Source organism: Lycorma delicatula, chromosome 5, assembly GCF_047948215.1.
Source record: "Lycorma delicatula isolate Av1 chromosome 5, ASM4794821v1, whole genome shotgun sequence".
In the NCBI taxonomy this organism is placed as follows: domain Eukaryota; kingdom Metazoa; phylum Arthropoda; class Insecta; order Hemiptera; family Fulgoridae; genus Lycorma; species Lycorma delicatula.
The window spans coordinates 9,331,665-9,475,843 of record NC_134459.1 but is presented as its reverse complement, the minus strand read 5'-3'; the positions used below and the strand labels follow the sequence as shown (position 1 = coordinate 9,475,843).

The 144,179-nt window shown below is 29.1% G+C and overlaps 1 protein-coding gene and 1 pseudogene across 2 annotated transcripts; one reads left to right on the top strand and one right to left on the bottom strand.

The window, feature by feature from the left end:
- The first annotated feature begins 49,850 nt into the window (after positions 1–49,850).
- Positions 49,851–124,691, top strand: LOC142324713 (uncharacterized). 2 transcript variants are annotated; one of them, XM_075365631.1, is made up of 12 exons: positions 49,851–50,000; positions 51,209–51,332; positions 66,196–66,348; positions 67,557–67,680; positions 85,912–86,064; positions 87,273–87,396; positions 99,109–99,222; positions 104,787–104,901; positions 113,598–113,708; positions 117,987–118,055; positions 122,380–122,527; positions 124,438–124,685. In XM_075365631.1, the coding sequence occupies exons 8-11, from the start codon at positions 104,797–104,799 to the stop codon at positions 122,398–122,400; spliced, it is 306 nt and encodes a 101-aa protein (XP_075221746.1). In that variant the 5' UTR covers positions 49,851–50,000; positions 51,209–51,332; positions 66,196–66,348; positions 67,557–67,680; positions 85,912–86,064; positions 87,273–87,396; positions 99,109–99,222; positions 104,787–104,796; the 3' UTR covers positions 122,401–122,527; positions 124,438–124,685. The 2 variants fall into 2 exon arrangements, with proteins under 2 accessions (XP_075221746.1, XP_075221745.1); XM_075365630.1 differs by lacking the exon at positions 99,109–99,222 and having other exon boundaries at positions 124,438–124,691.
- LOC142324617 (cytochrome c oxidase subunit 2-like) lies at positions 94,450–95,214 on the bottom strand (annotated as a pseudogene).
- Positions 124,692–144,179: the final 19,488 nt, after the last annotated feature.

Below are 144,179 nucleotides of genomic sequence, written 5' to 3'. Positions count from 1 at the left end.
GGGACTAGAAGAGAATCTTGTAAAGCTGCGTGAAACCAGTCAAATGATTGAATTCATATTATTCAAGTAGGCAAGTTTTAGAATATTTAAAACAAATTGTTACAGGCTAAAGATATAAATGGGTTAATTAAATGAAAGAGTTGGGACTAGAAAGAGAATCTTGTAAAGCTGCATGAAACCAGTCAAATGATTGAATTCATATTATTCAAGTAGGCAAGTTTTTGAATATTTAAAACAGATTGTTACAGGCTAAAGATATAAATGGGTTAATTAAATGAAAGAACTGGCATTAGTAAGAGAATCTTGTAAAGCTGCATGAAATTAGTCAAATGATTGATTCATATTATTCAAGGAGGCAAGTTTTAGAATATTTAAAACAAATTGTTACAGGCTAAAGATATAAAAGGGTTAATTAAATGAAAGAGTTGGGACTAGAAGAGAATCTTGTAAAGCTGCATGAAGCCAGTCAAATTATTGAATTCATATTATTCAAGTAGGCAAGTTTTAGAATATTTAAAACAAATTGTTACAGGCTAAAGATATAAATGGGTTAATTAAATGAAAGAACTGTCATTAGTAAGACAATCTTGTAAAGCTGCATGAAACCAGTCAAATGATTGATTCATATTATTTAAGTAGGCAAGTTTTAGAATATTTAAAACAAATTGTTACAGGCTAAAGATATAAATGGGTTAATTAAATGAAAGAGTTGGGACTAGAAAGAGAATCTTCTAAAGCTGCATGAAACCAGTCAAATGATTGAATTCATATTATTCAAGTAGGCAAGTTTTAGAATATTTAAAACAAATTGTTACAGGCTAAAGATATAAATGGGTTTATTTAATGAAAGAACTGGCATTAGTAAGAGAATCTTGTAAAGCTGCATGAAACCAGTCAAATGATTGAATTCATATTATTCAAGTAGGCAAGTTTTAGAATATTTAAAACAAATTGATACAGGCTAAAGAATAAATGGGTTAATTAAATGAAAGAGCTAGGACTAGAAAGAGAATCTTGTAAAGCTGCATGAAACCAGTCAAATGATTGAATTCATATTATTGAAGTAGGCAAGTTTTAGAATATTTAAAACAAATTGTTACAGGCTAAAGATATAAATGGGTTAATTAAATGAAAGAACTGGCATTAGTAAGAGAATCTTGTAAAGCTGCATGAAACCAGTCAAATTATTGAATTCATATTATTCAAGTAGGCAAGTTTTAGAATATTTAAAATAAATTGTTACAGGCTAAAGATATAAATGGGTTAATTAAATGAAAGAACTGTCATTAGCAAGAGAATCTTGTAAAGCTGCATGAAACCAGTCAAATGATTGAATTCATATTATTCAAGTAGGCAAGTTTTTGAATATTTAAAACAAATTGTTACAGGCTAAAGATATAATTGGGTTAATTAAATGAAAGAACTGGCATTAGTAAGAGAATCTTGTAAAGCTGCATGAAATTAGTCAAATGATTGATTCATATTATTCAAGGAGGCAAGTTTTAGAATATTTAAAACAAATTGTTACAGGCTAAAGATATAAATGGGTTAATTAAATGAAAGAGTTGGGACTAGAAAGAGAATCTTGTAAAGCTGCATGAAACTAGTCAAATGATTGAATTCATATTATTCAAGTAGGCAAGTTTTAGAATATTTAAAACAAATTGTTACAGGCTAAAGATATAAAAGGGTTAATTAAATGAAAGCGTTGGGACTAGAAAGAGAATCTTGTAAAGCTGCATGAAACCAGTCAAATGATTGAATTCATATTATTCAAGTAGGCAAGTTTTTGAATATTTAAAACAAATTGTAACAGGCGAAAGATATAAATGGGTTAATTAAATGAAAGAACTGGCATTAGTAAGAGAATCTTGTAAAGCTGCATGAAACCAGTCAAATGATTGAATTCATATTATTCAAGTAGGCAAGTTTTAGAATATTTAAAACAAATTGATACAGGCTAAAGATATAAATGGGTTAATTAAATGAAAGAGCTAGGACTAGAAAGAGAATCTTGTAAAGGTGCATGAAACCAGTCAAATGATTGAATTCATATTATTCAAGGAGGCAAGTTTTAGAATATTTAAAACAAATTGTTACAGGCTAAAGATATAAATGGGTTAATTAAATGAAAGAGTTGGGACTGGAAAGAGAATCTTGTAAAGCTGCATGAAACCAGTCAAATGATTGTATTCATATTATTCAAGTAGGCAAGTTTTAGAATATTTAAAACAAATTGTTACAGGCAAAAGATATAAATGGGTTAATTAAATGAAAGAACTGGCATTAGTAAGAGAGAATCTTGTAAAGCTGCATGAAGCCAGTCAAATTATTGAATTCATATTATTCAAGTAGGCAAGTTTTAGAATATTTAAAACAAATTGTTACAGGCTAAAGATATAAATGGGTTAATTAAATGAAAGAACTGTCATTAGTAAGACAATCTTGTAAAGCTGCATGAAACCAGTCAAATGATTGATTCATATTATTCAAGTAGGCAAGTTTTAGAATATTTAAAACAAATTGTTACAGGCTAAAGATATAAATGGGTTAATTAAATGAAAGAGTTGGGACTAGAAAGAGAATCTTGGAAAGCTGCATCAAACCAGTCAAATGATTGAATTCATATTATTCAAGTAGGCAAGTTTTAGAATATTTAAAACAAATTGTTACAGGCTAAAGATATAAATGGGTTAATTAAATGAAAGAGTTGGGACTAGAAAGAGAATCTTGTAAAGCCGCATGAAACCAGTCAAATGATTGAATTCATATTATTCAAGTAGGGAAGTTTTAGAATATTTAAAACAAATTGTTACAGGCTAAAGATATAAATGGGTTAATTAAATGAAAGAGTTGGGACTAGAAAGAGAATCTTCTAAAGCTGCATGAAACCAGTCAAATGATTGAATTCATATTATTCAAGTAGGCAAGTTTTAGAATATTTAAAACAAATTGTTACAGGCTAAAGATATAAATGGGTTTATTTAATGAAAGAACTGGCATTAGTAAGAGAATCTTGTAAAGCTGCATGAAACCAGTCAAATGATTGAATTCATATTATTCAAGTAGGCAAGTTTTAGAATATTTAAAACAAATTGATACAGGCTAAAGAATAAATGGGTTAATTAAATGAAAGAGCTAGGACTAGAAAGAGAATCTTGTAAAGCTGCATGAAACCAGTCAAATGATTGAATTCATATTATTGAAGTAGGCAAGTTTTAGAATATTTAAAACAAATTGTTACAGGCTAAAGATATAAATGGGTTAATTAAATGAAAGAACTGGCATTAGTAAGAGAATCTTGTAAAGCTGCATGAAACCAGTCAAATTATTGAATTCATATTATTCAAGTAGGCAAGTTTTAGAATATTTAAAACAAATTGTTACAGGCTAAAGATATAAATGGGTTAATTAAATGAAAGAACTGTCATTAGTAAGACAATCTTGTAAAGCTGCATGAAACCAGTCAAATGATTGATTCATATTATTTAAGTAGGCAAGTTTTAGAATATTTAAAACAAATTGTTACAGGCTAAAGATATAAATGGGTTAATTAAATGAAAGAGTTGGGACTAGAAAGAGAATCTTCTAAAGCTGCATGAAACCAGTCAAATGATTGAATTCATATTATTCAAGTAGGCAAGTTTTAGAATATTTAAAACAAATTGTTACAGGCTAAAGATATAAATGGGTTTATTTAATGAAAGAACTGGCATTAGTAAGAGAATCTTGTAAAGCTGCATGAAACCAGTCAAATGATTGAATTCATATTATTCAAGTAGGCAAGTTTTAGAATATTTAAAACAAATTGATACAGGCTAAAGAATAAATGGGTTAATTAAATGAAAGAGCTAGGACTAGAAAGAGAATCTTGTAAAGCTGCATGAAACCAGTCAAATGATTGAATTCATATTATTGAAGTAGGCAAGTTTTAGAATATTTAAAACAAATTGTTACAGGCTAAAGATATAAATGGGTTAATTAAATGAAAGAACTGGCATTAGTAAGAGAATCTTGTAAAGCTGCATGAAACCAGTCAAATTATTGAATTCATATTATTCAAGTAGGCAAGTTTTAGAATATTTAAAATAAATTGTTACAGGCTAAAGATATAAATGGGTTAATTAAATGAAAGAACTGTCATTAGCAAGAGAATCTTGTAAAGCTGCATGAAACCAGTCAAATGATTGAATTCATATTATTCAAGTAGGCAAGTTTTTGAATATTTAAAACAAATTGTTACAGGCTAAAGATATAATTGGGTTAATTAAATGAAAGAACTGGCATTAGTAAGAGAATCTTGTAAAGCTGCATGAAATTAGTCAAATGATTGATTCATATTATTCAAGGAGGCAAGTTTTAGAATATTTAAAACAAATTGTTACAGGCTAAAGATATAAATGGGTTAATTAAATGAAAGAGTTGGGACTAGAAAGAGAATCTTGTAAAGCTGCATGAAACTAGTCAAATGATTGAATTCATATTATTCAAGTAGGCAAGTTTTAGAATATTTAAAACAAATTGTTACAGGCTAAAGATATAAAAGGGTTAATTAAATGAAAGCGTTGGGACTAGAAAGAGAATCTTGTAAAGCTGCATGAAACCAGTCAAATGATTGAATTCATATTATTCAAGTAGGCAAGTTTTTGAATATTTAAAACAAATTGTAACAGGCGAAAGATATAAATGGGTTAATTAAATGAAAGAACTGGCATTAGTAAGAGAATCTTGTAAAGCTGCATGAAACCAGTCAAATGATTGAATTCATATTATTCAAGTAGGCAAGTTTTAGAATATTTAAAACAAATTGATACAGGCTAAAGATATAAATGGGTTAATTAAATGAAAGAGCTAGGACTAGAAAGAGAATCTTGTAAAGGTGCATGAAACCAGTCAAATGATTGAATTCATATTATTCAAGGAGGCAAGTTTTAGAATATTTAAAACAAATTGTTACAGGCTAAAGATATAAATGGGTTAATTAAATGAAAGAGTTGGGACTGGAAAGAGAATCTTGTAAAGCTGCATGAAACCAGTCAAATGATTGTATTCATATTATTCAAGTAGGCAAGTTTTAGAATATTTAAAACAAATTGTTACAGGCAAAAGATATAAATGGGTTAATTAAATGAAAGAACTGGCATTAGTAAGACAGAATCTTGTAAAGCTGCATGAAGCCAGTCAAATTATTGAATTCATATTATTCAAGTAGGCAAGTTTTAGAATATTTAAAACAAATTGTTACAGGCTAAAGATATAAATGGGTTAATTAAATGAAAGAACTGTCATTAGTAAGACAATCTTGTAAAGCTGCATGAAACCAGTCAAATGATTGATTCATATTATTCAAGTAGGCAAGTTTTAGAATATTTAAAACAAATTGTTACAGGCTAAAGATATAAATGGGTTAATTAAATGAAAGAGTTGGGACTAGAAAGAGAATCTTGGAAAGCTGCATCAAACCAGTCAAATGATTGAATTCATATTATTCAAGTAGGCAAGTTTTAGAATATTTAAAACAAATTGTTACAGGCTAAAGATATAAATGGGTTAATTAAATGAAAGAGTTGGGACTAGAAAGAGAATCTTGTAAAGCCGCATGAAACCAGTCAAATGATTGAATTCATATTATTCAAGTAGGGAAGTTTTAGAATATTTAAAACAAATTGTTACAGGCTAAAGATATAAATGGGTTAATTAAATGAAAGAGTTGGGACTAGAAAGAGAATCTTCTAAAGCTGCATGAAACCAGTCAAATGATTGAATTCATATTATTCAAGTAGGCAAGTTTTAGAATATTTAAAACAAATTGTTACAGGCTAAAGATATAAATGGGTTAATTAAATGAAAGAACTGGCATTAGTAAGAGAATCTTGTAAAGCTGCATGAAACCAGTCAAATGATTGAATTCATATTATTGAAGTAGGCAAGTTTTAGAATATTTAAAACAAATTGTTACAGGCTAAAGATATAAATGGGTTAATTAAATGAAAGAACTGGCATTAGTAAGAGAATCTTGTAAAGCTGCATGAAACCAGTCAAATTATTGAATTCATATTATTCAAGTAGGCAAGTTTTAGAATATTTAAAATAAATTGTTACAGGCTAAAGATATAAATGGGTTAATTAAATGAAAGAGTTGGGACTAGAAAGAGAATCTTGTAAAGCTGCATCAAACCAGTCAAATGATTGAATTCATATTATTCAAGTAGGCAAGTTTTAGAATATTTAAAACGAATTGTTACAGGCTAAAGATGTAAGTGGGTTAATTGAATGAATGAACTGGCATTAGTAAGAGCATCTTGTAAAGCTGCATGAAACCAGTCAAATGATTAAATTCATATTATTCAAGTAGGGAAGTTTTAGAATATTTAAATCAAATTGTTACAGGCTAAAGATATAAATGGGTTAATTAAATGAAAGAGTTGGGACTAGAAAGAGAATCTTGTAAAGCCGCATGAAACCAGTCAAATGATTGAATTCATATTATTCAAGTAGGCAAGTTTTAGAATATTTAAAACAAATTGTTACAGGCTAAAGGTATAAATGGGTTAATTAAATGAAAGAGTTGGGACTAGAAAGAGAATCTTCTAAAGCTGCATGAAACCAGTCAAATGATTGAATTCATATTATTCAAGTAGGCAAGTTTTAGAATATTTAAAACAAATTGTTACAGGCTAAAGATATAAATGGGTTTATTTAATGAAAGAACTGGCATTAGTAAGAGAATCTTGTAAAGCTGCATGAAATTAGTCAAATGATTGATTCATATTATTCAAGGAGGCAAGTTTTAGAATATTTAAAACAAATTGTTACAGGCTAAAGATATAAATGGGTTAATTAAATGAAAGAGTTGGGACTAGAAAGAGAATCTTGTAAAGCTGCATGAAACTAGTCAAATGATTGAATTCATATTATTCAAGTAGGCAAGTTTTAGAATATTTAAAACAAATTGTTACAGGCTAAAGATATAAAAGGGTTAATTAAATGAAAGCGTTGGGACTAGAAAGAGAATCTTGTAAAGCTGCATGAAACCAGTCAAATGATTGAATTCATATTATTCAAGTAGGCAAGTTTTTGAATATTTAAAACAAATTGTAACAGGCGAAAGATATAAATGGGTTAATTAAATGAAAGAACTGGCATTAGTAAGAGAATCTTGTAAAGTTGCATGAAACTAGTCAAATGATTGAATTCATATTATTCAAGTAGGCAAGTTTTAGAATATTTAAAACAAATTGTTACAGGCTAAAGATATAAATGGGTTAATTAAATGAAAGAGTTGGGACTAGAAAGAGAATCTTGTAAAGCTGCATGAAACCAGTCAAATGATTGAATTCATATTATTCAAGTAGGCAAGTTTTTGAATATTTAAAACAGATTGTTACAGGCTAAAGATATAAATGGGTTAATTAAATGAAAGAACTGTCATTAGTAAGACAATCTTGTAAAGCTGCATGAAACCAGTCAAATGATTGATTCATATTATTCAAGTAGGCAAGTTTTAGAATATTTAAAACAAATTGTTACAGGCTAAAGATATAAATGGGTTAATTAAATGAAAGAGTTGGGACTAGAAAGAGAATCTTGTAAAGCTGCATCAAACCAGTCAAATGATTGAATTCATATTATTCAAGTAGGCAAGTTTTAGAATATTTAAAACAAATTGTTACAGGCTAAAGATATAAATGGGTTAATTAAATGAAAGAGTTGGGACTAGAAGAGAATCTTGTAAAGCTGCATGAAACCAGTCAAATGATTGAATTCATATTATTCAAGTAGGCAAGTTTTAGAATATTTAAAACAAATTGATACAGGCTAAAGATATAAATGGGTTAATTAAATGAAAGAGCTAGGACTAGAAAGAGAATCTTGTAAAGGTGCATGAAACCAGTCAAATGATTGAATTCATATTATTCAAGGAGGCAAGTTTTAGAATATTTAAAACAAATTGTTACAGGCTAAAGATATAAATGGGTTAATTAAATGAAAGAGTTGGGACTGGAAAGAGAATCTTGTAAAGCTGCATGAAACCAGTCAAATGATTGTATTCATATTATTCAAGTAGGCAAGTTTTAGAATATTTAAAACAAATTGTTACAGGCAAAAGATATAAATGGGTTAATTAAATGAAAGAACTGGCATTAGTAAGAGAGAATCTTGTAAAGCTGCATGAAGCCAGTCAAATTATTGAATTCATATTATTCAAGTAGGCAAGTTTTAGAATATTTAAAACAAATTGTTACAGGCTAAAGATATAAATGGGTTAATTAAATGAAAGAACTGTCATTAGTAAGACAATCTTGTAAAGCTGCATGAAACCAGTCAAATGATTGATTCATATTATTCAAGTAGGCAAGTTTTAGAATATTTAAAACAAATTGTTACAGGCTAAAGATATAAATGGGTTAATTAAATGAAAGAGTTGGGACTAGAAAGAGAATCTTGTAAAGCTGCATCAAACCAGTCAAATGATTGAATTCATATTATTCAAGTAGGCAAGTTTTAGAATATTTAAAACAAATTGTTACAGGCTAAAGATATAAATGGGTTAATTAAATGAAAGAGTTGGGACTAGAAAGAGAATCTTGTAAAGCCGCATGAAACCAGTCAAATGATTGAATTCATATTATTCAAGTAGGGAAGTTTTAGAATATTTAAAACAAATTGTTACAGGCTAAAGATATAAATGGGTTAATTAAATGAAAGAGTTGGGACTAGAAAGAGAATCTTCTAAAGCTGCATGAAACCAGTCAAATGATTGAATTCATATTATTCAAGTAGGCAAGTTTTAGAATATTTAAAACAAATTGTTACAGGCTAAAGATATAAATGGGTTAATTAAATGAAAGAACTGGCATTAGTAAGAGAATCTTGTAAAGCTGCATGAAACCAGTCAAATGATTGAATTCATATTATTCAAGTAGGCAAGTTTTAGAATATTTAAAACAAATTGATACAGGCTAAAGATATAAATGGGTTAATTAAATGAAAGAGCTAGGACTAGAAAGAGAATCTTGTAAAGCTGCATGAAACCAGTCAAATGATTGAATTCATATTATTGAAGTAGGCAAGTTTTAGAATATTTAAAACAAATTGTTACAGGCTAAAGATATAAATGGGTTAATTAAATGAAAGAACTGGCATTAGTAAGAGAATCTTGTAAAGCTGCATGAAACCAGTCAAATTATTGAATTCATATTATTCAAGTAGGCAAGTTTTAGAATATTTAAAATAAATTGTTACAGGCTAAAGATATAAATGGGTTAATTAAATGAAAGAGTTGGGACTAGAAAGAGAATCTTGTAAAGCTGCATCAAACCAGTCAAATGATTGAATTCATATTATTCAAGTAGGCAAGTTTTAGAATATTTAAAACGAATTGTTACAGGCTAAAGATGTAAGTGGGTTAATTGAATGAATGAACTGGCATTAGTAAGAGCATCTTGTAAAGCTGCATGAAACCAGTCAAATGATTAAATTCATATTATTCAAGTAGGGAAGTTTTAGAATATTTAAATCAAATTGTTACAGGCTAAAGATATAAATGGGTTAATTAAATGAAAGAGTTGGGACTAGAAAGAGAATCTTGTAAAGCCGCATGAAACCAGTCAAATGATTGAATTCATATTATTCAAGTAGGCAAGTTTTAGAATATTTAAAACAAATTGTTACAGGCTAAAGGTATAAATGGGTTAATTAAATGAAAGAGTTGGGACTAGAAAGAGAATCTTCTAAAGCTGCATGAAACCAGTCAAATGATTGAATTCATATTATTCAAGTAGGCAAGTTTTAGAATATTTAAAACAAATTGTTACAGGCTAAAGATATAAATGGGTTTATTTAATGAAAGAACTGGCATTAGTAAGAGAATCTTGTAAAGCTGCATGAAACCAGTCAAATGATTGAATTCATATTATTCAAGTAGGCAAGTTTTAGAATATTTAAAACAAATTGATACAGGCTAAAGAATAAATGGGTTAATTAAATGAAAGAGCTAGGACTAGAAAGAGAATCTTGTAAAGCTGCATGAAACCAGTCAAATGATTGAATTCATATTATTGAAGTAGGCAAGTTTTAGAATATTTAAAACAAATTGTTACAGGCTAAAGATATAAATGGGTTAATTAAATGAAAGAACTGGCATTAGTAAGAGAATCTTGTAAAGCTGCATGAAACCAGTCAAATTATTGAATTCATATTATTCAAGTAGGCAAGTTTTAGAATATTTAAAATAAATTGTTACAGGCTAAAGATATAAATGGGTTAATTAAATGAAAGAACTGTCATTAGCAAGAGAATCTTGTAAAGCTGCATGAAACCAGTCAAATGATTGAATTCATATTATTCAAGTAGGCAAGTTTTTGAATATTTAAAACAGATTGTTACAGGCTAAAGATATAAATGGGTTAATTAAATGAAAGAACTATCATTAGTAAGACAATCTTGTAAAGCTGCATGAAACCAGTCAAATGATTGATTCATATTATTCAAGTAGGCAAGTTTTAGAATATTTAAAACAAATTGTTACAGGCTAAAGATATAAATGGGTTAATTAAATGAAAGAGTTGGGACTAGAAAGAGAATCTTGTAAAGCTGCATCAAACCAGTCAAATGATTGAATTCATATTATTCAAGTAGGCAAGTTTTAGAATATTTAAAACAAATTGTTACAGGCTAAAGATATAAATGGGTTAATTAAATGAAAGAGTTGGGACTAGAAGAGAATCTTGTAAAGCTGCATGAAACCAGTCAAATGATTGAATTCATATTATTCAAGTAGGCAAGTTTTAGAATATTTAAAACAAATTGATACAGGCTAAAGATATAAATGGGTTAATTAAATGAAAGAGCTAGGACTAGAAAGAGATTCTTGTAAAGGTGCATGAAACCAGTCAAATGATTGAATTCATATTATTCAAGGAGGCAAGTTTTAGAATATTTAAAACAAATTGTTACAGGCTAAAGATATAAATGGGTTAATTAAATGAAAGAGTTGGGACTGGAAAGAGAATCTTGTAAAGCTGCATGAAACCAGTCAAATGATTGTATTCATATTATTCATGTAGGCAAGTTTTAGAATATTTAAAACAAATTGTTACAGGCAAAAGATATAAATGGGTTAATTAAATGAAAGAACTGGCATTAGTAAGAGAGAATCTTGTAAAGCTGCATGAAGCCAGTCAAATTATTGAATTCATATTATTCAAGTAGGCAAGTTTTAGAATATTTAAAACAAATTGTTACAGGCTAAAGATATAAATGGGTTAATTAAATGAAAGAACTGTCATTAGTAAGACAATCTTGTAAAGCTGCATGAAACCAGTCAAATGATTGATTCATATTATTCAAGTAGGCAAGTTTTAGAATATTTAAAACAAATTGTTACAGGCTAAAGATATAAATGGGTTAATTAAATGAAAGAGTTGGGACTAGAAAGAGAATCTTGTAAAGCTGCATCAAACCAGTCAAATGATTGAATTCATATTATTCAAGTAGGCAAGTTTTAGAATATTTAAAACAAATTGTTACAGGCTAAAGATATAAATGGGTTAATTAAATGAAAGAGTTGGGACTAGAAAGAGAATCTTGTAAAGCCGCATGAAACCAGTCAAATGATTGAATTCATATTATTCAAGTAGGGAAGTTTTAGAATATTTAAAACAAATTGTTACAGGCTAAAGATATAAATGGGTTAATTAAATGAAAGAGTTGGGACTAGAAAGAGAATCTTCTAAAGCTGCATGAAACCAGTCAAATGATTGAATTCATATTATTCAAGTAGGCAAGTTTTAGAATATTTAAAACAAATTGTTACAGGCTAAAGATATAAATGGGTTAATTAAATGAAAGAACTGGCATTAGTAAGAGAATCTTGTAAAGCTGCATGAAACCAGTCAAATGATTGAATTCATATTATTCAAGTAGGCAAGTTTTAGAATATTTAAAACAAATTGATACAGGCTAAAGATATAAATGGGTTAATTAAATGAAAGAGCTAGGACTAGAAAGAGAATCTTGTAAAGCTGCATGAAACCAGTCAAATGATTGAATTCATATTATTGAAGTAGGCAAGTTTTAGAATATTTAAAACAAATTGTTACAGGCTAAAGATATAAATGGGTTAATTAAATGAAAGAACTGGCATTAGTAAGAGAATCTTGTAAAGCTGCATGAAACCAGTCAAATTATTGAATTCATATTATTCAAGTAGGCAAGTTTTAGAATATTTAAAATAAATTGTTACAGGCTAAAGATATAAATGGGTTAATTAAATGAAAGAACTGTCATTAGCAAGAGAATCTTGTAAAGCTGCATGAAACCAGTCAAATGATTGAATTCATATTATTCAAGTAGGCAAGTTTTTGAATATTTAAAACAAATTGTTACAGGCTAAAGATATAATTGGATTAATTAAATGAAAGAACTGGCATTAGTAAGAGAATCTTGTAAAGCTGCATGAAATTAGTCAAATGATTGATTCATATTATTCAAGGAGGCAAGTTTTAGAATATTTAAAACAAATTGTTACAGGCTAAAGATATAAATGGGTTAATTAAATGAAAGAGTTGGGACTAGAAAGAGAATCTTGTAAAGCTGCATGAAACTAGTCAAATGATTGAATTCATATTATTCAAGTAGGCAAGTTTTAGAATATTTAAAACAAATTGTTACAGGCTAAAGATATAAAAGCGTTAATTAAATGAAAGCGTTGGGACTAGAAAGAGAATCTTGTAAAGCTGCATGAAACCAGTCAAATGATTGAATTCATATTATTCAAGTAGGCAAGTTTTTGAATATTTAAAACAGATTGTTACAGGCTAAAGATATAAATGGGTTAATTAAATGAAAGAACTGGCATTAGTAAGAGAATCTTGTAAAGCTGCATGAAACTAGTCAAATGATTGAATTCATATTATTCAAGTAGGCAAGTTTTAGAATATTTAAAACAAATTGTTACAGGCTAAAGATATAAATGGGTTAATTAAATGAAAGAGTTGGGACTAGAAAGAGAATCTTGTAAAGCTGCATGAAACCAGTCAAATGATTTATTCATATTATTCAAGTAGGCAAGTTTTAGAATATTTAAAACAAATTGTTACAGGCAAAAGATATAAATGGGTTAATTAAATGAAAGAACTGGCATTAGTACGAGAATCTTGTAAAGCTGCATGAAACTAGTCAAATGATTGAATTCATATTATTCAAGTAGGCAAGTTTTAGAATATTTAAAACAAATTGTTACAGGCTAAAGATATAAATGGGTTAATTAAATGAAAGAGTTGGGACTAGAAAGAGAATCTTGTAAAGCCGCATCAAACCAGTCAAATGATTGAATTCATATTATTCAAGTAAGCAAGTTTTAGTTTATTTGAAACGAATTGTTACAGGCTAAAGATATAAGTGGGTTAATTAATCGATAGAACTGGCATTAGTAAGAGAATCTTGTAAAGCTGCATGAAACCAGTCAAATGATTGAATTCATATTATTGAAGTAGGCAAGTTTTAGAATATTTAAAACAAATTGTTACAGGCTAAAGATATAAATGGGTTAATTAAATGAAAGAACTAGCATTAGTAAGAGAATCTTGTAAAGCTGCATGAAACCAGTCAAATTATTGAATTCATATTATTCAAGTAGGCAAGTTTTAGAATATTTAAAACAAATTGTTACAGGCTAAAGATATAAATGGGTTAATTAAATGAAAGAGTTGGAACTAGAAAGAGAATCTTGTAAAGCCGCATGAAACCAGTCAAATGATTGAATTCATATTATTCAAGTAGGCAAGTTTTAGAATATTTAAAACAAATTGTTACAGGCTAAAGATATAATTGGATTAATTAAATGAAAGAACTGGCATTAGTAAGAGAATCTTGTAAAGCTGCATGAAATTAGTCAAATGATTGATTCATATTATTCAAGGAGGCAAGTTTTAGAATATTTAAAACAAATTGTTACAGGCTAAAGATATAAATGGGTTAATTAAATGAAAGAGTTGGGACTAGAAAGAGAATCTTGTAAAGCTGCATGAAACTAGTCAAATGATTGAATTCATATTATTCAAGTAGGCAAGTTTTAGAATATTTAAAACAAATTGTTACAGGCTAAAGATATAAAAGGGTTAATTAAATGAAAGCGTTGGGACTAGAAAGAGAATCTTGTAAAGCTGCATGAAACCAGTCAAATGATTGAATTCATATTATTGAAGTAGGCAAGTTTTAGAATATTTAAAACAAATTGTTACAGGCTAAAGATATAAATGGGTTTATTAAATGAAAGAACTGGCATTAGTAAGAGAATCTTGTAAAGCTGCATGAAACCAGTCAAATTATTGAATTCATATTATTCAAGTAGGCAAGTTTTAGAATATTTAAAATAAATTGTTACAGGCTAAAGATATAAATGGGTTAATTAAATGAAAGAACTGTCATTAGCAAGAGAATCTTGTAAAGCTGCATGAAACCAGTCAAATGATTGAATTCATATTATTCAAGTAGGCAAGTTTTTGAATATTTAAAACAAATTGTTACAGGCTAAAGATATAATTGGATTAATTAAATGAAAGAACTGGCATTAGTAAGAGAATCTTGTAAAGCTGCATGAAATTAGTCAAATGATTGATTCATATTATTCAAGGAGGCAAGTTTTAGAATATTTAAAACAAATTGATACAGGCTAAAGATATACATGGGTTAATTAAATGAAAGAGTTGGGACTAGAAAGAGAATCTTGTAAAGCTGCATGAAACTAGTCAAATGATTGAATTCATATTATTCAAGTAGGCAAGTTTTAGAATATTTAAAACAAATTGTTACAGGCTAAAGATATAAAAGGGTTAATTAAATGAAAGCGTTGGGACTAGAAAGAGAATCTTGTAAAGCTGCATGAAACCAGTCAAATGATTGAATTCATATTATTCAAGTAGGCAAGTTTAAGAATATTTAAAACAAATTGTAACAGGCTAAAGATATAAATGGGTTAATTAAATGAAAGAACTGGCATTAGTAAGAGAATCTTGAAAAGCTGCATGAAACTAGTCAAATGATTGAATTCATATTATTCAAGTAGGCAAGTTTTAGAATATTTAAAACAAATTGTTACAGGCTAAAGATATAAATGGGTTAATTAAATGAAAGAGTTGGGACTAGAAAGAGAATCTTGTAAAGCCGCATCAAACCAGTCAAATGATTGAATTCATATTATTCAAGTAGGCAAGTTTTAGTTTATTTGAAACGAATTGTTACAGGCTAAAGATATAAGTGGGTTAATTAATTGATAGAACTGGCATTAGTAAGAGAATCTTGTAAAGCTGCATGAAACCAGTCAAATGATTGAATTCATATTATTGAAGTAGGCAAGTTTTAGAATATTTAAAACAAATTGTTACAGGCTAAAGATATAAATGGGTTAATTAAATGAAAGAACTAGCATTAGTAAGAGAATCTTGTAAAGCTGCATGAAACCAGTCAAATTATTGAATTCATATTATTCAAGTAGGCAAGTTTTAGAATATTTAAAACAAATTGTTACAGGCTAAAGATATAAATGGGTTAATTAAATGAAAGAGTTGGGACTAGAAAGAGAATCTTGTAAAGCCGCATGAAACCAGTCAAATGATTGAATTCAATCAAGTAGGCAAGTTTTAGAATATTTAAAACAAATTGTTACAGGCTAAAGATATAAATGGGTTAATTAAATGAAAGAGTTGGGACTAGAAAGAGAATCTTGTAAAGCTGCATGAAACCAGTCAAATGATTGAATTCATATTATTCAAGTAGGCAAGTTTACGAATATTTAAAACAAATTGTTACAGGCTAAAGATATAAATGGGTTAATTAAATGAAAGAACTGGCATTAGTAAGGGAATCTTGTAAAGCTGCATGAAACCAGTCAAATGATTGAATTCATATTATTCAAGTAGGCAAGTTTTAGAATATTTAAAACAAATTGTACAGGCTAAAGATATAAATGGGTTAATTAAATGAAAGAGTTGGGACTAGAAAGAGAATCTTGTAAAGCCGCATGAAACCAGTCAAATGATTGAATTCATATTATTCAAGTAGGCAAGTTTTAGAATATTTAAAACAAATTGTTACAGGCTAAAGATATAAATGGGTTAATTAAATGAAAGAGTTGGGACTAGAAAGAGAATCTTCTAAAGCTGCATGAAACCAGTCAAATGATTGAATTCATATTATTCAAGTAGGCAAGTTTTAGAATATTTAAAACAAATTGTTACAGGCTAAAGATATAAATGGGTTAATTAAATGAAAGAACTGGCATTAGTAAGAGAATCTTGTAAAGCTGCATGAAACCAGTCAAATGATTGAATTCATATTATTCAAGTAGGCAAGTTTTAGAATATTTAAAACAAATTGATACAGGCTAAAGATATAAATGGGTTAATTAAATGAAAGAGCTAGGACTAGAAAGAGAATCTTGTAAAGCTGCATGAAACCAGTCAAATGATTGAATTCATATTATTGAAGTAGGCAAGTTTTAGAATATTTAAAACAAATTGTTACAGGCTAAAGATATAAATGGGTTAATTAAATGAAAGAACTGGCATTAGTAAGAGAATCTTGTAAAGCTGCATGAAACTAGTCAAATTATTGAATTCATATTATTCAAGTAGGCAAGTTTTAGAATATTTAAAATAAATTGTTACAGGCTAAAGATATAAATGGGTTAATTAAATGAAAGAACTGTCATTAGCAAGAGAATCTTGTAAAGCTGCATGAAACCAGTCAAATGATTGAATTCATATTATTCAAGTAGGCAAGTTTTTGAATATTTAAAACAAATTGTTACAGGCTAAAGATATAATTGGATTAATTAAATGAAAGAACTGGCATTAGTATGAGAATCTTGTAAAGCTGCATGAAATTAGTCAAATGATTGATTCATATTATTCAAGGAGGCAAGTTTTAGAATATTTAAAACAAATTGTTACAGGCTAAAGATATAAATGGGTTAATTAAATGAAAGAGTTGGGACTAGAAAGAGAATCTTGTAAAGCTGCATGAAACTAGTCAAATGATTGAATTCATATTATTCAAGTAGGCAAGTTTTAGAATATTTAAAACAAATTGTTACAGGCTAAAGATATAAAAGGGTTAATTAAATGAAAGCGTTGGGACTAGAAAGAGAATCTTGTAAAGCTGCATGAAACCAGTCAAATGATTGAATTCATATTATTCAAGTAGGCAAGTTTAAGAATATTTAAAACAAATTGTAACAGGCTAAAGATATAAATGGGTTAATTAAATGAAAGAACTGGCATTAGTAAGAGAATCTTGTAAAGCTGCATGAAACTAGTCAAATGATTGAATTCATATTATTCAAGTAGGCAAGTTTTAGAATATTTAAAACAAATTGTTACAGGCTAAAGATATAAATGGGTTAATTAAATGAAAGAGTTGGGACTAGAAAGAGAATCTTGTAAAACTGCATGAAACCAGTCAAATGATTTATTCATATTATTCAAGTAGGCAAGTTTTAGAATATTTAAAACAAATTGTTACAGGCAAAAGATATAAATGGGTTAATTAAATGAAAGAACTGGCATTAGTACGAGAATCTTGTAAAGCTGCATGAAACTAGTCAAATGATTGAATTCATATTATTCAAGTAGGCAAGTTTTAGAATATTTATAACAAATTGTTACAGGCTAAAGATATAAATGGGTTATTTAAATGAAAGAGTTGGGACTAGAAAGAGAATCTTGTAAAGCCGCATCAAACCAGTCAAATGATTGAATTCATATTATTCAAGTAGGCAAGTTTTAGTTTATTTGAAACGAATTGTTACAGGCTAAAGATATAAGTGGGTTAATTAATTGATAGAACTGGCATTAGTAAGAGAATCTTGTAAAGCTGCATGAAACCAGTCAAATGATTGAATTCATATTATTGAAGTAGGCAAGTTTTAGAATATTTAAAACAAATTGTTACAGGCTAAAGATATAAATGGGTTAATTAAATGAAAGAACTAGCATTAGTAAGAGAATCTTGTAAAGCTGCATGAAGCCAGTCAAATTATTGATTCATATTATTCAAGTAGGCAAGTTTTAGAATATTTAAAACAAATTGTTACAGGCTAAAGATATAAATGGGTTAATTAAATGAAAGAGTTGGGACTAGAAAGAGAATCTTGTAAAGCTGCATCAAACCAGTCAAATGATTGAATTCATATTATTCAAGTAGGCAAGTTTTAGAATATTTAAAACAAATTGTTACAGGCTAAAGATATAAATGGGTTAATTAAATGAAAGAGTTGGGACTAGAAAGAGAATCTTGTAAAGCCGCATGAAACCAGTCAAATGATTGAATTCATATTATTCAAGTAGGCAAGTTTTAGAATATTTAAAACAAATTGTTACAGGCTAAAGATATAAATGGGTTAATTAAATGAAAGAGTTGGGACTAGAAAGAGAATCTTCTAAAGCTGCATGAAACCAGTCAAATGATTGAATTCATATTATTCAAGTAGGCAAGTTTTAGAATATTTAAAACAAATTGTTACAGGCTAAAGATATAAATGGGTTAATTAAATGAAAGAACTGGCATTAGTAAGAGAATCTTGTAAAGCTGCATGAAACCAGTCAAATGATTGAATTCATATTATTCAAGTAGGCAAGTTTTAGAATATTTAAAACAAATTGATACAGGCTAAAGATATAAATGGGTTAATTAAATGAAAGAGCTAGGACTAGAAAGAGAATCTTGTAAAGCTGCATGAAACCAGTCAAATGATTGAATTCATATTATTGAAGTAGGCAAGTTTTAGAATATTTAAAACAAATTGTTACAGGCTAAAGATATAAATGGGTTAATTAAATGAAAGAACTGGCATTAGTAAGGGAATCTTGTAAAGCTGCATGAAACCAGTCAAATGATTGAATTCATATTATTCAAGTAGGCAAGTTTTTGAATATTTAAAACAAATTGTTACAGGCTAAAGATATAAATGGGTTAATTAAATGAAAGAACTGGCATTAGTAAGAGAATCTTGTAAAGCTGCATGAAATTAGTCAAATGATTGATTCATATTATTCAAGTAGGCAAGTTTTAGAATATTTAAAACAAATTGTTACAGGCTAAAGATATAAATGGGTTAATTAAATGAAAGAGTTGGGACTAGAAAGAGAATCTTGTAAAGCTGCATGAAATCAGTCAAATGATTGAATTCTTATTATTCAAGTAGGCAAGTTTAAGAATATTTAAAACAAATTGTTACAGGCTAAAGATATAAATGGGTTAATTAAATGAACGAACTGGCATTAGTAAGAGAATCTTGTAAAGCTGCATGAAACTAGTCAAATGATTGAATTCATATTATTCAAGTAGGCAAGTTTTAGAATATTTAAAACAAATTGTTACGGGCTAAAGATATAAAAGGGTTAATTAAATGAAAGCGTTGGGACTAGAAAGAGAATCTTGTAATGCTGCATGAAACCAGTCAAATGATTGATTTCATATTATTCAAGTAGGCAAGTTTTAATCTGTAGATTCAGAACCCCATATACAAACATTATGTCGATGTACTTGCCCAGAAACATGAAACATTGCTTCAACACTGAATGAACTTGTTTAAAAAATTATCATGTTCCTCCAACCTATCTAGAATGTTTACAGCAATATCTAATCGTTTCACTCTGTCCTGTGTATAAAATTGTTGTAACACCTGAAGTTTGTACACAGTGAAACGTAACCATCTTTTTAACACATTGTGAACAGTTAATTTAGGCATGCTCAACTGTCTAGAACACTTCCGCAAGGATTTCTTCGGGCTATGCAAGATACTTGTTTGCACTGCTTCAATTGTTTCAACAGACACTGATGGTCATCTTGGACATGTTTGTTTTAGTAGGCTGCCTTTTTCCAGGTTGTTTGTCCCATCGCTAAATGCTATTGTCATGTGTAACTGACTTAAATATAGCCAGACACATGCACATGGAACCTTCCTCTGCATCACAAACATGATGACTAATACATTCGTGCTGCTTACGTTTTTACTGGAAACACAATGTGCATGTGCTAGCGTTCGCTTACATATACTTGGAGTGTTTCTCTTTCATTTAACATGCAGTTCATCTCTCTACAATGATTTCTTCTGAAGCCTTAACTATTTAATTTATGGACATACTCTATGTAATATGTACCACTTTCATTTCCAACAAATTTAAAAAAAAGAGAAAACTATGGATACATTTCAAAAAGCAAATGAGAAAAAAATTAGATTTCAGCTATGATATTTTTATGTGTTGTTGGATATTTTTCAGTATGTTTATGCATACCTGTGTGTATGGTATAGTGGGGGTTCTGAATAACTGAAATTAAGCAATTAATTAAAGAACATGGCCTAGTTAAAGCTAAGTTAACAAGGTTCAAAACATATTTCGCTCCCATATCAAATGTAAATAAAATTACACAATTAAAAATTAGACTCGCTAAGCTTGAAGAACATTGGTCTGAGTTTGATAAAATTCAACTACAGATAGAATTACAAGTTGACTCCCAAGAGTCAGATTGAAGAAAGCGAAACTTTTGAGAACAAATTTTTCTCATTAATGGCTGCAGCACAAGATTTTCTTAAATCATAAGGAACCCCACTTAGCAGTGAAATCAAACCAACAAAATGTCAGTTAAACTTCCAGACATAAAACCTCTCACGTTCAGAAGAAATTACGATGAATGGGTGTCATTTTATGACACATTTGTGTTGCTCATTCATACTAAAGAAATGTCAGAAATTCATAAATTTCATTACCTCCAATGTTCTTTAAAGGGTGAAGCAGCTAAATTTTATCGTCTTTAGAAAGTTTAACCGAAAATTATGAGGTTGCTTGGAAACTTTTAAAAGTCAGATATTGCAACCAAAGGTTTTTTAGTTAATAAATATGTAAATACATATTCAACCTCTCTAAAAATGACAGAGAAAATTCTGTCATTATGAAAGCTTTTAGACAGTGCATTAAAACACATACGCGCTCTAGCAGGATTAGGACAAGCAACCCAGCAATGGACACTCTTAAACCACCAAATTTTTTACCAAAAAATTTTCTTTTTTTTTCCAAATTAGATTCAGCTACCTGACGCAAATGGGAAAATTCCTTAGAAATAACTTGGTTGTCAAAAATGTGTCTGAATTAGAAACATTTCTGCAACATAAATGTCAAGTTATGAAATCAGTTGAAACTAGCAAGTCTCATAAATTGTTTATGAACAATCAATTATCAAATAAAGTGCAACTACCAAAATTTAAATCATTTTCAAAAAATAATATATTATCCAAAAATTTTCATGTGTCTACAAAAAATTGTTGTGTATGTAATCAACCACAACACCCAATTAATTTTTGTGAAGCTTTCAAAACGTTATCAATTACTGACCATGAACTTGAGGTTAAAAACGTGGTCTGTGCTTCAATTCTAAACAGTCAGCATAAAACTGTGGTCTGTCAAACAGGCTCATGCAAACATTGTGGCAAAAAACATAATAGTTTGCTCTACATTACATCAGACCTAATTCTAGTGTTACACAAAATAAGATTTCTGCTAGCAGCGATGAAATCAAACGCCTCCAGTGTTAATTCCGCAACAAACAATTGTATCCACATCAGATGTTAGTTCAAAGCAATCCAACCCTGTTGTCATGCTTTGAACAGCCATTGTTCTAGTGTTAGATATACTCGGTAATTATCATTGTTGACGCGTGTTACTTGATAGTGGTTCGCAGTCAAATTTTATCACTGAGAAGATTGCTAAGTTTTTAAGACTACCATCAAAGAAAAACATGTTATAAGTTAATGGTATAGGCAAGGGCGCAGCGAATATAGAGTGTGTAGTTTTACCAACCATCACTCAAAAATTACCCGTAGTTCAAATCAGAAAGTCAAGTTTGCAATTACCACAGAATCTGCTACTGACCGATCCAGATTTCCACAAACCAAGTGATATTGACATACTTTTTGGTGCAGAATTATTTTATGATGTCTTACATGAAGGAAACATTAAAGCAAGTGAATCAAGTCTAGCATTTCAAAATACCCTATTTGGCAGGGTAATTTCCAGTAAAATATCTATCGATCAACAGTTAACAGTTTCAACAACTGTATGCAATCTATCTGCTTTAGATCACATCAATGAAAACATAAAAAAATTTTGGGAATTAAAAGACTGCAGCTCTACCGAAAAACAATTTACAGGATATGATAAACTTTGTGAAGAATTGTATGAAAATAATATGACAAGATCTACGGATAAAAGATACTGTGTGAAGATTCCTTTGAAAGGTAATGTAAACCAACTTGGTGAATCAAGAACTACTGCAGTGAGAAGGCTTCTTTTGCTTGAGAAACGTCTGAATTCAAACACTGAATTGAAATTTCAATACATAAAATTCATGAGAGAATACAAAAACCTAGGGCACATGACAGAAATATCAGATGAAGAAGTTGCAGGGTCTAAATCATATTACATTCCACACCATTATGTTATACGAGAAGATTCATCTATAATAAAAGTAAGAGTGGTTTTTGACGCTTCCAGTAAGACAACATCTGGGATTTCACTAAACAATTTATCCATTGTTGGACCTACGGTACGGTCAGATTTAATCAGCATTATCATCAGATTCAGAACTCATGTATATGCTATGACAGCTGATCTAGAAAAGATGTATAGGCAAATTGAAATCCATACTTCTCAAACAAATCTTCAGTTAATTGTGTGGCATGAAAACTTCAATGAAAAAATAAAAATATATAAGTTGTTAACCGTGATGTATGGGACTTATAGTGCACTGTACTTAGCAACAAGAACATTAAAGCAACTAGCTCTAGATGAAAAGGAAACATTTCCAAGGGTGTCTCTTATAATGATAGATGACTTTTATGTGGATGATTTTATGACAGCTGCGTCTTCACTTCAAGAAGCAAAACAACCTCAGAGAGATCTAATTGATTTTGCTAGTCGTGGAGGATTTCACCTCAGAAAGTGGTGTGCAAATAATCAAGAACTAATGTCCAATATTCCATGTGAAGATGTACGTCAGACTGATTATAACATCGATCAAGATCCTAGAGTTAAAACTTTGGAACTAATTTGGAATCCTGTGAAGGATGCATTTCAGTTCTTATTCTACAAGGAAAGCCAGATTCTGAAACCAATTCAAAAGAACAACTGAAACCATTAAATCCATATCTTGATAACGATATACTAAGAGTCTTAGGTCATTTACAAAATTCCTGCCTCCATTCTGACCAAAGGATCACACATCTTGACTGATCTGATAACCCAACACGTCCATGTCAAAAATCTCCATGTTGGACCACAATCACTACTGAACGTGATTAGACAAAAATATTGGCCTGTTGGAGGAAAAATCTTAGTTAGTAGAATATTTCATCAATGTGTAAAATGTTTCAAAGCAAATCCCAAGGGGATCACCCAGATAATGGGAAACCTACCCAAATCATGTGTAAATCTACATCTTTCATCATTTGTAAGTCTGGGATTGATTATTGTGGACCATTTCGGGTAAAATTATCCAGAAAATGTGGAGTCATAGCTCAGAAGTGTTACCTATCATTATTTGTTTGTTTTAGCACTAAAGCCATTCATTTAGAGTTGGCTGAAGATTTATCATCAGATTCTTTCATCTCAGCGCTGAAATGCTTCATCATGAGAAGAGGCAAACCTACTGAAATCTATTCTGACTATAGAAAAAATTTTTTCAGGGCCCAAAGAAAGCTGATTCAGTAGCGGAATTATTCAGAACTGAAGATTTTTAATTACGTATTGCAGAAGTTTTATCCATTGAAGATATTCAATGGCACTTTCAACCTCCCAGTGCTCCACACTTTGGCGGACTCTGGGAAACATCAGTCAAATTTGTTAAGAATCACATGAAAAGAGTAATTGGTACTACCAGTCTGACAACAGTAGAGTTTACCACTCTACTGACTCAAATCGAGGCATGTGTAAGTTCTTAAATCTTAACTCCAATATCAGACAACCCTTCCAATCTTCTTCCTCTAACACCGGCACATTTCCTAATACATGAAATCTTTAGCAGCCTTCCAGAACCAAATTTATAACCCTTTCCTGTAAATAGACTTAATCACTGGCAACAGGTTCAGCAACAAGTGCAGCACTTCTGGTCTCGTTAGTTCAATCTGAACCTGAACAATCTTCAGCAACAACAGAAAACTCTACTCCAGATCTGCAAGAAAACAATTTGGTCGTCATCAAAGACGACAACCTTCCTCCACTCCAATGGAAAATGGCTCGTGTCATCAATATACATACTCGAAACGATGGAAAAATGTATATGGTGACACTTAAAACTTCAACCAGAACATTAAAAAGACCAATTTCAAAAATATGCCCATTACCAAGGGCATACCCAATACCAATGTTACATTATGATTTTCTTGTGTATTATGTGCATATCTTACTTTTTTTTAATTATTATATAGTGTCATGTATTATTGACATTCATGTAATTAATTTTATTTTTTGAAGGTGTACCTTCAAGGTAGGGGCATTTTGGATAATTATCGGTATGTTTATGCGTGTTGTATGGTGTAGTGGGGGGTTCTCCCACTCCCTTATTCGTGTGTGTTGCTTGCTCAGTTGAGTTGAGTTGGGTTCATGAAGTGGACTTAACGTCGATCTATTATGTTTTAATCACAAAGTTTCTTTAGTGTAAGGGTATACAATTACCAAGGAGTATCATTCTATACAATAAAGATGTCAATCAGTGACAGTTATAAATGTGTCACTTTATTGTATAGTCCACTTAACTGATTTATAACCAGCAACCATATGTTATTTTATGTGTCATAATAAAAATATGTTAAGCTAAACTTTTTAAGAAAATATATATTACAACTAGATTTTTCCCCGTATTTTATACAACTTTTAATGTTTTATAATCAGCTGTTAATTTATTCATATTAATCTTGTCTTTCACCCAATTCTAACATTTATTACTGTGTATTAAAATAAAAGTAGTACTAAATTATTAAATCGTAATTCATTGTCTAAATTAAAATATTATCCGCATTAGAAATACTGATAGAACATTTTTATAATATAAAAGATTCTTATTTTTATATTTTATTTCTTGTGTTAATATTTATGATTTGAATCTTTGCTAAAAAGAGTAGTCATTAAGTCTTAAAAAAATAATTTATTTAATTTTTTGGTTGATGAAATTAACGTTGAAGCTTCTATATGTAATATGGAAATGGAGTTTTGTAACATATGAAAAATACCATGCATGACCGGGATTTGAAGCCAGGACCTCTAAATGAAAGACCAATTTGTTACCACTCCACCACTGAGATCAGCCAATATCCACCTTCATAAAACTGTTTTTGTGTAACTCAGCATAATATTTTGTTTATGATAAAGGGGCTTATTATGCTTACGTTGGCATTTTTAACAGATTACCAACCAGATTATAAATTTTTGTACTCGTGTTTGGTATCTTAACATACCTTAAAATTTATTTCATGTGTTTGTATTTTAAATAATTAATATGGACTTTAATCACACCTACTTTCTATTAAGTGTTTGTTTTTTGAAGCTGTTCTGATCAACATTTTACCATAGTTTCCCTTGATCCATCCAGGCAAATGTGGCAGTTCATTTTTTTACCTGTGGGTGTTTTTATGTTAACCTATGAGGTGACCATTGTTAATGGTGTGTATGGTTATATAGACCATTCGTTGTCTATATAAATGATTTTAAATTATAATATTAATACCTCCCCAAAACAAAATTTGATGGGACCAATTAAGAAATTCATTTTGAAGAGGTTTCCAACTAGCAAATTTCATTAAAAATTAAGCTAATTTATAGTGAGGTTCTGTAGATTGAATTACATAAACATAAAATGAAGTTAGACAATGATTACTCCTGAAATTTATGTACTGTATATTACGACTGCATAATTCGCTAGTTTTTAAAAATAATAAAACTTAAATAGGTTATTTTTAGAGAAAAAGTATTGTATTGTTTATTGTATAAATTTTCACTTATAAGAACAGTAGTGACAACTGTTTTCATTCATAGATACTTTACAAATATAAAACATTTATTTATATTTTCAAATTAGTTATATTTCCCTTGAAAATTATTCTTAAAAAATAAGAAATACACTTGGCCTAAAACACAAATTAACTAACACTGATTCTAAAATAAAATAATTTTCTAAAATTTAAAAAATTAATCAAGTACTGAATTTAAATTCTAAATTGATATTGAATATTCTCAATTTATGTGTATAGAAATTCGAAGATGATTAATTTGTTGATAAGATGCAGCATATGTATTGTTTATTAACTGTTGTTTACTGCTGTACTTTATTACTGACTGTAGGCTTGTAGGCCAGAAGATGGAACCATAAACATGATGGCATGTCTTCTGCTAAACAATAATTAGTCATCTACTGCATTTATTACTTTATAAATAGTGGTTTATATACAATCTGTGTTTTAATCACTTTATTTTATTACAGGTTATTCTGTTTTTTATTCCTCTCCGTCTATGAGATACATTTAACATGTGAAATTAAAAGTAAAATCCATGTTTCTATTCAGTTACCATATTATAGAGTTTTCTGTCTTGAAGAAATTAATTTCTATCAAAATAAATCGGGACTTGGAAGTCCTGATTCATTTCCAGGAGGTTTCCGTTTTTATTGAGGTTCTGTTTTGCAGAGGTTTCACTGTATTAAGTATTGATCAGTGTAAAAGATGTATTTATTTACTGGTTTTCTTGAATTCGAATTTAACAAAATTCAATTATCCAAACCATTATTATTACTATATTTAAAGTCATATTTTATATTAATATATTTATATTAAAATTTAAAACACAGAAAATGTTTTTATTTTTATCTATTTTATTTTTATGACCTTGGATGTACAGTATGTATTTCAAAAAGGAAGATGGGATTGATGAAATGATACTTGAACAAATTTCAAACCCTTTCCAGGAATCAAGATTTCACTTTTTCCAATCCCACTGTTATTATTTTAAATGCAGAGAGATTTTACATTATACATTAAATATTCTTTTTAAAGGAAGGACCAATTGAGGTATGAATTGTATAATTTTATTGTGGTTAATGATATAGTTGATCATAGGTAACTGAATAATTTTTTAGATTTTGTGTTATCTCTATTTATTGATTTCTGATCATTTTTTAAAGTATTTTTATTTCTGTTTTAAAGTAATAATTTATGGTGTTAGTTATTTAGTTACATAACTCTTTTTTTTTTAAATCTAATTGTAGTTTGAATGTAGGTATAACTCTGATGGTAACCTTTTAAATTGAATCCATTTTTTTTTTAAATCACCTGTAACATATAAAAAAGTACACTGTATAAACATATGGCTGCCTACAAGGCTCCACTTTTCTTTTTAAATATTTAGTAGTAACATTTTTTTTTAGGATTTCTTGTAGTAGGAGTATTAACTTAAAAATCTGCATTGTATTATAAGTAAAGAATAAAACAGTAGACTGAAAAGGTAAAATATCTGGGAGGTGCAGTTATATGAGTTTTAATTGTGAGAAATTTATTTACAGTATAAAACACATGAAATGCATTATTTATTTTACTTTAAGTTCTATGCTTTCATTATCTTCACTACTAATTAGGTAGTGAACATTTTCAGTTCTTTATAAATAATAACACAACTTTACATTTGTTGAAAAGTAAATTCTTGTTAATATTCTCATTAAATCCTTAACTAAATTGACTAAGATGATCTTTCTTAGCTTCAGTACCCCTATTTTAGTTTAAGATATATCATTGAACATTTCTCATGAATTTCTGTTGTGTGCTATTATGTTTTTCTTTCATTTCTTTTTGTTTACGTTCTCCTTCTAATAAAAATTTTCATAAAGATGATTTTTTTTATGATTGATTTAATTGGTTATCCAACACGTGTGAAATTAGTGTATTTCCAGTGAAAATTTGCCAAAAAATAATTTAAAAAAATGTTTGATATTTGAGTTTTTTATTTTGATCTTATTTTATGCTTAGATTATAGTTAAGTAAAAAATATTCTGTTATAAATTTTATTATTTAATTGCAGGTAATTAAAAGAAAGCTATATGCTAAACTACCTTTACAAGCCAATTTTTATCCAATGCCAAGTTTAGCATACATCGAGGATGAAACATATAGATTATCTGTTGTATCTTCACAACCATTAGGCGTTGGTTCTTTAGAGGAAGAACAAATTGAGGTATGAATTATATAATCTTTATTGTGTTAAAGACATAGTTGATCATAGATTATAAGGTAATTTCTTAAATTTGTCTATCTTGTGATTTTATCTCTAAAATTGTGTTTTTTATGTATTCTTATTTTTGTTTTAAAGTAATGATACCATTAGTTATTTATTTATTGTAACTCTCTTTTTTAGCATAATTACAGTTTGATTATAGGTAGAATCTCTGGTAACCGTTTTGAGATATTAATTAACAGTTAATTTAACTTAAACAAAAGAATGAAGTAATTTTTATATGTGTATTTTACACGTATGCCTTTAAAATACAAATAAAAATGTACTGTATATTGCTATGAATAAAGGATACCATAAGTTTGTTACTATTTTGTTTTGGTAGTTGATATTATTATTTTAGTTAACATTTTGCATAAAGATTTTACTCTTTCTAGTATTATTGTATACCTAAGAAACAATTGTTCTGATCTTTTATTTGTGAGAATAAGCTTCTCATACTGCCAAGTTAAACTTAACTTAAACTTAATTTTATTTTTTCATTTTAATTACTTATGTACTTTATTTCCTTGTCTACTTAAAAACTTTAATAATTTTTTTTAACTATATTATCCAGAACAAAAGGAAACGTAGATTTTTTACTTAAAAAACATTGGAATTCATTGAATCTGGCTACTCCTATTGGAAGAAGTTATATCTTTTTAATTTATAATTTATATTCACTATCCAAATCATTAAATAAATTTACTTGAAATATATTTGTTATATATTTATAAGACTTCCTTAAATTCCATTATTTTTATTTGATTATGTAAACCAAAAAAGGTTTATCAAACAAGCAGTTTACAAGTTACCATAACCATTGTTAAATAAGGCTACATTTTTAATTGCATGGCTGTATTAATTGTACTGCTCCATATCTGCTAGCTGCGTAATACATGAGTTTTTTATACAAGTTATTTTTCAATTTATTAGAAAAACTCTGCATTACAGTTAATCTAACCATATAAGCAAATCTGATGGCTTGTTTTGATTGACTACAAACAAAAAAACAACTTGGGCATGAATCATCTGGAAACTGAAAAGTGTTAACAGTCATTGAATGGTTAAAAAATTGTTACCTTATTTATTAGTTCATTAGCTTATAAAAACTTGCTTATTTTGTATACTTTTAGTGTTATACTAATTAAACACATTTTTTTTTGTTTTAGATTATACAAGATCGCAAATTACTCCAAGATGATAATAGAGGATTAGAGCAGGGTGTTACTGACAACAAACCAGTACTGACAATTTTCTAGGCTGCTTGTTGAAACCAGAAAACCTAACTGCCATGTAATCAGATTTTTAAATTTTATTTCCACGTAGAATATATATTTTTATAACTATAATTTACCCATTTACAATCCCACATACCAGTAAAACAATTGACAATACTGTGTAGTTAAACTATACCACACTTTTTAACTGGATTATTTAGGTAAAATAGTCTTACCTATTATAACTTCTAAAAGTATTTTTGCTTGAATCATCAACTAGAAATATTCTTTAAGAAACATAACCCAAATATTCCTTTAAGAAGTTAAACAGATGATAATCTGTTGGCATCTAGTTTGTATCAAAGATCTCCAATAAGGTTTCTCTTCAGTTTATCTATTAAAAACAGATTAAATTCAGTCTGGTGGCCGTGCTATAAATAGCTTCGCATAAAAGGGCAATATCGTAGAGAAATGATACTGGTGTTTCTGCCCTTTTTCCATTGTTCCTAATATGTTAGTCATCTCTGGGCCTGCTTGGAGTGTTAAGTACTATTCAGCATTTATTCTTCTTTTTGAGAGGAGAATTATGAATGCAATTGTAATGCTGTTGCATCAAAGCAGGTTTGCTTATGGTATCCCAAATAATAAAACATATGTTCTTCAATGTTACAGTAGACACTAACAATATCATCACTTGACAATATTATTTACTACACTTGCAAATGTACAGTTTATGTTCATCCACCAACAATCATGGATCCATTGGGTGCACACTTTCAAATATCAGATGCATTTTTTTATCATTATTTTCATTATATGTTCACAATTAATTATCTCCTCTATTGGGAAAGAATATATTATTTAATAACTCGGTCAGTGCTCCCACAAACATTTCTAAGTCCTTGGTTGATCCTTACTTGATTCATTCCACAATTCACACCAATTCACTAATATTACTCCACTATTTTCAGCCAATTTTAAATGCCAACTAGTTACACTAACATCAACAGTATTATTATTACTTATCATTATTATCAGTATTTGACAGTGTTATCACTGCTACCTAACTAAAACCAATGTGAAACTTACTCTAATGTAGCAAACTAAATGTCATAAATGACTTTGGGTAATCTTGCTAACATTCTCATATTACACCAGATACATTGATAGACCACAAACAGAATTTTTATTTGTCTTCTCTTTGTAAGTGATCTAGCTTCATATTACTTGTTCATAACATAGCAGTCATCTTTATAAAACCTCAAATGCAATGTGGTGGTTCATTAAATTTCTATTGCAATTACATTTGTATGCATAATATTTTTGTAGTTTTTCAATCACTGTAATATTTATTTATTTTTTTTTAAAAATATGTTTTGTCTTTAAATTCTTAATGTAATTTGAAACTAAATACTTTCTATTAGATATTTGGGAATTTTATTTCTTCATTTTTCCGTGGTTCTTAATGCTCTAAAAATCTGGCTTTGCGTGACCTTATGTAGATGTGATTGAATTTGCATTTCATCTTGTATTTTCTTTACACATTACTATGATGTTTTGCATGAGGTGCTTTTTGATTTAATTATTTTGTTTGTATTCAGATTTGAATTTACTGTTAATATTATGACATGACATATTCTTGGGGAAAAAATTATTAAAACAATTAGCGTGTTTTAATGTATCAATAATAGGTAATGCATTATCCAAAAATTACTAGTTTTTTTCTGTTAATTTCTTTTTGAACTTAAGGGCCTAAGGTATGATTGAATAAAATATCTTGTTACTATAATTTTTTTTTAAATAGTTAATCAAAGGTTATTATGTGTCTTTAAGTTCAAATACTATACAAAATTGCAATATTAAAGAAAGCTTTAGCTATCATACTTTCATTAATTTTTACCAAGGGTGGTTCAGTTCAGACTGGGCTTTTACTGCAGTTAATTTGGAATATATATTCTAATTTCTAATTAAACTTTTTTATAAACTTCAGTAACAAATTGTTACAGGCTAAAGATATAAATGGGTTAATTAAATGAAACAGTTGGGACTAGAAAGAGAATCTTGTAAAGCTGCATGAAACAAGTCAAATGATTGAATTCATATTATTCAAGTAGGCAAGTTTTAGAATATTTAAAACAAATTGATACAGGCTAAAGATATAAATGGGTTAATTAAATGAAAGAGCTAGGACTAGAAAGAGAATCTTGTAAAGCTGCATGAAACCAGTCAAATGATTGAATTCATATTATTCAAGTAGGCAAGTTTTTGAATATTTAAAACAAATTGTTACAGGCTAAAGATATAAATGGGTTAATTAAATGAAAGAACTGGCATTAGTAAGAGAATCTTGTAAAGCTGCATGAAATTAGTCAAATGATTGATTCATATTATTCAAGGAGGCAAGTTTTAGAATATTTAAAACAAATTGTTACAGGCTAAAGATATAAAAGGGTTAATTAAATGAAAGAGTTGGGACTAGAAGAGAATCTTGTAAAGCTGCATGAAACTAGTCAAATGATTGAATTCATATTATTCAAGTAGGCAAGTTTTAGAATATTTAAAATAAATTGTTACAGGCTAAAGATATAAATGGGTTAATTAAATGAAAGAACTGTCATTAGTAAGAGAATCTTGTAAAGCTGCATGAAACCAGTCAAATGATTGAATTCATATTATTCAAGTAGGCAAGTTTTAGAATATTTAAAACGAATTGTTACAGGCTAAAGATATAAGTGGGTTAATTAATTGAAAGAACTGGCATTAGTAAGAGAATCTTGTAAAGCTGCATGAAATCAGTCAAATGATTGAATTCATATTATTCAAGTAGGCAAGTTTAAGAATATTTAAAACAAATTGTTACAGGCTAAAGATATAAATGGGTTAATTAAATGAAAGAACTGGCATTAGTAAGAGAATCTTGTAAAGCTGCATGAAACCAGTCAAATGATTGTATTCATATTATTCAAGTAGGCAAGTTTTAGAATATTTAAAACAAATTGTTACAGGCAAAAGATATAAATGGGTTAATTAAATGAAAGAACTGGCATTAGTAAGAGAGAATCTTGTAAAGCTGCATGAAACCAGTCAAATTATTGAATTCATATTATTCAAGTAGGCAAGTTTTCGAATATTTAAAACGAATTGTTACAGGCTAAAGATATAAGTGGGTTAATTAATTGAAAGAACTGGCATTAGTAAGAGAATCTTGTAAAGCTGCATGAAATCAGTCAAATAATTGAATTCATATTATTCAAGTAGGCAAGTTTAAGAATATTTAAAACAAATTGTTACAGGCTAAAGATATAAATGGGTTAATTAAATGAAAGAACTGGCATTAGTAAGAGAGAATCTTGTAAAGCTGCATGAAACCAGTCAAATTATTGAATTCATATTATTCAAGTAGGCAAGTTTTAGAATATTTAAAACAAATTGTTACAGGCTAAAGATATAAATGGGTTAATTAAATGAAAGAACTGTCATTAGTAAGAGAACCTTGTAAAGCTGCATGAAACCAGTCAAATGATTGATTCATATTATTCAAGTAGGCAAGTTTTAGAATATTTAAAACAAATTGTTACAGGCTAAAGATATAAATGGATTAATTAAATGAAAGAGTTGGGACTAGAAAGAGAATCTTGTAAAGCTGCATGAAACCAGTCAAATGATTGAATTCATATTATTCAAGTAGGCAAGTTTAAGAATATTTAAAACAAATTGTTACAGGCTAAAGATATAAATGGGTTAATTAAATGAAAGAACTGGCATTAGTAAGAGAATCTTGTAAAGCTGCATGAAACTAGTCAAATGATTGAATTCATATTATTCAAGTAGGCAAGTTTTAGAATATTTAAAACAAATTGTTACAGGCTAAAGATATAAATGGGTTAATTAAATGAAAGAGTTGGGACTAGAAAGAGAATCTTGTAAAGCTGCATGAAACCAGTCAAATGATTTATTCATATTATTCAAGTAGGCAAGTTTTAGAATATTTAAAACAAATTGTTACAGGCAAAAGATATAAATGGGTTAATTAAATGAAAGAACTGGCATTAGTAAGAGAATCCTGTAAAGCTGCATGAAACTAGTCAAATGATTGAATTCATATTATTCAAGTAGGCAAGTTTTAGAATATTTAAAACAAATTGTTACAGGCTAAAGATATAAATGGGTTAATTAAATGAAAGAGTTGGGACTAGAAAGAGAATCTTGTAAAGCCGCATCAAACCAGTCAAATGATTGAATTCATATTATTCAAGTAGGCAAGTTTTAGAATATTTGAAACGAATTGTTACAGGCTAAAGATATAAGAAGGTTAATTAATTGATAGAACTGGCATTAGTAAGAGAATCTTGTAAAGCTGCATGAAACCAGTCAAATGATTGAATTCATATTATTGAAGTAGGCAAGTTTTAAAATATTTAAAACAAATTGTTACAGGCTAAAGATATAAATGGGTTAATTAAATGAAAGAACTAGCATTAGTAAGAGAATCTTTTAAAGCTGCATGAAACCAGTCAAATTATTGAATTCATATTATTCAAGTAGGCAAGTTTTAGAATATTTAAAACAAATTGTTACAGGCTAAAGATATAAATGGGTTAATTAAATGAAAGAGTTGGGACTAGAAAGAGAATCTTGTAAAGCTGCATGAAACCAGTCAAATGATTGAATTCATATTATTCAAGTAGGCAAGTTTACGAATATTTAAAACAAATTGTTACAGGCTAAAGATATAAATGGGTTAATTAAATGAAAGAGTTGGGACTAGAAAGAGAATCTTGTAAAGCTGCATGAAACCAGTCAAATGATTGAATTCATATTATTGAAGTAGGCAAGTTTTAAAATATTTAAAACAAATTGTTACAGGCTAAAGATATAAATGGGTTAATTAAATGAAAGAACTAGCATTAGTAAGAGAATCTTTTAAAGCTGCATGAAACCAGTCAAATTATTGAATTCATATTATTCAAGTAGGCAAGTTTTAGAATATTTAAAACAAATTGTTACAGGCTAAAGATATAAATGGGTTAATTAAATGAAAGAGTTGGGACTAGAAAGAGAATCTTGTAAAGCTGCATGAAACCAGTCAAATGATTGAATTCATATTATTCAAGTAGGCAAGTTTACGAATATTTAAAACAAATTGTTACAGGCTAAAGATATAAATGGGTTAATTAAATGAAAGAGTTGGGACTAGAAAGAGAATCTTGTAAAGCTGCATGAAATCAGTCAAATGATTGAATTCTTATTATTCAAGTAGGCAAGTTTAAGAATATTTAAAACAAATTGTTACAGGCTAAAGATATAAATGGGTTAATTAAATGAAAGAACTGGCATTAGTAAGAGAATCTTGTAAAGCTGCATGAAATTAGTCAAATGATTGATTCATATTATTCAAGTAGGCAAGTTTTAGAATATTTAAAACAAATTGTTACAGGCTAAAGATATAAATGGGTTAATTAAATGAAAGAGTTGGGACTAGAAAGAGAATCTTGTAAAGCTGCATCAAACCAGTCAAATGATTGAATTCATATTATTCAAGTAGGCAAGTTTTAGAATATTTAAAACGAATTGTTACAGGCTAAAGATATAAGTGGGTTAATTGAATGAATGAACTGGCATTAGTAAGAGAATCTTGTAAAGCTGCATGAAACCAGTCAAATGATTAAATTCATATTATTCAAGTAGGCAAGTTTTAGAATATTTGAAACGAATTGTTACAGGCTAAAGATATAAGTGGGTTAATTAATTGATAGAACTGGCATTAGTAAGAGAATCTTGTAAAGCTGCATGAAACCAGTCAAATGATTGAATTCATATTATTGAAGTAGGCAAGTTTTAGAATATTTAAAACAAATTGTTACAGGCTAAAGATATAAATGGGTTAATTAAATGAAAGAACTAGCATTGGTAAGAGAATCTTGTAAAGCTGCATGAAACCAGTCAAATGATTGAATTCATATTATTCAAGTAGGCAAGTTTTAGAATATTTAAAACAAATTGTTACAGGCTAAAGATATAAATGGGTTAATTAAATGAAAGAACTGTCATTAGTAAGAGAATCTTGTAAAGCTGCATGAAACCAGTCAAATGATTGAATTCATATTATTCAAGTAGGCAAGTTTTAGAATATTTAAAACGAATTGTTACAGGCTAAAGATATAAGTGGGTTAATTAATTGAAAGAACTGGCATTAGTAAGAGAATCTTGTAAAGCTGCATGAAATCAGTCAAATGATTGAATTCATATTATTCAAGTAGGCAAGTTTAAGAATATTTAAAACAAATTGTTACAGGCTAAAGATATAAATGGGTTAATTAAATGAAAGAACTGGCATTAGTAAGAGAATCTTGTAAAGCTGCATGAAACCAGTCAAATGATTGTATTCATATTATTCAAGTAGGCAAGTTTTAGAATATTTAAAACAAATTGTTACAGGCAAAAGATATAAATGGGTTAATTAAATGAAAGAACTGGCATTAGTAAGAGAGAATCTTGTAAAGCTGCATGAAACCAGTCAAATTATTGAATTCATATTATTCAAGTAGGCAAGTTTTCGAATATTTAAAACGAATTGTTACAGGCTAAAGATATAAGTGGGTTAATTAATTGAAAGAACTGGCATTAGTAAGAGAATCTTGTAAAGCTGCATGAAATCAGTCAAATAATTGAATTCATATTATTCAAGTAGGCAAGTTTAAGAATATTTAAAACAAATTGTTACAGGCTAAAGATATAAATGGGTTAATTAAATGAAAGAACTGGCATTAGTAAGAGAGAATCTTGTAAAGCTGCATGAAACCAGTCAAATTATTGAATTCATATTATTCAAGTAGGCAAGTTTTAGAATATTTAAAACAAATTGTTACAGGCTAAAGATATAAATGGGTTAATTAAATGAAAGAACTGTCATTAGTAAGAGAACCTTGTAAAGCTGCATGAAACCAGTCAAATGATTGATTCATATTATTCAAGTAGGCAAGTTTTAGAATATTTAAAACAAATTGTTACAGGCTAAAGATATAAATGGATTAATTAAATGAAAGAGTTGGGACTAGAAAGAGAATCTTGTAAAGCTGCATCAAACCAGTCAAATGATTGAATTCATATTATTCAAGTAGGCAAGTTTTAGAATATTTAAAACGAATTGTTACAGGCTAAAGATATAAGTGGGTTAATTGAATGAATGAACTGGCATTAGTAAGAGAATCTTGTAAAGCTGCATGAAACCAGTCAAATGATTAAATTCATATTATTCAAGTAGGCAAGTTTTAGAATATTTAAAACAAATTGTTACAGGCTAAAGATATAAAAGGGTTAATTAAATGAAAGCGTTGGGACTAGAAAGAGAATCTTGTAAAGCTGCATGAAACCAGTCAAATGATTGAATTCATATTATTCAAGTAGGCAAGTTTAAGAATATTTAAAACAAATTGTTACAGGCTAAAGATATAAATGGGTTAATTAAATGAAAGAACTGGCATTAGTAAGAGAATCTTGTAAAGCTGCATGAAACTAGTCAAATGATTGAATTCATATTATTCAAGTAGGCAAGTTTTAGAATATTTAAAACAAATTGTTACAGGCTAAAGATATAAATGGGTTAATTAAATGAAAGAGTTGGGACTAGAAAGAGAATCTTGTAAAGCTGCATGAAACCAGTCAAATGATTTATTCATATTATTCAAGTAGGCAAGTTTTAGAATATTTAAAACAAATTGTTACAGGCAAAAGATATAAATGGGTTAATTAAATGAAAGAACTGGCATTAGTAAGAGAATCCTGTAAAGCTGCATGAAACTAGTCAAATGATTGAATTCATATTATTCAAGTAGGCAAGTTTTAGAATATTTAAAACAAATTGTTACAGGCTAAAGATATAAATGGGTTAATTAAATGAAAGAGTTGGGACTAGAAAGAGAATCTTGTAAAGCCGCATCAAACCAGTCAAATGATTGAATTCATATTATTCAAGTAGGCAAGTTTTAGAATATTTGAAACGAATTGTTACAGGCTAAAGATATAAGAAGGTTAATTAATTGATAGAACTGGCATTAGTAAGAGAATCTTGTAAAGCTGCATGAAACCAGTCAAATGATTGAATTCATATTATTGAAGTAGGCAAGTTTTAAAATATTTAAAACAAATTGTTACAGGCTAAAGATATAAATGGGTTAATTAAATGAAAGAACTAGCATTAGTAAGAGAATCTTTTAAAGCTGCATGAAACCAGTCAAATTATTGAATTCATATTATTCAAGTAGGCAAGTTTTAGAATATTTAAAACAAATTGTTACAGGCTAAAGATATAAATGGGTTAATTAAATGAAAGAGTTGGGACTAGAAAGAGAATCTTGTAAAGCTGCATGAAACCAGTCAAATGATTGAATTCATATTATTCAAGTAGGCAAGTTTACGAATATTTAAAACAAATTGTTACAGGCTAAAGATATAAATGGGTTAATTAAATGAAAGAGTTGGGACTAGAAAGAGAATCTTGTAAAGCTGCATGAAACCAGTCAAATGATTGAATTCATATTATTGAAGTAGGCAAGTTTTAAAATATTTAAAACAAATTGTTACAGGCTAAAGATATAAATGGGTTAATTAAATGAAAGAACTAGCATTAGTAAGAGAATCTTTTAAAGCTGCATGAAACCAGTCAAATTATTGAATTCATATTATTCAAGTAGGCAAGTTTTAGAATATTTAAAACAAATTGTTACAGGCTAAAGATATAAATGGGTTAATTAAATGAAAGAGTTGGGACTAGAAAGAGAATCTTGTAAAGCTGCATGAAACCAGTCAAATGATTGAATTCATATTATTCAAGTAGGCAAGTTTACGAATATTTAAAACAATTGTTACAGGCTAAAGATATAAATGGGTTAATTAAATGAAAGAGTTGGGACTAGAAAGAGAATCTTGTAAAGCTGCATGAAATCAGTCAAATGATTGAATTCTTATTATTCAAGTAGGCAAGTTTAAGAATATTTAAAACAAATTGTTACAGGCTAAAGATATAAATGGGTTAATTAAATGAAAGAACTGGCATTAGTAAGAGAATCTTGTAAAGCTGCATGAAATTAGTCAAATGATTGATTCATATTATTCAAGTAGGCAAGTTTTAGAATATTTAAAACAAATTGTTACAGGCTAAAGATATAAATGGGTTAATTAAATGAAAGAGTTGGGACTAGAAAGAGAATCTTGTAAAGCTGCATCAAACCAGTCAAATGATTGAATTCATATTATTCAAGTAGGCAAGTTTTAGAATATTTAAAACGAATTGTTACAGGCTAAAGATATAAGTGGGTTAATTGAATGAATGAACTGGCATTAGTAAGAGAATCTTGTAAAGCTGCATGAAACCAGTCAAATGATTAAATTCATATTATTCAAGTAGGCAAGTTTTAGAATATTTGAAACGAATTGTTACAGGCTAAAGATATAAGTGGGTTAATTAATTGATAGAACTGGCATTAGTAAGAGAATCTTGTAAAGCTGCATGAAACCAGTCAAATGATTGAATTCATATTATTGAAGTAGGCAAGTTTTAGAATATTTAAAACAAATTGTTACAGGCTAAAGATATAAATGGGTTAATTAAATGAAAGAACTAGCATTGGTAAGAGAATCTTGTAAAGCTGCATGAAACCAGTCAAATGATTGAATTCATATTATTCAAGTAGGCAAGTTTTAGAATATTTAAAACAAATTGTTACAGGCTAAAGATATAAATGGGTTAATTAAATGAAAGAGTTGGGACTAGAAAGAGAATCTTGTAAAGCTGCATGAAACCAGTCAAATGATTGATTTCATATTATTCAAGTAGGCAAGTTTACGAATATTTAAAACAAATTGTTACAGGCTAAAGATATAAATGGGTTAATTAAATGAAAGAACTAGCATTGGTAAGAGAATCTTGTAAAGCTGCATGAAACCAGTCAAATGATTGAATTCATATTATTCAAGTAGGCAAGTTTTAGAATATTTGAAACGAATTGTTACAGGCTAAAGATATAAGAGGGTTAATTAATTGATAGAACTGGCATTAGTAAGAGAATCTTGTAAAGCTGCATGAAACCAGTCAAATGATTGAATTCATATTATTGAAGTAGGCAAGTTTTAAAATATTTAAAACAAATTGTTACAGGCTAAAGATATAAATGGGTTAATTAAATGAAAGAACTAGCATTAGTAAGAGAATCTTTTAAAGCTGCATGAAACCAGTCAAATTATTGAATTCATATTATTCAAGTAGGCAAGTTTTAGAATATTTAAAACAAATTGTTACAGGCTAAAGATATAAATGGGTTAATTAAATGAAAGAGTTGGGACTAGAAAGAGAATCTTGTAAAGCTGCATGAAACCAGTCAAATGATTGAATTCATATTATTCAAGTAGGCAAGTTTACGAATATTTAAAACAAATTGTTACAGGCTAAAGATATAAATGGGTTAATTAAATGAAAGAGTTGGGACTAGAAAGAGAATCTTGTAAAGCTGCATGAAATCAGTCAAATGATTGAATTCTTATTATTCAAGTAGGCAAGTTTAAGAATATTTAAAACAAATTGTTACAGGCTAAAGATATAAATGGGTTAATTAAATGAAAGAACTGGCATTAGTAAGAGAATCTTGTAAAGCTGCATGAAATCAGTCAAATAATTGAATTCATATTATTCAAGTAGGCAAGTTTAAGAATATTTAAAACAAATTGTTACAGGCTAAAGATATAAATGGGTTAATTAAATGAAAGAACTGGCATTAGTAAGAGAGAATCTTGTAAAGCTGCATGAAACCAGTCAAATTATTGAATTCATATTATTCAAGTAGGCAAGTTTTAGAATATTTAAAACAAATTGTTACAGGCTAAAGATATAAATGGGTTAATTAAATGAAAGAACTGTCATTAGTAAGAGAACCTTGTAAAGCTGCATGAAACCAGTCAAATGATTAAATTCATATTATTCAAGTAGGCAAGTTTTAGAATATTTGAAACGAATTGTTACAGGCTAAAGATATAAGTGGGTTAATTAATTGATAGAACTGGCATTAGTAAGAGAATCTTGTAAAGCTGCATGAAACCAGTCAAATGATTGAATTCATATTATTGAAGTAGGCAAGTTTTAGAATATTTAAAACAAATTGTTACAGGCTAAAGATATAAATGGGTTAATTAAATGAAAGAACTAGCATTGGTAAGAGAATCTTGTAAAGCTGCATGAAACCAGTCAAATGATTGAATTCATATTATTCAAGTAGGCAAGTTTTAGAATATTTAAAACAAATTGTTACAGGCTAAAGATATAAATGGGTTAATTAAATGAAAGAGTTGGGACTAGAAAGAGAATCTTGTAAAGCTGCATGAAACCAGTCAAATGATTGAATTCATATTATTCAAGTAGGCAAGTTTACGAATATTTAAAACAAATTGTTACAGGCTAAAGATATAAATGGGTTAATTAAATGAAAGAACTAGCATTGGTAAGAGAATCTTGTAAAGCTGCATGAAACCAGTCAAATTATTGAATTCATATTATTCAAGTAGGCAAGTTTTAGAATATTTAAAACAAATTGTTACAGGCTAAAGATATAAAAGGGTTAATTAAATGAAAGCGTTGGGACTAGAAAGAGAATCTTGTAATGCTGCATGAAACCAGTCAAATGATTGATTTCATATTATTCAAGTAGGCAAGTTTTAATCTGTAGATTCAGAACCCCATATACAAACATTATGTCGATGTACTTGCCCAGAAACATGAAACATTGCTTCAACACTGAATGAACTTGTTTAAAAAATTATCATGTTCCTCCAACCTATCTAGAATGTTTACAGCAATATCTAATCGTTTCACTCTGTCCTGTGGATAAAATTGTTGTAACACCTGAAGTTTGTACACAGTGAAACGTAACCATCTTTTTAACACATTGTGAACAGTTATTTTAGGCATGCTCAACTGTCTAGAACACTTCCGCAAGGATTTCTTCGGGCTATGCAAGATACTTGTTTGCACTGCTTCAATTGTTTCAACAGACACTGATGGTCATCTTGGACATGTTTGTTTTAGTAGGCTGCCTTTTTCCAGGTTGTTTGTCCCATCGCTAAATGCTATTGTCATGTGTAACTGACTTAAATATAGCCAGACACATGCACATGGAACCTTCCTCTGCATCACAAACATGATGACTAATACATTCGTGCTGCTTACGTTTTTACTGGAAACACAATGTGCATGTGCTAGCGTTCGCTTACATATACTTGGAGTGTTTCTCTTTCATTTAACATGCAGTTCATCTCTCTACAATGATTTCTTCTGAAGCCTTAACTATTTAATTTATGGACATACTCTATGTAATATGTACCACTTTCATTTCCAACAAATTTAAAAAAAAGAGAAAACTATGGATACATTTCAAAAAGCAAATGAGAAAAAAATTAGATTTCAGCTATGATATTTTTATGTGTTGTTGGATATTTTTCAGTATGTTTATGCATACCTGTGTGTATGGTATAGTGGGGGTTCTGAATAACTGAAATTAAGCAATTAATTAAAGAACATGGCCTAGTTAAAGCTAAGTTAACAAGGTTCAAAACATATTTCGCTCCCATATCAAATGTAAATAAAATTACACAATTAAAAATTAGACTCGCTAAGCTTGAAGAACATTGGTCTGAGTTTGATAAAATTCAACTACAGATAGAATTACAAGTTGACTCCCAAGAGTCAGATTGAAGAAAGCGAAACTTTTGAGAACAAATTTTTCTCATTAATGGCTGCAGCACAAGATTTTCTTAAATCATAAGGAACCCCACTTAGCAGTGAAATCAAACCAACAAAATGTCAGTTAAACTTCCAGACATAAAACCTCTCACGTTCAGAAGAAATTACGATGAATGGGTGTCATTTTATGACACATTTGTGTTGCTCATTCATACTAAAGAAATGTCAGAAATTCATAAATTTCATTACCTCCAATGTTCTTTAAAGGGTGAAGCAGCTAAATTTTATCGTCTTTAGAAAGTTTAACCGAAAATTATGAGGTTGCTTGGAAACTTTTAAAAGTCAGATATTGCAACCAAAGGTTTTTTAGTTAATAAATATGTAAATACATATTCAACCTCTCTAAAAATGACAGAGAAAATTCTGTCATTATGAAAGCTTTTAGACAGTGCATTAAAACACATATGCGCTCTAGCAGGATTAGGACAAGCAACCCAGCAATGGACACTCTTAAACCACCAAATTTTTTACCAAAAAATTTTCTTTTTTTTTCCAAATTAGATTCAGCTACCTGACGCAAATGGGAAAATTCCTTAGAAATAACTTGGTTGTCAAAAATGTGTCTGAATTAGAAACATTTCTGCAACATAAATGTCAAGTTATGAAATCAGTTGAAACTAGCAAGTCTCATAAATTGTTTATGAACAATCAATTATCAAATAAAGTGCAACTACCAAAATTTAAATCATTTTCAAAAAATAATATATTATCCAAAAATTTTCATGTGTCTACAAAAAATTGTTGTGTATGTAATCAACCACAACACCCAATTAATTTTTGTGAAGCTTTCAAAACGTTATCAATTACTGACCATGAACTTGAGGTTAAAAACGTGGTCTGTGCTTCAATTCTAAACAGTCAGCATAAAACTGTGGTCTGTCAAACAGGCTCATGCAAACATTGTGGCAAAAAACATAATAGTTTGCTCTACATTACATCAGACCTAATTCTAGTGTTACACAAAATAAGATTTCTGCTAGCAGCGATGAAATCAAACGCCTCCAGTGTTAATTCCGCAACAAACAATTGTATCCACATCAGATGTTAGTTCAAAGCAATCCAACCCTGTTGTCATGCTTTGAACAGCCATTGTTCTAGTGTTAGATATACTCGGTAATTATCATTGTTGACGCGTGTTACTTGATAGTGGTTCGCAGTCAAATTTTATCACTGAGAAGATTGCTAAGTTTTTAAGACTACCATCAAAGAAAAACATGTTATAAGTTAATGGTATATGCAAGGGCGCAGCGAATATAGAGTGTGTAGTTTTACCAACCATCACTCAAAAATTACCCGTAGTTCAAATCAGAAAGTCAAGTTTGCAATTACCACAGAATCTGCTACTGACCGATCCAGATTTCCATAAACCAAGTGATATTGACATACTTTTTGGTGCAGAATTATTTTATGATGTCTTACATGAAGGAAACATTAAAGCAAGTGAATCAAGTCTAGCATTTCAAAATACCCTATTTGGCAGGGTAATTTCCAGTAAAATATCTATCGATCAACAGTTAACAGTTTCAACAACTGTATGCAATCTATCTGCTTTAGATCACATCAATGAAAACATAAAAAAATTTTGGGAATTAAAAGACTGCAGCTCTACCGAAAAACAATTTACAGGATATGATAAACTTTGTGAAGAATTGTATGAAAATAATATGACAAGATCTACGGATAAAAGATACTGTGTGAAGATTCCTTTGAAAGGTAATGTAAACCAACTTGGTGAATCAAGAACTACTGCAGTGAGAAGGCTTCTTTTGCTTGAGAAACGTCTGAATTCAAACACTGAATTGAAATTTCAATACATAAAATTCATGAGAGAATACAAAAACCTAGGGCACATGACAGAAATATCAGATGAAGAAGTTGCAGGGTCTAAATCATATTACATTCCACACCATTATGTTATACGAGAAGATTCATCTATAATAAAAGTAAGAGTGGTTTTTGACGCTTCCAGTAAGACAACATCTGGGATTTCACTAAACAATTTATCCATTGTTGGACCTACGGTACGGTCAGATTTAATCAGCATTATCATCAGATTCAGAACTCATGTATATGCTATGACAGCTGATCTAGAAAAGATGTATAGGCAAATTGAAATCCATACTTCTCAAACAAATCTTCAGTTAATTGTGTGGCATGAAAACTTCAATGAAAAAATAAAAATATATAAGTTGTTAACCGTGATGTATGGGACTTATAGTGCACTGTACTTAGCAACAAGAACATTAAAGCAACTAGCTCTAGATGAAAAGGAAACATTTCCAAGGGTGTCTCTTATAATGATAGATGACTTTTATGTGGATGATTTTATGACAGCTGCGTCTTCACTTCAAGAAGCAAAACAACCTCAGAGAGATCTAATTGATTTTGCTAGTCGTGGAGGATTTCACCTCAGAAAGTGGTGTGCAAATAATCAAGAACTAATGTCCAATATTCCATGTGAAGATGTACGTCAGACTGATTATAACATCGATCAAGATCCTAGAGTTAAAACTTTGGAACTAATTTGGAATCCTGTGAAGGATGCATTTCAGTTCTTATTCTACAAGGAAAGCCAGATTCTGAAACCAATTCAAAAGAACAACTGAAACCATTAAATCCATATCTTGATAACGATATACTAAGAGTCTTAGGTCATTTACAAAATTCCTGCCTCCATTCTGACCAAAGGATCACACATCTTGACTGATCTGATAACCCAACACGTCCATGTCAAAAATCTCCATGTTGGACCACAATCACTACTGAACGTGATTAGACAAAAATATTGGCCTGTTGGAGGAAAAATCTTAGTTAGTAGAATATTTCATCAATGTGTAAAATGTTTCAAAGCAAATCCCAAGGGGATCACCCAGATAATGGGAAACCTACCCAAATCATGTGTAAATCTACATCTTTCATCATTTGTAAGTCTGGGATTGATTATTGTGGACCATTTCGGGTAAAATTATCCAGAAAATGTGGAGTCATAGCTCAGAAGTGTTACCTATCATTATTTGTTTGTTTTAGCACTAAAGCCATTCATTTAGAGTTGGCTGAAGATTTATCATCAGATTCTTTCATCTCAGCGCTGAAATGCTTCATCATGAGAAGAGGCAAACCTACTGAAATCTATTCTGACTATAGAAAAAATTTTTTCAGGGCCCAAAGAAAGCTGATTCAGTAGCGGAATTATTCAGAACTGAAGATTTTTAATTACGTATTGCAGAAGTTTTATCCATTGAAGATATTCAATGGCACTTTCAACCTCCCAGTGCTCCACACTTTGGCGGACTCTGGGAAACATCAGTCAAATTTGTTAAGAATCACATGAAAAGAGTAATTGGTACTACCAGTCTGACAACAGTAGAGTTTACCACTCTACTGACTCAAATCGAGGCATGTGTAAGTTCTTAAATCTTAACTCCAATATCAGACAACCCTTCCAATCTTCTTCCTCTAACACCGGCACATTTCCTAATACATGAAATCTTTAGCAGCCTTCCAGAACCAAATTTATAACCCTTTCCTGTAAATAGACTTAATCACTGGCAACAGGTTCAGCAACAAGTGCAGCACTTCTGGTCTCGTTAGTTCAATCTGAACCTGAACAATCTTCAGCAACAACAGAAAACTCTACTCCAGATCTGCAAGAAAACAATTTGGTCGTCATCAAAGACGACAACCTTCCTCCACTCCAATGGAAAATGGCTCGTGTCATCAATATACATACTCGAAACGATGGAAAAATGTATATGGTGACACTTAAAACTTCAACCAGAACATTAAAAAGACCAATTTCAAAAATATGCCCATTACCAAGGGCATACCCAATACCAATGTTACATTATGATTTTCTTGTGTATTATGTGCATATCTTACTTTTTTTTAATTATTATATAGTGTCATGTATTATTGACATTCATGTAATTAATTTTATTTTTTGAAGGTGTACCTTCAAGGTAGGGGCATTTTGGATAATTATCGGTATGTTTATGCGTGTTGTATGGTGTAGTGGGGGGTTCTCCCACTCCCTTATTCGTGTGTGTTGCTTGCTCAGTTGAGTTGAGTTGGGTTCATGAAGTGGACTTAACGTCGATCTATTATGTTTTAATCACAAAGTTTCTTTAGTGTAAGGGTATACAATTACCAAGGAGTATCATTCTATACAATAAAGATGTCAATCAGTGACAGTTATAAATGTGTCACTTTATTGTATAGTCCACTTAACTGATTTATAACCAGCAACCATATGTTATTTTATGTGTCATAATAAAAATATGTTAAGCTAAACTTTTTAAGAAAATATATATTACAACTAGATTTTTCCCCGTATTTTATACAACTTTTAATGTTTTATAATCAGCTGTTAATTTATTCATATTAATCTTGTCTTTCACCCAATTCTAACATTTATTACTGTGTATTAAAATAAAAGTAGTACTAAATTATTAAATCGTAATTCATTGTCTAAATTAAAATATTATCCGCATTAGAAATAGTGATAGAACATTTTTATAATATAAAAGATTCTTATTTTTATATTTTATTTCTTGTGTTAATATTTATGATTTGAATCTTTGCTAAAAAGAGTAGTCATTAAGTCTTAAAAAAATAATTTATTTAATTTTTTGGTTGATGAAATTAACGTTGAAGCTTCTATATGTAATATGGAAATGGAGTTTTGTAACATATGAAAAATACCATGCATGACCGGGATTTGAAGCCAGGACCTCTAAATGAAAGACCAATTTGTTACCACTCCACCACTGAGATCAGCCAATATCCACCTTCATAAAACTGTTTTTGTGTAACTCAGCATAATATTTTGTTTATGATAAAGGGGCTTATTATGCTTACATTGGCATTTTTAACAGATTACCAACCAGATTATAAATTTTTGTACTCGTGTTTGGTATCTTAACATACCTTAAAATTTATTTCATGTGTTTGTATTTTAAATAATTAATATGGACTTTAATCACACCTACTTTCTATTAAGTGTTTGTTTTTTGAAGCTGTTCTGATCAACATTTTACCATAGTTTCCCTTGATCCATCAAGGCAAATGTGGCAGTTCATTTTTTTACCTGTGGGTGTTTTTATGTTAACCTATGAGGTGACCATTGTTAATGGTGTGTATGGTTATATAGACCATTCGTTGTCTATATAAATGATTTTAAATTATAATATTAATACCTCCCCAAAACAAAATTTGATGGGACCAATTAAGAAATTCATTTTGAAGAGGTTTCCAACTAGCAAATTTCATTAAAAATTAAGCTAATTTATAGTGAGGTTCTGTAGATTGAATTACATAAACATAAAATGAAGTTAGACAATGATTACTCCTGAAATTTATGTACTGTATATTACGACTGCATAATTTGCTGGTTTTTAAAAATAATAAAACTTAAATAGGTTATTTTTAGAGAAAAAGTATTGTATTGTTTATTGTATAAATTTTCACTTATAAGAACAGTAGTGACAACTGTTTTCATTCATAGATACTTTACAAATATAAAACATTTATTTATATTTTCAAATTAGTTATATTTCCCTTGAAAATTATTCTTAAAAAATAAGAAATACACTTGGCCTAAAACACAAATTAACTAACACTGATTCTAAAATAAAATAATTTTCTAAAATTTAAAAAATTAATCAAGTACTGAATTTAAATTCTAAATTGATATTGAATATTCTCAATTTATGTGTATAGAAATTCGAAGATGATTAATTTGTTGATAAGATGCAGCATATGTATTGTTTATTAACTGTTGTTTACTGCTGTACTTTATTACTGACTGTAGGCTTGTAGGCCAGAAGATGGAACCATAAACATGATGGCATGTCTTCTGCTAAACAATAATTAGTCATCTACTGCATTTATTACTTTATAAATAGTGGTTTATATACAATCTGTGTTTTAATCACTTTATTTTATTACAGGTTATTCTGTTTTTTATTCCTCTCCGTCTATGAGATACATTTAACATGTGAAATTAAAAGTAAAATCCATGTTTCTATTCAGTTACCATATTATAGAGTTTTCTGTCTTGAAGAAATTAATTTCTATCAAAATAAATCGGGACTTGGAAGTCCTGATTCATTTCCAGGAGGTTTCCGTTTTTATTGAGGTTCTGTTTTGCAGAGGTTTCACTGTATTAAGTATTGATCAGTGTAAAAGATGTATTTATTTACTGGTTTTCTTGAATTCGAATTTAACAAAATTCAATTATCCAAACCATTATTATTACTATATTTAAAGTCATATTTTATATTAATATATTTATATTAAAATTTAAAACACAGAAAATGTTTTTATTTTTATCTATTTTATTTTTATGACCTTGGATGTACAGTATGTATTTCAAAAAGGAAGATGGGATTGATGAAATGATACTTGAACAAATTTCAAACCCTTTCCAGGAATCAAGATTTCACTTTTTCCAATCCCACTGTTATTATTTTAAATGCAGAGAGATTTTACATTATACATTAAATATTCTTTTTAAAGGAAGGACCAATTGAGGTATGAATTGTATAATTTTATTGTGGTTAATGATATAGTTGATCATAGGTAACTGAATAATTTTTTAGATTTTGTGTTATCTCTATTTATTGATTTCTGATCATTTTTTAAAGTATTTTTATTTCTGTTTTAAAGTAATAATTTATGGTGTTAGTTATTTAGTTACATAACTCTTTTTTTTTTAAATCTAATTGTAGTTTGAATGTAGGTATAACTCTGATGGTAACCTTTTAAATTGAATCCATTTTTTTTTAAATCACCTGTAACATATAAAAAAGTACACTGTATAAACATATGGCTGCCTACAAGGCTCCACTTTTCTTTTTAAATATTTAGTAGTAACATTTTTTTTTAGGATTTCTTGTAGTAGGAGTATTAACTTAAAAATCTGCATTGTATTATAAGTAAAGAATAAAACAGTAGACTGAAAAGGTAAAATATCTGGGAGGTGCAGTTATATGAGTTTTAATTGTGAGAAATTTATTTACAGTATAAAACACATGAAATGCATTATTTATTTTACTTTAAGTTCTATGCTTTCATTATCTTCACTACTAATTAGGTAGTGAACATTTTCAGTTCTTTATAAATAATAACACAACTTTACATTTGTTGAAAAGTAAATTCTTGTTAATATTCTCATTAAATCCTTAACTAAATTGACTAAGATGATCTTTCTTAGCTTCAGTACCCCTATTTTAGTTTAAGATATATCATTGAACATTTCTCATGAATTTCTGTTGTGTGCTATTATGTTTTTCTTTCATTTCTTTTTGTTTACGTTCTCCTTCTAATAAAAATTTTCATAAAGATGATTTTTTTTATGATTGATTTAATTGGTTATCCAACACGTGTGAAATTAGTGTATTTCCAGTGAAAATTTGCCAAAAAATAATTTAAAAAAATGTTTGATATTTGAGTTTTTTATTTTGATCTTATTTTATGCTTAGATTATAGTTAAGTAAAAAATATTCTGTTATAAATTTTATTATTTAATTGCAGGTAATTAAAAGAAAGCTATATGCTAAACTACCTTTACAAGCCAATTTTTATCCAATGCCAAGTTTAGCATACATCGAGGATGAAACATATAGATTATCTGTTGTATCTTCACAACCATTAGGCGTTGGTTCTTTAGAGGAAGAACAAATTGAGGTATGAATTATATAATCTTTATTGTGTTAAAGACATAGTTGATCATAGATTATAAGGTAATTTCTTAAATTTGTCTATCTTGTGATTTTATCTCTAAAATTGTGTTTTTTATGTATTCTTATTTTTGTTTTAAAGTAATGATACCATTAGTTATTTATTTATTGTAACTCTCTTTTTTAGCATAATTACAGTTTGATTATAGGTAGAATCTCTGGTAACCGTTTTGAGATATTAATTAACAGTTAATTTAACTTAAACAAAAGAATGAAGTAATTTTTATATGTGTATTTTACACGTATGCCTTTAAAATACAAATAAAAATGTACTGTATATTGCTATGAATAAAGGATACCATAAGTTTGTTACTATTTTGTTTTGGTAGTTGATATTATTATTTTAGTTAACATTTTGCATAAAGATTTTACTCTTTCTAGTATTATTGTATACCTAAGAAACAATTGTTCTGATCTTTTATTTGTGAGAATAAGCTTCTCATACTGCCAAGTTAAACTTAACTTAAACTTAATTTTATTTTTTCATTTTAATTACTTATGTACTTTATTTCCTTGTCTACTTAAAAACTTTAATAATTTTTTTTAACTATATTATCCAGAACAAAAGGAAACGTAGATTTTTTACTTAAAAAACATTGGAATTCATTGAATCTGGCTACTCCTATTGGAAGAAGTTATATCTTTTTAATTTATAATTTATATTCACTATCCAAATCATTAAATAAATTTACTTGAAATATATTTGTTATATATTTATAAGACTTCCTTAAATTCCATTATTTTTATTTGATTATGTAAACCAAAAAAGGTTTATCAAACAAGCAGTTTACAAGTTACCATAACCATTGTTAAATAAGGCTACATTTTTAATTGCATGGCTGTATTAATTGTACTGCTCCATATCTGCTAGCTGCGTAATACATGAGTTTTTTATACAAGTTATTTTTCAATTTATTAGAAAAACTCTGCATTACAGTTAATCTAACCATATAAGCAAATCTGATGGCTTGTTTTGATTGACTACAAACAAAAAAACAACTTGGGCATGAATCATCTGGAAACTGAAAAGTGTTAACAGTCATTGAATGGTTAAAAAATTGTTACCTTATTTATTAGTTCATTAGCTTATAAAAACTTGCTTATTTTGTATACTTTTAGTGTTATACTAATTAAACACATTTTTTTTTGTTTTAGATTATACAAGATCGCAAATTACTCCAAGATGATAATAGAGGATTAGAGCAGGGTGTTACTGACAACAAACCAGTACTGACAATTTTCTAGGCTGCTTGTTGAAACCAGAAAACCTAACTGCCATGTAATCAGATTTTTAAATTTTATTTCCACGTAGAATATATATTTTTATAACTATAATTTACCCATTTACAATCCCACATACCAGTAAAACAATTGACAATACTGTGTAGTTAAACTATACCACACTTTTTAACTGGATTATTTAGGTAAAATAGTCTTACCTATTATAACTTCTAAAAGTATTTTTGCTTGAATCATCAACTAGAAATATTCTTTAAGAAACATAACCCAAATATTCCTTTAAGAAGTTAAACAGATGATAATCTGTTGGCATCTAGTTTGTATCAAAGATCTCCAATAAGGTTTCTCTTCAGTTTATCTATTAAAAACAGATTAAATTCAGTCTGGTGGCCGTGCTATAAATAGCTTCGCATAAAAGGGCAATATCGTAGAGAAATGATACTGGTGTTTCTGCCCTTTTTCCATTGTTCCTAATATGTTAGTCATCTCTGGGCCTGCTTGGAGTGTTAAGTACTATTCAGCATTTATTCTTCTTTTTGAGAGGAGAATTATGAATGCAATTGTAATGCTGTTGCATCAAAGCAGGTTTGCTTATGGTATCCCAAATAATAAAACATATGTTCTTCAATGTTACAGTAGACACTAACAATATCATCACTTGACAATATTATTTACTACACTTGCAAATGTACAGTTTATGTTCATCCACCAACAATCATGGATCCATTGGGTGCACACTTTCAAATATCAGATGCATTTTTTTATCATTATTTTCATTATATGTTCACAATTAATTATCTCCTCTATTGGGAAAGAATATATTATTTAATAACTCGGTCAGTGCTCCCACAAACATTTCTAAGTCCTTGGTTGATCCTTACTTGATTCATTCCACAATTCACACCAATTCACTAATATTACTCCACTATTTTCAGCCAATTTTAAATGCCAACTAGTTACACTAACATCAACAGTATTATTATTACTTATCATTATTATCAGTATTTGACAGTGTTATCACTGCTACCTAACTAAAACCAATGTGAAACTTACTCTAATGTAGCAAACTAAATGTCATAAATGACTTTGGGTAATCTTGCTAACATTCTCATATTACACCAGATACATTGATAGACCACAAACAGAATTTTTATTTGTCTTCTCTTTGTAAGTGATCTAGCTTCATATTACTTGTTCATAACATAGCAGTCATCTTTATAAAACCTCAAATGCAATGTGGTGGTTCATTAGATTTCTATTGCAATTACATTTGTATGCATAATATTTTTGTAGTTTTTCAATCACTGTAATATTTATTTATTTTTTTTTAAAAATATGTTTTAAAAACATGTTTTAAATTCTTAATGTAATTTGAAACTAAATACTTTCTATTAGATATTTGGGAATTTTATTTCTTCATTTTTCCGTGGTTCTTAATGCTCTAAAAATCTGGCTTTGCGTGACCTTATGTAGATGTGATTGAATTTGCATTTCATCTTGTATTTTCTTTACACATTACTATGATGTTTTGCATGAGGTGCTTTTTGATTTAATTATTTTGTTTGTATTCAGATTTGAATTTACTGTTAATATTATGACATGACATATTCTTGGGGAAAAAATTATTAAAACAATTAGCGTGTTTTAATGTATCAATAATAGGTAATGCATTATCCAAAAATTACTAGTTTTTTTCTGTTAATTTCTTTTTGAACTTAAGGGCCTAAGGTATGATTGAATAAAATATCTTGTTACTATAATTTTTTTTTAAATAGTTAATCAAAGGTTATTATGTGTCTTTAAGTTCAAATACTATACAAAATTGCAATATTAAAGAAAGCTTTAGCTATCATACTTTCATTAATTTTTACCAAGGGTGGTTCAGTTCAGACTGGGCTTTTACTGCAGTTAATTTGGAATATATATTCTAATTTCTAATTAAACTTTTTTATAAACTTCAGTAACAAATTGTTACAGGCTAAAGATATAAATGGGTTAATTAAATGAAACAGTTGGGACTAGAAAGAGAATCTTGTAAAGCTGCATGAAACAAGTCAAATGATTGAATTCATATTATTCAAGTAGGCAAGTTTTAGAATATTTAAAACAAATTGATACAGGCTAAAGATATAAATGGGTTAATTAAATGAAAGAGCTAGGACTAGAAAGAGAATCTTGTAAAGCTGCATGAAACCAGTCAAATGATTGAATTCATATTATTCAAGTAGGCAAGTTTTTGAATATTTAAAACAAATTGTTACAGGCTAAAGATATAAATGGGTTAATTAAATGAAAGAACTGTCATTAGTAAGAGAATCTTGTAAAGCTGCATGAAACCAGTCAAATGATTGAATTCATATTATTCAAGTAGGCAAGTTTTAGAATATTTAAAACGAATTGTTACAGGCTAAAGATATAAGTGGGTTAATTAATTGAAAGAACTGGCATTAGTAAGAGAATCTTGTAAAGCTGCATGAAATCAGTCAAATGATTGAATTCATATTATTCAAGTAGGCAAGTTTAAGAATATTTAAAACAAATTGTTACAGGCTAAAGATATAAATGGGTTAATTAAATGAAAGAACTGGCATTAGTAAGAGAATCTTGTAAAGCTGCATGAAACCAGTCAAATGATTGTATTCATATTATTCAAGTAGGCAAGTTTTAGAATATTTAAAACAAATTGTTACAGGCAAAAGATATAAATGGGTTAATTAAATGAAAGAACTGGCATTAGTAAGAGAGAATCTTGTAAAGCTGCATGAAACCAGTCAAATTATTGAATTCATATTATTCAAGTAGGCAAGTTTTCGAATATTTAAAACGAATTGTTACAGGCTAAAGATATAAGTGGGTTAATTAATTGAAAGAACTGGCATTAGTAAGAGAATCTTGTAAAGCTGCATGAAATCAGTCAAATGATTGAATTCATATTATTCAAGTAGGCAAGTTTAAGAATATTTAAAACAAATTGTTACAGGCTAAAGATATAAATGGGTTAATTAAATGAAAGAACTGGCATTAGTAAGAGAGAATATTGTAAAGCTGCATGAAACCAGTCAAATTATTGAATTCATATTATTCAAGTAGGCAAGTTTTAGAATATTTAAAACAAATTGTTACAGGCTAAAGATATAAATGGGTTAATTAAATGAAAGAACTGTCATTAGTAAGAGAACCTTGTAAAGCTGCATGAAACCAGTCAAATGATTGATTCATATTATTCAAGTAGGCAAGTTTTAGAATATTTAAAACGAATTGTTACAGGCTAAAGATATAAGTGGGTTAATTGAATGAATGAACTGGCATTAGTAAGAGAATCTTGTAAAGCTGCATGAAACCAGTCAAATGATTAAATTCATATTATTCAAGTAGGCAAGTTTTAGAATATTTAAAACAAATTGTTACAGGCTAAAGATATAAAAGGGTTAATTAAATGAAAGCGTTGGGACTAGAAAGAGAATCTTGTAAAGCTGCATGAAACCAGTCAAATGATTGAATTCATATTATTCAAGTAGGCAAGTTTAAGAATATTTAAAACAAATTGTTACAGGCTAAAGATATAAATGGGTTAATTAAATGAAAGAACTGGCATTAGTAAGAGAATCTTGTAAAGCTGCATGAAACTAGTCAAATGATTGAATTCATATTATTCAAGTAGGCAAGTTTTAGAATATTTAAAACAAATTGTTACAGGCTAAAGATATAAATGGGTTAATTAAATGAAAGAGTTGGGACTAGAAAGAGAATCTTGTAAAGCTGCATGAAACCAGTCAAATGATTTATTCATATTATTTAAGTAGGGAAGTTTTAGAATATTTAAAACAAATTGTTACAGGCAAAAGATATAAATGGGTTAATTAAATGAAAGAACTGGCATTAGTAAGAGAATCCTGTAAAGCTGCATGAAACTAGTCAAATGATTGAATTCATATTATTCAAGTAGGCAAGTTTTAGAATATTTAAAACAAATTGTTACAGGCTAAAGATATAAATGGGTTAATTAAATGAAAGAGTTGGGACTAGAAAGAGAATCTTGTAAAGCCGCATCAAACCAGTCAAATGATTGAATTCATATTATTCAAGTAGGCAAGTTTTAGAATATTTGAAACGAATTGTTACAGGCTAAAGATATAAGTGGGTTAATTAATTGATAGAACTGGCATTAGTAAGAGAATCTTGTAAAGCTGCATGAAACCAGTCAAATGATTGAATTCATATTATTGAAGTAGGCAAGTTTTAGAATATTTAAAACAAATTGTTACAGGCTAAAGATATAAATGGGTTAATCAAATGAAAGAACTAGCATTAGTAAGAGAATCTTTTAAAGCTGCATGAAACCAGTCAAATTATTGAATTCATATTATTCAAGTAGGCAAGTTTTAGAATATTTAAAACAAATTGTTACAGGCTAAAGATATAAGTGGGTTAATTAAATGAAAGAGTTGGGACTAGAAAGAGAATCTTGTAAAGCTGCATGAAACCAGTCAAATGATTGAATTCATATTATTCAAGTAGGCAAGTTTACGAATATTTAAAACAAATTGTTACAGGCTAAAGATATAAATGGGTTAATTAAATGAAAGAACTGGCATTAGTAAGGGAATCTTGTAAAGCTGCATGAAACCAGTCAAATGATTGAATTCATATTATTCAAGTAGGCAAGTTTTTGAATATTTAAAACAAATTGTTACAGGCTAAAGATATAAATGGGTTAATTAAATGAAAGAACTGGCATTAGTAAGAGAATCTTGTAAAGCTGCATGAAATTAGTCAAATGATTGATTCATATTATTCAAGTAGGCAAGTTTTAGAATATTTAAAACAAATTGTTACAGGCTAAAGATATAAATGGGTTAATTAAATGAAAGAGTTGGGACTAGAAAGAGAATCTTGTAAAGCTGCATCAAACCAGTCAAATGATTGAATTCATATTATTCAAGTAGGCAAGTTTTAGAATATTTAAAACGAATTGTTACAGGCTAAAGATATAAGTGGGTTAATTGAATGAATGAACTGGCATTAGTAAGAGAATCTTGTAAAGCTGCATGAAACCAGTCAAATGATTAAATTCATATTATTCAAGTAGGCAAGTTTTAGAATATTTAAAACAAATTGTTACTGGCTAAAGATATAAAAGGGTTAATTAAATGAAAGCGTTGGGACTAGAAAGAGAATCTTGTAAAGCTGCATGAAACCAGTCAAATGATTGAATTCATATTATTCAAGTAGGCAAGTTTAAGAATATTTAAAACAAATTGTTACAGGTAAAGATATAAATGGGTTAATTAAATGAAAGAACTGGCATTAGTAAGAGAATCTTGTAAAGCTGCATGAAACTAGTCAAATGATTGAATTCATATTATTCAAGTAGGCAAGTTTTAGAATATTTAAATCAAATTGTTACAGGCTAAAGATATAAATGGGTTAATTAAATGAAAGAGTTGGGACTAGAAAGAGAATCTTGTAAAGCTGCATGAAACCAGTCAAATGATTTATTCATATTATTCAAGTAGGCAAGTTTTAGAATATTTAAAACAAATTGTTACAGGCAAAAGATATAAATGGGTTAATTAAATGAAAGAACTGGCATTAGTAAGAGAATCCTGTAAAGCTGCATGAAACTAGTCAAATGATTGAATTCATATTATTCAAGTAGGCAAGTTTTTGAATATTTAAAACAAATTGTTACAGGCTAAAGATATAAATGGGTTAATTAAATGAAAGAACTGGCATTAGTAAGAGAATCTTGTAAAGCTGCATGAAATTAGTCAAATGATTGATTCATATTATTCAAGTAGGCAAGTTTTAGAATATTTTAAACAAATTGTTACAGGCTAAAGATATAAATGGGTTAATTAAATGAAAGAGTTGGGACTAGAAAGAGAATCTTGTAAAGCCGCATCAAACCAGTCAAATGATTGAATTCATATTATTCAAGTAGGCAAGTTTTAGAATATTTAAAACGAATTGTTACAGGCTAAAGATATAAGTGGGTTAATTAATTGAAAGAACTGGCATTAGTAAGAGAATCTTGTAAAGCTGCATGAAATCAGTCAAATGATTGAATTCTTATTATTCAAGTAGGCAAGTTTAAGAATATTTAAAACAAATTGTTACAGGCTAAAGATATAAATGGGTTAATTAAATGAAAGAACTGGCATTAGTAAGAGAATCTTGTAAAGCTGCATGAAACTAGTCAAATGATTGAATTCATATTATTCAAGTAGGCAAGTTTTAGAATATTTAAAACAAATTGTTACGGGCTAAAGATATAAAAGGGTTAATTAAATGAAAGCGTTGGGACTAGAAAGAGAATCTTGTAATGCTGCATGAAACCAGTCAAATGATTGATTTCATATTATTCAAGTAGGCAAGTTTTAATCTGTAGATTCAGAACCCCATATACAAACATTATGTCGATGTACTTGCCCAGAAACATGAAACATTGCTTCAACACTGAATGAACTTGTTAAAAAAATTATCATGTTCCTCCAACCTATCTAGAATGTTTACAGCAATATCTAATCGTTTCACTCTGTCCTGTGGATAAAATTGTTGTAACACCTGAAGTTTGTACACAGTGAAACGTAACCATCTTTTTAACACATTGTGAACAGTTATTTTAGGCATGCTCAACTGTCTAGAACACTTCCGCAAGGATTTCTTCGGGCTATGCAAGATACTTGTTTGCACTGCTTCAATTGTTTCAACAGACACTGATGGTCATCTTGGACATGTTTGTTTTAGTAGGCTGCCTTTTTCCAGGTTGTTTGTCCCATCGCTAAATGCTATTGTCATGTGTAACTGACTTAAATATAGCCAGACACATGCACATGGAACCTTCCTCTGCATCACAAACATGATGACTAATACATTCGTGCTGCTTACGTTTTTACTGGAAACACAATGTGCATGTGCTAGCGTTCGCTTACATATACTTGGAGTGTTTCTCTTTCATTTAACATGCAGTTCATCTCTCTACAATGATTTCTTCTGAAGCCTTAACTATTTAATTTATGGACATACTCTATGTAATATGTACCACTTTCATTTCCAACAAATTTAAAAAAAAGAGAAAACTATGGATACATTTCAAAAAGCAAATGAGAAAAAAATTAGATTTCAGCTATGATATTTTTATGTGTTGTTGGATATTTTTCAGTATGTTTATGCATACCTGTGTGTATGGTATAGTGGGGGTTCTGAATAACTGAAATTAAGCAATTAATTAAAGAACATGGCCTAGTTAAAGCTAAGTTAACAAGGTTCAAAACATATTTCGCTCCCATATCAAATGTAAATAAAATTACACAATTAAAAATTAGACTCGCTAAGCTTGAAGAACATTGGTCTGAGTTTGATAAAATTCAACTACAGATAGAATTACAAGTTGACTCCCAAGAGTCAGATTGAAGAAAGCGAAATGTCAGTTAAACTTCCAGACATAAAACCTCTCACGTTCAGAAGAAATTACGATGAATGGGTGTCATTTTATGACACATTTGTGTTGCTCATTCATACTAAAGAAATGTCAGAAATTCATAAATTTCATTACCTCCAATGTTCTTTAAAGGGTGAAGCAGCTAAATTTTATCGTCTTTAGAAAGTTTAACCGAAAATTATGAGGTTGCTTGGAAACTTTTAAAAGTCAGATATTGCAACCAAAGGTTTTTTAGTTAATAAATATGTAAATACATATTCAACCTCTCTAAAAATGACAGAGAAAATTCTGTCATTATGAAAGCTTTTAGACAGTGCATTAAAACACATACGCGCTCTAGCAGGATTAGGACAAGCAACCCAGCAATGGACACTCTTAAACCACCAAATTTTTTACCAAAAAATTTTCTTTTTTTTTCCAAATTAGATTCAGCTACCTGACGCAAATGGGAAAATTCCTTAGAAATAACTTGGTTGTCAAAAATGTGTCTGAATTAGAAACATTTCTGCAACATAAATGTCAAGTTATGAAATCAGTTGAAACTAGCAAGTCTCATAAATTGTTTATGAACAATCAATTATCAAATAAAGTGCAACTACCAAAATTTAAATCATTTTCAAAAAATAATATATTATCCAAAAATTTTCATGTGTCTACAAAAAATTGTTGTGTATGTAATCAACCACAACACCCAATTAATTTTTGTGAAGCTTTCAAAACGTTATCAATTACTGACCATGAACTTGAGGTTAAAAACGTGGTCTGTGCTTCAATTCTAAACAGTCAGCATAAAACTGTGGTCTGTCAAACAGGCTCATGCAAACATTGTGGCAAAAAACATAATAGTTTGCTCTACATTACATCAGACCTAATTCTAGTGTTACACAAAATAAGATTTCTGCTAGCAGCGATGAAATCAAACGCCTCCAGTGTTAATTCCGCAACAAACAATTGTATCCACATCAGATGTTAGTTCAAAGCAATCCAACCCTGTTGTCATGCTTTGAACAGCCATTGTTCTAGTGTTAGATATACTCGGTAATTATCATTGTTGACGCGTGTTACTTGATAGTGGTTCGCAGTCAAATTTTATCACTGAGAAGATTGCTAAGTTTTTAAGACTACCATCAAAGAAAAACATGTTATAAGTTAATGGTATAGGCAAGGGCGCAGCGAATATAGAGTGTGTAGTTTTACCAACCATCACTCAAAAATTACCCGTAGTTCAAATCAGAAAGTCAAGTTTGCAATTACCACAGAATCTGCTACTGACCGATCCAGATTTCCACAAACCAAGTGATATTGACATACTTTTTGGTGCAGAATTATTTTATGATGTCTTACATGAAGGAAACATTAAAGCAAGTGAATCAAGTCTAGCATTTCAAAATACCCTATTTGGCAGGGTAATTTCCAGTAAAATATCTATCGATCAACAGTTAACAGTTTCAACAACTGTATGCAATCTATCTGCTTTAGATCACATCAATGAAAACATAAAAAAATTTTGGGAATTAAAAGACTGCAGCTCTACCGAAAAACAATTTACAGGATATGATAAACTTTGTGAAGAATTGTATGAAAATAATATGACAAGATCTACGGATAAAAGATACTGTGTGAAGATTCCTTTGAAAGGTAATGTAAACCAACTTGGTGAATCAAGAACTACTGCAGTGAGAAGGCTTCTTTTGCTTGAGAAACGTCTGAATTCAAACACTGAATTGAAATTTCAATACATAAAATTCATGAGAGAATACAAAAACCTAGGGCACATGACAGAAATATCAGATGAAGAAGTTGCAGGGTCTAAATCATATTACATTCCACACCATTATGTTATACGAGAAGATTCATCTATAATAAAAGTAAGAGTGGTTTTTGACGCTTCCAGTAAGACAACATCTGGGATTTCACTAAACAATTTATCCATTGTTGGACCTACGGTACGGTCAGATTTAATCAGCATTATCATCAGATTCAGAACTCATGTATATGCTATGACAGCTGATCTAGAAAAGATGTATAGGCAAATTGAAATCCATACTTCTCAAACAAATCTTCAGTTAATTGTGTGGCATGAAAACTTCAATGAAAAAATAAAAATATATAAGTTGTTAACCGTGATGTATGGGACTTATAGTGCACTGTACTTAGCAACAAGAACATTAAAGCAACTAGCTCTAGATGAAAAGGAAACATTTCCAAGGGTGTCTCTTATAATGATAGATGACTTTTATGTGGATGATTTTATGACAGCTGCGTCTTCACTTCAAGAAGCAAAACAACCTCAGAGAGATCTAATTGATTTTGCTAGTCGTGGAGGATTTCACCTCAGAAAGTGGTGTGCAAATAATCAAGAACTAATGTCCAATATTCCATGTGAAGATGTACGTCAGACTGATTATAACATCGATCAAGATCCTAGAGTTAAAACTTTGGAACTAATTTGGAATCCTGTGAAGGATGCATTTCAGTTCTTATTCTACAAGGAAAGCCAGATTCTGAAACCAATTCAAAAGAACAACTGAAACCATTAAATCCATATCTTGATAACGATATACTAAGAGTCTTAGGTCATTTACAAAATTCCTGCCTCCATTCTGACCAAAGGATCACACATCTTGACTGATCTGATAACCCAACACGTCCATGTCAAAAATCTCCATGTTGGACCACAATCACTACTGAACGTGATTAGACAAAAATATTGGCCTGTTGGAGGAAAAATCTTAGTTAGTAGAATATTTCATCAATGTGTAAAATGTTTCAAAGCAAATCCCAAGGGGATCACCCAGATAATGGGAAACCTACCCAAATCATGTGTAAATCTACATCTTTCATCATTTGTAAGTCTGGGATTGATTATTGTGGACCATTTCGGGTAAAATTATCCAGAAAATGTGGAGTCATAGCTCAGAAGTGTTACCTATCATTATTTGTTTGTTTTAGCACTAAAGCCATTCATTTAGAGTTGGCTGAAGATTTATCATCAGATTCTTTCATCTCAGCGCTGAAATGCTTCATCATGAGAAGAGGCAAACCTACTGAAATCTATTCTGACTATAGAAAAAATTTTTTCAGGGCCCAAAGAAAGCTGATTCAGTAGCGGAATTATTCAGAACTGAAGATTTTTAATTACGTATTGCAGAAGTTTTATCCATTGAAGATATTCAATGGCACTTTCAACCTCCCAGTGCTCCACACTTTGGCGGACTCTGGGAAACATCAGTCAAATTTGTTAAGAATCACATGAAAAGAGTAATTGGTACTACCAGTCTGACAACAGTAGAGTTTACCACTCTACTGACTCAAATCGAGGCATGTGTAAGTTCTTAAATCTTAACTCCAATATCAGACAACCCTTCCAATCTTCTTCCTCTAACACCGGCACATTTCCTAATACATGAAATCTTTAGCAGCCTTCCAGAACCAAATTTATAACCCTTTCCTGTAAATAGACTTAATCACTGGCAACAGGTTCAGCAACAAGTGCAGCACTTCTGGTCTCGTTAGTTCAATCTGAACCTGAACAATCTTCAGCAACAACAGAAAACTCTACTCCAGATCTGCAAGAAAACAATTTGGTCGTCATCAAAGACGACAACCTTCCTCCACTCCAATGGAAAATGGCTCGTGTCATCAATATACATACTCGAAACGATGGAAAAATGTATATGGTGACACTTAAAACTTCAACCAGAACATTAAAAAGACCAATTTCAAAAATATGCCCATTACCAAGGGCATACCCAATACCAATGTTACATTATGATTTTCTTGTGTATTATGTGCATATCTTACTTTTTTTTAATTATTATATAGTGTCATGTATTATTGACATTCATGTAATTAATTTTATTTTTTGAAGGTGTACCTTCAAGGTAGGGGCATTTTGGATAATTATCGGTATGTTTATGCGTGTTGTATGGTGTAGTGGGGGGTTCTCCCACTCCCTTATTCGTGTGTGTTGCTTGCTCAGTTGAGTTGAGTTGGGTTCATGAAGTGGACTTAACGTCGATCTATTATGTTTTAATCACAAAGTTTCTTTAGTGTAAGGGTATACAATTACCAAGGAGTATCATTCTATACAATAAAGATGTCAATCAGTGACAGTTATAAATGTGTCACTTTATTGTATAGTCCACTTAACTGATTTATAACCAGCAACCATATGTTATTTTATGTGTCATAATAAAAATATGTTAAGCTAAACTTTTTAAGAAAATATATATTACAACTAGATTTTTCCCCGTATTTTATACAACTTTTAATGTTTTATAATCAGCTGTTAATTTATTCATATTAATCTTGTCTTTCACCCAATTCTAACATTTATTACTGTGTATTAAAATAAAAGTAGTACTAAATTATTAAATCGTAATTCATTGTCTAAATTAAAATATTATCCGCATTAGAAATACTGATAGAACATTTTTATAATATAAAAGATTCTTATTTTTATATTTTATTTCTTGTGTTAATATTTATGATTTGAATCTTTGCTAAAAAGAGTAGTCATTAAGTCTTAAAAAAATAATTTATTTAATTTTTTGGTTGATGAAATTAACGTTGAAGCTTCTATATGTAATATGGAAATGGAGTTTTGTAACATATGAAAAATACCATGCATGACCGGGATTTGAAGCCAGGACCTCTAAATGAAAGACCAATTTGTTACCACTCCACCACTGAGATCAGCCAATATCCACCTTCATAAAACTGTTTTTGTGTAACTCAGCATAATATTTTGTTTATGATAAAGGGGCTTATTATGCTTACGTTGGCATTTTTAACAGATTACCAACCAGATTATAAATTTTTGTACTCGTGTTTGGTATCTTAACATACCTTAAAATTTATTTCATGTGTTTGTATTTTAAATAATTAATATGGACTTTAATCACACCTACTTTCTATTAAGTGTTTGTTTTTTGAAGCTGTTCTGATCAACATTTTACCATAGTTTCCCTTGATCCATCCAGGCAAATGTGGCAGTTCATTTTTTTACCTGTGGGTGTTTTTATGTTAACCTATGAGGTGACCATTGTTAATGGTGTGTATGGTTATATAGACCATTCGTTGTCTATATAAATGATTTTAAATTATAATATTAATACCTCCCCAAAACAAAATTTGATGGGACCAATTAAGAAATTCATTTTGAAGAGGTTTCCAACTAGCAAATTTCATTAAAAATTAAGCTAATTTATAGTGAGGTTCTGTAGATTGAATTACATAAACATAAAATGAAGTTAGACAATGATTACTCCTGAAATTTATGTACTGTATATTACGACTGCATAATTCGCTAGTTTTTAAAAATAATAAAACTTAAATAGGTTATTTTTAGAGAAAAAGTATTGTATTGTTTATTGTATAAATTTTCACTTATAAGAACAGTAGTGACAACTGTTTTCATTCATAGATACTTTACAAATATAAAACATTTATTTATATTTTCAAATTAGTTATATTTCCCTTGAAAATTATTCTTAAAAAATAAGAAATACACTTGGCCTAAAACACAAATTAACTAACACTGATTCTAAAATAAAATAATTTTCTAAAATTTAAAAAATTAATCAAGTACTGAATTTAAATTCTAAATTGATATTGAATATTCTCAATTTATGTGTATAGAAATTCGAAGATGATTAATTTGTTGATAAGATGCAGCATATGTATTGTTTATTAACTGTTGTTTACTGCTGTACTTTATTACTGACTGTAGGCTTGTAGGCCAGAAGATGGAACCATAAACATGATGGCATGTCTTCTGCTAAACAATAATTAGTCATCTACTGCATTTATTACTTTATAAATAGTGGTTTATATACAATCTGTGTTTTAATCACTTTATTTTATTACAGGTTATTCTGTTTTTTATTCCTCTCCGTCTATGAGATACATTTAACATGTGAAATTAAAAGTAAAATCCATGTTTCTATTCAGTTACCATATTATAGAGTTTTCTGTCTTGAAGAAATTAATTTCTATCAAAATAAATCGGGACTTGGAAGTCCTGATTCATTTCCAGGAGGTTTCCGTTTTTATTGAGGTTCTGTTTTGCAGAGGTTTCACTGTATTAAGTATTGATCAGTGTAAAAGATGTATTTATTTACTGGTTTTCTTGAATTCGAATTTAACAAAATTCAATTATCCAAACCATTATTATTACTATATTTAAAGTCATATTTTATATTAATATATTTATATTAAAATTTAAAACACAGAAAATGTTTTTATTTTTATCTATTTTATTTTTATGACCTTGGATGTACAGTATGTATTTCAAAAAGGAAGATGGGATTGATGAAATGATACTTGAACAAATTTCAAACCCTTTCCAGGAATCAAGATTTCACTTTTTCCAATCCCACTGTTATTATTTTAAATGCAGAGAGATTTTACATTATACATTAAATATTCTTTTTAAAGGAAGGACCAATTGAGGTATGAATTGTATAATTTTATTGTGGTTAATGATATAGTTGATCATAGGTAACTGAATAATTTTTTAGATTTTGTGTTATCTCTATTTATTGATTTCTGATCATTTTTTAAAGTATTTTTATTTCTGTTTTAAAGTAATAATTTATGGTGTTAGTTATTTAGTTACATAACTCTTTTTTTTTTAAATCTAATTGTAGTTTGAATGTAGGTATAACTCTGATGGTAACCTTTTAAATTGAATCCATTTTTTTTTTAAATCACCTGTAACATATAAAAAAGTACACTGTATAAACATATGGCTGCCTACAAGGCTCCACTTTTCTTTTTAAATATTTAGTAGTAACATTTTTTTTTAGGATTTCTTGTAGTAGGAGTATTAACTTAAAAATCTGCATTGTATTATAAGTAAAGAATAAAACAGTAGACTGAAAAGGTAAAATATCTGGGAGGTGCAGTTATATGAGTTTTAATTGTGAGAAATTTATTTACAGTATAAAACACATGAAATGCATTATTTATTTTACTTTAAGTTCTATGCTTTCATTATCTTCACTACTAATTAGGTAGTGAACATTTTCAGTTCTTTATAAATAATAACACAACTTTACATTTGTTGAAAAGTAAATTCTTGTTAATATTCTCATTAAATCCTTAACTAAATTGACTAAGATGATCTTTCTTAGCTTCAGTACCCCTATTTTAGTTTAAGATATATCATTGAACATTTCTCATGAATTTCTGTTGTGTGCTATTATGTTTTTCTTTCATTTCTTTTTGTTTACGTTCTCCTTCTAATAAAAATTTTCATAAAGATGATTTTTTTTATGATTGATTTAATTGGTTATCCAACACGTGTGAAATTAGTGTATTTCCAGTGAAAATTTGCCAAAAAATAATTTAAAAAAATGTTTGATATTTGAGTTTTTTATTTTGATCTTATTTTATGCTTAGATTATAGTTAAGTAAAAAATATTCTGTTATAAATTTTATTATTTAATTGCAGGTAATTAAAAGAAAGCTATATGCTAAACTACCTTTACAAGCCAATTTTTATCCAATGCCAAGTTTAGCATACATCGAGGATGAAACATATAGATTATCTGTTGTATCTTCACAACCATTAGGCGTTGGTTCTTTAGAGGAAGAACAAATTGAGGTATGAATTATATAATCTTTATTGTGTTAAAGACATAGTTGATCATAGATTATAAGGTAATTTCTTAAATTTGTCTATCTTGTGATTTTATCTCTAAAATTGTGTTTTTTATGTATTCTTATTTTTGTTTTAAAGTAATGATACCATTAGTTATTTATTTATTGTAACTCTCTTTTTTAGCATAATTACAGTTTGATTATAGGTAGAATCTCTGGTAACCGTTTTGAGATATTAATTAACAGTTAATTTAACTTAAACAAAAGAATGAAGTAATTTTTATATGTGTATTTTACACGTATGCCTTTAAAATACAAATAAAAATGTACTGTATATTGCTATGAATAAAGGATACCATAAGTTTGTTACTATTTTGTTTTGGTAGTTGATATTATTATTTTAGTTAACATTTTGCATAAAGATTTTACTCTTTCTAGTATTATTGTATACCTAAGAAACAATTGTTCTGATCTTTTATTTGTGAGAATAAGCTTCTCATACTGCCAAGTTAAACTTAACTTAAACTTAATTTTATTTTTTCATTTTAATTACTTATGTACTTTATTTCCTTGTCTACTTAAAAACTTTAATAATTTTTTTTAACTATATTATCCAGAACAAAAGGAAACGTAGATTTTTTACTTAAAAAACATTGGAATTCATTGAATCTGGCTACTCCTATTGGAAGAAGTTATATCTTTTTAATTTATAATTTATATTCACTATCCAAATCATTAAATAAATTTACTTGAAATATATTTGTTATATATTTATAAGACTTCCTTAAATTCCATTATTTTTATTTGATTATGTAAACCAAAAAAGGTTTATCAAACAAGCAGTTTACAAGTTACCATAACCATTGTTAAATAAGGCTACATTTTTAATTGCATGGCTGTATTAATTGTACTGCTCCATATCTGCTAGCTGCGTAATACATGAGTTTTTTATACAAGTTATTTTTCAATTTATTAGAAAAACTCTGCATTACAGTTAATCTAACCATATAAGCAAATCTGATGGCTTGTTTTGATTGACTACAAACAAAAAAACAACTTGGGCATGAATCATCTGGAAACTGAAAAGTGTTAACAGTCATTGAATGGTTAAAAAATTGTTACCTTATTTATTAGTTCATTAGCTTATAAAAACTTGCTTATTTTGTATACTTTTAGTGTTATACTAATTAAACACATTTTTTTTTGTTTTAGATTATACAAGATCGCAAATTACTCCAAGATGATAATAGAGGATTAGAGCAGGGTGTTACTGACAACAAACCAGTACTGACAATTTTCTAGGCTGCTTGTTGAAACCAGAAAACCTAACTGCCATGTAATCAGATTTTTAAATTTTATTTCCACGTAGAATATATATTTTTATAACTATAATTTACCCATTTACAATCCCACATACCAGTAAAACAATTGACAATACTGTGTAGTTAAACTATACCACACTTTTTAACTGGATTATTTAGGTAAAATAGTCTTACCTATTATAACTTCTAAAAGTATTTTTGCTTGAATCATCAACTAGAAATATTCTTTAAGAAACATAACCCAAATATTCCTTTAAGAAGTTAAACAGATGATAATCTGTTGGCATCTAGTTTGTATCAAAGATCTCCAATAAGGTTTCTCTTCAGTTTATCTATTAAAAACAGATTAAATTCAGTCTGGTGGCCGTGCTATAAATAGCTTCGCATAAAAGGGCAATATCGTAGAGAAATGATACTGGTGTTTCTGCCCTTTTTCCATTGTTCCTAATATGTTAGTCATCTCTGGGCCTGCTTGGAGTGTTAAGTACTATTCAGCATTTATTCTTCTTTTTGAGAGGAGAATTATGAATGCAATTGTAATGCTGTTGCATCAAAGCAGGTTTGCTTATGGTATCCCAAATAATAAAACATATGTTCTTCAATGTTACAGTAGACACTAACAATATCATCACTTGACAATATTATTTACTACACTTGCAAATGTACAGTTTATGTTCATCCACCAACAATCATGGATCCATTGGGTGCACACTTTCAAATATCAGATGCATTTTTTTATCATTATTTTCATTATATGTTCACAATTAATTATCTCCTCTATTGGGAAAGAATATATTATTTAATAACTCGGTCAGTGCTCCCACAAACATTTCTAAGTCCTTAGTTGATCCTTACTTGATTCATTCCACAATTCACACCAATTCACTAATATTACTCCACTATTTTCAGCCAATTTTAAATGCCAACTAGTTACACTAACATCAACAGTATTATTATTACTTATCATTATTATCAGTATTTGACAGTGTTATCACTGCTACCTAACTAAAACCAATGTGAAACTTACTCTAATGTAGCAAACTAAATGTCATAAATGACTTTGGGTAATCTTGCTAACATTCTCATATTACACCAGATACATTGATAGACCACAAACAGAATTTTTATTTGTCTTCTCTTTGTAAGTGATCTAGCTTCATATTACTTGTTCATAACATAGCAGTCATCTTTATAAAACCTCAAATGCAATGTGGTGGTTCATTAGATTTCTATTGCAATTACATTTGTATGCATAATATTTTTGTAGTTTTTCAATCACTGTAATATTTATTTATTTTTTTTTAAAAATATGTTTTGTCTTTAAATTCTTAATGTAATTTGAAACTAAATACTTTCTATTAGATATTTGGGAATTTTATTTCTTCATTTTTCCGTGGTTCTTAATGCTCTAAAAATCTGGCTTTGCGTGACCTTATGTAGATGTGATTGAATTTGCATTTCATCTTGTATTTTCTTTACACATTACTATGATGTTTTGCATGAGGTGCTTTTTGATTTAATTATTTTGTTTGTATTCAGATTTGAATTTACTGTTAATATTACGACATGACATATTCTTGGGGAAAAAATTATTAAAACAATTAGCGTGTTTTAATGTATCAATAATAGGTAATGCATTATCCAAAAATTACTAGTTTTTTTCTGTTAATTTCTTTTTGAACTTAAGGGCCTAAGGTATGATTGAATAAAATATCTTGTTACTATAATTTTTTTTTAAATAGTTAATCAAAGGTTATTATGTGTCTTTAAGTTCAAATACTATACAAAATTGCAATATTAAAGAAAGCTTTAGCTATCATACTTTCATTAATTTTTACCAAGGGTGGTTCAGTTCAGACTGGGCTTTTACTGCAGTTAATTTGGAATATATATTCTAATTTCTAATTAAACTTTTTTATAAACTTCAGTAACAAATTGTTACAGGCTAAAGATATAAATGGGTTAATTAAATGAAACAGTTGGGACTAGAAAGAGAATCTTGTAAAGCTGCATGAAACAAGTCAAATGATTGAATTCATATTATTCAAGTAGGCAAGTTTTAGAATATTTAAAACAAATTGATACAGGCTAAAGATATAAATGGGTTAATTAAATGAAAGAGCTAGGACTAGAAAGAGAATCTTGTAAAGCTGCATGAAACCAGTCAAATGATTGAATTCATATTATTGAAGTAGGCAAGTTTTAGAATATTTAAAACAAATTGTTACAGGCTAAAGATATAAATGGGTTAATTAAATGAAAGAACTAGCATTAGTAAGAGAATCTTGTAAAGCTGCATGAAACCAGTCAAATTATTGAATTCATATTATTCAAGTAGGCAAGTTTTAGAATATTTAAAACAAATTGTTACAGGCTAAAGATATAAATGGGTTAATTAAATGAAAGAGTTGGGACTAGAAGAGAATCTTGTAAAGCTGCGTGAAACCAGTCAAATGATTGAATTCATATTATTCAAGTAGGCAAGTTTTAGAATATTTAAAACAAATTGTTACAGGCTAAAGATATAAATGGGTTAATTAAATGAAAGAGTTGGGACTAGAAAGAGAATCTTGTAAAGCTGCATGAAACCAGTCAAATGATTGAATTCATATTATTCAAGTAGGCAAGTTTTTGAATATTTAAAACAAATTGTTACAGGCTAAAGATATAAATGGGTTAATTAAATGAAAGAACTGGCATTAGTAAGACAATCTTGTAAAGCTGCATGAAATTAGTCAAATGATTGATTCATATTATTCAAGGAGGCAAGTTTTAGAATATTTAAAACAAATTGTTACAGGCTAAAGATATAAAAGGGTTAATTAAATGAAAGAGTTGGGACTAGAAGAGAATCTTGTAAAGCTGCATGAAACTAGTCAAATGATTGAATTCATATTATTCAAGTAGGCAAGTTTTAGAATATTTAAAATAAATTGTTACAGGCTAAAGATATAAATGGGTTAATTAAATGAAAGAACTGTCATTAGTAAGAGAATCTTGTAAAGCTGCATCAAACCAGTCAAATGATTGAATTCATATTATTCAAGTAGGCAAGTTTTAGAATATTTAAAACGAATTGTTACAGGCTAAAGATATAAGTGGGTTAATTAATTGAAAGAACTGGCATTAGTAAGAGAATCTTGTAAAGCTGCATGAAATCAGTCAAATGATTGAATTCATATTATTCAAGTAGGCAAGTTTAAGAATATTTAAAACAAATTGTTACAGGCTAAAGATATAAATGGGTTAATTAAATGAAAGAACTGGCATTAGTAAGAGAATCTTGTAAAGCTGCATGAAACCAGTCAAATGATTGTATTCATATTATTCAAGTAGGCAAGTTTTAGAATATTTAAAACAAATTGTTACAGGCAAAAGATATAAATGGGTTAATTAAATGAAAGAACTGGCATTAGTAAGAGAGAATCTTGTAAAGCTGCATGAAACCAGTCAAATTATTGAATTCATATTATTCAAGTAGGCAAGTTTTAGAATATTTAAAACAAATTGTTACAGGCTAAAGATATAAATAGGTTAATTAAATGAAAGAACTGTCATTAGTAAGAGAATCTTGTAAAGCTGCATGAAACCAGTCAAATGATTGATTCATATTATTCAAGTAGGCAAGTTTTAGAATATTTAAAACAAATTGTTACAGGCTAAAGATATAAATGGGTTAATTAAATGAAAGAGTTGGGACTAGAAAGAGAATCTTGTAAAGCTGCATCAAACCAGTCAAATGATTGAATTCATATTATTCAAGTAGGCAAGTTTTAGAATATTTAAAACGAATTGTTACAGGCTAAAGATATAAGTGGGTTAATTGAATGAATGAACTGGCATTAGTAAGAGAATCTTGTAAAGCTGCATGAAACCAGTCAAATGATTAAATTCATATTATTCAAGTAGGCAAGTTTTAGAATATTTAAAACAAATTGTTACAGGCTAAAGATATAAATGGGTTAATTAAATGAAAGAGTTGGGACTAGAAAGAGAATCTTGTAAAGCCGCATGAAACCAGTCAAATGATTGAATTCATATTATTCAAGTAGGCAAGTTTTAGAATATTTAAAACAAATTGTTACAGGCTAAAGATATAAATGGGTTAATTAAATGAAAGAGTTGGGACTAGAAAGAGAATCTTCTAAAGCTGCATGAAACCAGTCAAATGATTGAATTCATATTATTCAAGTAGGCAAGTTTTAGAATATTTAAAACAAATTGTTACAGGCTAAAGATATAAATGGGTTAATTAAATGAAAGAACTGGCATTAGTAAGAGAATCTTGTAAAGCTGCATGAAACCAGTCAAATGATTGAATTCATATTATTCAAGTAGGCAAGTTTTAGAATATTTAAAACAAATTGTTACAGGCTAAAGATATAAATGGGTTAATTAAATGAAAGAGTTGGGACTAGAAAGAGAATCTTGTAAAGCCGCATCAAACCAGTCAAATGATTGATTACATATTATTGAAGTAGGCAAGTTTTAGAATATTTAAAACAAATTGTTCCAGGCTAAAGATATAAATGGGTTAATTAAATGAAAGAACTGGCATTAGTAAGAGAATCTTGTAAAGCTGCATGAAACCAGTCAAATTATTGAATTCATATTATTCAAGTAGGCAAGTTTTAGAATATTTAAAATAAATTGTTACAGGCTAAAGATATAAATGGGTTAATTAAATGAAAGAACTGTCATTAACAAGAGAATCTTGTAAAGCTGCATGAAACCAGTCAAATGATTGAATTCATATTATTCAAGTAGGCAAGTTTTTGAATATTTAAAACAAATTGTTACAGGCTAAAGATATAATTGGGTTAATTAAATGAAAGAACTGGCATTAGTAAGAGAATCTTGTAAAGCTGCATGAAATTAGTCAAATGATTGATTCATATTATTCAAGGAGGCAAGTTTTAGAATATTTAAAACAAATTGTTACAGGCTAAAGATATAAATGGGTTAATTAAATGAAAGAGTTGGGACTAGAAAGAGAGTCTTGTAAAGCCGCATCAAACCAGTCAAATGATTGAATTCATATTATTCAAGTAGGCAAGTTTTAGAATATTTAAAACGAATTGTTACAGGCTAAAGATATAAGTGGGTTAATTAATTGAAAGAACTGGCATTAGTAAGAGAATCTTGTAAAGCTGCATGAAACCAGTCAAATGATTGAATTCATATTATTCAAGTAGGCTAGTTTTAGAATATTTAAAACAAATTGTTACTGGCTAAAGATATAAATGGGTTAATTAAATGAAAGAGTTGGGACTAGAAAGAGAATCTTGTAAAGCTGCATGAAACTAGTCAAATGATTGAATTCATATTATTCAAGTAGGCAAGTTTTAGAATATTTAAAACAAATTGTTACAGGCTAAAGATATAAAAGGGTTAATTAAATGAAAGCGTTGGGACTAGAAAGAGAATCTTGTAAAGCTGCATGAAACCAGTCAAATGATTGAATTCATATTATTCAAGTAGGCAAGTTTTAGAATATTTAAAACAAATTGTTACAGGCTAAAGATATAAATGGGTTAATTAAATGAAAGAACTGTCATTAGTAAGAGAATCTTGTAAAGCTGCATGAAACCAGTCAAATGATTGATTCATATTATTCAAGTAGGCAAGTTTTAGAATATTTAAAACAAATTGTTACAGGCTAAAGATATAAATGGGTTAATTAAATGAAAGAGTTGGGACTAGAAAGAGAATCTTGTAAAGCTGCATCAAACCAGTCAAATGATTGAATTCATATTATTCAAGTAGGCAAGTTTTAGAATATTTAAAACGAATTGTTACAGGCTAAAGATATAAGTGGGTTAATTGAATGAATGAACTGGCATTAGTAAGAGAATCTTGTAAAGCTGCATGAAACCAGTCAAATGATTAAATTCATATTATTCAAGTAGGCAAGTTTTAGAATATTTGAAACGAATTGTTACAGGCTAAAGATATAAGTGGGTTAATTAATTGATAGAACTGGCATTAGTAAGAGAATCTTGTAAAGCTGCATGAAACCAGTCAAATTATTGAATTCATATTATTCAAGTAGGCAAGTTTTAGAATATTTAAAACAAATTGTTACAGGCTAAAGATATAAATGGGTTAATTAAATGAAAGATTTGGACTAGAGAGAGAATCTTGCAAAGCTGCATGAAACCAGTCAAATGATTGAATTCATATTATTCAAGTAGGCAAGTTTACGAATATTTAAAACAAATTGTTACAGGCTAAAGATATAAATGGGTTAATTAAATGAAAGAACTGGCATTAGTAAGGGAATCTTGTAAAGCTGCATGAAACCAGTCAAATGATTGAATTCATATTATTCAAGTAGGCAAGTTTTTGAATATTTAAAACAAATTGTTACAGGCTAAAGATATAAATGGGTTAATTAAATGAAAGAACTGGCATTAGTAAGAGAATCTTGTAAAGCTGCATGAAATTAGTCAAATGATTGATTCATATTATTCAAGTAGGCAAGTTTTAGAATATTTAAAACAAATTGTTACGGGCTAAAGATATAAATGGGTTAATTAAATGAAAGAGTTGGGACTAGAAAGAGAATCTTGTAAAGCTGCATGAAACTAGTCAAATGATTGAATTCATATTATTCAAGTAGGCAAGTTTTAGAATATTTAAAACAAATTGTTACGGGCTAAAGATATAAATGGGTTAATTAAATGAAAGAGTTGGGACTAGAAAGAGAATCTTGTAAAGCTGCATGAAACCAGTCAAATGATTTATTCATATTATTCAAGTAGGCAAGTTTTAGAATATTTAAAACAAATTGTTACAGGCAAAAGATATAAATGGGTTAATTAACTGAAAGAACTGGCATTAGTAAGAGAATCTTGTAAAGCTGCATGAAACCAGTCAAATTATTGAATTCATATTATTCAAGTAGGCAAGTTTTTGAATATTTAAAACAAATTGTTACAGGCTAAAGATATAAATGGGTTAATTAAATGAAAGATTTGGGACTAGAAAGAGAATCTTGTAAAGCTGCATGAAACCAGTCAAATGATTGAATTCATATTATTCAAGTAGGCAAGTTTACGAATATTTAAAACAAATTGTTACAGGCTAAAGATATAAATGGGTTAATTAAATGAAAGAACTGGCATTAGTAAGAGAATCTTGTAAAGCTGCATGAAACTAGTCAAATGATTGAATTCATATTATTCAAGTAGGCAAGTTTTAGAATATTTAAAACAAATTGTTACAGGCTAAAGATATAAATGGGTTAATTAAATGAAAGAGTTGGGACTAGAAAGAGAATCTTGTAAAGCTGCATGAAACCAGTCAAATGATTTATTCATATTATTTAAGTAGGGAAGTTTTAGAATATTTAAAACAAATTGTTACAGGCAAAAGATATAAATGGGTTAATTAAATGAAAGAACTGGCATTAGTAAGAGAATCCTGTAAAGCTGCATGAAACTAGTCAAATGATTGAATTCATATTATTCAAGTAGGCAAGTTTTAGAATATTTAAAACAAATTGTTACAGGCTAAAGATATAAATGGGTTAATTAAATGAAAGAGTTGGGACTAGAAAGAGAATCTTGTAAAGCCGCATCAAACCAGTCAAATGATTGAATTCATATTATTCAAGTAGGCAAGTTTTAGAATATTTGAAACGAATTGTTACAGGCTAAAGATATAAGTGGGTTAATTAATTGATAGAACTGGCATTAGTAAGAGAATCTTGTAAAGCTGCATGAAACCAGTCAAATGATTGAATTCATATTATTGAAGTAGGCAAGTTTTAGAATATTTAAAACAAATTGTTACAGGCTAAAGATATAAATGGGTTAATCAAATGAAAGAACTAGCATTAGTAAGAGAATCTTTTAAAGCTGCATGAAACCAGTCAAATTATTGAATTCATATTATTCAAGTAGGCAAGTTTTAGAATATTTAAAACAAATTGTTACAGGCTAAAGATATAAATGGGTTAATTAAATGAAAGAGTTGGGACTAGAAAGAGAATCTTGTAAAGCTGCATGAAACCAGTCAAATGATTTATTCATATTATTTAAGTAGGGAAGTTTTAGAATATTTAAAACAAATTGTTACAGGCAAAAGATATAAATGGGTTAATTAAATGAAAGAACTGGCATTAGTAAGAGAATCCTGTAAAGCTGCATGAAACTAGTCAAATGATTGAATTCATATTATTCAAGTAGGCAAGTTTTAGAATATTTAAAACAAATTGTTACAGGCTAAAGATATAAATGGGTTAATTAAATGAAAGAGTTGGGACTAGAAAGAGAATCTTGTAAAGCCGCATCAAACCAGTCAAATGATTGAATTCATATTATTCAAGTAGGCAAGTTTTAGAATATTTGAAACGAATTGTTACAGGCTAAAGATATAAGTGGGTTAATTAATTGATAGAACTGGCATTAGTAAGAGAATCTTGTAAAGCTGCATGAAACCAGTCAAATGATTGAATTCATATTATTGAAGTAGGCAAGTTTTAGAATATTTAAAACAAATTGTTACAGGCTAAAGATATAAATGGGTTAATCAAATGAAAGAACTAGCATTAGTAAGAGAATCTTTTAAAGCTGCATGAAACCAGTCAAATTATTGAATTCATATTATTCAAGTAGGCAAGTTTTAGAATATTTAAAACAAATTGTTACAGGCTAAAGATATAAATGGGTTAATTAAATGAAAGAGTTGGGACTAGAAAGAGAATCTTGTAAAGCTGCATGAAACCAGTCAAATGATTGAATTCATATTATTCAAGTAGGCAAGTTTACGAATATTTAAAACAAATTGTTACAGGCTAAAGATATAAATGGGTTAATTAAATAAAAGAACTGGCATTAGTAAGGGAATCTTGTAAAGCTGCATGAAACCAGTCAAATGATTGAATTCATATTATTCAAGTAGGCAAGTTTTTGAATATTTAAAACAAATTGTTACAGGCTAAAGATATAAATGGGTTAATTAAATGAAAGAACTGGCATTAGTAAGAGAATCTTGTAAAGCTGCATGAAATTAGTCAAATGATTGATTCATATTATTCAAGTAGGCAAGTTTTAGAATATTTAAAACAAATTGTTACAGGCTAAAGATATAAATGGGTTAATTAAATGAAAGAACTGTCATTAGTAAGAGAATCTTGTAAAGCCGCATCAAACCAGTCAAATGATTGAATTCATATTATTCAAGTAGGCAAGTTTTAGAATATTTAAAACGAATTGTTACAGGCTAAAGATATAAGTGGGTTAATTAATTGAAAGAACTGGCATTAGTAAGAGAATCTTGTAAAGCTGCATGAAATCAGTCAAATGATTGAATTCTTATTATTCAAGTAGGCAAGTTTAAGAATATTTAAAACAAATTGTTACAGGCTAAAGATATAAATGGGTTAATTAAATGAAAGAACTGGCATTAGTAAGAGAATCTTGTAAAGCTGCATGAAACTAGTCAAATGATTGAATTCATATTATTCAAGTAGGCAAGTTTTAGAATATTTAAAACAAATTGTTACGGGCTAAAGATATAAAAGGGTTAATTAAATGAAAGCGTTGGGACTAGAAAGAGAATCTTGTAATGCTGCATGAAACCAGTCAAATGATTGATTTCATATTATTCAAGTAGGCAAGTTTTAATCTGTAGATTCAGAACCCCATATACAAACATTATGTCGATGTACTTGCCCAGAAACATGAAACATTGCTTCAACACTGAATGAACTTGTTAAAAAAATTATCATGTTCCTCCAACCTATCTAGAATGTTTACAGCAATATCTAATCGTTTCACTCTGTCCTGTGGATAAAATTGTTGTAACACCTGAAGTTTGTACACAGTGAAACGTAACCATCTTTTTAACACATTGTGAACAGTTATTTTAGGCATGCTCAACTGTCTAGAACACTTCCGCAAGGATTTCTTCGGGCTATGCAAGATACTTGTTTGCACTGCTTCAATTGTTTCAACAGACACTGATGGTCATCTTGGACATGTTTGTTTTAGTAGGCTGCCTTTTTCCAGGTTGTTTGTCCCATCGCTAAATGCTATTGTCATGTGTAACTGACTTAAATATAGCCAGACACATGCACATGGAACCTTCCTCTGCATCACAAACATGATGACTAATACATTCGTGCTGCTTACGTTTTTACTGGAAACACAATGTGCATGTGCTAGCGTTCGCTTACATATACTTGGAGTGTTTCTCTTTCATTTAACATGCAGTTCATCTCTCTACAATGATTTCTTCTGAAGCCTTAACTATTTAATTTATGGACATACTCTATGTAATATGTACCACTTTCATTTCCAACAAATTTAAAAAAAAGAGAAAACTATGGATACATTTCAAAAAGCAAATGAGAAAAAAATTAGATTTCAGCTATGATATTTTTATGTGTTGTTGGATATTTTTCAGTATGTTTATGCATACCTGTGTGTATGGTATAGTGGGGGTTCTGAATAACTGAAATTAAGCAATTAATTAAAGAACATGGCCTAGTTAAAGCTAAGTTAACAAGGTTCAAAACATATTTCGCTCCCATATCAAATGTAAATAAAATTACACAATTAAAAATTAGACTCGCTAAGCTTGAAGAACATTGGTCTGAGTTTGATAAAATTCAACTACAGATAGAATTACAAGTTGACTCCCAAGAGTCAGATTGAAGAAAGCGAAACTTTTGAGAACAAATTTTTCTCATTAATGGCTGCAGCACAAGATTTTCTTAAATCATAAGGAACCCCACTTAGCAGTGAAATCAAACCAACAAAATGTCAGTTAAACTTCCAGACATAAAACCTCTCACGTTCAGAAGAAATTACGATGAATGGGTGTCATTTTATGACACATTTGTGTTGCTCATTCATACTAAAGAAATGTCAGAAATTCATAAATTTCATTACCTCCAATGTTCTTTAAAGGGTGAAGCAGCTAAATTTTATCGTCTTTAGAAAGTTTAACCGAAAATTATGAGGTTGCTTGGAAACTTTTAAAAGTCAGATATTGCAACCAAAGGTTTTTTAGTTAATAAATATGTAAATACATATTCAACCTCTCTAAAAATGACAGAGAAAATTCTGTCATTATGAAAGCTTTTAGACAGTGCATTAAAACACATACGCGCTCTAGCAGGATTAGGACAAGCAACCCAGCAATGGACACTCTTAAACCACCAAATTTTTTACCAAAAAATTTTCTTTTTTTTTCCAAATTAGATTCAGCTACCTGACGCAAATGGGAAAATTCCTTAGAAATAACTTGGTTGTCAAAAATGTGTCTGAATTAGAAACATTTCTGCAACATAAATGTCAAGTTATGAAATCAGTTGAAACTAGCAAGTCTCATAAATTGTTTATGAACAATCAATTATCAAATAAAGTGCAACTACCAAAATTTAAATCATTTTCAAAAAATAATATATTATCCAAAAATTTTCATGTGTCTACAAAAAATTGTTGTGTATGTAATCAACCACAACACCCAATTAATTTTTGTGAAGCTTTCAAAACGTTATCAATTACTGACCATGAACTTGAGGTTAAAAACGTGGTCTGTTCTTCAATTCTAAACAGTCAGCATAAAACTGTGGTCTGTCAAACAGGCTCATGCAAACATTGTGGCAAAAAACATAATAGTTTGCTCTACATTACATCAGACCTAATTCTAGTGTTACACAAAATAAGATTTCTGCTAGCAGCGATGAAATCAAACGCCTCCAGTGTTAATTCCGCAACAAACAATTGTATCCACATCAGATGTTAGTTCAAAGCAATCCAACCCTGTTGTCATGCTTTGAACAGCCATTGTTCTAGTGTTAGATATACTCGGTAATTATCATTGTTGACGCGTGTTACTTGATAGTGGTTCGCAGTCAAATTTTATCACTGAGAAGATTGCTAAGTTTTTAAGACTACCATCAAAGAAAAACATGTTATAAGTTAATGGTATAGGCAAGGGCGCAGCGAATATAGGGTGTGTAGTTTTACCAACCATCACTCAAAAATTACCCGTAGTTCAAATCAGAAAGTCAAGTTTGCAATTACCACAGAATCTGCTACTGACCGATCCAGATTTCCACAAACCAAGTGATATTGACATACTTTTTGGTGCAGAATTATTTTATGATGTCTTACATGAAGGAAACATTAAAGCAAGTGAATCAAGTCTAGCATTTCAAAATACCCTATTTGGCAGGGTAATTTCCAGTAAAATATCTATCGATCAACAGTTAACAGTTTCAACAACTGTATGCAATCTATCTGCTTTAGATCACATCAATGAAAACATAAAAAAATTTTGGGAATTAAAAGACTGCGTTTCTACCGAAAAACAATTTACAGGATATGATAAACTTTGTGAAGAATTGTATGAAAATAATATGACAAGATCTACGGATAAAAGATACTGTGTGAAGATTCCTTTGAAAGGTAATGTAAACCAACTTGGTGAATCAAGAACTACTGCAGTGAGAAGGCTTCTTTTGCTTGAGAAACGACTGAATTCAAACACTGAATTGAAATTTCAATACATAAAATTCATGAGAGAATACAAAAACCTAGGGCACATGACAGAAATATCAGATGAAGAAGTTGCAGGGTCTAAATCATATTACATTCCACACCATTATGTTATACGAGAAGATTCATCTATAATAAAAGTAAGAGTGGTTTTTGACGCTTCCAGTAAGACAACATCTGGTATTTCACTAAACAATTTATCCATTGTTGGACCTACGGTACGGTCAGATTTAATCAGCATTATCATCAGATTCAGAACTCATGTATATGCTATGACAGCTGATCTAGAAAAGATGTATAGGCAAATTGAAATCCATACTTCTCAAACAAATCTTCAGTTAATTGTGTGGCATGAAAACTTCAATGAAAAAATAAAAATATATAAGTTGTTAACCGTGATGTATGGGATTTATAGTGCACTGTACTTAGCAACAAGAACATTAAAGCAACTAGCTCTAGATGAAAAGGAAACATTTCCAAGGGTGTCTCTTATAATGATAGATGACTTTTATGTGGATGATTTTATGACAGCTGCGTCTTCACTTCAAGAAGCAAAACAACCTCAGAGAGATCTAATTGATTTTGCTAGTCGTGGAGGATTTCACCTCAGAAAGTGGTGTGCAAATAATCAAGAACTAATGTCCAATATTCCATGTGAAGATGTACGTCAGACTGATTATAACATCGATCAAGATCCTAGAGTTAAAACTTTGGAACTAATTTGGAATCCTGTGAAGGATGCATTTCAGTTCTTATTCTACAAGGAAAGCCAGATTCTGAAACCAATTCAAAAGAACAACTGAAACCATTAAATCCATATCTTGATAACGATATACTAAGAGTCTTAGGTCATTTACAAAATTCCTGCCTCCATTCTGACCAAAGGATCACACATCTTGACTGATCTGATAACCCAACACGTCCATGTCAAAAATCTCCATGTTGGACCACAATCACTACTGAACGTGATTAGACAAAAATATTGGCCTGTTGGAGGAAAAATCTTAGTTAGTAGAATATTTCATCAATGTGTAAAATGTTTCAAAGCAAATCCCAAGGGGATCACCCAGATAATGGGAAACCTACCCAAATCATGTGTAAATCTACATCTTTCATCATTTGTAAGTCTGGGATTGATTATTGTGGACCATTTCGGGTAAAATTATCCAGAAAATGTGGAGTCATAGCTCAGAAGTGTTACCTATCATTATTTGTTTGTTTTAGCACTAAAGCCATTCATTTAGAGTTGGCTGAAGATTTATCATCAGATTCTTTCATCTCAGCGCTGAAATGCTTCATCATGAGAAGAGGCAAACCTACTGAAATCTATTCTGACTATAGAAAAAATTTTTTCAGGGCCCAAAGAAAGCTGATTCAGTAGCGGAATTATTCAGAACTGAAGATTTTTAATTACGTATTGCAGAAGTTTTATCCATTGAAGATATTCAATGGCACTTTCAACCTCCCAGTGCTCCACACTTTGGCGGACTCTGGGAAACATCAGTCAAATTTGTTAAGAATCACATGAAAAGAGTAATTGGTACTACCAGTCTGACAACAGTAGAGTTTACCACTCTACTGACTCAAATCGAGGCATGTGTAAGTTCTTAAATCTTAACTCCAATATCAGACAACCCTTCCAATCTTCTTCCTCTAACACCGGCACATTTCCTAATACATGAAATCTTTAGCAGCCTTCCAGAACCAAATTTATAACCCTTTCCTGTAAATAGACTTAATCACTGGCAACAGGTTCAGCAACAAGTGCAGCACTTCTGGTCTCGTTAGTTCAATCTGAACCTGAACAATCTTCAGCAACAACAGAAAACTCTACTCCAGATCTGCAAGAAAACAATTTGGTCGTCATCAAAGACGACAACCTTCCTCCACTCCAATGGAAAATGGCTCGTGTCATCAATATACATACTCGAAACGATGGAAAAATGTATATGGTGACACTTAAAACTTCAACCAGAACATTAAAAAGACCAATTTCAAAAATATGCCCATTACCAAGGGCATACCCAATACCAATGTTACATTATGATTTTCTTGTGTATTATGTGCATATCTTACTTTTTTTTAATTATTATATAGTGTCATGTATTATTGACATTCATGTAATTAATTTTATTTTTTGAAGGTGTACCTTCAAGGTAGGGGCATTTTGGATAATTATCGGTATGTTTATGCGTGTTGTATGGTGTAGTGGGGGGTTCTCCCACTCCCTTATTCGTGTGTGTTGCTTGCTCAGTTGAGTTGAGTTGGGTTCATGAAGTGGACTTAACGTCGATCTATTATGTTTTAATCACAAAGTTTCTTTAGTGTAAGGGTATACAATTACCAAGGAGTATCATTCTATACAATAAAGATGTCAATCAGTGACAGTTATAAATGTGTCACTTTATTGTATAGTCCACTTAACTGATTTATAACCAGCAACCATATGTTATTTTATGTGTCATAATAAAAATATGTTAAGCTAAACTTTTTAAGAAAATATATATTACAACTAGATTTTTCCCCGTATTTTATACAACTTTTAATGTTTTATAATCAGCTGTTAATTTATTCATATTAATCTTGTCTTTCACCCAATTCTAACATTTATTACTGTGTATTAAAATAAAAGTAGTACTAAATTATTAAATCGTAATTCATTGTCTAAATTAAAATATTATCCGCATTAGAAATAGTGATAGAACATTTTTATAATATAAAAGATTCTTATTTTTATATTTTATTTCTTGTGTTAATATTTATGATTTGAATCTTTGCTAAAAAGAGTAGTCATTAAGTCTTAAAAAAATAATTTATTTAATTTTTTGGTTGATGAAATTAACGTTGAAGCTTCTATATGTAATATGGAAATGGAGTTTTGTAACATATGAAAAATACCATGCATGACCGGGATTTGAAGCCAGGACCTCTAAATGAAAGACCAATTTGTTACCACTCCACCACTGAGATCAGCCAATATCCACCTTCATAAAACTGTTTTTGTGTAACTCAGCATAATATTTTGTTTATGATAAAGGGGCTTATTATGCTTACATTGGCATTTTTAACAGATTACCAACCAGATTATAAATTTTTGTACTCGTGTTTGGTATCTTAACATACCTTAAAATTTATTTCATGTGTTTGTATTTTAAATAATTAATATGGACTTTAATCACACCTACTTTCTATTAAGTGTTTGTTTTTTGAAGCTGTTCTGATCAACATTTTACCATAGTTTCCCTTGATCCATCAAGGCAAATGTGGCAGTTCATTTTTTTACCTGTGGGTGTTTTTATGTTAACCTATGAGGTGACCATTGTTAATGGTGTGTATGGTTATATAGACCATTCGTTGTCTATATAAATGATTTTAAATTATAATATTAATACCTCCCCAAAACAAAATTTGATGGGACCAATTAAGAAATTCATTTTGAAGAGGTTTCCAACTAGCAAATTTCATTAAAAATTAAGCTAATTTATAGTGAGGTTCTGTAGATTGAATTACATAAACATAAAATGAAGTTAGACAATGATTACTCCTGAAATTTATGTACTGTATATTACGACTGCATAATTTGCTAGGTTTTAAAAATAATAAAACTTAAATAGGTTATTTTTAGAGAAAAAGTATTGTATTGTTTATTGTATAAATTTTCACTTATAAGAACAGTAGTGACAACTGTTTTCATTCATAGATACTTTACAAATATAAAACATTTATTTATATTTTCAAATTAGTTATATTTCCCTTGAAAATTATTCTTAAAAAATAAGAAATACACTTGGCCTAAAACACAAATTAACTAACACTGATTCTAAAATAAAATAATTTTCTAAAATTTAAAAAATTAATCAAGTACTGAATTTAAATTCTAAATTGATATTGAATATTCTCAATTTATGTGTATAGAAATTCGAAGATGATTAATTTGTTGATAAGATGCAGCATATGTATTGTTTATTAACTGTTGTTTACTGCTGTACTTTATTACTGACTGTAGGCTTGTAGGCCAGAAGATGGAACCATAAACATGATGGCATGTCTTCTGCTAAACAATAATTAGTCATCTACTGCATTTATTACTTTATAAATAGTGGTTTATATACAATCTGTGTTTTAATCACTTTATTTTATTACAGGTTATTCTGTTTTTTATTCCTCTCCGTCTATGAGATACATTTAACATGTGAAATTAAAAGTAAAATCCATGTTTCTATTCAGTTACCATATTATAGAGTTTTCTGTCTTGAAGAAATTAATTTCTATCAAAATAAATCGGGACTTGGAAGCCCTGATTCATTTCCAGGAGGTTTCCGTTTTTATTGAGGTTCTGTTTTGCAGAGGTTTCACTGTATTAAGTATTGATCAGTGTAAAAGATGTATTTATTTACTGGTTTTCTTGAATTCGAATTTAACAAAATTCAATTATCCAAACCATTATTATTACTATATTTAAAGTCATATTTTATATTAATATATTTATATTAAAATTTAAAACACAGAAAATGTTTTTATTTTTATCTATTTTATTTTTATGACCTTGGATGTACAGTATGTATTTCAAAAAGGAAGATGGGATTGATGAAATGATACTTGAACAAATTTCAAACCCTTTCCAGGAATCAAGATTTCACTTTTTCCAATCCCACTGTTATTATTTTAAATGCAGAGAGATTTTACATTATACATTAAATATTCTTTTTAAAGGAAGGACCAATTGAGGTATGAATTGTATAATTTTATTGTGGTTAATGATATAGTTGATCATAGGTAACTGAATAATTTTTTAGATTTTGTGTTATCTCTATTTATTGATTTCTGATCATTTTTTAAAGTATTTTTATTTCTGTTTTAAAGTAATAATTTATGGTGTTAGTTATTTAGTTACATAACTCTTTTTTTTTTAAATCTAATTGTAGTTTGAATGTAGGTATAACTCTGATGGTAACCTTTTAAATTGAATCCATTTTTTTTTTAAATCACCTGTAACATATAAAAAAGTACACTGTATAAACATATGGCTGCCTACAAGGCTCCACTTTTCTTTTTAAATATTTAGTAGTAACATTCTTTTTAGGATTTCTTGTAGTAGGAGTATTAACTTAAAAATCTGCATTGTATTATAAGTAAAGAATAAAACAGTAGACTGAAAAGGTAAAATATCTGGGAGGTGCAGTTATATGAGTTTTAATTGTGAGAAATTTATTTACAGTATAAAACACATGAAATGCATTATTTATTTTACTTTAAGTTCTATGCTTTCATTATCTTCACTACTAATTAGGTAGTGAACATTTTCAGTTCTTTATAAATAATAACACAACTTTACATTTGTTGAAAAGTAAATTCTTGTTAATATTCTCATTAAATCCTTAACTAAATTGACTAAGATGATCTTTCTTAGCTTCAGTACCCCTATTTTAGTTTAAGATATATCATTGAACATTTCTCATGAATTTCTGTTGTGTGCTATTATGTTTTTCTTTCATTTCTTTTTGTTTACGTTCTCCTTCTAATAAAAATTTTCATAAAGATGATTTTTTTTATGATTGATTTAATTGGTTATCCAACACGTGTGAAATTAGTGTATTTCCAGTGAAAATTTGCCAAAAAATAATTTAAAAAAATGTTTGATATTTGAGTTTTTTATTTTGATCTTATTTTATGCTTAGATTATAGTTAAGTAAAAAATATTCTGTTATAAATTTTATTATTTAATTGCAGGTAATTAAAAGAAAGCTATATGCTAAACTACCTTTACAAGCCAATTTTTATCCAATGCCAAGTTTAGCATACATCGAGGATGAAACATATAGATTATCTGTTGTATCTTCACAACCATTAGGCGTTGGTTCTTTAGAGGAAGAACAAATTGAGGTATGAATTATATAATCTTTATTGTGTTAAAGACATAGTTGATCATAGATTATAAGGTAATTTCTTAAATTTGTCTATCTTGTGATTTTATCTCTAAAATTGTGTTTTTTATGTATTCTTATTTTTGTTTTAAAGTAATGATACCATTAGTTATTTATTTATTGTAACTCTCTTTTTTAGCATAATTACAGTTTGATTATAGGTAGAATCTCTGGTAACCGTTTTGAGATATTAATTAACAGTTAATTTAACTTAAACAAAAGAATGAAGTAATTTTTATATGTGTATTTTACACGTATGCCTTTAAAATACAAATAAAAATGTACTGTATATTGCTATGAATAAAGGATACCATAAGTTTGTTACTATTTTGTTTTGGTAGTTGATATTATTATTTTAGTTAACATTTTGCATAAAGATTTTACTCTTTCTAGTATTATTGTATACCTAAGAAACAATTGTTCTGATCTTTTATTTGTGAGAATAAGCTTCTCATACTGCCAAGTTAAACTTAACTTAAACTTAATTTTATTTTTTCATTTTAATTACTTATGTACTTTATTTCCTTGTCTACTTAAAAACTTTAATAATTTTTTTTAACTATATTATCCAGAACAAAAGGAAACGTAGATTTTTTACTTAAAAAACATTGGAATTCATTGAATCTGGCTACTCCTATTGGAAGAAGTTATATCTTTTTAATTTATAATTTATATTCACTATCCAAATCATTAAATAAATTTACTTGAAATATATTTGTTATATATTTATAAGACTTCCTTAAATTCCATTATTTTTATTTGATTATGTAAACCAAAAAAGGTTTATCAAACAAGCAGTTTACAAGTTACCATAACCATTGTTAAATAAGGCTACATTTTTAATTGCATGGCTGTATTAATTGTACTGCTCCATATCTGCTAGCTGCGTAATACATGAGTTTTTTATACAAGTTATTTTTCAATTTATTAGAAAAACTCTGCATTACAGTTAATCTAACCATATAAGCAAATCTGATGGCTTGTTTTGATTGACTACAAACAAAAAAACAACTTGGGCATGAATCATCTGGAAACTGAAAAGTGTTAACAGTCATTGAATGGTTAAAAAATTGTTACCTTATTTATTAGTTCATTAGCTTATAAAAACTTGCTTATTTTGTATACTTTTAGTGTTATACTAATTAAACACATTTTTTTTTGTTTTAGATTATACAAGATCGCAAATTACTCCAAGATGATAATAGAGGATTAGAGCAGGGTGTTACTGACAACAAACCAGTACTGACAATTTTCTAGGCTGCTTGTTGAAACCAGAAAACCTAACTGCCATGTAATCAGATTTTTAAATTTTATTTCCACGTAGAATATATATTTTTATAACTATAATTTACCCATTTACAATCCCACATACCAGTAAAACAATTGACAATACTGTGTAGTTAAACTATACCACACTTTTTAACTGGATTATTTAGGTAAAATAGTCTTACCTATTATAACTTCTAAAAGTATTTTTGCTTGAATCATCAACTAGAAATATTCTTTAAGAAACATAACCCAAATATTCCTTTAAGAAGTTAAACAGATGATAATCTGTTGGCATCTAGTTTGTATCAAAGATCTCCAATAAGGTTTCTCTTCAGTTTATCTATTAAAAACAGATTAAATTCAGTCTGGTGGCCGTGCTATAAATAGCTTCGCATAAAAGGGCAATATCGTAGAGAAATGATACTGGTGTTTCTGCCCTTTTTCCATTGTTCCTAATATGTTAGTCATCTCTGGGCCTGCTTGGAGTGTTAAGTACTATTCAGCATTTATTCTTCTTTTTGAGAGGAGAATTATGAATGCAATTGTAATGCTGTTGCATCAAAGCAGGTTTGCTTATGGTATCCCAAATAATAAAACATATGTTCTTCAATGTTACAGTAGACACTAACAATATCATCACTTGACAATATTATTTACTACACTTGCAAATGTACAGTTTATGTTCATCCACCAACAATCATGGATCCATTGGGTGCACACTTTCAAATATCAGATGCATTTTTTTATCATTATTTTCATTATATGTTCACAATTAATTATCTCCTCTATTGGGAAAGAATATATTATTTAATAACTCGGTCAGTGCTCCCACAAACATTTCTAAGTCCTTGGTTGATCCTTACTTGATTCATTCCACAATTCACACCAATTCACTAATATTACTCCACAATTTTCAGCCAATTTTAAATGCCAACTAGTTACACTAACATCAACAGTATTATTATTACTTATCATTATTATCAGTATTTGACAGTGTTATCACTGCTACCTAACTAAAACCAATGTGAAACTTACTCTAATGTAGCAAACTAAATGTCATAAATGACTTTGGGTAATCTTGCTAACATTCTCATATTACACCAGATACATTGATAGACCACAAACAGAATTTTTATTTGTCTTCTCTTTGTAAGTGATCTAGCTTCATATTACTTGTTCATAACATAGCAGTCATCTTTATAAAACCTCAAATGCAATGTGGTGGTTCATTAAATTTCTATTGCAATTACATTTGTATGCATAATATTTTTGTAGTTTTTCAATCACTGTAATATTTATTTATTTTTTTTTTAAAATATGTTTTGTCTTTAAATTCTTAATGTAATTTGAAACTAAATACTTTCTATTAGATATTTGGGAATTTTATTTCTTCATTTTTCCGTGGTTCTTAATGCTCTAAAAATCTGGCTTTGCGTGACCTTATGTAGATGTGATTGAATTTGCATTTCATCTTGTATTTTCTTTACACATTACTATGATGTTTTGCATGAGGTGCTTTTTGATTTAATTATTTTGTTTGTATTCAGATTTGAATTTACTGTTAATATTATGACATGACATATTCTTGGGGAAAAAATTATTAAAACAATTAGCGTGTTTTAATGTATCAATAACAGGTAATGCATTATCCAAAAATTACTAGTTTTTTTCTGTTAATTTCTTTTTGAACTTAAGGGCCTAAGGTATGATTGAATAAAATATCTTGTTACTATAATTTTTTTTTAAATAGTTAATCAAAGGTTATTATGTGTCTTTAAGTTCAAATACTATACAAAATTGCAATATTAAAGAAAGCTTTAGCTATCATAATTTCATTAATTTTTACCAAGGGTGGTTCAGTTCAGACTGGGCTTTTACTGCAGTTAATTTGGAATATATATTCTAATTTCTAATTAAACTTTTTTATAAACTTCAGTAACAAATTGTTACAGGCTAAAGATATAAATGGGTTAATTAAATGAAACAGTTGGGACTAGAAAGAGAATCTTGTAAAGCTGCATGAAACAAGTCAAATGATTGAATTCATATTATTCAAGTAGGCAAGTTTTAGAATATTTAAAACAAATTGATACAGGCTAAAGATATAAATGGGTTAATTAAATGAAAGAGCTAGGACTAGAAAGAGAATCTTGTAAAGCTGCATGAAACCAGTCAAATGATTGAATTCATATTATTGAAGTAGGCAAGTTTTAGAATATTTAAAACAAATTGTTACAGGCTAAAGATATAAATGGGTTAATTAAATGAAAGAACTAGCATTAGTAAGAGAATCTTGTAAAGCTGCATGAAACCAGTCAAATTATTGAATTCATATTATTCAAGTAGGCAAGTTTTAGAATATTTAAAACAAATTGATACAGGCTAAAGATATAAATGGGTTAGTTAAATGAAAGAGTTGGGACTAGAAAGAGAATCTTGTAAAGCTGCATGAAACCAGTCAAATGATTGAATTCATTATATTCAAGTAGGCAAGTTTTAGAATATTTAAAACAAATTGTTACAGGCTAAAGATATAAATGGGTTAATTAAATGAAAGAACTGGCATTAGTAAGAGAATCTTGTAAAGCTGTATGAAACCAGTCAAATAATTGCATTCATATTATTCAAGTAGGCAAGTTTTAGAATATTTAAAACAAATTGTTACAGGCTAAAGATATAAATGGGTTAATTAAATGAAAGAGTTGGGACTAGAAAGAGAATCTTGTAAAGCTGCATGAAACCAGTCAAATGATTGAATTCATATTATTCAAGTAGGCAAGTTTAAGAATATTTAAAACAAATTGTTACAGGCTAAAGATATAAATGGGTTAATTAAATGAAAGAACTGGCATTAGTAAGAAAATCATGTAAAGCTGCATGAAACTAGTCAAATGATTGAATTCATATTATTCAAGTAGGCAAGTTTTAGAATATTTAAAACAAATTGTTACAGGCTAAAGATATAAGTGGGTTAATTAATTGAAAGAACTGGCATTAGTAAGAGAATCTTGTAAAGCTGCATGAAACCAGTCAAATGATTTAATTCATATTATTCAAGTAGGCAAGTTTTAGAATATTTAAAACAAATTGTTACAGGCTAAAGATATATATGGGTTAAGTAAATGAAAGAACTGGCATTAGTAAGAGAATCTTGTAAAGCTGCATGAAACCAGTCAAATGATTGAATTCATATTATTCAAGTAGGCAAGTTTTAGAATATTTAAAACAAATTGTTACAGGCTAAAGATATAAGTGGGTTAATTAATTGAAAGAACTGGCATTAGTAAGAGAATCTTGTAAAGCTGCATGAAACCAGTCAAATGATTTATTCATATTATTCAAGTAGGCAAGTTTTAGAATATTTAAAACAAATTGTTACAGGCAAAAGATATAAATGGGTTAATTAAATGAAAGAACTGGCATTAGTAAGAGAATCTTGTAAAGCTGCATGAAACTAGTCAAATGATTGAATTCATATTATTCAAGTAGGCAAGTTTTAGAATATTTAAAACAAATTGTTACAGGCTAAAGATATAAATGTGTTAATTAAATGAAAGAGCTAGGACTAGAAAGAGAATCTTGTAAAGCTGCATGAAACCAGTCAAATGATTGAATTCAAGTAGGCAAGTTTTAGAATATTTAAAACAAATTGTTACAGGCTAAAGAAATAAATGGGTTAATTAAATGAAAGAGTTGCAACTAGAAAGAAAATCTTGTAAAGCTTCATGAAACCAGTCAAATGATTGAATTCATATTATTCAAGTAGGCAAGTTTTAGAATATTTAAAACAAATTGTTACAGGCTAAAGATATAAATGGGTTAATTAAATGAAAGAACTTGCATTAGTAAGAGAATCTTGTAAAGCTGCATGAAACCAGTCAAATGATTGAATTCATATTATTCAAGTAGGCAATTTTTAGAATATTTAAAACAAATTGATACAGGCTAAAGATATAAATGGGTTAATTAAATGAAAGAGTTGGGACTAGAAAGAGAATCTTGTAAAGCTGCATGAAACCAGTCAAATGATTGAATTCATTATATTCAAGTAGGCAAGTTTTAGAATATTTAAAACAAATTGTTACAGGCTAAAGATATAAATGGGTTAATTAAATGAAAGAACTGGCATTAGTAAGAGAATCTTGTAAAGCTGTATGAAACCAGTCAAATAATTGCATTCATATTATTCAAGTAGGCAAGTTTTAGAATATTTAAAACAAATTGTTACAGGCTAAAGATATAAATGGGTTAATTAAATGAAAGAACTGTCATTAGTAAGAGAATCTTGTAAAGCTGCATGAAACCAGTCAAATGATTGATTCATATTATTCAAGTAGGCAAGTTTGAGAATATTTAAAACAAATTGTTACAGGCTAAAGATATAAATGGGTTAATTAAATGAAAGAGTTGGGACTAGAAAGAGAATCTTCTAAAGCTGCATGAAACCAGTCAAATGATTGAATTCATATTATTCAAGTAGGCAAGTTTTAGAATATTTAAAACAAATTGTTACAGGCTAAAGATATAAATGGGTTAATTAAATGAAAGAACTGGCATTAGTAAGAGAATCTTGTAAAGCTGCATGAAACCAGTCAAATGATTGAATTCATATTATTCAAGTAGGCAAGTTTTAGAATATTTAAAACAAATTGATACAGGCTAAAGATATAAATGGGTTAATTAAATGAAAGAGCTAGGACTAGAAAGAGAATCTTGTAAAGCTGCATGAAACCAGTCAAATGATTAAATTCATATTATTCAAGTAGGCAAGTTTAAGAATATTTAAAACAAATTGTTACAGGCTAAAGATATAAATGGGTTAATTAAATGAATGAACTGGCATTAGTAAGAGAATCTTGTAAAGCTGCATGAAACTAGTCAAATGATTGAATTCATATTATTCAAGTAGGCAAGTTTTAGAATATTTAAAACAAATTGTTACAGGCTAAAGATATAAATGTGTTAATTAAATGAAAGAGCTAGGACTAGAAAGAGAATCTTGTAAAGCTGCATGAAACCAGTCAAATGATTGAGTTCAAGTAGGCAAGTTTTAGAATATTTAAAACAAATTGTTACAGGCTAAAGATATAAATGGGTTAATTAAATGAAAGAACTGGCATTAGTAAGAGAATCTTGTAAAGCTGCATGAAACCAGTCAAATGATTGAATTCATATTATTCAAGTAGGCAAGTTTTAGAATATTTAAAACAAATTGTTACAGGCTAAAGATATAAATGGGTTAATTAAATGAAAGAACTGGCATTAGTAAGAGAATCTTGTAAAGCTGCATGAAACTAGTCAAATGATTGAATTCATATTATTCAAGTAGGCAAGTTTTAGAATATTTAAAACAAATTGTTACAGGCTAAAGATATAAATGGGTTAATTAAATGAAAGAGTTGGGACTAGAAAGAGAATCTTGTAAAGCTGCATGAAACCAGTCAAATGATTGAATTCATATTATCCAAGTAGGCAAGTTTTAGAATATTTTAAACAAATTGTAATATAAGATTAAATTTCTTATCTTATAATAATAATAATAATAATAATGGTATTGATATGAAAGATGAAAAATGTATTTTTATGCATCGTACCATTGAGATTAAAATGAATGTCGTTTCTACAATTATGTGAATACTATGAAATCCTGTAGTTAGAAAGAATGATGATCCATAAATTGAGTCTGCTATCGTGAAGGTTGATTATTGATATTCTCATTTTTGTAGAAATGTAAAGTATAATCCTAGAAGAATGGTTAATATTAATGATTTATTTGATATTGATAGTTTATTTAGCAAGATTCTATGATGCGCTCATGTTACTGTAATTCCTGATGAGATTAAGATAATTGTATTTAGTAGTATAACTTCTAATGGGTTAAATGGTTTAATTGATTTTGGTGGTCAGTTTATTCCAATTTCAATTGATGGTGCTAGTCTTGAGTGAAAGAATATTCAGAAAAATGATACAAAGAATATTATTTCTGAGATAATGAATATAATTATTCCTATTTTTATTAGTGATTTTACTTTATTTGTATGATTTCCTTGGAATGTTGCTTCTCGTGTGATGTCTCGTCATCATAATATTATTGATATTGTTGATAAGGTTAATCCAAATGTTATTAAGTTAAATTCTTTTGTTTGGGTTCATTTTACAGTTCCTGTTAATATTGTTATTACATTTATTGATAGCATAATTGGTCACGGTCTTTTTGTTACTATGTGAAATGGATGATTTTTTTTTCATAAGGTACTTCTCTAGAATAAAGAGTTACAAGTGTGGCAAATACGTATGCTTGAATTATTGAAATTGCTGTTTCGAATGCTGTTAATGTTATTTGAATTGGTATAATGAATATTAGGATTTTAATAGATGATGTGTTCCCTAATAGGGTTATTAGTAGGTGACCTGCAATTATATTTGCTGTTAATCGAACTGCTAAAGAGATTGGTCGAATGAGGTTTCCTGTGGTTTCGATTAGGATTATTATTGGTGAAATTGCTGAAGGTGTTCCTTTTGGTAGTATATGTTTGAATATTTCATTAGTAAAGTTTTTTCATCTATATGTTGTAATTATGATTCAGCTTGGTAGTGCAATTGATATTGATACTACTAAATGGCTTGTAGATGTGAATACATAAGGAATTAATCCTATTATATTTCTGATTATGATAAATGTAAAGATTGATATTACTATGATTAGGATTTCTTTTTGGTGGGTTATTAATTTAAATTCATTTATTAGTTTTTTTTCTATTATTTTTATTATTATATTTATTCGAGATTTTTTGGTTCAGTATCATTTTGGTAAAATTATTGTTGTTATTATTATAATTATTCAGTTTCTTTGTAAAAGTTTAGTTGTTGGGTCAAATGTTGAGAATAATCTAGTTATCATTTTCAGTTAATATTTATTTTTATTTTTTTTATATTTTTATTTTTTTTATTTGGTTTTAGATTAGTTATAAAGAATAATTTTGTTATGTTTATTATGATTGTAGCTGTTGTTATTATTAATATTATGTTTCATAAAATAGGAGATATTGTGGAATCAAGATGCACATAAAATGTATTTTTTATTTGACAGTTAAATGTTTTTTTTAAACTAGCTTCTTTCATTAAGAGTATTCGATGTTTACTATATTTTGGTTTAAGAGACCATTACTTTCTTTCAGTCACTTAATGTTTATTAATTTTATGTTTTTATTCATTTAATGAATGATTTTATATTAATTCTTTCTATAGTGATTGGTATGAATCTGTGGTTTATTCCACAGATTTCTGAACATTGACCGAAAAATACTCCTGGGTTTTTGGTTATTAGGCTAATTTGATTAAGTCGCCCTGGGATTGCGTCTATTTTTACTCCTATTGATGGAATTGTTCAAGAGTGGATTACGTCAGATGATGATACGATTATTCGGATTTGTGTTGAGAATGGGATAATTATTCGGTTATCTACTTCAATTAGTCAAAATGATGATAAGTCATTTTGTGGTTTTATATATGATTCAAATTCTATTTTCTTGGAGTCTGAGTATTCATAAGATCAGTATCATTGATGTCCAATTGTTTTAATAGTAATTGATGGTTTAATTACTTCTTCTATTAGATATAAGGTTTTAATTGATGGGATAGCGATAAAAATTAAAATGATTGCTGGCATTGTTGTTCAGATTGTTTCTATTATTTGATTTTCTGTTAATATGTTATTTGATAATTTATTTTTTGTTATTGTTGCTATTATAATTGTTACTGTTACTGTAATTGATAATAGAATTATTATGGTGTGATCATGGAAATTTAATAGTTGTTCTATAATTGGTCTGGCTCTATTTATTATGTTAAATTTTATTCATGATGATATTTCTAAGGAAATTACTTTTTAATTTATTAATGAATTTTAAGTTCATGGCAATTTTCTGCCACTCTTAGAATGGCTTAGATACTAGTGGTAATTCATTAAATGAGTGTTCGGGGGGTGGTGTAATTGAAAATCATTCAATTGAGGATGATTTATTGTTTTTAAAAATTGTAATTCGTTTGAATGCTATAGCTTCTCATATAATGAATATGAATATTATAATTCTGATTATTGAAATTTAAAGTAAATTGGTTGTCATAAAATTATGACTTATGTACAGCATCCACCAGAAATCTATAATTTTTTACACTTATCTACCATCTCTTGATAGAAGAATAATTGCCAAATAATGGTTGGTGGTGCAAGGACCTGACATTGTTCGCTCTTGCCAGTTCTCAGATGAGTAGCATGATTTGTTTTTCATTAGCTTATCCTGGCAACATTGAGTTGCCAGGATCACTCGGTGATAGTGTCTTATTCTTGTTAATGATATTTTAATTTACACAAATTTTGTAAAATTGGTATTGTATATTTTTGAAAGAGCCGGTATCGGTATTCAGTTGTAGTTGATGAACTTGTTAGAAAGGCTCAGCCAATCTTGTGGATGATAAATATCTCCTACTGATTTTATATCTTTCAAATGAAGTTCTGTAAATTTTGAAAATAACAGTCATAGGAAAGTAATAGTTAATCTGGGTTTATGTAAGTTATCTGCAGTGTAGATACCAAAACAACTTATATACATTTTCAAAACTCAAAGAATATCCACTATCTTGACCAATACAATAAAAAGATTTTCAAGGGAATTTTTATCCCTTTTTCTGATTTGTTGGTGTTTTGACCAGACTTACCATTAATGACTAATCTATCATGATCTTTTCACCATGGTGCTCTAGCTGGCATTTATCCAGCACAAACCTTAGAAGAGCATATGGAAAAGAGTAGTAACTGGATGGTATCCTGATTTTGGAGAAGTGTGACAAAGGTCAATAAATACTAGTGTTACAGTACAACAAGTACCTGAGTTTGGATGGTAGCTATGTGGAGAAGTAATGTAGGTGTCTACATAACTTATATAAATAATGTCATTTTTTCTCAATTTTTTTTTTATCAGCCCATTTTAAGTTCATTTTTGGGATAACTGTTGCTTCCCTTGTAGAAGTTAAAAAATGAAGTTCATGAAGATAAACTTTTAGGTGATATTTAGGTCCATCTCTTTCCTGGAAAATTCATTAAAGTATTTTTTTTACTTCACTTTTTAGATTATTTATATTCTTATAACAATTAAGACATTTCTTGAAACTGATATTTTGATTTTAGTTTAATATATATATACACACTTTATTTCATATATTTTACTTTATTTCATTGTTTTGTGGTTCATGGATTTCACGTGTTAGAACAGATGCCTCACATTCAAGATGCATTTGCCAAAAAAAGTGATATTTAAAAAAAATTATGGCTGTAGCCAATTTGTATGTTCATCATACTTATTATATTAAATATTTTCTGTGATTTTAGTTGAAGATATGACTCCCAATTGCGATATTAACAATAGGCAGATTTATTATATATCTGTCACCTGATTAAAAGATACTAAGGATACATAGATCTGTGGTGGTATGCATTTATTTGTGGAACTGCTGTATCCTTTCTGAATACCAGATAATATTGGCAATAAGTTTTCCAATATTACATCTTTTTGTTGTAACTTGGCCTAGAACTGCAGAATGTCACTCTTGCATTGAATACTGAACACTTCAAAATTTAAAAGCGATTACCAGGTTTTAACCCCAGTAACAATGTAGTATATTCATTTTAATAATAAGAAAGTACAGTTGAGCTGAAGTTGCACACATTTTCTTGTAAACGTCCTATTTTTGGTACAGTAAAAACAAATCTGAACAAGATTTTGAAAAATTTAAACCTTGGTATTAACAAATAAAATTTTTATGATAAAAATATTAATTTTTAGATTATATTGTCTGTTTAAAAACTTGGCTTTTTTTTTCGCAGTCATCCATTTTTTTCATAGTCTGTAAAATTTAACTTTTTGGTGTTACATACTAGTGTACATTTACGTAAAATGATTTCATCATCTTAAAACTTAATTAGTAATGAAAGACCACGTCAATAAACATCTATGCATGATTTTGCTATAATTTGTTTTACAAAAGCTCCATGATAGCCAAATTGAAATGTTATTCAGGATTAAGTAGTTATGATGTATGGAAGTTACATAAATGAAAGGTAAATGTAACTATTTAAAAAATCCCTGAACTAAATTCAAAGTGATCAACATTGGCATACATTATTATTAAACTAAAATGTTGAATTTCATCACGAAAGTCCAGTTGTCTGTCAGTTGACCATTTGAGCATTTCTGACAGCAGTAATAGTTTAGTAATTGCATTATTTTGGAAATTACACTACTAGATACATAATTACACTGCTAAACATCATAACAACACTTCCATCCATTCCTTTCACCTTTGCCTAATTTTTTTATTAAAACATGTGATTCTAAAGCACTATGCTTTCCAGGCATGACTATCTCTGATTCTGGTTATTGCTTAAGCTGAAAATGCCATTTTTTAAACAATCATGATTTGAAAGCTAAAAGAAGGTTATGAAAAATGCAATAACAGAGTTATAATACAATCAATCTGAAACTGTACTTACAGAAACCACAATACAAGAATCGTTTGAAAAATAGAAAAAGCATTAGGCCAGATGTGTTCAAGGATTTTATTTTGTAGGAGAAAGTAGATAGAATGGAATATTTGAGAATTTTTAATTTATTCTGCTGTCAGGCACTTTTTGAACAGACTGTATGTAAACAGTTGGTGGTTTTAAATCAATCCAATAATGGCTTAATATTTAACTAAGTTTTATTATAAAATTATTTAATTGTAATAAGCATGCAAACCAGCAAGTAAAAAATATACCAAGGGTACTTCTTCAGTTCTCAGTTAGCTTTGCATAATTGCTTATGTTAGCAGTAGGAGCTCTACCTGTTACCTCTAAGCTGTTAGATCATAAAGGCAGATTAAATTGTAATGAAGATCATAAGAACCATCACATTTGATGATTATTAATAAGTTGTAACGTGTCAATGGTGAGTACTGAGAACTTAACGTCTTGTGTGATGATATCTAAACTGTGGTTTTACACACCTAAGGGATACGTGTTAGGATATTTGGTAGTAAAAATATAATTTATGTACAGTGTGTTTGGAAAATCGCTGTGCAGTATGCTTTAGAATTATGTGGTTCATTCTGTTCTTTCAGCGTTAGATTGGTTGCCGTGGGAATTTGTTGTGCGTTGCTCAGTAATAAACTAAGACATCAGTTGTTGAATTGTGATTGAATGTGCTTCATTTCGTTATTTTTTCTGTTGGAGTTAATAGTTGGGAGACCTGTAATGGTACTTTCGGTGAGGAATGTATTTTTCTCATTGAATAAGTCTTTTGTAAAGGTGACAAGCACACTGATTTAGTGAAGCACAAACTTTCTGAAAAGTTTCCAAATATTCTTTTTCCTCACCACAATGCAGTTCAAACTATCGTCGAAAAATTTCAAGCAACAGGCTCTGTTGAAGATGCCTAACGAAATAGAAGACCACCTAAAGTAAACAAACAGAAGCTGCTTGATATTTTGGATGATATGCCTGAAAATTCATCAAAGTTGATGCGTAAGTTAGCACAGCAGCAAGACATCAGACTTGCTATCACACTTAAAGCTGTAAGAAAAGAACTGAAACCTATAGATCATGTCAAAAGACTACAAAATTGTTGTCAATGGTTTAAATGTTTTATTGACCAAAATTCTGTAGGTATTCTTGACACTACGATTTTTTTTTTTACAGATAAAAGCGTGGTTTCATGTGGGAGGGTATATTAATTCACAAAATATATGACTGTGGTTGACAACTAACCCTCGTGAATTATACAAATTGGAAAAAGTTGGATTCTGGATTAGTGTGAGTAGAATGCACATTGTGGTCCAATTTGTTTTTTTAAATATAGTTAATAGTGATCATTATTGTGTTGTTTTGACACATATTTGACTTAATAGTGTTAGAGACTAGTGTACATTTATGTAAAATGTTTTCATCTTCTTAGAATTTAATTAGTAATGAAAGAGCATATCAATAAACATCTATAACTTGATTTTATTGTAGTTTTTTTTACAAAAGCTCCATGATAGCCAAACTGAAATGATATTCAGAATTAAGTAGTTATGATTTATGGACGTTACATAAATAAAGGGTAAATATAACTGTTTAAAAAATTCTTGAACTAAATTCAAAGGGATCAGGATTGACATAGATTGATCAGTTAACAGAAGTGGAAATCAGTCACAGTTGGTTCTAACAAGATGGCGCACACAGCCATGAGGACAATAATTTTTTTACAAAATATCTTTGGTGAACGAATCATTTTAAGGGGTTTGTGGCCTGCATGATTGCCCGATCTGACTCCCTCAGATTACTTTGTATAGGAGACAGGAAAACAAGAAGTGTATTACTGCAGACCATACACAATTGATGAACTAAAAACCTCAGTAATGGCACTCATATGAGACATTGCATTATCAGCTGGTTAAAGTGTTTGAAAACAAATTGAAACATGTGCAGTGTTTGTTTGATGTCAAAGGAAGTCTTTTCAACAACTTTTATAAACCATTTCAGTTATTTTATAACCATTTCTATAAAATAATATCTTAAGAAATAATTCCTATCAATTTGAAAGTTTGATAATCATAATACTTTAATAATTATAATTAAACATTATACAATTTAGAATTTAATTTGTATTTATCTTTTTTTTAAATCATTTACAATCAATTTTAACATGTTTGTTTCTGTTTTTTCTGTAATACAATTTTTTATTGATTTATAATTCATTTTGATTTTTAGTTTGGAATAAAGTTATTACACAAACATTTTTTTGTTAAGTTTTTATGTAAATTAATTCTTTTTGTATCTTTGACTAATTTTATGTATTAAAATGCTAATTTTCTTAATTCATATTTAAAGAATAATTTGTTTACAAATCTAAAAAATTTCAACTTCTACGGTTATGATTCATAGCTTTAAAATATTTAGACAGCAAAAGATGAGTTAAACAATGAGTTCAGTTTAATAAAGTATGTTGCTATTAATAATGCCTACAAAGAAAAAAATCATCAGTAACTTGATTAGGAACTAACATTTAAGCATAAAAACACTAATGAAAAAATCACCATTAAAACCATTAAAAGTTAGTAGACACTACAAATCCATAACATATAAAAAAAACTACATACAGTATAATTAAAAAGCAACTTCCATCATATAAAATAACATTAAGAACAAATAATAAAAACTTTAATACAATGATTACTAGTAATAAATCTGTTATAAATAACATTTATAACAAAGAAGGTATATAAAAATTAGTGTGGTTCTGTTAATTGTGATAAATTTTACATAGAAATGAACAGATCACTTAAAAAGCAATTTCAAAAACATGTGTAGTCAAGGCATGTAATCTGAAGGTTGTCAAGCAGCTAATATGCAGTATTTCAACGATTCTATAAACATTTCTTGTATTGGTGTTTACAAAACAGAAAACTAAATCTGTTCGATTCACTCTCAATCATTTTACAGTTTACATTAAAAGTGAATCTTATTTAACAAAGAAATTTTTATCCCAAATTGATGTGAAGTATAATGTAATAAGCTATTTTATAATATTAATTATAATTAAAATAAAATTATCCTAAATTATTTCACTTTATTATTGTTTGAAAATGTTATAGGTATTTCTAAATCTAAATTATGATAATTTATGGCCCAGGAGTTAAAGATTACAAATTATGCATATGTTGACATACTTGATAAATGTGAAGTAACACTTCTTTTTAAATTAATCTATTTTTTAAGTATGCATTATTGTAATAAATGAATCATCCTAATTACCTGAGTAGCAGTAAAGACATACATGAATGGCAAGCGTCATGTATAGAATAAAAACAAGTTTTATGTTTTTTCTACTTTTAGAATACATGAGTTGAAAACTTTGGATGATAATGTTCAGTCATTTATGTTCATCTGTTTCACCAGTACTAGGTTTTGTTTGTCTTGATTTATAGTAGTGTATATTGTATATGTTAAATTTTTATTTTATCTGTAGTTGCAAGCAAGATGAATGAACTTAAATCCACTATAAATCATAAAAAAATTAAGCGAGCAAGCTCGAGAGTTAGTCAGTAATGTGTACAAATTGATGAAAGAAGAAGCAAGTAAATTTAGAAAGTTGAGATATGATGATAAGCATATTATTCCAATTCAAAAGTGTGAAGAAAGAACAGCAGCTACTTGTAAAATATCACAATAACTAGTTCAAAGAGTAAGGAAATGGAATAAGAAGTTATTAAAAAAATTATAAGAAAACTTATCAGAGGCTTCTATTTCTTTCAGTAAACCAAGAAAATATATACGTGACAAACTGGAAACAGGCCTAGATGATTTCAAAATGTGCATAGTAAGAAGGACCGTAAATGAATTTTATCTTGAAGAAAAACAGTTGTCCACCATTCCAAAATTGCTGGTACAGAAAGATTCAGTAGGATTTCAGGAAGTAAAAGAAGCCTAAGAAGAGTACTACAATAATTGTATTTCAAATGGGAAAAAACTGAAAACAATAGGATACTTGCTATTGAACATTATGACATTAGCATTAAACAAATACAATATGTAAACGTGATCAAAAAATTCATGACCAGACCTTCATCAAAGTTATGTTTTGTCAAGCCATACCTCAACGAAATCATGGAGGAAAACCAGGAGGAGGACTTCTAACTCCAATTTTTAAAGGTAGTAGATTGATTATTATTGTACATGCAGGGGGTGAAAAGGAATTTATTCCAGAACATTATTAACCTGGAAAACCAGTGCAACATTTGGCGACTACCACGACTCTATGAATGCAAATAATTACTTAAAATGGGCTGAAGAAAAATTAATGAAAAATCTTTCTGAAAATTCCATAATAATTTTAGAAAATGCATCTTTTCACAGAATATTGCAAGAAAAATTACCCGCATCCAGTACAAGAAAATAAGAAATGAAGGATCGGTTATGTAATTCTTTCATTCCGTTCTCATCTACTATGCTGAAACGTCAAATATACGAGATAATTAAAAGAAACAAAGAAAAATATAAAATGATTATGTTTGATGGACTTGCCAAGAAAAACGGACATGAAGTATTACAACTACCCCTGTACCATTTAGACTTAAACCCTATTGAAAGGTTTGGTGTGAAGTAAAATGTTACTTCGGAAGCCATGATGTCACTTTTGACTTTAACGGTGTTCAACAGATTGCTGAAGATAATTTTTCTAAAATGGACGCATTGTATTGGAAACTTTATTGTGAAAAAGTACAAAAAATGAAGATGAATACATTAGACAGAAGCTCATAGTTGACAACACTACAGAATCTTTTCAAATGTCTTTGGAAGATGATAGTGATAGTAAAAGTGACAACATGGGAAATTCAGAATTTAACGGTTTGGATGATGACGTTCAACCACTTTAGTTTCTAAAGTGTTATGTTTATTTTTATTTTTTTAAAGTTTGTGTATTATTAAAATTGTGTAAAATGTACAGTAGCTTAGTGTCTTATTTATGTAAAGATCTATAAAACAGTTTATATAACTTCAGTTAATTACTTTTTATTTAATTCATCACTGGGTCAACATAATATTAATTGAAAAACCAGTTTTTTTTCATAAGATATATAACTGTACATTATCAGTAAAAAATGAATTATTTAATATTATTTCTGATAATATTAACATGAATCAAATAATAACTATGATAATAATATTAGTAACTATTAGTAATGCTAATGTGGCATAGTGTATAATTATACAGATGTCTCCATAGACAGATGTTTCTGTATGTTTTGCTAAACAGGTTATAGAATGTCAGCTGGAGCAGGTTTAGTTGACACAGTGCTAAGCTTCAAGATCCATGTCCTTTGCTATACAGGCATGTAAATATGGAAAACAAAAATTTAATTATGCAGATCACATACATGAAAATTATACACATACATTTTCAAAATTGGAAGATATATCAATACAAGTAACAAATAATAAAACAAAGATTACCCAAATTCTTGAAAAAGTACACATAAAAAAATATGATAGTAATAATATTTTTATAAATAAACAAGTAAAATTTAATAATGATTAATGGATCCGAGAGATAATAAAATTTATTTATAATCTAGTTAAAAAAAATTATTAATAATCTAGTTAAAAAATTCATAACCACCAGATGACAATAGCAGTAGTCTTATAAATTGTTGATTGATTTTAAATTGCTCCTTGACTCTGAGAATATGTCTATGAAGTTTTAACATTGACTAATTTTAAAATTAAAATTATTATTTACCCGATATAGTGTGCACTGCAAAAATGTTAGTGAAGTTTTCTGTAAAAGGAAAAAACAGTAATTGTTCATTACTTAGTTAATAGTTTATATATATATATAAAGTATTTGTGTATTTACTTTTGTTAAAAAAAAGCCTTAACGTTGTAAAGTGAATAAATTCAAAGTTGTGAAAAGGCAACTTTATGATGAAGGTAGAGCAACTTGCTTAAATTAGTAATTTTATATATACGTCATCACTATATAAAGGTAACTATTATAGTAATAACCTACCATCATTAATTATTAGTTGTTATTATAGTGTCACGAAACACTGTAACTAATGCTTTAGCTGATTATTTCTAGGTTAGTACAATTCATCCAAGATGCTTAAGTTTTTGTTGCTATTGACTAGGGAAGAACTAGCAGAGTATTTTCTTATGCCTGTAAAAACACAAATGATAGACATCTTGTTACAATAAGCTGATTGTAGTTAATTGTTTATTCAGATTAGACACTATTTCAGTTAATCCTGATTAAAATAAGGATTACACTAAACATTAAACTAAAAGATTTGTTGTTTATATGGTAGTTATTTTCATAATTATTATTGAGGTGGATGTTGTTTTTTTTTTATATATATATAAATCCACAATATGTTGAGTTTTATCAAATTAAAATAAATATATTATTTTTGGCTCATTTATCCTCAGTAATAATGTGTAAATTTAAAATATTGTTTTTTGTTTTGTTTTTTTTTGCAAAAATTTTACTGATGAGAATTCAGGTATAGGAAGATCCTGGTTTCAAACCTTAGCTTAATTTGTTGTTAAATATACACAATCTAAATTTTTTATATTTTGAATGGGTTTAATTACCAGATATTTTAGATTTTATTACAAATTTTTCTATAGGCAGAGCCAATAAACTTACCACAGATTCTGGTATTTCTAGTAATGGATCTTGGGTTTTTATTTATTTACAGAACTGCTTGATAACTATTTCAGAATAAAGGAATTGTTTGAAATTATGGCCTTTATTAAATGCCTTCATAATTATAAATATATGAGTATAAATGTTTTATACTTTTTTGTTTTTGTTAATTTCTTTGTTTCTTTAGGTTCATAAATATGAGAATAAAGAAAGTTGCACTTATCGGGGCATTTCTTCTTACAGTAGGATGTATTATTTTATATTTAATCTTAGATGAAACATTACCTCATGATGTTAGACAGGTAAGATTAATTAAAAATAAATTAAAATTAGCTACATTGTTTTTTTTGTTCCTTTCTGAAGTTATGTTATTTTCTTATAGTCTGTGGTCTGTTTAATTTTTTCTTTTACAAAGAAAGAGAATTATAAGTAATTATAGTATTTATCAAAAAATCTGTTATTGTAATGGAACTTGTTTTTTGGATAAATTTAGGTACCATTATTGTTATAATGATGATATATGTAAAGGAAAAATTTGAAGCACTATTTTGTTAAGTAGCCTGTTTTCTGACTGATTTTAAATGTTTATTTTTCATTTTAAACAGATTTTATATTAGGTTTGAACTCTACTTAAAAAATAATGCAGTATATCAGTCATTAATGACCAGAATTGAATAATTTTTCATAAGTCATCGTTTTATTATAGTTATAGTTTTTTACCCTTCCAGAAAAGGCTTTTAGGGAAAATTGCACATCTATGTATGTAAGGTTAATGTAATAGTTGTGCATCTGTTTCATTTATTCCTCCATGATATCAATTAGATCCCAATAAATATTAAGGTATAAATTTACTTCTTTGGGTCCTCAAAAAAGTAGTTGAGCTTTAGCTTTCATCAACTCCTGCCATTTCTGTCTTCTTTCAGCCACCTGTATCACCCCCAGAAGACAGGCCCATTCTAACACCATCATTCCATCATTTGTTCTTCACAAGGTCTTGTATTTTCCATTTCACTATTCTTCACTTTTTGATTGTTTTCTCATCTCTTGAAGAATATGACCCATTTTTTAGTTGCTGTCAAATTTGTTTCTTTAAACAGTTCTTCTAGTTCCTGATTTCTCCACTTTTCCATTTTCTCTGTCAGCCTAAAATATCATTCATATTATTTTGTTTTCAAAGGAATCTAGTTTAAATTTAAATCTTGTTTGTTAAATTCCACATCTATTGTAACCCATACATAACTCATTTTTATTATTCTATTTAATAAAATATAATTATTTTAGATTACACAGGTCAGAAAAAAAATAATAATTTGTAATTTAGATAGAAGTAGGTGAATGTATTTTTTATGCTGAATCTTAAAATGAAATCATTTTTTCTTCATCACTCTCAGATTTTTAGTTATGACCCTTTAAAATATTGAGAAACTTCTTAAATAATTGAATACAAAAATAGTAATAAGTATAATTAAAATTCCTACCGTTATTTTGCAGACATTTACGTTTATCTTAATTTCTTTTTTCTTATTCTCTTTTTCTGTTCAGTTAAGTCTTCTTTTTTTTATCATCCAGCAGTAGTCACTCAATAGATTCATCTCATCTGCCTTGATAACGTTATTCCATCTGCAGTATAACATGGTAGAACCTTTCTTCTTGTTTGTCGCTGATGTCACACAAGTTTAAAAGGAAAAAGTTCAAATAAGAATGTAAAAAATGAATTTTCAATGACATTCTGCAGCCTAAGTTTTTGTAGTTCACTAAGAGTCATTTATGAACTGATCATGGTTTTCAGCCTTTTTGTTACCAAGAAAACCAGTAATGACTTTCATGCTACTAGTTCTTTACGATTCAGTTTGCTGTCAAATACATTTTCACAAATTAATTTTCTTATTTGTGGCCCAATGGATATTCCCTCTTTTAATTTGGCTTCACGTAATTGTGAAAAAACCTCAGCTAAATATTTAAAGATGTCTCCGTCTTTATCTAATGCTTTTACAAAATTCTTTGTCAGGCCTAGTTTTATGAGTAGAGGTGTGAAGTAATACGATCTGCTTTGATAAGGGGAATATTGACAACATTTTCCTTTCCTTGAGTAAACTGATTTCTTTCTGGCTAGTCTTTAACTGTGTAGTGTTTATCTGTGGCCCGATTATACCACAAACACATATATTTTGTAAAGCCACTCTGGAGACCAAGAAGAAGCCTTTAATAGCTTTTAAAATTTTTGACATACTTTCATATGTTTCTTTCATTCCAACAGCATGTGCTACCATGTAGAAGAAAACTTATTAAAGTTATGCAACAACACTGCCGTTAAGCTTCTTTTTGATGAATCTGTAAATAAACGCCAATCATGAATAATATATTCAATATCTGGTTCAGACATTAGCCTCGTAACATCATGGCAGGAACAAATTACACTATCTTTTCTAAAGTATTTCAATAAATTTTTGTTTCTATTTCTATATACTGAAATTTTAGTATCCTATATCCTACATGTGGAGCCCAGGATTTTTCTTGGTCTCCCAAGGGACAGTCAAAATAATGTTTGTATGCAGTTTTCAGCAGGTTCGAAAATGGTTTTCATTGACTTTTCATGGTGAATTCTTCGTAAACGTAACAAAAAAATTTGGAAAATTTTTAAAAGGATTTTTATTCATTGTAAAATTCAAAGTGTTTTAATGAAAGAAAGTAAACTGAAATATTACAGAAATACTTAATTCTAAAAATAATTAAGTTTTAGTGTATAAATACGTAATTACTTAAAATACTTCATAAAATTGTTTCATGTTGTGCAATAAAACACAGAGTGAAACACGCAACTTAGCAAATCTTGATGTTCAGTAAAATAATACCAAAAGTATTTTTCTGTCATAAAAATCTTTCACTAAATTTATGGCATCACTTATGAAACGATTTTTATAATATGTGTATGATAAAACCACTACCACAACTAAGGAATACAGCTAGTCATAGCAAGAGCTGAACTCACTAAAGAAAATTTCATCACGTTGAATTACTCATTACTTGACTCATTGACATGTTTATACATGTCTGTCTTGACATGAAATGACATCATTTGACTTATGTACCAATACAGGTCTACAGCATGCATCAGAATATAAATCTGATGTGAATAAGCAAGCATACAGATGTACTAACTTATTTGTATTGCTTGTTCCACGAATGATGAAACAAATAAATTTAAGGGGTTGTAACTTAAGAATGTTATGTGATGGGTTGTTTCAAAATACATATTCAGATTCAGCATATAATATTCTACACCTACTCCCTTTTCAGTTCCAAATTTTTATGGTGACCACTGTTATAGAAAGTGGATTTAATTTATGTAAGTGTTGGTTTTTCACACATATTTTTCCATTAAAACTTTTTTTTTATCAAACGCAGAGTTAGTTTCATAAATATTTTCATTTTTTTTATTCTACACTGATCTTTTTACTTTGATGTATTTGCATAATTTTCTTCTTTAGTTATCTGCATTGTATATTCTAATCTTTGCTTCCAACTGTACTTTTGGTATCAATGTTACAGTGATTGACAGTTCATATGATGACAATTTTACTGTAATTTGCTTGCTTATTACATGCATTTCTTTTACTTTAAACCAACATGAAATTTATGAGTGTCCATAATGAGCAGAAATTTGTAAGTGAAAATCCCCTACCACATGCATTTCCTTGGTGTTGTGAATTTGATCTTTTGAAAAACAGAAAGGCCTACAAGTAATATTAGTCAGTATAATTTGTGTATTTACTACAAATATAACATTAAACAACAATTTTTATTTTTATTATTAGAGATCAATTAAAATAAAGAAAATTATTTACACGTTAATTTTTTTCCAAAATTGGACTATATCAAGTGCGCGTCATACGCAAGCAAATATGGTAATTGAAAATTGTCTCTTGTTCAAAAATGCAAATAGTCTAAATATTGAAATTTTATTAAATCGGTGGACTAGGAAATTAAGAAAATGCTTCTGGTTTTCATGATAATGTTGTTTCTGATGTTGCATGCTGTTTGAAACATCAGCTGAAGGCAGCTTTATTTGTTTATTTATTCATTGTAATGACACATTGACGCCTATTTACAACTATTCTTTTTATTATGATATGTGAATTTTCTGGTGCTTGGGAAAAATTAACAAACTTATCCAGGATTCAAACTCAGAATTTTCTGGATTTAAGTTAGAGATTCTACAATAACTTCCACTGCAGAGATCAGCAAAGTTAGTGTAGAATAAACTATAATTGTTGTGAACAGTAAAAAACTATGCTTTATTAAAGCTAGTGAAGGTTGGTCATTGCAAGTCGGTCATGTGAAGCTGTTAGCCTTTGTTATTTATGTTTGGGTTACACCAAATTTACACATGGATGCTTTATGTCATCTGGTAATGTCCCAGTTATGTCCCTTGGATTTCTGCTGTGTAATGTTGTGTGATTTTCTACTTGATGTATGTAGAACACTGCTTTAACCACTTAGATTTACCCACACTGCTTTGAGGATTTAGATTTGCCCACAGAATTGTTTATATTTTAAGTGATGATGTGGCCAAAGCTAAAAAATTTTCAAATTCTTAAAAGTAAGCTTTTACCCAAGTTTTAATGCATTTTCTATAGAATTTCATTTTTGGAGAGAGCTTTTGGCTTGATTACTTGTGATTCATGTTCAAGGGTTTTTTTAATAATTAAAGAGACAAAATGATTAGAAAAATTATTATTTTTACTAATGGTACTTTTCAACATTCCTTTTTTCTTGTGCTTTCTTATTCCATCAGGGAAAGAATTGTTCACCTCTTTGTCTAAGCCATCCTTGTACAGCATTCTTGCCCTGCTCATTATGTTTCTGAACTTGATACCGTATAAAAAATATTTGAGAGGTCCAAACAAAATTAAAAAAATCTGGTGGTATGAGGTAAGACATGTAAGATGGATGTGGCAACGCCTCCCAACCCAACGTTTGTGTAACTTCCTTTGCCTTTTGAGTGGTATGCGGGCATTTGTTAGCATACAGAAGAATTAAAACTTTTTCAGAGAGAACCAGGACATTTCCTAATATTCCCACTATAAATTTCTGCAATTTCCCAAATTTCTATTCATCTCTCCTTGCGAATAAGATCAGTGAGAACAAGATAGTGTAATTTTCTGTAATGTCAGTCAAAGTTTCTACCAGTATTCTGTTACAGAGAAAATCTGTGACATTTGTTCTGCCAATTTCAACTGTTTAATCCACTTATAAAAGTTTGCAGAATTAGTACACATTGTACTGTACTGTTTTAACATTTGTGACTGGTTTTTCACCAAAATATGAGTCTTATGACAGCTTTTCTTTTATGATACATAATTCAAGTAGAAACAGTTTGAAATAAACAGAAGAGGTAATAATGGAATTTATTTTCAAACAACTGATATTTCGTGTCAGGGGTGCCAACTTGAATATCAGTTTCATTTTGTTCCATATAATAGGTTTTCTGCCGTTACCGTTTGTCTTTTTAATTATTGAACAACTCTAGTTTATAAATTGTTGCTTATTTAGCTTTAGTTTTTCCTGTTTATTACTTTTTATTTAATTTATTATTATTGTGCATAATAACCTGTCAAGTTAGTCTAGTGTTTAACTCATCATCGCAAAATCTGCTGTTTTTGAAGTCAAGAGTTTTAAGGTTCAAGTCCTTGTAAAGGCAGTTACTTTTATATGGATTTGAATACTAGACTGTGAATACCAATGTTCTTTGGTGGTTGGGTTTTAATTTACCACACATCTCATGGATGGTTGACCTGAGTCTGTCTAGGACCACATGCTTACCGATACATTTATACTTACATTTGCAGCTGCAGGCCTGGCAAGCCAATAACAGTAATTGCATTTGCCTGTTCACACACACCCAGATCTGGCAGCAAGCTGGAAAAACTGGTTGAAATAAATAATAAATGTTATTCTGAATAATGAATTTTTACACCCATTTTGATTTTATAAATATGTTTGCTTTTTTTTGATAAATTTACAGTCTGTTATTTTGATTTCCATACTTACTACTACTTACAAAATATGTTTTATGTTGTTGTTATTGTGTGTTTATGGTTTTTGTTTTATTCACATGTATTTAAAAATTAAGATTTGTTTTCTATCTTTTGGTAAATTTTCATTGAGCTTTATGGGTTTTCTGAGTATAAGCAATAGATGATGCTTGTTTTTTTTTTACATACAGTACTTTCTCGCTGTAGGGTCCTGTGAAGTTGTAGGCGTGCCAAATACAAAGTTTTTTCTTTAAATTTCAGTTTTGAAAGTATGTAAATCCTTTAAAATATTTTATTAAACTGTTTTGTGTTTCAGTTTTTATAAAAGAATAAATATTATTGTATAGAAAAAAGATAATGTATGAATTAGAAAAGAAAAATATTACATGAAATAATTTTTATTTATTTGTTTTAAGTTTTGTTATATCAGGAAATTAAATTTATTATTGTTTTCTTTATGTTATTATTTGTATAAATAACTTTTGCATTTTTTTAATTGTAAAAGATTTTTTAGAAATTTATAGTTGCAACTGCACAATTTGATTTTGGTAGTACAAAAAACAGCCATAAACATGGTGTCAGAAGTTGAACCATTAGTTTACATTTGCCACTAGAATACAAGGAAATAATTTCTTTTTAAATCAGATATATAAATATACTTGAGAAAAAAGTTTTATTTAATAAAAGTGTAAATAAAGCTTATTAAGGAGTATAAAATAATGGAAGAGTTTTTATGTTTCAACTTTAAAAGTTGAATTTAATTTTGGTTTAATTGTGTATACAATTTTTTGAATGTATAGTGTTTTTTGAAAAAATTGTTTTTATTTTGTTTTATGTTTATTAGTATTATTTATATATATTGAACTTGGTTTATCAGTTTTTTAAAAGCTTTTATTTAACTCGCTTTAGGAATAATCAAATTTTGCAAGTGCTATATCTTGTGATGTATCGTATGAAAATCAATGAAATTTGGTACACGTATGTAACTTTGATGACAATACAGCACTACGGTGTCGGAATTTGATATTACCCACCCACATGTGCTACCCCACGCTAAATTCATGCATTAAGTTGAAAATTTTCATTTCTCATGAACTATCGTATGAAAATGATTGAAATTTGGTACACGAATGTAACTTCAATGTGTAAAAATAAATATTTTTACTTTTTGTAGTCAAAAAAAATACCAAAAAAATTACAAAAATATATTTGATTACATATAAAAAAATTATATTTTAAAAAAGCTTTTATTTAACTAATATTAATATTAAAATTAATAAAAAAGCAAAGAAATTAGAAAAACCCTCTAAAAAGTAAAAAAATAAGAATTAAATCAAATTGAGAATTTTAAACAAAAAAATATAATATATTAATAAATATAAAAATGCACTGAAAAGTAAAAAATAAATTATATAAATATCTAATAAATAAAAAATAAGTAAATGTAATAATTATTAAATTTTAAAATTAAAAGTAATGAAAATATTTAGTTAAATAAAAACGTGGCGCAGTTTTTATAACATAAAATATATTTTTAAATACAGCAAATGTCTATAAATACTTATTCGAAAACAATGTTATAAAAACTGCACCATGCTTTTATTTAACTAAATATTTTCATTACTTTTAATTTTAAAATTTAATAATTATTACATTTATTTATTGGTTATTAATAGATATTTATATAATTTATTTTTACTTTTCAGTGCATTTTTATATTTGTTAATATATTATATTTTTTTATTTAAAATTCTCAATTTGATTTAATTCTTATTTTTTACTTTTTAGAGGGTTATTCTAATTTGTTTCCTTTTTTATTAATTTTAATATTAATATTAGCTAAATAAAAGCTTTTGTAAAAAATAATTTTTTATCAAATTGATTGATATAGAAGAATACTAGTTGCAAAATGGCCATTGTTACAAGTTTGAAAGTTAATAATACTAATAAATATAGAGAGGAGTTATTTTATTTTCCAACACTTTTTCCTCTAACCTACATAATCTTATTTCATTATGAAAATCTTTCTTCAGTTAACTGAATAAAAATGAAAGAAAACTATTATTTTTGTAACTACTCTATTCTAACTTAAATTTATACTCTTATCAAACATAAAAATGCTAAAATTGTATCCTACTAATCTTCTAATAACCAGCATTGTCCTATGTCAATTTGAGAATTTTTTGAATAATGGTTTTCAAGTTATTGCGTTTATTTCAAATAAAATTTTCAGTGTATAGTGTTTTTTTATTTTTTAAAAACAAAAAAATTATTTCATTCTAATAAGCTTAGTAAGAAAATCAAAACTGGAATCTTATGAAAGCAACCCTTATTACATTACAAACAAGAATATAATTAAAAGGTTTGCTCTGGTATGGTTAACAATCAAGAAAATGATTAAGCTGGTGCCTTGTTATAGGCAGAAATTGAAAATATTAACTATGTAGACATTTATTACATGATTTTTACAGAAGGTTTCCTCCACAGCAATTAATTTAGCAGTAATAGTTGTTGCATACACAACTTCATACTCCTCTCTTCAAAAATGAACATACCTCTTTAATAACAAAAAAAAATAATATTCCCAAATAAAATACCCAATGGGTAAGCATTCAAAGTAGTTTTTGTGGTTAGCAGTTAATTGGGTTTCTTTTTGAAAATTGTTGTGTCTATCTCTCAAGCATAAATTTTAGTTAGGATAAGAGATAAAAATGTCTCAGAAATAAAATAAGACCACCATTGACTTTTATATAAAACGTGGTATTAAACTTCAAATTCATTGGCAAATGTATGAGACTAGTATAGGGGAGGGTGTGTTTGATTTCATTGAATTGTGTTTTGGCTTCATTTTATGGATATATATTTTGTTATTTCAAGTGTGGCATGTTTTTATGTCAATTTGTGACTTAAGAACAAAAAGTGTAGATTTTTTTCTCTTGAGGTATTGAATCATATTATTTTAGGTAAGCAAACTTCATCATGAGCAAGAAAATATTGAACAGGGGCAAGTGAGACATTTTCAAGCTGCAAATGAAAGTATTAAGAAAGTAGTACATCCTATTTTTAAACCAGTGGTATGTATTTAATAGAATGAATTTACTGTACACAGTTTTGTGTTGTGTTGTGTTATCTCTTTTATCCCCTGCACGTTTGTTCTTTATTTAAATTTCGTAGTTCAGTGTTTAATTGCAATTTGTGTTTGTTTTTTTTTTTTGGGGAGGGACTCAGTAAACTATATTCGGCCTAGTACTTTTATATAATATTAAGCAATCTTATTTTTAAAAAAAAAACTATTTTAAAGAATATAAGATTATAACTATAATCAGAAAAAAATCTTTAAATTGCATCTTGTTGATTATTAATTTAACAAGAAAAACCTACCTTAAACTAGAATATTATTATCTTATCACATATTTGTTGTATCAACCTTCATCTGAGTCCATTCTCTCATTTTCATTTTAGATAGGTAGGTTCAAAACTACTTCAATTATTTTCTGTATTGATATTATTCTGATGGTTTTGCTGTAATTAACATATTTAATATAGTTACTAATTTTTTTTTATATACATAATAATAATCATGACCCCTCTAGAACATTATGAAACCTAGTTAACATACTAAAACTAACAAAAATAGTATAATTAATTAATGGAAAGAAGAATTTACTTTTGATATCACCTGTGCTTGTGTGAATTCAGTAAGAAAATAATTCTTTCAAGAAGAAAGCCCTGACTAATATATGAGGACAGTCAAACAGAAACCAAACTTTTGTCTTTATGGCTTATGAATGGATTCGATGGTAGGAATATGGGGAGAGATGTACACTCCAGCCATTTTGGGATTCACGTCTGGTCAGGAGCATCACATCAAAGCAGTGGTTGTGTTGTTGGTTGTGCTATGTGTTATCATGAAGTTTCTAACTAATGACTCTGTCAAACAATCCAAAATTTTGATTACACTACCTGGGCAGTTTGAGAATATGACACCATGTACTGAAGTCAACAACTGGGCCAGCAAATTCAAACAAGAGTATGAAGCTATAGAAAATGAGAGTTACAATAGGCGTTCAAAAATAAGTATGACAAATGATAAATACTTGATCGATCAATCCATGATCTATTAAATGATTGGCAGTTTACAATTGAGGAAATTGCTTCGAAAGTAGTTATCAGGCATGAAAGTGCCCCTTCCATTACCACAAAGCACTTTGGGTTCTACAAAGTCTATGAGATGGGTTCCAAGACTTTTGGTCCAGCATAAGAAACAGACCCAACTGAAAATTTTGCAAAGGCTCCTGAATTGATTTTAATGAGAGGTAATAGATTTTTGCATCAAGTAGTTACATATGATGAGACATGGGTCCATTACTACACTCAGACAAAATGGGATGGTGCAAGAGTGAAGAACCTTGCCATGTACAGGTGAAAATGCATTCATCAGCTGAAAAGTCCTTGCAACTGTTTTTTTGAACTGGAGAGGCATATTGCTTGTCGATTTTCTCTACAAATGTCATAGTATGAATTCTACATACACTATACTCTATGCATGCTTGGACAAATTGAAAGTCAATCAGAGATCTGAATTTCTTTCATGACGCTAGTGTTCACATGCCTCATTCAGGATAAACTGGACAAAATTTATTGGGAAACTTAGAACGTCCCCCATACTGTCCAGATTTATACCCCTTTGATTTTGTTTTGTACAGACCACTGAAGGAGGCGCTAGGAGGTCATCTAAAATAAATTAGAGCTTGTGTACAGTTGACTATGATACTTTTTATAAACTAGCCTCAAATGTTTTATGAAGAATGGATCCACAAGCTTCCCCACACGTTGGAAAAAAATGTATAGAATTTGAAGGAGATTATATAGAAAATCAATAATGTTTTTATTTTTATTCTGAACTAATAAACATTAAAACAAAAGTTCGGTTTGTATTTGACTGACCGAGTAGTTTGTTTTCAAAATTTGTTGCTGTTGATTTTACGATAAATGTGTTATTAACATTGACATAATGTTATTTATTAAACTTTTCTTAGAATGATTATGTTTATGTTTATTTGCTTAAATAAAGTGTATGTATTATTCCTGTCAATTTTTGCATGCTAAGTTTCTTCTAATTGTGTTTGTATTTTTTCCTAGTAAACTTTTTTGTCATGTATTTGCTTTTGTATTATTATTATTTTCATTTGTATTCTCAAATTTTTTAAAGTTTAAATTTACCTTAAATTATGTGCTAATTGTGTATGTAATCTTTCAATAATTAAAATCAAAATTGTAATTTTCGTAATGGAAATTAGTTAAGATAAATTAAACATAATTTAATACGGTATTTACAGGAATTTAAAAAAAAATTACTAGAATCCTTTACATCAACAGTTATGTGCCCTTGAACATTTTTTTTATCATATTCTGAGTATTTAAATAAACATCCCCAAATTTTTATGTATTTTCATAGGAATCTATATGTTTTTCTAATTTAACTAGACTGCATGAGGTTTAACATTGATTTCTTGAATTCAAATGGTATTGTATATTTCATGTTGGTACTAGTTATAAATAGAAAAATAATAGATTTCAATCTTACAGAACTAAGTTTTATTAGACTTGTTTACATGTAAATAATAACTTGATGCAGAAATCATACCATTGTTTTAAAGTATTAATGCAGTTTGAGAAAGCGTTTGAATTATAAGTTATAAGATTACTGTTGATGATGGCCATCTTTATATTTATATTTATTTCACGTTTGTTTGGTATTGAAATAAAGTGTGTTTTTTTTTCTTAAACTTGGTATACCAATAATGTCTACTGCAATTGTCCATTGTGTTCAGCTATATATGTCTAAATGCTGCTTATTTTTTGGGATTTTTTTTACATTGAATGTTGTTTGTCCTTTATCTATTTAATACATAGAATATATTTATTTATTTTTCTTTTTATATATAATATATATATATATATATATGTTATTCAAAGCACTCATGTAAATTAATATACAATTCTTATAATTTGAAAATTTTGATTTTTAAATTTTTATTATGTAATAATGGGATCTGAAATGATTCCATTGATCATGAGTGAGGATGTGGGATTCTGCAAAAGTGCTTTATGAAAATAAGGTAAGATATGTCTTTCTCAATATTCTGTACTAGGTGGTTTATTAAATAGAATTTAGCAGTACAGAGGAATAATGTAAATATTAAAAAGATTAATTTCAGTAAAATGCACGCGCGCATGCATGTATGTGTTTTGTTTGTATATAAGTTAAAACTGTAAATAAATAAGTTTGTAAATAAAAGTATATTTTATCCAGAGGTCCCGGTCAGGCATGGCATTTTTCATATGCTTTAAAATTCTATTTCCATATCCCACACACAAGCTTCAGCTTATCTGGTGATATAATGATTAAACAGATAGAAAGTAAAAATACTGTATTTATTATTTTACTGAAATTAATCTTTCTAAGATTCATATTATTATTTTGTACTGTTAAAATATATTTTAAATTCAAATAATGCAATCATGACTGAAATATTTAAGTAAACTGCATATTAAAAATTAAAAATACTAAATAATGAAAATTGTATATTAATTTATTACACGAGTGCTGCTATCTGTTGAAGTTTATAAAACTGTCTTACAGTATCTCATGATTTATCAAATTGAAATTTTTTGTGAACTTTATATACTTAATAAATATTTCTCTAATTTTGTCGTATTTATTAATTTGTAATATTTCTAAATTTGTGTTAATATCAGAAATAGAATGTTTGTTGTTTATTGGATGATCTACCATATTATATAAACCAAATTTATTATTTTTTATAATTTCTATAATATTCAAGAAATTTAGTTTCAAAGGATCTGTTTGCTTTTCCTTATAAATACCATCACAAACATTACATTTAATTTTATAAATTCCAAACAGATAGTTTATCTTATTATTATTTCTGTATTTTAAATATTTTATTAAGTGATTATTAGGTTTGTATGTTGGTTTAAATATTTTTTATGTAAGTTTTAGTAATGCTTTCAATGGTATTATTAATGTATATATGTTTTCACTTTCTTTGTGTCTTACTATATATTGTTTGTAAGGTAATTATTTGTTTATTATGTTTTGATAGCTATTTTTTATAAATTAAGGTGAGATATCTCATATCTCAATTAAGATATTCTATACTAGGTAGTTTAAAATAATAGAATTTAAAATATAAATATAAATATATATATATATAATATATATATTATATATACGTAAACTTAATAATTGGTTGAAAAATTACTAACAGCATTTAATTGCATCTTTAAGTTTTAGATGTTTTTTACAATTTTGTTTTTCTTTATAGGTAGTTTCAATACCTTACGATGCAAAATGTAATTCATTCTTACAAACACCGCCCAGAGTTGATATTCAGGTTTGTGGTTTTTTTTTCAAGTAATTTATTATTTATTATTGGAATTATTAATAAATTGCTTTTCTTTCGTTGTATGTTATACTTTAATCTTTTTTATTCTTGCTTAATAATATTGCCACATAAGCTTAAAGCTTGTGTGTGGGATATGGAATTAGAATTTTGCAGCATGTGAAAAATGGCATGCCTGATCGGGATTCAAACCTGGGACCTCCAGATGAAAGGCTGAAACTTTATAAGTAAATTAATATATCGATATAGTTATTGCAATGGCTTTTGATTATGTTAATTTAAGATCATTATAAAGTCACAGAAAAGGTAAAGAAATATTCATTATTGTAGTTGTCATCTGGTAAGTTATATTTCTTTTTTTAGTGTCTTGTAACATTGAAGAAATAGTGTTAAAAAAAACCAAACATAACAAGTTAGACATTTTGGGCCATTAAAATTATAAAAATCCATTATCCATTTCTTGATTCTCTTCACCAGAATATCTGAAAAGAAAAACATCTTACTTGTTTTTCTCTTTTATATCTTTACTTTAATTGTATGTTAGATTAAGCTTTTATTGAGAAATAAGGAATTAGATGGTTGAAAAAATTGAAAGACTCTTCCTGATAAGATAACAGAAGACCAACTGGGTATTTAAAACCTAGTATGATTACCACTTCACTGGTTAATTATTATTTTTTAAATCTTCTTTCTGTTTGAAGGAATATTTAATGTAAAAACAATTAATGGAGGCCTAGTTTAAGATAGTTGGATTGTTGTATTGGTTATTGCTTTAGTAGATAAATAAATCTTTATTAAGGGATTACTGTTAATTTATAAATTATCATAATTATTACAACCAAATTCAAATTATTTAAATTATATTGCCAAGTGCATAATAATTATTAACATCAAATTACAATTTTTATTAAGGTCATTGTCAAATAAAAACAAATTCAATAGTCTTGGCCGTCAGAGGAATACAAATGTTTAAAAAACAGTTAACTAAATATCTATTTTTACATAAAGTAAATTTATATAAAAACAATGGATAGTAAACTAAACATTATTCTTTATAAATGGTTTTACATATTACATCTAGTCACTAGTTCACTATATTAAAAAGATTCACATAATAATTTACCCGTTTCATGGGTCTCTAATTTTTGCTGAACATAAAAAAATATTTCCTTAAATGAGTACTTTATCCCAAAACTCTTTACTACCTTTAAAATTGTACTGCAGAGAATTTACAATTACGTGGAGCTGGGCTGAGAGTCTGATCTTTCTTACATAATTTCTGTCATTATTAAGTATAAGTAAGAAATTTGTTATAGTATAACAATGTTTCACTTTTTTAGGATCACCCTATCACCTTTGCCACCAGTCTATTTAAAAACTACAGTGAGCTCAGGAATGAATGAATCAAAAAAGTATTTTCTAGAATATTTCAAAAATTCCTTTGCAAGCCCTCACTTTTTTCAAATTCTTCATGTGATGTAGTTATTATTAGTAGTTATTATTTTTTTCAACATTAATGTACTTTATTTCTTCAAAGGTTAGTGACAATCAAAGATTACCTGGAAATTTCTTAATGATTTACATTCATTATTCCATTCTGAAACAGTACACACATCATTTTTGCATTTCTTTCATAAAATTATTTTATAACCATATTCAGCAACCAACTTTCTATGAATACCACAGGATTTCATGATTTTACTCAAACATTTTTCACTATTCAAATTTCAATCAATGACAATAGGATATTTATAGCATATTCATTTTAAAACTTAATGACTAGTACATAAAAGACCATTTTAGGGAGTTGCTGCAAATGGTAGCCAACTGTACAAAACTGCAAAAATCAGTGAACAATTTGACCTTTGATTCACAGAGGTTTCCAATTCTTGCTACAGAAGTTAGCAAACAATTGTTACTTTCAAGATAAACCTCATATATTTATAAAATTTTGACTTTATTTATTTATTCATCCAAATCCCCGTACGGAAAGACATCTGCTTTGTGATGATCCTGGTTGCTACACAACCCCTCCATTCCTAGCCCTGATGGACTTTACCAGAGGTAATCTTTTAGACCTTCTAAATGTAATTACATATCACAGTTTGATCTCTTATCAGGATGCCACCAATGCAAATGCCTCAGCAGACACTTCTATCAGTGTGTTTACTCAACTTTACTGTCACCTTTGTGTTAGGCTTCTTTCAATTTTGCTCGTCGTAATTTGTACCCTGTCAACTAACTTACTAACTACAAGGATCGCAGAAGTCTGATTCCCATGCCTATATCTAACTCTAAGCGACATGAATAGTCATTTCCCATATCTAGATTTCAAGCTAGACTGCACTATCAAATTTTTTTTTTGAGTCTACTGGAAAACCCAAATTCTTCTCTCATCAAGAATTTTGTTAGAACTTCGCCAGTAAGAGTCTGCAGAACTGGACGGCATGGCGAAGTCAACGATCATCAAACTATGTTTACAATTCTAAACATGACCTAACCTAAAATTATAATGAAAATGGGGGAAAAAAATAAAAAATAAGCATGAAAACATTATATTTCAGTTCAATTACATTTGTAATAAAGATTACTTTAAAAAATACTTCAAATTTTGTTAGACAACTTTTTTCTTGTATTTCATGAACCGCGGGACTTGAATGTGTTACTTTTTTCTCAGAAAGGTGGGTTTATCAATCGTGCTGCTAAGTATTAATACTTAACGGCGCCTTTGAATTTACGAATGATCTCATACAAGAACTTGATAATGCATTTGAAATAATCAAATTTAAAAGAAAATGTATTTAGCTTGTTTTAATAGTAAATGCTGTTATGTAAATGAAAGTACTGAAGATGAAAAAAATTTTTTAGTTCCCATCACTTCATTAAAAATTAAATAAAAGTATTAGATTACAGGAGATTATGGCTGCTAATAAAACACAAAAAAACATGAACAGTAAGAAAGTGTTGCAAATGTAGCAACAAAGATTTGTTATATAAAACAGAAATAAATTTAAGTGGTAAAATCTTTATTCTACAATTAGAACTATTTAAACTAATTGATGGAGAAATAAAAAAATGTTTATTTAATTATAGTATAAAAAGGATGTTCATGGATATAATAAAAATTGAGGGTTACACTTACAAAGTAATAAGTGCAGTATTACGTTACAGATCTCGATTTGTGAAGGTTGTTATTATACTAGTTTAATTTAAAAAGAAAATATATGGTATGAAGTGAATGATATGACTGTCAACAAAAAAAATTGGCCAAGAAATTCAAAAATGTATATTTGTTCTAGAAAGGCAATAAATTTTAATACTAAATCCATAAGATAACAATCTGTAATTCATTCTGTAATAATCTAACAAAGCATAGTGATCCAAAAAAATTACAATGAAATTGTAAACCGTACAGTAAGTCTCACAGATACCATTTCTTTCCCTCAGAAAACAAAAATTTCTTTAATGTAAATAAAAACTGTTTTTAATGAAGTTATACTGATATCAAAAAAGGTAAGACACTGCATTTATATTATCAAAGTCTGTTATTAATTTAGAATGTTGTTTAAAAAAATACCTGTTAAATATATGTAATAGACAATAGATATACAATAATAGATAATAAACAATGTTTAAGCATTCCTTATGATAGGCAAAAATAGAAAAATTTGTTATAAAACTCTTACCGGGCTGATTTCATCTATGTGTAATACATATCACATTTATAGAAAAAATACAATTCTTATGATTATTCGTTGTTTAATAAATGAAATTGGGCAGGTAAGAGTTTTGTAAAAATTTTTTATTTTTTGCTTATTGTATGGAATACTTAAACATTTTTTATTATCTATTTTATATCTGTTGTCTATTACATATGTTTAACGTGTATTTTTTTTTTTAACAAAATTCTAAATTAATAACAGATTTTGAATTTTGATGAATTTTTAGTGGTTGAAAAATGTCAGGGTCTTTCTGGCATTTGAACCCAAAACATTTAATATGACAGGCAGAGTTGCTGCTACTCTACCAAGTATGTTTTACATTCAAATTTATCAGCAGTAAAGATTATAGAAAGTGATTGATTTTTAATGACACTTAAACATATTTAAACTTGGATTTTTTTTACTTGTTTGAAAAATCTTATTTTGTATTAATTCTTTACAACTAAGTTTAAATTTGTTATGATTGTCTTTAATAATGAACTTTATTGTACTATTTATTTTGCTTTTGCACTTTTTTGTGATTTTAATAAAATAAAAAATATATTCTGAAGAAATGTAGAAAACTATTTTTGATAAAGATTTTTCATTTTCAGATGTCTGCTGTTTATGATTAACTTAAGTTTGATAATTTGGATGGTGGTGTGTGGAAACAAGGATGGAATATTGTTTACAATGAAAATCAGTGGTCACAAAAGAAAAAGCTTAAAGTGTTTGTTGTTCCTCATTCACATAATGATCCTGGTTTGTCCTTAAACTTTTTATCTAAATATATATTTTTGATTTGTAGCAATAATAATATTTTTGTTTTAATTTTGTGATATTTATAAAGTAAAAGAAAATAAGTAAATGTTCTACTTTTCATTTTATAAGTGTCCATGATTTTGTTTTAATGCAGTTTTTAAAATTGATTTTCTGTAAGGCAATCTTATTTATTTTTATGTTTGTAGTTACTTTTTAAAAATGCTAAGAAAAATTGGATTTTTATAAATTGATTTTGTTAGCTAAACTGCATTCACAATTTGTATTTATTATTACCATCTTAATGACCGCATAGGATTACTTTAGTCAGTCCATTAAACAAGTCTCTTTGATGTGACTATTTGGGCCTTGCAGTCCTCCCAGTACTTTTCATATGTTCCAAATGTTCATGTGAGTTTTTCTTACAATTGTTTTTGTTCATATTTTTCTTTCATTTTATTTTATCTGTAGTGTCTTCTGGTGTAATGCCAATTTTCTTCAGATCCTCTCTTATTTCTCTGATCCATCTGCATCCTGTCTTGATGTTTTTTGGGTCGAGATTGTACTGCACTAGCTGCTTCAGAGGTCTTGAATCTTGCATCCTCATGATTTGTCCAAAGAATCCTTGTCTTCTCTTACGCATGGTATCAGTGATGGGTTCTAATTCTTTGTACACGACTTTGTTGGACACATTCCACCACTGCCCGTCTTTATGGTACGTTTTATTGATGCAAATTCTTCCAATTCTTTTGATTTTCTGGAGTCTGTTCTCTTTGATTGTTCATTCAGGTGGAAATGTTTTTCTGCTGTATAAGTGGCTTCCTTTCCTAAGTGCTTTCTTTGGGGAGTAAATTTAATTTTAATTTTGACTACATAGTTGTCTGAGCCTTTGGATACACATCGGAGGACTTTTCTGTTGTAGATCTCCTTGTGATGGTGTTGTCCATGAAAACATGGTCTAATTGCCATTCTTCTTTAGTGTAGTCGGGGTGTTACCAAGTTTTGAATTTTTGAGGTTTCCTCTTGAAATATGTGAATTTCGAGATTGTGTTGTGGTTTTTGCAGAGATCAAAGAGTTGTCAGTTTTTGTTTGTTTTCTTGTATGGGCCATTTTCCGATGATGTCACAGTATCTTCTTTCTTTGCGTAGTTGAACATTTAAGTCTTCAATTAATTGTTTAACATGGTTTTTTGGGGGTTTTATTTATAGTCAGGTCGAGTAGATCCCAGAACTTTTCTGTTTCTTTACGGTCTTTTGGAGAGTTATTTTTATTATTAGTGGGTGCATGGGCATTTATTATAGTATAGATTTTATTAGATGCTTTTAGGGTGAGTGTTAAGATTCTTGGGGATTGTATAGAGTTTATTATTTTGAGGCTGACTAAAAAACCTTTTCCAAACGGGGACATTTTTCATCACTCTCTTCTCAGGTATACTTTTGCAGAGCCTATATCCTTGAGATTCCATGGCTTCATGGTTGGTGTTTCTTATTTCCGTTAGACCCATGATGAGAATTTTGTGTTGGTCCACTAGGCCAGTTATTACTTTTAGTTTACCAGTCTGCATGAGCAAGTTTACATTGTGTGTGGAAGTGAAGGTGATTTGCTTTGTTTAATTTTGTACTTTGTATTTTTCTTGTTCATGTGTGCAATGTTGGGGGACATTTCAATGCTTCCAATTGCATGTTATCTTCTAAGTGGTAGCACGCCGTATCTGATTGGTTACTCTAGTGTTGCTTGGTTCAGCCAGTGGAGTATTCCTTAGAAGACCTTTCATGACTGACAAGGGATCACCTGTGATGGAACTAGGTCCTGAGTTACAATTATAGTTAGTGAGGTGTGATTTGATGATAAATGAAGCTTTGAAGTTTGTTTGGATTCAGTTTACTGGACGGATTTCTCCTATTTGTTCCAGATATATCCAGGCGCACCTCGTGGAGGCTCAACCCAACTTTTGTTGAAGTTGTTATTTTGGAGTAAAGTTACAAAAGTACAAAGTGATTCTAAACGTTACGCATAATTGATATTTATTATACAACCTTGATTTTTTTCTATAAGTAATTAGATATTTGCTAAACTTTATTTAATGCTGTCATGGAAAAAATGTTATTTGAAGATATTGGTAAAAATAGGTATTGTGTTATTAACATTGTGTAATTAAGTTTTGATAAATAACAATTGAAGTGCATTTTTCAAAGTTATAGTAAAAATTATTCACCTTGATTATTTTTTTTATTTTTATATAAACTGTGAGTATAATTAGGAGCATTTTAGAACAAAAATCAGCTTCAGATTAGATGGGATTTGTGAGTAAAGTTTTAATCAGGGAAGATTTACCTGATTGTAGTAATATGTAATTCAGGGCTTATCGTTTTTTGTGAGAATAGTATTTAACTGCTTTTTTTTCATAATACGTATATAATTTTTTCACTGTCTATTTGTTATAATACTGAAAAGAGAAGTCGCGTATGAGTAGTTGCAAAAAAATTCAATTTTGAAACTATTTACACATCTCTATTATGCAGTTATCTTCACTACATACAAAGGAATTACTAAAGGCAGATATAGATATTAAATAAAAACTTAAGAATATAAACAATAACTAAATTATTTTTGAATGTGGATAAAAAGGATAATGTAAACAAGATAAACTTGGAAGAAGCAGCCAAACATTGAGATTTTTTGTTACCGACATCATACCTTATATAAATATTAAAAATAAAGAGAATGATAAAATAAATAAAAATTTTTCTGATAAACATTCAAAATTAAAAGTGGCAGAAAGTTAAAAATAAATGGTAATGATAATTAACATGGAGAGATAACCATTCAAAGTTTCACCTGTAATTGCAGAATCTCAGATCGATGAAATTATTCAAGGAGATAGACAGGTTATAAAATAATGGATTGATGGAACTAGTTACATAAACACCAAATCTTTAAAAAAAAATTGATCAAAAGATTAATTTCCATTTCACCATATAATAAAATGCAAATATTTATTCAGTTGGTTTTCTTTAAGTTCGTATTTCTAAATACCATGCCCTTGCAGATCTGAAATCCCCATAAAAGTAGCTATAAGACCCGATTGAATGAAAACAACACGTAAGTGGCATCAGCCACAATAATTACTTTCAAATTAATAATACTCACTATACAATTAGTTCCTTTCAAGATGTTACTAGTTGGGTGGATTTACATTTTAGTAGGTTTGACATATAAATTTACAAAAAAATATGATTAGCTCACAGAAGAAAGTAACAGAATACAACTTCAGTTCTAAATTTCTTAAGGAAGCTCATCACGGGACACTTTTATCTTCAGATTGATTTTGCAGATTTCAAGTGCCTAATACCTCGTGTAAAGTTGCCTATATCACTGGTCAACATGATTTTTGTCTCACGAGTACCGATAGGTGTACTTAATGCAGTTCTTTATCCTGTTTTCAAATATGTATTCATAATTTCTCCATTACCTACAACTTCTTTGTTATTTTAATATTTTAAAACTTTTTTTATCCATTGTCAACTAAAAAATCCTAGAGAATTATAAATGTGATGGAACCAAAGGAGCCAACTCAAAGAGTTGTGTTGCTATTGTTGTGTAGATTCAGATGTGTATAGACATTTACAAACGTTACCTAGTGCAGAATACAATCATCAGAACAATGCCAGTTGTGATATAGTAGTGATCCAGTAAACATGTCATTGTGAGTTCTTTGTATATTTGAATTATTTTGTATTACATATTTACAACTTTTAATTAATCGTTAGTTACAATGTGCCTGCAGTTTTTTTAAATCAACCTAACTTTTTTTTTATGTATCTGGTGAAGTAACACTCTAGTCCCAAAGGCAAAGCCCTACTCCAGTAGTAAAAAAATGTAATGAACTTTATTTGGGTGTAAAGTCAGGATCAAACGGGCCTGGGTCCCATATATCTGTTGTTTATCATGTTCTATGCTTTAACTGTGTGGAAAAATGCCACATGCCATTGCTATCCCTATGATTTGGAGGGAACCCTAAAATCACTACTCTGACTGTTATTTCTGCTTAACAAAGATTAAAGGGATTACATCAAAATGAGAACATACAGTGGTGTAATATAACTCACAATCTGCAATGAGACCAGATCCACACTCCGAAGAATTGACCATACCAAAGCTTCCAGAACATGTGATGTTAGATGAAAGGAGCTCAAAGTCTGGTGGAAGTAAGAAATAGAAATAAACAGATTCTGGTGATACAACTTATGAACAAAGCATTTCATCTCAGCCTCATTTACTGAATCAAGAAAATTTTAATGAACTCATAAAAGATTTAAAGGATCCAAAAAACAGTCTGGAATGCTTGCTTCCTGGCTAAAAGGGTGGAATCTTCTTCAAAAGAATACAGAGATATGTAGCACTTATCGTAATCACCATTCTCAATTTAAAGCCTCTTTTTCTGAAGAAAATGCCTTAGTGTTTTATAATGACATTTCTTCTCTTATGCAGACACTTTGTAATGAACATAACCCAACAGAATGGCGCTTGTTCATAGATTCCTCTAAAGTTAGTTTAAAAGCTGTGCTTCTGCATAATGGCAATAAATTCCCATCAGTACCTGTGGCCCATTCTGCTACTATGAAAGAAACTTATGAAAACTTGAAATCTATATTGGAAAAGCTTCAATATTCAGTATATAAATGGAGTATTTGTGGTGATTTGAAAGTGATTGCATTAATTCTTGGTTTGCAACTTGATTACACAAACTACTGTTGTTTATTGTGTGAATGGGATAGTAGGGACAGAAAAAAAAACATTTTATTAGAAATGAACAGCATAACCCGTGGCCTAAAAATGTATATCTACCTCTGTTACATATCAAACTAGGAATAATGAACAATTTCGTCAAGGACATGGACAATACTCCTGGTTCATGTACTTAAAGCAGAAGTTTTCTGAAATTAGTGATGCAAAAATTACAGAAGGATTATTTGTGGATCCACAAATACGGTCACTAATGCACAATGAAAAGTTTGAGAGACTATTGAAAACACTGGAGAAAGCCGCTTGACAAGCATTCAAAAATATTACTCAAGAGTATTTTAGCGATATCGAAAGCCGGAAAATTATTGTGATATTGTCAACGATCTTATAAAAACTTGGGTAGTAATATATCCTTAAAAGTACACTTCCTGCACACGCACATAGATTTCTTTCCGGAAAATCTTGGCGCAGTGAGCGATGAGCACGGGGAACACTTCCCTCAGGAGATTTAGTTACGGAAAAGAGGTATTAAGGCAAATGGAATCCTAATATGTTGGCCGATTATTGTTGGACCATCAAGAGGGATGCTACACAGGCGAAGTGTATCAGAAAATCGTCATTTCTTACTTTCTAGGTGAGCCAAATGTTTGAATATTTTGTAATGAAGAATTCAGAAATTATTAACATGTTTGAATTATAAATGCGTCTCTCGGAAACCTTGCGCAATGGGGAAAAATCAATATCATAGAGCTAATATGGTGGAACAAACATTTGTACACTCTAAATACATTACACTCCTATTGTCTAGTTTGGTTTCTATTTCATTTTGGTTAATATTAAAATAATCACAATACATCTGTTATGGTAGAAAGTTATTTTATTATTTTCTGGATGAACCTCGTATTAAAAATAGAAAATTATCAAAACTATGAAAGGATTACAAAAAAATCCCCTAACTAAAACAAGGAAAAAATGGATATAAGAAAAAAGTGAAAGTTGGTACATTATATTTTAGCTCTCCAAAATAAAAAAAAAAACTACATGCAATGCAGTAGTGAGAAAAACAGTATTGCAACAATCTGATTATTTTTTTTATTACATCTTGGGCAATAACTTATAAAATAAGGGTACTGTCTATTTTTTTGTTTTATTTTGTCGATGGTTTCTTTACATCTACCATAGTGCCAGGAAATATTTAACCACAGGTCGTTACAAATATCAATTCATCTGTAACCAAAGAAAGATTGATTTTTCATTTCATATATATATATATTAAAATTCCTTTAAATTAAAGAAACTTCATCTGAGTCAAACATCTATTATTTTGAAAATGACGGGTAAATGGAAAAATGTTGACTCAAAAACTCGTAAATTGTGAAAGAAAACATTGACCCTAATTACGTGTAATTTATTCATTTATGTACGTTCCACATTGGGGAAATTAAATTAAGGTGTGAATTTAGCAAAAGGAAAATAAATATTTATTGATTATTTCACTACAGCTTTTTATAAAGAAATTCAATGTCGTTAATGCTACGTAGACTTTCAGCGAAAATTTAATTCTCCATTATATTTTTATTTTTAGATCATCTGAAATAAATTTTATTAAATAAATGTTTAATTCTGATTAAAAATTTACGTTAAAGAAATTTACTTTAAAAATAATTAAAAAGTCACTTTCATTTTTATAAAAATTATTTTCCTATCCAGTCAGTCGATCGAGTAAATTCATCATTATTGTTTGTAATGGAAGAATTGAAAGTAGTGAAATTACTGTAAACGACAGTAAAAATATTGAAAATATAAACAAAATGAGTTAATAAAATTAATTACAAAAATTAAAACTAAGTTTAAAAAACTTGTTTACATCGGACATAAAAGTTAGTTTTACGATGATTTAAAATCAAATATAATTTTTATATTGTATGGAGTATTTCCAAGTGAAAAAATAATTAAAAACTCAAAACAAATACAATTTCAAAGTTTTTACCGATATCCACACTAATCATATACTTGTATGGTTTTTCATCAACGAACAAAACCCAATCGAGGCTCCGAAAAGAATTTTTTTACATATTATTAATACTGAACGTGATAATTTTAACCGGGAACACAGAAAAAAGATTACGATCAGTAATCGAATCGATCGATTTATTTATTAAAGATTTTCAGATTATATTTAAAAAAAGGAAAAAACCGATCATGAAAATGAGAAACAAACTTTGGGTGCTGTTTATGACATTTATTTTGTTGCATTCCATAACTTTGCTTTATAAAATAACACGAAATCAAAAAATGTATTTTATTGGAATATTAAAAGAATTTGTTTGTTTGACGGATCTATTGTTGCTACATACATATAAGTTAATTTTGACTCATCAATTAAATATTAGAGGAAAAATTATTGCTAGTCATCTCGTAGAATTTTGTGAGAAATCGGATGTCCCCAATTTTTCTACGAATAAGGTTAAATGTTTGGAAAAATATCGTTGAGCACACGTTCGACAAGTGAAAAGTGGAAATCTGATATGTACAACTTACGGATCGCATATACAAGGTGTGTGAGAAAAGTAATGAAATTGGTAACACTGCAAGCGATTTGGCAACGTTATGTCTACCGGTCTGTGCTAGACCGGTTTGTACATCCCTTCCACATGCTCAGTACGAGTTTCAACTCCGTTCAGCCAACACAATATTTTTGACAGAGCCATCAGTGAAGTTGTGTGTTACGAAAATGGAGTATCGGAATTTAGAGCGAAGTTGTGCAATCAAGTTTTGTGCTAAACTTGGGGAATCCGCAAGCTTGACCTTTGAAAAGTTGAAACAGGCCTACATTGCTTATCAAGAGCACAAGTTCTCTGCGGGCACAAATCATATTTCAAAGGCCGACAACACATTGATGATCAACCTCGCTCAGGGAGACCTTCAACTTCAAGATCTGACGAAAACGTTGAGCGTTTGAGGGTTCTTGTGAGATCAGACCATCGTTTAACAATAAGGATGATGAGTGGACAGTTAAATTTAAACACTTTTAAAGTGTACATCAAATTTTGTCAGAAAATTGGACATGCGAAATTGGTGCATAAAACACTCATAACAGAACAGCAGGGCAATCGAAGAAACGTGTGCGTTGATCTTGAGAGGATTGATAATGACCAAGAATTCTTCAATCGTGTGTCACAGGTGATGATGAATCGTGGATATTTGAGTACGATCCTGAAACAAAGCGGCTAAGCGAAGAGTGACACACTCTTTCATCTCCTCGACTGAAAAAATGTCAAATGGACAAATCAAGATCAAAACCATACTGATTTGCTTTTATGTCAAAAAAGAACTTTTGTATTGCACTACCGAGTGGTTTTTATTCTTAAAAAGAGTAGCTTACAGGACAGAATCGTTTTTCAGGTACCATATATCATTGCGAATCATTTTTGACAATAAATATTATAATATTAAAATGTATCAAATAATATCAAAATGTGTCAGAAGACATAAAATATAGATCTCGACTCGCTGATGAGCATCCTGTTGAGTGTTTACGAACAGAATATCATCATACTGATCTAATAATTATGAGGCACTGGTCAATGAAATGGAATGCCAAATATCACATTGATTTTTAGATTGATATTATTTATATAAATATATATATATATTTAATATAATATGAACTTTGTAAACATTCATTTAGCGCAAAAATTTAAACAATAGTTTTTATGAATTTTAATAGTTAAAAATTATAGATAGAAATACATATCAATTTGTGCATTATGAACTATATGTAAACATAAAATTGCTTTGATAAGATGTGTAGTACCTGCTCTGCCAGTATTTCAGAATATACTGATATAATACAATTGATATATTGATGTAATAAAATTCAAGGCTGGGAATTTGAACCCAGAAAGAGCAAAAAAAAAAAGTTTTTCCCCCATCTCTTTATGGGGATTTGATTAAGATATAATACTATTAGTATCTTAGCTATCAAAGTTGAATTAAATTATGTGAAGAAATCTACTTACAAAGTTTTCATCAATGGCCTTTTTATATGTTTTTAACTTAACGTTATTTTATAAATAAATATTACTTTTCCAGGGAATATGGCTAGAACAGCTATATTAAAAGATGAAGTACAGTGATCATGTCAAAGACAGGGTATTGAGTTTTTTCTGTAAATTTGTACGTTTTAGGGTCAAAAAACACAATGTATGTATGTATCGTACAACTTATTCTAAAGTCAAGGCGTTTTAAAAATTTTAATAAAAATACAGAGGTTTTTTAATTTTTTTTTTTTTTTGTAACGCATTCTGTGAAATGGAAAATTATTTTTTAAAACATTATGTTTTTTAGTCAAGTAACCAGAGGCTGGTAAAGCCATTCACATCGTACATACAATAAGAGTGGCAGTAGCTGTATTTGTTGAGCTGCCGTGACATATCCTGCCTGCACTTTTGATATTCACATGAAGATATACACACATGCATATGTGCACACACATATACACATACCAAAAATCAAGTAGAGATCAGAAAAATAATAAATTACATTTAGCTCAATTTGAACCTTTAAATTCAAAATTTCAAAAAATTCTTTCTCGGTGCTCACTTACACTGTAAGAAAGACGTGTATACAAATTTCCTTCATTTCAAATTAATCTTCATTAATGATTTTTGGAAGTTTTTTATAAATGACTCTCATGCTATTTTATATTTATAGATATATATTTGGATACAGTTGTTAATATTCTTTCACAATTACTTCTAATATACTCTTAACTTAATGAACATCTTAGTAACAATGTCTTAAACTTGTAGTTTTCATTTGTTATGTATTAATAATAGGAAGTCTAAAAAGTAATGAATGTTTTGCACACTATATGGTTTAATGTTCTAAATCTCAGGGTATATGAGTCGCAGTAGGTCAGGCCGAATGTTATTTGACAGCTGGCAGTTGAAGCTACTAGATGTGCAAAAAATGTTGCAATTCTTATACTTGGACGTAAGGTATTGTGCTATGAAAATCAGTGGATGTTCAGCAAAACTGATGAGATCTTACAATTTTATTTCGATAAAGATGAAATTCTGCGCAGAACCGTGAAGAAACTTGTGCTGTTTATGGGGCAAGATATGTCATCAAAAACAACAGCCAAAAGATTGTTCAGTCGCTTCTGTTTTGGAAATTTTTATGTCCAAGATGCTCCTTGCAGTCGAAGACCAACAAAAATCACAGAAAAAGTGAAATGATATTCTGGCAAAAGTCTAGCCATGCGAGCCTTCATGACATTGTCAGTGGCCTAACACCCATCACCAAACACTGTTAGTCCAATCAGAGAAAGCTGGTTACAAAAAGAAGCTTGACATTTGGGTGCCACATGATCTGACTGAGAAAACTTTACTCAATTGAATTTCTATCTGTGAATCTCTACTGAAACGTAACAAAACTGAGCCATTTCTGAAGCCAGATGATCATCAATGATGAAAATTGGATAACCAAAGAACACAATGGTGAAAAAGATTGTGACTGAAGCAAGGAGAAACTCCATAGTCTGAGACAAAGCCCACACTGATGGCCAGGAAGATTATGTTGTGTTAGGTGTAACTGGAAGGGCATCGTATATCACAACCTGCTGCTGCCAAGCAGTATGATAGACTCAAACCTGTACTGTTGGCATTTAGTGCGACTGCACGTAGCACTTAAAAAATGGCCAGAATTAGTAAATAGAAAGGATGTCATACACAACACTGATAACCGCCAAAATGTGACGTCTTTAATAACCTATCAACAATTGCAAGAACTTGACTGGTAGGTTTTGATGCATCCGCCATATCACCGTTAGGACCTAGCACCGTTAGGATATCACTTGTTTCAGTCTCTGCAATAACTCCCTGAATGGTGTTAAATTAGTTTCAATAAAGGCCTGTGAAAACCACGTATCTCATTTTTAAGAACGGAAGCCTTAGAAGTTCTATCGTGTTGGATTTATGGTGTTGACAGAAAAATGGCAGAAGGTTATCAAAAAATATGGTCCAACTAGTCTCAAAATGTTATTTTTCAATAACAATAAATGTATTCTACATTTTGGATTCCAAAGGTTCAGTACTTTTTAGACAACCAGAAATAAAGGAAATATGAATCATGTAATATGCAAGTTATTACAAGCTTTATTAAAAGAATGTACATATATAATATAAATGTTTCCAAATGATCTTGTTTATAAACTAATTATACAATAATTAGTAAAATTGTGCATACAATAATGTAAAAAGAAAATAACTAGCCACAAACTGACATGTAACAGAGACAATTTGTACCACCCTGTTACCTTATTTGACTTTTGTGTAAAACTTTTCAGATAAAAATTTTCTCATAAGTATGAATAGAGAGATGTGCTTTTAAACTACAGTTTTGATTAAAAGTTTTTTTACAAAAATTACAAGTGAATTTTTTTTATCAGTATGAATAGTGAGATGAGTTTTTAAATTACTCTTTTGACTAAATGATTTCTTACAAAAATTACAAGTGAATTTTTTTTCATCAGTATCAATAAAGAGATGAGTTTTTAAATTACTCTTTTGACTAAGTGATTTCTTACAAAAATTACAAGTGAATTTCTTCTCACCAGTATGAATAGAGAGATGATTTTTGAAATGACTGCTACGTTTAAAGGTTTTTTTACAAATATTACAAGTGAATTTCTTTTCACCGGTATGAATAAAGAGATGAGTTTTTAAATTACTCTTTTGACTAAATGATTTCTTACAAAAATTACAAGTGAATTTCTTCTCACCAGTATGAATAGATAGATGTGCTTTTAAATTACTGCTATGATTGAAAGTTTTTTTACAAAAATTACAAGTGAATTTTTTTTCATCAGTATGAATAAAGAGATGAGTTTTGGATCCAGGAACTGTCCTGTCTACAAAGACGTCTCTTTCTAATTGTGTGGAATCTGGAATCCTGCTATTCGGAAAACTTATTTCATATTCTACTGCTGCAGCTGTAGCATTACTATTACAGACAGCCAAAATGAATACCACATCAGTGTATTTCTCTGTTGTAAATAAGTACAGTTTTTTCAAGTTAAAAACCATAAGAAATCACTAATTATGTCCCTTAATTAACGTCCTAAAAATTTCAATACGATCTCATTTCACCTGGGTAGCTGAAATCCGAGTGAAATTTTGCACAAGCCGTAACTTGCAAACAATCCGTTTTAGGACATATGTTTGTATGAATTTTTTCCATTATTTTCACATGCAGAATAGGTTACAAAATTCCCGAGAGAGCTTAATGATACATCCTATTTATTTATAGTGTTTGCATAAAAAACATTAAAAAGTTTTGTAAATATAAAGTTTTTGGTGCTTAAAAGAGTTTTTGAAAGGAATTCAGGACTAGGTAAAGTTTGAATATCATTCTCATTCATCCTCTGAAGTATTATCTAAACGGTAGTTACCGGAGGCTAAACAGGAAAAATAAAAGAAAAGAAAGGTAAAGTTCGAAGGTTATTTAGAGGTTAGATTCAGCTTTATGGAAAAATGTTTCTGACAAGACTTATGTATCATTGTCTCTAGAATCCAAATTCGAGGTGCAAATGTGTCCCATTTAAAAAAATTAACTTCTAATCTAGTTAGCCCTCCTCTGGTCAAAATCAGAATTTTTTTTGCATCTTACAGAAAAATCACTTCCTTCAATTTTAGAAAAGGAGGACGGGGGAGGTCTAGGACACCTGTTTTAAGTATATATATATATATTTAAGTAATATATATTACTTCATTTATATGAAGTAATGTTTTTTGCTCATGTCCCTTGTATTTTGAAAATATACACTCAGTCTGTCCAATGTAATATTAACTACAGGTACTGTAATTTAATTTTATACTCATGGGTTTATGGGTTGTTTGATCAACAGTGTTTTATTGATTTGTCTTATAATGTAAATCTTTTTGTTTGTGTGTAGTTTTGAAAGCTACACACAAAAAAATCTTTATGAAGTTTTATCGGTATACAGAAAGGTTGTAAATTACCTCCATATTTTAATTTGCTATAATTTTTATATTTAGTGACAAATGTTTATATGTGATGTTTACAATATAAGAGATCACCTATTTTATTAATACATAACATCAGCACCAGCATTTCTCATGACTGTAAGTTTTGAGAATGTTTACAAAGCATTTCAGCATGAACTCTGCAGTGGAATATTGATCAGAATGCATCAAATTTATATCAACACTCGACTAAGAATTAAAAATGTAATAAAACTTCTACATCCACTTCCTTAAGAAAATTTTGCAGGGTATGACTTCAGGTTCAAGTAAAGCCCACACCTTTTATAAAACCTCACAACCTGGATGTAGAGGGTTGGCATCAAGCCAATATGATCTGTTCTACAGATCATATTGGCTTTACATGGCAGTTTGTAATATTCTTAGGATCAAATACAGCAATATTTGATGAGTGGTCCAGCTACCATTGGTGAACTCATATTAAATACACTTCATAGTGGAAGGCTGACTGCATTAGCTGAAGTGATATAAAGCATTGTTGAGCATATTCTCCGATAAATAGGTACTGTTCTATTTCTACCCAAGTAAGTTCTAAGAAACAGAACAAAACTGTTTCATTATAATAAATAAATAAAGTGAAAAAAAATCTAGCCCCCTAAGACAAGAACAACGCAGCGGAAAGACGCGTTAGACCAATCGGCTACAACGGCAATCTGAGGCATCGGGTGAAAAATGTTGTATATAAGTTGCGCAGAAGAAAAATTAAACGTATATTAATACACTGTAAGTATAGTAATATACTATTTTCTGGGCGTCTGAAACCAGTGTTTTATTATGTATTTTGCAGCAAATCCAGTCTTCTAGCGGGAAAATTTTACTACAAACACGGGATAATCGTGGAAAAAATACGTTTAAATTGGTTCTAGGGGTGAAAGGTTATAGCGGCTATTGAATGTAATCGTTATACGCTACTTGTAATATATATATATATATATATATATATTAATTCGAAACGATTGCGATCCCATACAAGTTTTCACTTCGGCCGTGCGGTCCTAAGCACCCTTTTGTTTTTGTTTTTTTGTTTTTTTTTTTGTTACAAATAACAATTTTTAGGCGAGAATTAAGGAAAAAAAATATTTTTTTACCTACGCTCGTTGACATCGACAAATTAACAATAATGTTTTCATTATTTAAATAATAAATAATTGTTAGAATTACTGAATTTATTATTTAAACACTCAAACCATTACCGTGTTAATTAGGCAACGTTAGCGAGCGTAGGTTAAGTTTGATTAAATTATATTTATAAAATAAATAACTATAAATGGTTATATCTAGTGAATTCCTAATATGTTCATACTTGATTAGCGAGGAAAAATATGTTTTTTTCATTTTAAAATTATTTTTATGCCCAAAGGAAATACAGGGCAAACTTTGACAACTCATTCTTAAGGCTAAAAATAAGAAAAAAGTTCACGTAAAAATAGGTCCGAAAATGCCTTTTAGCGAGTTATACAGGATGAAAGATTACGCCCGAGTTTCAGTTCCTCCGGGTAAATTAAGACTTTCTGAAATTCTGGGAAGATCAATTAAGGGACAAATTCAATTGTTTCTTATGGTTTTTGAGCTGGGAAATCGAAAAAAGTAACTCCCAGAACTGTATCTATCTTAGTTTCTATGATATCCCGTGTAAAACGCCAAAAAATATTTAATTCGTATCGTAAAATTTTCAGAAACTGTTAAGAAGTGTAATATTGTATTCGTTTTACAGCGCATAAAAATCCAGTCTGTTAAAAAAAGGGAAATTCTGTTTAGTTTTGTTTTGAAAAATGCTGCCTATCTTCACTAATGCCGAATATTCCGACGTGATTTTCATCTATGGATTTTGCAATGGAAGTGCTGCGGCAGCGGTTACGGAATATCGAAATAGGTATCCTGGTCGTGTTGTACCAAATCGAAAAGTAAAGTCCGCTGGATTATTGTTTGTGGGGACGGTTGAAAAATGAAGTTTACAAGCAAAAAGCAGACGCACGCGATGAACTGATCGCTCCCGTTCTCAACGCTGCAACTATAATCAAAGAACGCAAAGATACCGTTAGACCGGCAATACAAAATCTAGTACAACGCGTTGAAAAATGCATTGAACACAAGGTGGCATTTTTGAAAGTTATTAAACCGCATGAAATACTACTTGTAAGCAGCATTTTATCATTATCATAAAAAAACAGTAAGTATTCTTTCTTCCTCCAGTTATTTTTTACTGTACATAACGAAAAAGTTTTTTAATCTGTTAAAAATTAATCAGTTTTGTTGTTAATAAGAGTCGACGTGTTTAAAATTTTATTTGTTTTCTGTAGACATTATTTACATCTCAATCTTCTTATAATTAAATTCTCTACAATTTACGTTTTAAAAATGTATGATTTATCGCCAATTTAAAAACGTTATTGTTCGTCAAACGCAAAAAATGTGTTTTTTGACCCTATTTTTGGCGTTTTACACGGGATATCTTGGAAACTAAGAGAGATACAGTTCTGGGACCTATTTTTTTCGATTTCCCAGCTCAAAAACCGTAAGAAACAATTTTCCCCTTAATTGACCTTCCCAGTTTTTCAGAAAGCCTTAATTTACCGGAGCAACTGAAAGTCGGGTGAAATCTTTCACCCTGTATAACTCGCTAACGAAGCGTTTTCGGACCTATGTTTTTGTGAACCTTTTTCTTATTTAGCCTCTAGAATGAGTTGTCAAAGTATTGCCTTATCCTCCTGAATCACTCTGTATAATGATTGTTGAAGGGGATTTGGGGGGGGGGGCGGAGCCCCACCGATTTTTACAATATACGGTCTAAATGTAAAATTATAATTTTACGTTCCGATAATTTAAAAAAAAATATATAGAAAAAATCGAAAAAATTTTTTGCAAAAATTGAAAAACATTTTTCCCATTTTTTGTCGATTTAAAATTGGTTTTTTAACATGATAATTATTTTTGAGTGATTTGGGCAAGAATTTTTGGGTAACATATAACGAAAGAGTACTGAACATTATCGCCAGGTATAATTGCTATGTTCAGCATTTTAAAAAGTTTACGGTTCAAGAATAGAGATAGAAGAATAATTGCTGACATTTACAGGAACCAAACAGCAACAGTAATAATCGAAGAACATAAGAAAGAAGCCGTAATAAGAAAGGGACTACGACGAGGAAGTTCCCTGTCCACGTTACTTTTTAATTTTTACATGGAACTAGCAGTTAATGATGTTAAAGAACAATTTAGATTCGGAGTAACAGTACAAGGTGAAATAATAAAGATGCTACGATATGCCGATGATATAGTAATTGTAGCCGAGAGTAAAAAGGATTTAGAAGAAACAATGAACGGCATAGATGAAGTCCTACGCAAGAACTATCGCCTGAAAATAAACAAGAACAAAACAAAAGTAATGAAATGTAGTAGAAATAACAAAGATGGACCGCTGAATGTGAAAATAGGAGGAGAAAAGATTATGGAGGTAGAAGAATTTTGTTATTTGGGAAGTAAAATTACTAAAGATGGACGAAGCAGGAGCGATATAAAATGCCGAATAGCACAAGCTAAACGAGCCTTCAGTAAGAAATATAATTTGTTTACATCAAAAATTAATTTAAATGTCAGGAAAAGATTTTTGAAAGTGTATGTTTGGAGTGTCGCTTTATATGGAAGTGAAACTTGGACGATCGGAGTATCTGAGAAGAAAAGATTAGAAGCTTTTGAAATGCGGTGCTATAGGAGAATGTTAAAAATCAGACGGGTGGATAAAGTGACAAATGAAGAGGTATTGCGGCAAATAGATGAAGAAAGAAGCATTTGGAAAAATATAGTTAAAAGAAGAGACAGTCTTATAGGCCACATATTAAGGCATCCTGGAATAGTCGCTTTAATATTGGAAGGACAGGTAGAAGGGAAAAATTGTGTAGGCAGGCCACGTTTGGAATATGTAAAACAAATTGTTAGGGATATAGGATGTAGAGGGTATACTGAAATGAAACGACTAGCACTAGATAGGGAATCTTGGAGAGCTGCATCAAACCAGTCAAATGACTGAAGACAAAAAAAAAAAAAAAATCAACCTACCAATCACGGCAATATTATAAATTAAATTAGTAGGAAATGAAAATAGTTTACTTTCTTAATTAAAGTGCAGTAAAATTATTTTTAAGCTGCATATCTTTCATTTGGTTTTAAATGAAAGACATCAGAAAAAATGTTAATAAAGTACGGGGAATGTTAAATAATTTTTCTATCATTAAACACCGAAAAATAACATTTATTTTATATGACGATACAGAACTACTTCAGAAGTCCTGTGACAATCTTTGAAACTAGTGGTAAAAAATACTAAACAGCTGTAAAATACTACGTAATGTAAAAAATGGTTAATAGCTGGAATAGTAAGGGGTAACATAACCTGAATTTTTTTAATGAAAAAATTGTTGTTCTGCAATCACCTTTAAAATATTGTCGCAACCTTATCCTATACTTTGGTCCTTCTGATGCGTATAATCAAAGTTGTTACCGTGACTTAGGTTAGCTTTGGTGTTTTTTTAAACCGGTGTCAAGCGGTTACGTTCCCCGGGTTTTTAATTCTTACTGACTAATGTTTTAACAGCATCTGCATAAAAAGGATGGATCGTTCATGATTTGACCGTTTTCACAGAGTTCCTTTTTGGTATCTGGTGTTTGATTTAGACATGCATCTGCCTCAAGAGCCTTGTAAAGCGATCGGCTTTTTGTGGCAACGACTGCTGGTGTAAATACCCTTTTTATGTCTTTCTTTTTCCTGTTTAGCCTCCGGTAACTACCGTTTAGATAATTCTTCAGAGGATGAATGAGGATGATATGTATGAGTGTAAATGAAGTGTAGTCTTGTACATTCTCAGTTCGACCGTTCCTGAGATGTGTGGTTAATTGAAATCCAACCGCCAAAGAACACCGGTATCCACGATCTAGTATTCAAATCCGTGTAAAAATAACCGGCTTTACTAGGACTTGAACGCTGTAACTCTCGACTTCGAAATCAGCTGATTTGGGAAGACGCGTTAACCACTAGACCGACCCGGTGGGTTTTGGTATAAATACCCTGTAACGAGCAAAGGTTCGCCCAGGTAGGGCGGACAGTCTACCTGGGTGAATTAAGGCGATTAGTCCTGCATACGGTCTTTTCAGAGCAGGGACAGAAATCAGTATTTTCGTAATTGCTTGCACTCGCTTAAACTATTCAGCAGCGGTTAAGACGTGCAAAAAGTGACGTGATGGAATCAGGCCACCGGCTGCTCGTATTTCAAATATGTCGGCTTGCCCGACAAAGTAGTAGATGACAGAGACTAATTAGGGATACCAAAAATTAGTCTGAATAGTGATTTAGTTAAGGCTGGTAGTTCCGTACCTCTGGTACACAATTTGAGTAACTATGTGAGCAGTTGTTAGATTTCTTGAAGACGAGTGATCCCTAGGCATAATGAGTTTAGGGAAATGTTCTCTTAACATAAATGTTTCCTAAACATGAGTTTAGGGAACTGTGCTTTGGCGAACGGATTTGAGGCGCTTGTCTCTAAGCCAACTGAAGTCAATGAGGTTATAGTTAAAGAAAAGAGGCAAATTCCGTCCCGGTACCAGCGCCCAGCGCCTGTACTTATTAGGGCGAAGCGGAAACTCTACGCCTAGGTGCTTAAAGGGAAGCGAGAGGCCAGCTTAACCCACAGGCAACCAGAAGTCACATTCATAAACAGGAAGGAAAGCTCCACAAAACTATTAAGGAAATTTGAAAGCTATATTTCAAGGAAATTTGAGAATTAGGAACATAAAACACAGTAGGAAAGGTCTGGTTGTCTTAGCGGATGATAAAGAGACAGTTAGAGTCATTTCAGAATCTGTCGTTAGTAAAAGGCTGGAGGTCAAAGTGCTTCAGAAACGTAAAAGGAGGCCTCGAGTAACTATGATGAGGTGTTGACCTCGCTCCCGAAAGCGGATCAAAGCAAAGAGAGAAGGGTATGTTTTTATTACAGGCTTATTAAATTTGTAAATCTGTTTCTTGATTTTTAAGTAAACCAAGAGGGCTCTGAGTAAATTGAATTGTACAACAAAACTATCGTTGTTGGAATTAACACTTGCTTTCTTAGCATAGTATTTTTGGCGTTTAAAGACGTAATCAAAAACGATTTGGCGCATAGTCTAATTGAAGTTAGATATAGGGAGAATTTTATGTGAAACTTCAGTGTTAGGAAAGGCGCAAACCTAATATATCCCTTTTAATAAAAAATATTATGTCTGGAAATTAATTTATAACCAAATTCATTTTTTATTTATCAAATTTCATCGGTATTAATTTGTTAATTAAATTAAAAAAATTAATTAAATTAAAAAAATTAATTAACAAAATTGGTTATGGTATATTAATACCTTATACTGTCTTAGAGAATATAACATAACCAATTTTTTTTTTCTTAACTGAAAAAATAAATACCGATGCAAAAAACAAAAGTTCAGTTCTGTAAATTACTATTCAAAAAAATGTCTGTTTAATTTTCAATTAGATCGGTAATTTTGATGACGTAATTTGTTTTTATTAATAAATATATTAATACAGGTTAAAGTAAAAAAATCATTTTGAAATTAGTTCCTTCTTTTTATTTTAAATTCAAATATATATTTTAATGCTATTATGTGTTGAAGATTACAAGTTACGACAGGATGGATTCATTAGAACGATTTAACAATTTTTAATACTATTCACCAATCAGAGACGCAGAAAAGTAATTAACTTGTTTTTCAATTCTTATAACAGAGCTGGTCTATTCTTTTAACGTTGAACGGATTAAGAGACGTCGCTCGGGTCTGTAACGAAACACTCCGATATTATTGACCAATCAGAGACGCAGAAATGTAATTAACTTGTTTTTCAATTCTTATCACAGAGTTGGTCTATTCTTCTAACGTTGAACGGATTAAGAGATGTCACGAGGTAGCCGCTCGGGTCTATGACGAAACACTCCGATATCATTGACCAATCAGAGACGCAGAAACTTGTTTTTCAATCTTGTAACCTTATACGAAGTAAGACATATTTTAGTTGCGTCGTTACCGTCTAAAAGTGAACATCTCTCGTCTGTATGGTAACTATGAACAATCTTCTAGAAAGAAAAACCATACAATTTAGGACATTATTTTAAAGTGAGGGACATTTATTTTATTGTATGCAACATAGATTTATTATTTTTTTTTAATATATCTGTTTTAAATTAAACATTTTTTTTCTTAATTTACAGTTTAATGATGATTCAAATTTAACGTAGATTTTTTAAAGCACGTTGCTACAGTTTATATGATGATCTTATTTACATGAAATTTTGTTTTTTAATTTAAAATCTATTGTAGATTAATAATTATCTTCCATTTTACAAAATTTGTTTTATTAAAAAAAACAGGGGTGATGTAACCTTTTTTTGAAATTGATACATCAACGTGGCAAAATTTTTATAAAATTAATTACCGATGAATTTTATGTAGGAACTAAAATGAATTTTATTCAAGAAAATGCTATAAAATGTATTAATATTTTAAATAATTTTATAGGAATTGCCTAATTTTTATATTACATCTGGATACATTACTTGTATAAATAGTTAAGTGTAATTTATATGAACTGAATAGACATGTTTTTTATTGCGATTGGCTACCTTTAATGTGTACTGAAAATAAGTACAAATACCTTAGTACGATGAATATCTTGAAGGAACTATCAAATTTTATTGTTTGATGTATCGAACACTTTAATTATTATTGCTGAAACAGGAAATATTGTTTAGAAACTATATTAAGAAACAGTTTGTATTTTGAATTAGGAAAATAACAATGTGCAGTTTTATATCATATTTAAAATGCAGTTATTCTTTTTTAGTTTTTTCAGATGATAATAATTGTGTTATCTTCCCGTTAGAACGATCAGAATCTTCTTTCATACAAAATCATTGAACTAAATCTTATCGGACATCCACACATTTTCACATCTACGATGTTCAATTTATTTTTTCTGTAATTCTCTAGAAAATTCTAGAAATAAAAGCCAATTATCACATCTACAAATATTTTCCATTATTGCAGAGGTATTCTTCATTTATTTCTCAAGAGTTTATATTAATAAGAAATTATCTTTTATGTTAATTAAACATAGTTTTAAATTTATTTTTGTTTCCTATATTTCTAAATTTTTCCTGGACGTCAGTTGTAGTTAACCGCATTCATTTCTGGGTCTCTTGATTGTAACCTGATAAAGAAATCTTTTGTAAAGCTGTTTCACAGTGTAATCAACCAATACTGTTTCAGATTTTTTGCCAAAATTTATTCTAATTCCTTCAGTTCACAAATAAATACCAACAGAATACACTAATCCAAACAAAACTTGCTCTAATCCATTTTCAATATTTTCCCCGTCCATTTTCATTTGATTTATTACCGTGTTTAGTGAATTGCCAACAGGCACGCAAATTTCTGAATACTGTATGTAATACAATCAAAAAAGTTTAATCGTATTCTTTAATTATTTTCAAGCAGGTGCAAATTTTTTATTTTTCTGTTTATACAGGTGACTAGGTAGAAAGAAAAAATAAGGGCATAATTTTTTTAATTACTTATTCTTCTAAATGAATTTTTGTCTACGCTTTAATATATTTTTTATGTAATTCTTAACTCTCTTAGGTTAGGTACTTTGGTGGTTAAGATACTGATGGTACCTCCCTTGTCGCTACATTTATATCAAAACGTTAGCTGATTATTTCAAATAATTTCTTCGTTGAAATCATTTACAATTTTTTATTCTGCTTTTTCTTTTCAGTTACAATTGTTTTACTCAATTTATTTA

What these genes read in the sequence shown, in the direction of transcription:
- LOC142324713 (XM_075365630.1), top strand. An exon ending in TACCTCATGATGTTAGACAG is followed by an intron (nt 104,902 to 113,597) that starts GTAAGATTAATT and finishes ATATTATTTTAG; the next exon opens with GTAAGCAAACTTCATCATGA. An exon ending in CGCCCAGAGTTGATATTCAG is followed by an intron (nt 118,056 to 122,379) that starts GTTTGTGGTTTT and finishes TTTCATTTTCAG; the next exon opens with ATGTCTGCTGTTTATGATTA.